This window comes from Eublepharis macularius, chromosome 4 (assembly GCF_028583425.1).
Source record: "Eublepharis macularius isolate TG4126 chromosome 4, MPM_Emac_v1.0, whole genome shotgun sequence".
In the NCBI taxonomy this organism is placed as follows: domain Eukaryota; kingdom Metazoa; phylum Chordata; class Lepidosauria; order Squamata; family Eublepharidae; genus Eublepharis; species Eublepharis macularius.
Genome location: NC_072793.1, coordinates 30,678,179 through 30,802,002, shown reverse-complemented (window position 1 = coordinate 30,802,002; position 123,824 = coordinate 30,678,179). Strand labels below are relative to the sequence as shown.

At 45.1% G+C, this 123,824-nt stretch overlaps 1 protein-coding gene across 2 annotated transcripts; it reads right to left on the bottom strand.

Moving 5' to 3' along the window:
- Positions 1–19,691: 19,691 nt before the first annotated feature.
- Positions 19,692–119,661, bottom strand: RAB37 (RAB37, member RAS oncogene family). Of its 2 annotated transcripts, XM_054978709.1 has the most exons (10): positions 119,542–119,661; positions 60,247–60,357; positions 41,877–41,987; positions 34,996–35,037; positions 33,588–33,654; positions 32,559–32,611; positions 31,693–31,758; positions 24,924–24,980; positions 21,542–21,618; positions 19,692–20,375 (listed from the first exon to the last, which is right to left on the bottom strand). In XM_054978709.1, exons 1-10 carry the CDS (start codon positions 119,659–119,661, stop codon positions 20,270–20,272), a joined length of 810 nt encoding a protein of 269 aa, XP_054834684.1. In that variant the 3' UTR covers positions 19,692–20,269. The 2 variants fall into 2 exon arrangements, with proteins under 2 accessions (XP_054834684.1, XP_054834685.1); XM_054978710.1 differs by lacking the exons at positions 60,247–60,357; positions 119,542–119,661 and adding an exon at positions 45,165–45,419.
- Between the last annotated feature and the right edge of the window lie 4,163 nt (positions 119,662–123,824).

Genomic DNA, 123,824 nt, shown 5'->3' with positions numbered 1-123,824 from the left:
CCTCCCAGGAAGCTGGAATGTCAGAAAGCAGCAAAAGTGAAACTTCATTTGCTACATTCGGGGGGGGGGGGGGGGTCCCACAGAAGAGAGGCGACTCTCCCTATACCGAGAAAGCGCTCGTTTACTTCGTAGCAACAAAAATTATTTGCCAGGAGAGTTGTATTTCGTTCTTGAGCACACAGCCCAATATTTCAAGAAAGTAGATTTCAAATGGTTGTTGTGGGTTTTCCGGGCTGTATTGCCGTGGTCTTGGCATTGTAGTTCCTGACGTTTCGCCAGCAGCTGTGGCTGGCATCTTCAGAGGTGTAGCACCAAAAGACAGAGATCTCGAGAGAGAGAGAGCCAAGACCACGGCAATACAGCCCGGAAAACTCACAACAACCATCGTTCTCCGGCCGTGAAAGCCTTCGACAATACATCAGATTTCAAATGATTTTTTAAAAAATTTGAAGGGGGGAAAAGTGTGTTTTTTTCTCTCTTCAAAATCTTTAAAAATAGTTTAAATTAAAAGTTTTAAAACTATTTTTAAAGATTTTGAAGAGATAAAAAAACATACTTTTAATGTACGTACTTTTTAAAATTGTTTTAAAAAAACCCTATGCTTTACAGAGAAACTGCGGGCTCCCACCCCTTGTGATAGGCTTAGTTAACCAGCGCTCCTGACAGTCTTTACAGGTATCCAAAGTCTCCTCCTTTCTCTATTTACATATAGAATATTTAAAGAAACACTAAATTAAAAATAAAAGGGGGGCAGGCACACAAACAGGTAAGGAGAAAAAAAGCACGTGCGTCTGGGAAGGGAGGGAAGGAGCTCACTAGTTAAGGGCAAAAACCTTCGAAGGAATTAATTTTGGAGTCTCACTTTAACCATTTGCTTAACTTGAAAATATAGTAAATGCTTTCTTGCTGCAGAAAAAGGCAGCAACGTTTCAAGTAAAGCTTGGAGTTCTGGGTACCTAGGGAGGTTTCTGGCTCTTGCTGAAGCCCCATCATAAGCTATACATCACCTCAGCTGTTGCCTTGTTCTCAGGAGAGACAATTGAGGACTGCCTGATTTCCCAGCCCATCAAAACAAACTGGGCCCTGGGAATTTTTACTCTTAGAAGGCTTCAAGAGTCCACAGTTTGGCCCTCCTACCTCAGTTCCAACCCCCCACAGCTTCCATGCCTAGACATCCTCTGTGGCCGAGTATAACCTCCAGCTCTATACTCTATGGCTGAATATAACCTCCAGCTCCGATTAGCTTTGCTGACTGTCTCCAGATCCGCCCATGTTATGACCAGAATAAGATGTCTTTCGAGCCAACTGGCTGCCTGCCCGCCCCTCGCCCCTCATGAACTTGGTTAGGATACTCCCTTCTGTCAGTCCAGCCTCTTGTCTCACTCTGAGTTCCAATGGCAGTAAATTTTCCACTAAAGTCCTTCCCTAACTCTTCCAGAACTTTCCTTATTTTTGGAGCTGTTTCAAGATTCAAAAGAATCCTGACAAGCTGCGAGAAGGGTAGCGCACAGGCCTGAACTCCATTATGGGGTTTACCAGGAGAGAGCTGTAGGAAGCTCGTCTCAAATGGTAGTCAGGAACCACAAAGAGGAAGGGCTGAAGGTCATGGAAGAACTGCTTTGGCCTATCTGGTCTCTTAGAGAAGAACCAGCTCGATTTTGGTCAGAAATACTAAATATTATTAAGGAAATAACAGGGTACAGTGTCCCTATGTCACCAAAAGTAATCTTCTTGGGACTGTGGGATCAGACATAGATCCCAAATGTTAGAAGAGACCTTATCAACTCTCTCCTGGTGGCAGCTAGGAGTGCAATAGCAACCAAATGGAAAGACCAATCTCCACCTACTACAGAACTTTGGTTTACAAAAATCTGGAACCATTTGATAATGGAAAAAATAACTGATAATCTACATCAGACGGAATATCAGTCTTCAGGATCAAACTTCTGGGAAAAATGGATCCCATTTTATGAATTCATAGAAGCAAGAGATCTGCAACCTCCCTCTTCACACCACTCATTGTTAATGTATTAAAGTTGAAGCACTGTGTTAATATTTGTAAATGCAATGTATTATATTGGTTTGTTGTTTAATTATTGTTACAGTTCTAAAATTGAATAAAAATATATATTTAAAAAAAAGAGAGAAGAACCAGAATAGTAAAAAGGCCCATGTACACTTCATGTTCATATGAATTGAGCTGCCACCAGTTGGAAGTGTATGATCCTCCTAACACCCGATATTGTGTGAACGGGACAATACATGGATTTCCCTTTGATACATTACCTGTAGAATGGAGACGATCGATACAAAAAATTCATGTATCAGGTGCAGTGTGCACTTCTGATACTTGCAATTGGCAGGCTCCTATTTGCATGGCTATAACATCTGCATAGGTCCACGGAAAACGGCAAATCCCTGACAGTCTCTGTCTGGCAGGTTAGGGGGTAGTAAAAGGATAGTTTCCAGCCCAGGACAAAATTAGGCCCTTGTGAATGCTATTTTTGTCACCGCAAGAGCCACACTGATGTGGAGATGTCACTGGCAAGGGGAATTTGCTTAGTAAAAGGAACAATCACCGTGTACCACTCCCATCCTATGCCTAAATTAATACTAGGATTGGCAACTGGTTTGGGAAAATCTTGGAGATCTTGGAGCACTGCCTGAGGAGGGAAAATATGGGAAACGTTGAGAGTTCGGCAGGGATGGGATGCCATAGAGTCCCACCCTCCAACGCTGCCATCTCCTTCAGGGGAACTGTTCTGTGTGGTCTGGAGTTGAATTTCTAGAAGAACTCCAGGCTCCAGTTAGGGGAGTCTTTGTTGGGTGCAGGGCTTTTTTTCAGCTGGAACGCAGAGGAACAGAGTTCCGGAACCTCTTGAAAATGGTCACGTGGCTGGTGGGGCGGGGCCACCAGTCATGTGACCATGTGCAATTTAAACTTTTAAGAACTCCCCCGTTGTTCCAGCTGACCCAAAGTGACGTCATTGGCCCTAGGAGCATGCATGCACTTTGCACGCACACATGTGGTACCAGGGGCACCACCTCCTGCCAAGAGTTGCCCCCTATGCTGGCAACCCACTGCGTTCCACCACCTCTTTTCTCAGAAAAGAAGCCCTGGTTGCGTGAATCCTCTCTCTTCCTCTCACTGACACAGTGAGAACAAAGACAAAGAGGGTTACTGCTGCAGGTTTTGGAACTGGAATGAGGGAGGAGTGGTCACAAAATTAAAAAACAAACACTGAGAACATTGTTTCAGTATACTTGAGTAGGACTAAAGTGACTAATCTGTACTGTCATTGTAGCCCACCACATGCCGCATTTTGATTATGATCTGTGTTATCTGCTTAGACACAAACAACTTGAGTAGCTGTAACTAAGGTCAAATCCACATTCACCCATTACCCGCATGTTTATCGGATATCTTCCGTTTGCCTCCAATCAGTGATTTTTTCCTCTTTGTTCACATTCCTGCTTCCAATCCATCTTTCTCGCGTGTCCCTCCAGTCACACAGCCGCTCGAAAACCGCTTTTTTGGGCGGGACCTTTTTTCCCCACCCATTTTTTTAATTTTTTTGAGTGCACTTTTCCGTTATTTCGATCTTGCCTTATAAAGAAACATCATTGAAGATAATGATGCCTCTCTTTCCCCCACTGACAGCACTGATGGCTCTCTCCCGTTTCTTTTTTGGAAATTTGGAAGCATGTGGGAAGCTTTTGTGGGCATTTCCTATGCAGGACAGTTCAGTGCCTGAATTTTACTGAAGTTTCACTTCCTTGGAGTGTCATTATTTTGATATTTCGTAATTTTGATATTACAGTAATATAAAATAAAAAAAATAAAAAACAGTTAAAAAGGAAGTTTCGCGAGTCCGTTCTGAGAATGGATTCACCCCAAAATGATTTTTCAAACTACCAGATTTGATTCAGAAACAGCATAAACAATAAATCCAATGCTATGAAGTCAAAAACAGTCTTTTGCAGACTACGGAGCACTTGCAAGTTGAATCAGCCAATAGGAACTCTTGGAACGGCCAGAGAGACAGGAAGGGGTGTGTTTTTTAAAAAAAACACGTAAATTGCGCATTGGCCCGTTCACGGCCACTGTGAAACTCCCGTTGAAAACCTGTGACCACATATTCGGGAGAAATGCGAATGAAATGCATCTGTTTAATCAGGTAATATGACTGGCACTCGGGATTGTGCGGGGAATGCAGGGAACATGCGACTTAGAATGAGTAATATGAATTTGACCAGAGTTACAAATTCTTTTACAACTGAGCTGAGAAGGAATCAGTCTGTCTGTAGAAGTGGAAAAGAGCAAGAGCCCAGTAGCACCTATAAGACTAACAGTTTAGTGTAGAGTATGAGCTTTAGCGAGCCACAGTTCACTTCCTCAGATACTACTAGAATGTGAGCATCTGTCCTTATATCTTGGAGAGTGGAGTGATCACAGAAGCCGAATGATAATAGCCGGTGAATGACAAAGGCAGGGGTGATTGAATAGACAAAGAATTAATGGACATAAGTCTGACATCAGGAACCATAACATTTAAAAAGCAGTGGGGGTACATTTTAACCTTCCAGGACATTCAGTAGCTGACCTAAAAGCAGCAGTTCTCCTGCAGAGAAATTTCCAAGTGAGATTAGAAAGAGAGACTGCTGAATTGCAACTAATAACAAAGCTCAAGGCAATGTGTCCACCTGGACTGAATTAAGACAAAGGCTTCCCGTCTCATGCCAATGCAAATTTCTCCACAGCAAATACCCCTCTGCATACCCCACCCTATTCAATCACCCCTGCCTTTGTCGTTCACCGACTATTATCATTCGGCTTCTGCAGTCACTCCACTCTCCAAGATATAAGGACAGATGGACTCACATTCTAGTTGTATCTGAAGAAGTGAGCTGTGGCTCACGAAAGCTCATACCCTACCACTAATTTTGTTAGATTTATAGGTGCTACTGGACTCTTACTCTTTCCACTATCCTAAAAGGGAGTACATGAAAAAGCTCTGATTCTCTAGCAACCCTAGTCCATGTTGACACCAGGATGCTGCTTCCACCAGTTGGGGAGCTCCAACTGCCCTGCACTGTTGATTTTCGACCAAATTATCAAACCAACCCTAGATTGAATGCTTTGTAATACTTTATTTTTATATGAATAATTTATGCTGCTCTATGATTGAATGGCATTGTTTTTAACTTGTAATCCACCTCAAGCATGGCTCTGGAGAAGCAGCACATTCATTTCCTAAATAAATAATAGGAAAATAGTGAATATTCCAGTCATGGTCATCATATCCTGGTTGGAATCCCATTTCCAAAGTTTCCCAGGGCACAGTAGGTTTGCAGTCTAGGCCTGTACCAGGGCATTTCTAAGGCCAGTTCAGGATGTCTAAATTACTGGAGAGCAAGTTATGTTTTTAATTTAATTTATTTATGCCCTTTTTTCTATCCAAGGGGGGACCCAAAGCTGTTTGCAGCATCATTCTCCCCTCCTACATTTTGTCCTAACTCTATCCTGGTGAGGCATAAAGCCAGCTTCCACAGCAGATCGGGGATTTGATTCTGTGTCTCCACCCCCAGAATGGGTATTCAAACCTGGGTTACCCTAACTACTACACCACGATGTACACGATCTCAATATGCAACAAAAAGGATTGTATAAACAAGCCTTTAGTATAATCTGGCCTGCTTTCCCAAGGAGGCACAAACTACATCCACCTGGGAAGAGCAGCGCATGAAAGAAGTCCCAGGTTATCCCTAAAGGTGCTTGCAGACAGCAGCTTCTCTCCAGTCATCAAAGCTCAAACACTGGAAGCATTCCTCAAAGAAGCAATCCTTTCTTACACAAAAGTTTGTTGCTGTTATTGTTGCCACACCTTTGCTGACGCTAGGAATACCTTTGAACTAGGAGCATAGGTCAGGATTAGCAGTGACTTGTAGGAATCAGGCACACTGGTTCGGGGCAGCCTGCACCTTCTTTTCTCACTCCTGCGTGGCCCATTGCGATTACCAAAATATTTATTTATTTATTTGATTTTGATACTGCTTCCTTTTAATTAAGAGCTCAAAGTGGTTCACATCATTACATCAGTCAAAAACCAATACTAAACAATATATATTCGAGAAAATCACAATAAAAGCAACAACATAGGACAAATACTTAACTGCTGTACTCCCAACCCTAGACTATAAAATCCTGCAAATAACATAACATTACAGGTAGATATAATACACAGCCCAGCCGCACAATAAGAATATTAAGTGCCCAAAGCTTCCGGAATAGTTCTGCCTTGCAGAGTTTCCAAAACAGCAACAGGACTCTGTGGGCATGAAAAGCCCTCTGACAGTGCGTTCCAGAGGGAGGCCACCACAACCGTAAAGGCCCTCTCCCTGGTGGAAGAAAGTCATGCTACCCCGGGACTGGGAACTACCAGCCCCATTTTCGTCTAGGAGCCCCCTTCTCAGCAGGCTGCCCTGCTCCAACGACAGCTCCCCAGCAGACTGCAATGTGGATTGAATGAATTTCCCAGTTTCATCACAGGTTGTGAAATGGGTTGTTGCCTTTCGGGGGAAGTAAGCTTGCTCCACAAAACAAGCATCACCAAGCCATTTGAGAGAAAAGGCCAGTGCATATTTTCAGAGGGGTAAACCAATTAATCTCCCTCAGTCACTGCTAGAGATGGGCACAATCCAAAAAAAAAATAACAATCCAGCTGATCGTGGATCGGCACCGGCAATGATCCCGAATTAACGACCTGCACCGAGCATCTCCCGTTCCCGAGCCGTGGATCGTGGATCGTGGAGGCCAAAGCATGGGTCCCATTCAGCAACACAGGAGGTCTGTGTTTGGCCGTCAGAGCTGCCTATCAGGGTTTGCAGGGATGAGATTGGAGTGCCCATGGCTACAGAACACCCCCTTCCCCCTCCCTCCCCTGGGTGTCTTCTCCCAACTTGTAACTGCTTTGCAGCTCCGTGGTTGGAAGGAAGCCCTGCTGATCAAGGAAAGCTGGACTTCCATTCGGGTTTCCAGGGCGACAGAAGGAGGACAAACAGAGCTCAGGCATTCCCCTGGCTCCGTTGCTAGGGGAATAGATTGCTGGCGCCTGAGTGTCTGGATCCTCGAACCGAGCCCGAATGCCCCGATCCAGGCCTCTCCTGACTGCTGGATCGTTGGCCATGGACAATCACGATCCGCCGGGTCACGATCACGCGATCGCCATTATCATGGGGTTTTTTCGTTCGTAATGCGGATCGTGCCTATCTCTAGTCACTGCTGCACTGTGCATACAAAAGGCACTTTTCCCAATTTCCTGTAGCAGTAGTCTTCCAAAGCAAGGGAGGGAGGAGTCAGTCACAGACACTTGGATTTGATAAGCCTTGTATAGCTCTCGCTTTAGTTTCTAGGAAGTGAGAGTGTTTGCAGCAGCACATGGCATTTTTAAGCTGACTAAGCATCCAGCAAAAGGCAAGCGTGTTTGTACAGTGTAAGGGAAGGGCAGAAGAAAAGAGAGAGACTGAACAATTGCATGTTACAATTCGCAGCCTAACTCAAGGAAGCCATAAACAAGGAAATGTAAAAGTCTTTCACAATGGTGAAATTCCAGAGAATGCCACAGGAACTGTCTGTCACATTTTAAATCTTCTGAAGAGCTGAGGGTGAAATACATGGCTCTCCCTGCCATTTGATTCTCACAACAACCTTGTAAGGTAGGTTAGGCTGAAAGACAACGACTAGACCAATCAGTGTTGGGGCTGAGTGGGTTTGAACCCATGTTGCCAGGTCCAAGTTTGGAAATTCCTGGAGATTTGGAGGGTGGAGCCTGAAGAGGGCGGGATTTGTGGAGGGGAGGAGCCTCAGAATGGTATAATGCCATAGAGTCCACCCTCCAAAGCAGCCATTTTCTCCAGGGGAACTGATCTCTGTCACCTGGAGATCAGTTGTAATTCCGGGAGCTCTCCAGCCACCACCTGGAGGCTGGCAACCCTAGTTTGAACTAGGGTCTTCCAAAGAGTCAGCTGTGTATGATGCTGGGAGTTCTGTGAAAAATCAAGCACAGAAGACTCCAGTTTGCATTGGGACTGCAGTCTAAGGGGAAGGGGTTTAAACCTGAAAATGGCCCGAAGGTGCCACTAGTTTGGCCTGGTGCTGCATACTTGAAGATTTTAAGGGCAAGGGGAATTGCTGGGAGCTCCATTCACACAACTCCCAGCATTATGGACAGTGAACCCAGACACACTCGTAACTACTACCCACATGGGGATGGGAGAAAAAGGCAAAGCTGGATCTCACATATCTGCACTATTCATAATTGATTAAAATGAGTCCCCCAATTAAATAAGCAGCAAGTTTAAAAAAACATTTCAATAGAAAAATTTACAAAAGCATGGATGGGCAGTCCTCGTTTTAGAGAAGGCCTTCCATCTTCTCTGCCACAGAAGAGGAAATATGTCTGATGGAGAACCAGAAACAAGTGTTACGGAACTTCTGTACCAAGTTTAATATTTGTATGAAAGGAAAGGAAGCTTGGCAAGCGCTGTTTGTCATACAGAGGGAAGCAAGGCTGCACCTGCTGAAAGATATTGGTATTAAAGAGTGAGAAAATTATGAGCATGTAAAGGAATCTGTCTTGTAGCCTTCTCTATTTTAAAATTTTAATTAGTGCCTAAAAGTTCTGGGGCGATGGGTCACCGCCTCCCCTTATAACTGTTCCAGTTATTTTCCTTCACTTTAACAGCAACATCGTCTGGATACAGGAATGTTGCAGCAGAATAAAAAATTAAGATCCAAAGCCAGAAAACATTTGAGGAACTTACTGAGCACACATTCATGTCCCATTGAGCAGCTCAATGGAACTTACATCTGAGGGCCAAGCTACACATGACGAATGACACTTGAACGGCAAGTGTATTTCTCCCTGTTCACTTGCCCTCCACTCAATCCACTTGCCATTCAAGTGTCATTCGTCATGTGTAGCTTGGCCCTGAGTAAGACTGCTTAATCCTTGAGTTTCAGTGCAAAAGGGGGACTAGAAATAAGGTAAATAAATAAACAATATGTACTGTGAAGAAATACATCTCTACAAGTTTCTGTGATTTTTTTGCCACCGTAATGATAGCTTTCAACATAACATTTTTTTGTTGAGAGAACACATACAAAACATGCATTTTTATACCCATAAAACTGTAAAATGGCAAATGTGTCTTTAAAGGCACACATCCATTTTCTGAATTAATACTGAAGGCACACTTCTAGAGTTGTCACCTTTTCAGGTGATTTACTAGCAAATGATTATATTTCTCTGGGTCCTTGTATTTCATTCTTAGGGGGTGGGTTGGGAACCCCTAGGATTTAACAAGAGTACAAATAGCGATGGGCTCCATGAATCCTTTGTGAGGACATAGCAAATCCTCTCAGATATAATAATAATCATAACATTCAATGTATATACCGCCCTTCAGGACAACTTAATGCCCACTCAGAGCAGTTTACAAAGTATGACATTATTATCCCCACAATAAAACACCCTGTGAGGTGGGTGGGGCTGAGAGAGCTCCAGAGAACTGTGATTAGCCCAAGCTCACCCAGCTGGCTTCAAGTGGAGAAGTGGGGAATCAAACCCGGCTCTCCAGATTAGAGTCCCACGCTCTTAACCACTACACCAAACTGGCCCTTTGACTAATATGAAAACAGAAATGCACCAAGGATGTGCAGTCCTAATGCAATGCATTGTAGCCTTCGGATATGAAACTGAGCTAGTTTCCCCTGTTTTTCCTATGCAATAGGTTTCACCACTGAGAAAGAGACATGCTATTGTACATCTACTGACATCTTGCATGTATTTAGACAAATTTTTGCCTAAAAGATATAAACCTATAAGAAGTTGTGGCTTAGTGGTGGAGAATCCGCTTTGCATGCAGAAGGTTTCAGGTTCAACCCTCAGTATTTCCTATTAAAAGGATCAGACACAGGCAGTAGGCAATGTGAAAGATCTCTACCCGAGACACTGGGAAACTACTACTAATTGTAGTAGATAACAGTGACCTTAAACCAGTGGTCTTACTATGTATGGCAACCTTATGTGAAGTTCCTTGCTGTTCCCGCTGAGTTGTGGCCCATAGCAATCAGCCATCCTCTGCAACTTAACCTTGTAGGCTCTTTACAGACAATGAAAATATTTTTCTTAAACTTACTTTCAACTGGTAGGTGAGAAGGAAATAGGGTTGCCAGCTCCACAATATGACATTCCTGGAGATTTTGAGGGTGGGTTTGGGGAGGAGAGGGACCTTAACACAATATAATACGATTGAGTCTATACTCCAAAGCAGCCATTATCTCCAGGGGAATGGATATCTATGGCCTGGAGGTCAGTTGTAATTCCGGGAGATCTCCAGCCACCACCTGGAGGCTGGCAACCCTAGCCCAGATAGCACTGGTTTTTTTGGAGAACACAAGGAGAACAGAAACCTTCATGGGATATTTGTGGCTTGCTTTACTCACTTTGCAAAGGGCTTGAATGTCTACAGAAAAAATTAAAGCGAAATTTAGTTTATTAATTTGCTGAAATTTAACTGCCACTGCCTCATACTGTGGAACAGTTTTCCTACTTATTTCTTCACATCAAGCTAAAGGCATAAAAGCAGACCTGATTTTTTTCTAGGGCAATAGGCACATCTGCTCTTCCACCCCTAAACAAGCTTGGTTATAAAATATGTCAGGGTTTTCTTGGGTGGGTAGTGCTCTGAGAACTCTTAATTTTGCCATAGTTACAAAGATCCAGTCACATCAGAGGATTACTTACAAGCATAGACTATTTATCACATTTTTCATCCCCCCCTTTCCCCAAGGAGCTCAAAGCAGTGAGTATATACTGGTGGAACTCTCTGTCTGAGGACACCTGGGCCCGTCAGGATCTTCTATCATTTCGGCGGGCCTGTAAGACAGAGATGTTCCACCAGGCGTATGGTTGAGGCCAGCATGAGATCCTCACTGAGCCTCCCACCAGCCTCCCACCAAGTGTGGGGTTATACAGTGTCCACCGGCCGGCTGCCCAACATATGGGTAAAGCACGGGGCTATGTAGTGCCCATTTGTTTGCTGGCCCATGTATGGGTTGCAGTACATTATCTGTCTGCTTCCCTCCTCCTGTATGCTGATGGGCAGGAATTTGGAATTGACCCCATCTTGGGACAGTCATTATCTGTTTGTTGATTTTATGATGAACTGTTGTTTTATGAATTGTTTTAACATTTGCATTATATTTTTACAACTGCTGTACCTCGCCCTGAGCCCACTTGTGGGAAGGGCAGGTTAGAAATGTCGTAACAACAACAACAACAACAATATACCACGCCCCCATAACAACCCCATGAGGTAATTTGTATCAAGGAAGAGAATGACTGGCCCAGACCATTCAGGAAGCATAATGGCTTCCTGAAGATTTGAGCCATCTTTCCAATTCTGGCCCTGCATTCTAGTCCACGAAGGTATCTTGGCTCATCATGGAGCAAGCACAACCAGTTGGTGTAGTGGTTAAGAGCGTGGGACTCTAATCTGGAGAACCTGGTTTGATTCTCCACTCCTCCGCTTGAAGCCAGCTGGGTGACCTTGGGTCAGTCGCAGCTCTCCGGAGCTCTCTCAGCCCTCATCTACCTCACAGGGTGATTGTTGTGGGGATAATAATAACATAATTTGTAAACCGCGCTGAGTGGGCATTAAGTTGTCCTGAAGGGCGGTATATAAATTGAATGTTGTTGTTGTTGTTAGTCTCCCTCACCTGAAATTAGAGGGCAGATTTTCCAGTCAGGGCTGTGGCTTGAATCCCAGTGCCTCTCTCAATGAATTACTTTGAATGGGTACTGTGTGCCAGCAAATGTCATATATGTCCAGTGAAAATTAATAGCTTGTAGCACCCCAAACCATAAAAAGAGAAGTTTTATTTCGTTCAAGCTGGTGTTTGCTCAGAAACACCTGACCCTTTCTATAAGAAAAAAAAAATTGGTTAGTACAGAGGCTTTAACAAAAAGGACTGAGGTTCGGTGTGTTTCTTTCCTAGGGCTGCCAGTCTCCAGGTGGTAGCTGGAGATCTCCTGGAATTACAACTGTTCTCCAGGCAACAGAGATCAGTTGCCCTGGGGAAAATGGCTGTTTTGTCTATGGCATTATACCCCATTGAGGCCCCTCCCCTGCCCAAACCCCACCCTTTCCAGGCCCTGCCCCCCAAATCTCCAGGAATTTCCCAACCTGGACCTGGCAACCCTATTCTATCCAGTGTGTTCCATAGTAATATTTCCAGTATAATGGGGCTTCCAACTCTAGCTTGGGAAATTCCTGGAAATTTGGGAATGAAGACTAGGGATGGCTGGGCTTGCGGAGGGACCTGAGCAGGGTATAATGGCATAGAGTCCACCCTCCAAAGCAGCTATTTTCTCCAGGGAAACTGGTCCCTATACTCTGGAGACCAATTCTAACTCTGGAAGACCTCCAGACCCTACCTGGAGGTTCTCAACCATAAGTATGTTAACATTTCTGAATAGGGATCATTCTCTAGCTGCTGATAAGAAGGATCAATATTTTGGATGTATGATAAAAACATCTTTTTTTATTTTAAAGAACTGCAACGTATTTTCTCTGCCAAGCAGAAGTCTAGTGGCAGTAGCAATGCACTTGGTGGGATGATAAAGGTATGTGGAGAATGCTGAACTCTGAAACATAAGATCAGCAGGAGGAGGAGGAGAAGGAGAAGGGTTTTAATTTAACAGATTGTGTTTACCCTTTCCCCCCTGTCACCTTTGGACTGTGCAACATGTCATGAAAAATTACCCAGAGTGCTTATTAGGAGATGCCTTGAGCACCCAGCTTCTCCCACACCCACTGAGTTACTGCAATGTAAATTCCATTTGGGAGCTGCCTCTCCCTTAACCACACAATCCTACAAAAGTTGATTAAAAATAAGCCTTTTAAATTTTTTAGGTATTTTCATACCCCACTTTTCTTCCCAAAAGGTACCCAAAGGGGCTCACAACATCATTCTCTGATCTTCTAATGTACCTTCACAACAACAATCCTGTGAGGTAGGACAGGCTGGGAGAACGTAACAAACGCAGCAAGCTTCATGGTAGAGTGAGTGTTTGAATTGGGGTGTCCCAGATCATAGTTCGACACTTAAACTGCTATACCGGAAGCTACAAGTGATGCCTGACACAGGTTGGACACTTGTCAGCTTCCCTCAAGTTTTGATGGGAAATGTAGGCATCCTGGTCTTGCAGCTGTAATGGAGAGCCAAGCTGTAAAACCAGGATGCCTACATTTCCCATCAAAACTTGAGGGAAGCTGGCAAGTGTCCAACCTGTGTAAGGCGTCACTTGTAGCTTGGCTCTCAGTGTTCAGTGAGATGTACTGCTTGACATACTGACTTGGAAACAAGCCCCGTTGAATTCCATAGGATATACTTAGGCTGCAATCTTATGTATATTAATACAGGAGTAAGCCCTACCGAACTTCATGGAACACTGCTGAATAAACACACAAAAGGATTAAGCTGTTAATCCTCTGTTAATGTGTTTAGGATTGCAGCCCAAAGCTCCGTGCTGCTCCAATGAAGAATCAGACAAGCACACCTGTTCTCTAGCGTACGGATTTATTTCTTTAAACTTGCAACCAGAAATCCATACAGAGCAACCAAGAACAAATAAAAGTGTCATCATAGGACACAACCAAATGTATAAGAACAGGAAATAATCTGGATGCAAATATTGCTGCCAGAGTAAGCCAGAAGAACTGGTCTGAGAGCGCAATCAGCCCATGAGACGTTGGCAACAGTTCTGGCACTCTTTAAGGAAGAAATTAGTCAGCAAAAACAGGTGAGATTATTTTCTGGTTGCTTATTGTTGGCTTCTTTAATAAAGTGATAGGGGAAAATAGTCTTGATTTGCTAAAAAGGATCTGACATCTTGATTTAAGGTGGTAATAGAAGTTCTGCTGTCTACAATATTGAGAGCAGAAGCGAATCTGGGAAGAAGGAAAATATAGAACTGTCTACTAGATGGAATATCAAATTGTTGGAGGTTATGTGTGTCCAGTTTAATCCTGGCCAAAGGCTGCAATCCTGCCCACAGCAAACTTTGTGGGGTTTACTTTCAAGTAAAGATGTGCAGCGGTGGGCTGAGAGCCATAGGAATAAACATTAACTTAGCTTTAATTACTCAGTCAGCTGTAAAATGGAAAACATGAAAGTAACGTGTAATAATGAAGAGCGGAAGCAGGGAGGAGGGAAAGAGTGTTGTTTCATAATAAAACTCAGCCGCTTTGAACCATTTACAGTGTTGTTCACAGATCGATGAAACAGGGCAAAAATGTTTGCCCATTCTGGCTGAAGTTAAAAAGTATTGGCTTACTGTGGTCTGGCTGTATGATATCATCTTGTAGGCAGATCTGATTGGCTTATGATGTAATCACGTAATTACATCATGTAATGCTGCCTACCTGATGCCTGATTGGTTAAGATTGTCCTAGAAGGACACCTGTCTTAACATAGTGCTGCTGAAGCTATGCTAATTGGGGAGAAACTAGTAGTGGCAAATAGGTGGTCACAGTATGCACACACAAAAAAAGTAACAGAATTCATGAAATCTATTCCCCCTTTTGTGGGTGAAAACTTGGTGCTACATAAAATTGGGATTTGCATAGGAATTAAGTGAGATGGAGCAATTGCTTCAATAGCAGTAAACTGTAGATTAAATGTAAATGCAATACATGTAGCATTGAAACGTATGTAATATTTTGGTTTAGGCTTAGATAGCACATTTTAGAAGCCCTAGGTAGCTACACCACAAAGTGAGCAAGTGAAGCCTTCTCAGAGAGCTACAGGTTAGCATATTGAAATGTAGATTGCTTCAGCCAGCAATGTGGTTCTGATTGGAGTAAAGTTAGCAATATGTGCATATGCAAATTAAATAATGTTACATAAACATATATTACCTGTAGTGATGGAGAGTGAGGTCAAGTCATAGCTGATATGGTTACCCCTGGTGGGGTTTTCACGGCAAGAGATTGACAGAAGGAATTTGCTATTGCCTGCCTCTGAAATCCTGGTCTTTCATTGGAAGTCTCCCAGCTAATTACTAACCAAGGCTGACCCTGCTTAGAGTTGAGATCAGGATTGCCTGGGCTGTCCAGGTCGGGACATATTACCTGTATGGTTAGAGAAATCCCCAATATCAAAGTACTGATCCACTTCATATGATCAGGCCATGGCATCGAGCATATTACACAGTCAAATTCTTTATTATATATTATTTGTTTTCCGTTTTAATTCTTGGGAAGGTAGGTGACTCTTGATATGTGGCAGGAGCAGGAAGGATTTGCATTACAAGTACAGAAAGGAAATGCAACCAAAACCCAAAGCAGGGAGCTTAGAAATATTATCCCCCTCTACCATAAATTATAGCCACAGATTTGACTATGAATCACCTATTAACATATACACAAGATACAGGGAATAAGGATTTTGTGCCTAAGTGATTTCGAGCACCTTGAACATAATTTCTTCCTGTTTTCCACATTTATGCAGAATGTTATTCCAGAGCAGAGAGGTGTCTTTTTAAAAGAACAAGCTATTGGGAACCGAACCCATGAAACTAGTATCAAAGCATTGGTCAATCTAGTCCGGCATTGGATATTCCATGTGCAGAAGTCATCTGAGGTATTTGGCAAACATTTTCTCCAAACCTTGATATCTGAGATCCTCTGGACTGGAGGCATTAGAAATTTGAACCTGGGGCTTGATAAATTTGCTGGTTCCCCCCCCCCTGCTGCGTTACCAGGCTCCTGGCAGGCCACAGAAGAGAGATGGTGGGCTGTATTTGGATCCCCCAACTCGTGCAGGTCTGACATTCACTGACCAGTGATCCATTGCTTTCTGGTCAGAGCTAAGTATAATAATATAATAATAATATTTGATTTATATACCGCCCTTCAGGACAACTTAACACCCACTCAGAGCACTTTACAAGATATGCCATTATCCCCACAACAACACCATGTGAGGGGGGTGGGGCTGAGAGAACTCTTGAAGAGCTGTGACCAGGGCTTTTTTCCAGCAGGAACGCGGTAGAACGGAGTTCCGGAACCTCTTGAAAATAGACACATGGCTGGTGGACCCGCCCCCCGATCTCCAGACACAGAGGAGTTTAGATTGCCCTCCGTGCCATGGCGTGGAGGGCAATCTAAACTCCCCTGTCTGGAGATCAGGGGGCGGGGCCACCAGCCATGTGACCACTTTTGCCTAGGGTGATTTAAAAACTTGCCCTTGTTCCAGCTGACCCAAAATGACGTCATTGGTCCTGGGAGCACATGCACATGTGGTACCAGGGGCACCACCTCCCATCAAGAGTTACCCCCTGTACTGGCAACCCACTGAGTTCCACCACCTCTTTTCCCAGAAAAAAAGCCCTGGCTGTGACTGACCCAAGGTCACCCAGCTGGCTTCAAGCAGAGGAGTGGGGAATCAAACCTGGCTCTCTAGATTAGAGTCCCGGCACTCTTAACCACTATACCAAACTGGCAGTGTGAGTGGGATCTTGCACACATTACAAATGGAGATATGAAACAAAATGTAATGGGCAAGTAGCCCTAAACAATGGGATAAACAATGCCTTTATTCCAAAGTTTGTGCTTTGTCCTTGGCATGTTTATTGTTTTTATTACTTCGAAGCATTTCAGTCCAAAATCCATTTTACTACCCAAAGTCTTTCATTAAGTGCCTACTCCAGAATGTTTCTGCATTGGACAGAGCAGCTATAGGGCCTGGCATAGGGCTGACTACCCCAACAATAGCACCATCAGCGAACGGCACCTAAGGCATTGGGAGGCACAGGGTGAGAGAATTGCTTGCCCCTTTCTATTTTAGGTGGACTATTGAAAGTCCTTTTGGATCTACGAAAGGTAAGGATGAACACACTTTACCTACAGGAACAAGTTATTTTTATCGATTCTTAGTGGATACCTTCCTTAAATAAATACTATCTTCTTTAAGTTAGAGAAGGCAGGAAGGGTTACATCAATGCTTAGTTATCACGGCCCCTTCTTATATATCCAGGGTAAGGCCAATCACAACCTTGGGGTCACGTAGCAATTTTATCCAGGGCAGTTTGGCTAGGGATCCGGACCATGCTTTGCCATCTTCAGGGCATGCAGTAAGGGTCACCATCTTGGTCACCATCTTGTTTTAAATGTGTTGTTTTTAATGTATATGAATTTTTAATTGTATTTTAATTGTATTTTTAATATGTTGGTATCCGCCCTCAGCCCGCTTGTGGGGAGCAAGGAATACAAATTTGAAATAAATAAATACAATAAATAAATCATTGAGTGTGTGTGGTGTGTGTATGAATTTCCTGCATTGTGCAGGGGTTGGACTAGATGACACTAGAGGACCCTTCCAACCCTATGTTTCTAAGTTAACTTTCCAGCATTTTGCGATCCCTCTAGTCATAGTAGTTGAAAGAGATTTTTTTAAATGCTGATTTAAGCAAAAGAAGGGTGATGAAAAGTTCACCTGAACCAAGGACAGACATAGGTGGGCAGTTTTGATCAGGCAGGTGGCATTTGTAGTGGTACCACTTGGGGCAGGGGGAGGAGAATCAGCCATAAGTGATCTTTTTAAAATCAGAAATTTTCTTATTCTAAACAAAGGGTCTTATCTTTTAAAGGGAAGTTGTCACCATCACAAATTTAAAGTCTGTTTAAAAAAAATCTTTAGGTGGAGTGAATCAGTGCTCCAGGTAGGGCCATGAATCCGCTGGTCTCATCCTGTCTACAGTCCTGCTTTAGTATCAGTGAGAATGAACTCTGCATTCAAAATGCAAAGCTTAAAAAGACAGGATTTTGATAAAGGAAACTCTGTGCCAAACTAAGTGGTACCACATTTTTAAAAAAACATCAGTGCCAGAAGAGAGGCTTATGATTATGAGGTCATGTGTGCCTTGCAACAGAAGCATCTTTTTGAATGTGTGTACATCCTGGCTTGGATCCAGCGATGTACAAGCAGAAACATAAACAGACTTAGCACAGTTCCACTTGTGCAAGACTTTGTTCAATACCTAGCACTTTCCTCCATGTAGTGCCCAGAAACTTCGTGCACAATATTTTGTACAAGCTAAAAAGCAGTCCAGGATACAGTAAGTTTAACTTAGTGCAAGGAGCAAGCATGCAGGTTTATTTTAAAAAACTACTTTTTCGTGCACTAGGATGCGAGTGCATTTAGAGAGTTTCCAGTGGATCCAAGCCTCTGCCCACACAACCTGGGAGGCATCAATCACGACCTGCTAGCCATAATTTTCCAGGAATCTGTGGGAAAATATGGCTCTGACTGGATTTGCCAGCTTTATTGGCCAGAACTGGAAATAACAAATTCTTAAGTTCTTATATGAAAGAGATACTGCGGCAGGATTCTCTTCGCATGCCCCTGTCAGCCCCAGTGGGTATTTGTGCCTCTATACAGCCTACATGGCAAGATCTATATTCATGGGCAATTTTATTTCGGCAGATACCTCATCAGTCCAAATAAATGTCCCAGGGCTTAATTTCCAGCCATGCTGCTTAGGTGGGGGCTAACTTACGAAGCTCCACTGGCTTCTTTTCCACAATCCCCAAGGCTGTTTATAAGAAAGTCTGAAAGAGCGACAAGTCCTTCACGATACTCCAGTTCCTTCCCAAGAAGGTGAACCCAGAAACATTGTCTGTAGTATCTAGACAGAGGGACAAGCTAGACGTGCAGGTTTTTAAGGAGTGAGGTCTGGCTACCTCAGACCCAACTCAGGTTTTCCACAGCCCCACAGCAGCTGTGGGGAATGGCTGTTTAAAAATAAAGGAGAGACTAGATGGCCTCAGAACTCTACCGTGGGGTAAGGAAGAACTCCTGCCTCCCCACAAGCTAATTCTGTGTCAAAATAACATGGGGAGAGGTTTCCCCGTTTTTACTTCTCCACATGTATGGAATACTCCATGTGGAGCAGCAAAAACAGAGACCTCCCCCCTCTCTGCTCTCTATTTTGGAAAACATCTTGAGGAGGGAGGCAAGAGCCCTTCCTCCTCCCACAGTGGCTCTGAGGCTGTTTGGGCTCTCCTTTATTTTTTAAAAAGCCATTCCCCACAGCAGCTGTGTGGTTGTGGAAAACCTAAGTTGGCTCTGGGAAACCCAGACTTAACTCTTTAAAAAACTGCACATCTAGCTTGATCCAGAGGGTGCCGCTGCTTCTAGGACACAATCTGGGCCAACTTTTCTTCCCAGATTGGCCACACTGGGTTTTCCTTTCCTTTCCTAGACGGACTTGGTTTGACATCAGTTTAATTTTTAAAGAAAAGAATCAAATGTGCAGTGACCGCTTGCCAAACTAACACCACCCAGCAGCATTCTCCTGATATAACAGGCACATGTCGGAATAATACTTGGGAGTCCCCCCCCCCCCCGTCCTTTCCTTGGGGCAGGAGGAGGAAGGGAGGAGAAGGAAGGCAGCTCTAACTGTAGGATCTTTGGGTGTGGGAAGCAGGAAAAAGCCAGAGGTCAAAAGGAAATGCATCTACCAATTCTTTACTGAACGTTTCTGCTAATTTCATTTATCACGTAAAGCGTTACTTTTTAGAACAAGCAAAATCATTGTGTGTCCCCCCACCCCACCCCGCCCGTTATGTTATCCAATTAACCCTTTGGCCTGCGTAGACCTTCTGCAAAATCTTCTTCTGAGTTTTTGCCGAAGGAGTCTGTCTGTGTAGACCTGCCGCTGAAACCAACCAAGTCCAAGCCCAGTGTCCTTGGGAAAGGTGGATTATATAGCCACTCCATACTGGACCTGTTTTCTGAGTATGGCACAGGATAGCGCTAGTCTAGAAGCCGACGGAAACCGGATTTGCTTTGTTAAGGCTCATCTCTCCAGTTGTACCAAGGTCCAGCTTGGGAAGTGTTGTTACAGATGCTGACCACCTCCATTTTCAAACATTGGGTGACTGTTCTTGAAGAGTGTCTCTGGCTTTCATAGTAAAAGCTTGCATGTGCATGCTCTCTCTCTCTCTCTCTCATGCACTCTTGAGAATAGGTCTGGCCTGCTTCTGATTTAGAATCTATGAGCAACTTTCTCTAAAAATATATTGTCTTTGGAGAGGATCCCCGACACAGCTTCCTCTCTGTAGTCCGACTGTGCCAGTCTCTTTTGCGATCTCTTTTCTTAGCACTAGGTCATTTAGATTGACTTGGCAGTCTGTTCCCTCAAAGAAAGGCACAGCAGCTCGTCCTCTTCTTCTGTGACTCGATGTAGTCATGGATCTGGAACCTGGGCTCCTCTGGCTGCTGCACGGCTCGCTGCTTGAGCTCTCTGAAAGCATAGGGGTAAAAAATAAAGTGGTCACTCTGTCTGCAGAAGGGTCGGGCAATCTCTTTCCCTTCCTTTCCATCTAAAAGGATATTATAGCTTGTGAGAACGTATTTCATCCTAACCACGAACACAACAAGCTTTAATACCAGAAACGAAACAAAATGGTGGCAGCTACTGCTACCTGCCCTATTCACTAGGGCCTAGAGAATCATCTTAGCCCTGTTCCTTGAATGTTCTGTCACAAATTACATGTGGTGAAGAGCTCCAGAAAGGTCTCTTCAAATTGGGAGACTGGGCAACAAGATAAAAGATGAGATTCAATGTCAGTCTACCCAGAGCCATCAAAAATCCCCATAATATAAAGTGGAAAAGAAGAAGAATGTGCCGTCAAGTCACAACCAACTCATGGCGACCACATCCAAGGGAGGGGCATTCCAGGCAAGAGATGAGCGGAGTTAGCTTGCCGTCGCCTTCCTTGGCACAGCAGCCTCTATACCGAACGAAGGGGCCAAATCGTTTTGCGGCGGCCTAAGAAAAACGGTATTGGGCGACTGCGTCATAATGGAAAGTTCAATTAGAACACCAGCTCAGTGAGCTGTTTCAGCGTTGGAAGGACTGAAAGCCAAACAGCATGGATCCTAATGTCATAGTATAAATTTATGGTGCGACCATATCTAGAATACCATGTACAGTTCTGGTTGCCCAGAAGACAGCATGGGGGAAAAAGGGAATGAAGCTGATCAAGGGGTTGAAGTCCCTTTCTCTACAAAGGGAAAAAATGAAGGTGGTGGTGGTGGTGGGTTCAGTTCATTAGATAAAAACAACTAGTCGGTGGAATGGAAGAACTGGGATGGCTATACAATTACAAACATTTGTGGAACTGCCCTACATAGCTGAAGACTGAAGGTTAATTGGTTTCACATCAAAGGGACTGTTGCAAGTGATCCACTGGTTTCGGGAAGGCAGCAACATTTTTAATCTAATGTGGTGATGGGCAGGGCCACAGCACGTGTTTATCCCAAGACACAGAAAGTGAGGCTACAGTGAGCCAGCGTGTCTCATGGGTGAGTTTGAGAAACTGAAAAGCAGGGTGGACCATCATTATGCTAAAAATGTGGTCATATTTTCAGGGAAGAGATACAAACTTGCTATTGCCCATTACTCACTTTGCAATGGCCAGAAATGCCAGTTCCACGTTCATTCCAGTCTTAGCACTGGTCTCCATGAAAGGCACTCCATATTCCTAGGGAGAAAAAAACAACACAAATCGTGGCTAGGTCTTGCCAGTATTAAATCATTAGCTACCTTGCCCACTTCCACTAAGCTTTAACCCATGGGATGGGATGGGATGGGATGGGATGGGATGGGATGGGATGGGAGCCTCAGATGGATCGTGGAGCCCCATTTTTGTTGCTTCTTGGAAGGACCTGCTGCTAGTGAGCATGCGTAGAGGGGAATGGTGTCATGCATCCGTTGCACACACACCAAGGGTCAAACTAGACATGCAGGTTTTTAAAGAGTTGGGTCCAGGTTTCCCAGGCCCAACTCGGGTTCCCTGCAGCCACATAGCAAATGTGGAGAATGGTAAAGGGGGGGGGTCTCTCTCTTTGCTGCTCCACGTAGAGTATTCTGTGCACATGAAGAAGAAAAAACAGGGAAATACCATCCCCCCATGCTATTTTTTGTTAGAAGAGGAGCACTGAGCACTGTCCCTTTCCTCAGGTTTCAGAGGGGGACAAACCAAAGATTTTGAAAGGCAGAGAAGTTAGGACATTGCTGTTTACTGCTCTGACTAGCCTTTGATGTGTAGATTGCTATTCTCAGGACTTCTTCCTCATGACATCCTTCTCTTTCTGGCTTTGTCACAGCCATCGTCTCCTTCTCCCCTCTCTCCATCTTGCAATCATGGATGCAGGACTTGTCCTGCCGTCTATGCCCATCCTTAGATTAGCTAGGTAGATATCTCTCCTCCTTTCCTATCAGAGTATAGAGTTCCTATAATAAAGAACTCTAATTTCCTTTCTAAGTATAAACAAGTATAAGCTTTATTTTCTCTCCTATGCTCACACCAGCCAGCATAATTAGCTCACACCACCTATAATCACGCTTTCACTGCAAATGATAGACTCTGCTAATGGCCCAACTATGGAATCCCTTAATTAGGCTTCTGGGGCCAACATATGATTTATTTATCAATTTTGACACGGGGAAATGGTTCGAGGGGGGAAGGCAGGAGGCTCTTCTTTCCCCCATGGTGGCGTTCTGAGGCTGTTTGGGCTCTCCTGTACATCTACTTTGACCCGAAGAGGAGCTGCAGGGCAGCAAAGTGAACATTCCTCATCAGCACAGGCAGATTCAGAGACTGCCTCCTCTTCCTGTCACAGATTGCGGATTCCGGCCACATGCTTTTAGCTCAGTGGGTCCTGTGTTGCCCTCTGGGGCTAAAGGTGGGTCCCAGGCCTGGAAAGGCTGAAGGTCACTGCCCCCCATACTTACACACCAGGCTTTCACTTAACAACCATGCAAAACAGTCTAATGTTTGAGCTTCTTCTGCAGCAGTACATTAAGTGCAAACCCGTTATCTAGCAAACCTTTGTTGTGTTACTGAGGTGCCATTCTGGTGTTAGTGCTGGACAGGGCTTTTTTTGAGCCAGAATGGCGTTCTGGCACCTCTTAAAAATACCCACACGACTGGTGGGTATTTTTAAGGGGTATTTTTAAAACGGCCTGTTGTGGCCATTTGGGGCCTGGATCAGACTTGAAATGGTTAGGATCAGGCTGCCGCCAGGCCAACTCAGGCCCAATCTGGGCAGTTTCGGGCCTGTTTTGGCCATTTTGGGCCCATTTAGGCCCGATATTGCCAGGATCGGGCTCCTGCTGGGCAGGGGAGGGTTCAGCAGCAGCCTGTTCCAGACTGATCTGTGCCCTATCCAGGCTGTTTTGCGCCCATTTGGGGCCCGAAACGGCTAGGATTAGGCCTCTGCTGGGTAGATGAACAGACACACACACCACCCAGCAGTGGCCCAATCCTGGCCGTTTCAGGCCTGACCCTGGACCCTTTTTGGCCATCCTGAAACGGCCAGGATCAGGCCTAAAACAGCCAGGATTGGGCCTTTGCCGGGTAGGAGAACACTCCCCACCTGGCAGTGGCCCAATGCTGGCCATTTTGGGCCCAAGATGGCCAGGATCGGGCCCGAAACAGCCAGGATTGGGCCTTTGCCAGGTAGGGGAATACTCCCCCATCTGGCAGCGGCCCGATCCTGGCCATTTTGGGCCCAAGATGGCCAGGATTGGGCCTGAAATTGCCAGAATCAGGCCCGAAACAGCCAGGATTGGGCTGCTGCCTAGTGGGGGAGTGCTCTCCCATGCAGCAGCAGCCCGTTCTAGGCTGATTTGGGCCCGATCCGGGCCATTTCGGGCCTGTTTCGGCACACTTTGGGCCCCAAACAGCCATAATTGGGCCACTGTCGGGAGGGGAAGTGCTCTCCTATGTGGCAGCAGCCTGTTCCAGGCCAATTCTGGCCCGATCTGGGCTGTTTTGGGCCTGTTTTGGCCCAATTTGTGCCTGAAACAGCCTGGGTCTGGCTGCTGCCGGGCGGGGGGGGTGCTCCCCCATGCTGCAGTGGCCCGTTCTGGGCCGATTTACGCCCGATCTGGGCCAAATCGGGCCCTTCTTGGAGCACGAGAGCACTCTCATGGCAGCCATGGCCTGCTTGATAACATCACTTCCCGGATGTGACATCATCGCACAGTCCTGGGAGTGCGCGCACACACGCGCACATGTACTGAGAGGCATGCCAACTCCTCCTGGGAGTTGCCCCATGTGAGAGTTCCTCCACTTCTTTCCCCAGAAAAAAAGCCGTGAAACAGATTGCCATCTTCCAAGCAAAAAGAAGAGAGAAAGGGATGGCACTGGGCTGGAGTTGTCCCTTATGAGGCCTACCTGCTCTATGTAACGAGTTTTCTGCTTGCACTCAGGACCACTGTCAAGGGCTGGAATCTTCGGGCAGCTGCCATGACCTCAGGATGGCCCACAAGCCATGCCTACCTTGCCCACCTGGCCTAGGAGTGGCTGCCACCCACTCTCCTTTTTACAGCAATTCCATGGAGGAATATTGTTCTGAAGGATTGCCCCCGCCATGCCACTTGGCTGCACCATGTCTCCTCCTCCTCTCCGTCCACCAAGACAAGAGGACAACTGAGTCGGATGTCAGCTGCTGTACCTTGCCACTAGCTGCTTGCTTGTTTGCCTCCTTAGATGTTCCTCTCGCAGGAAACGTGATCACCCCAGGGTCCCTAGTGATGCTGTTGGAGGGAGGGACCTCCCATCTGCTGATCAGACCACCACTGGAAGGAACACAGAACCAACCCTCCTTGGCTCCTTTTAGCCCTTCTGGCAACAAAGAGGCTTAAAAAGAGCAGGAAAGAGGTAGAGTACACATGCACCCAGAGCAAAGTCGGGGTTACCATTAGAGGGGAAGCGCTGATGGATATCTTATTCGGGGGGCCCAAAATCCAGGTAAGCCCTGCTCTCACTCATCTACTCACCCTGGCTAACGATTCCCCATCTTCTGTCCTTATTACTCTCTCACTGCTCACATCAGCCTGCAAATAAAAGGGGAATGGTTAAGGCAGTGTTGCTGCGGGTGTGTTCCTCCAATGCAAGTTCATTTCCCTGAGGTATTTTCATTGGGGGGGGGGGTCAAAAATGAACAATCACACCACAGGAACACCTCCCTCCTGGCATCTTTGTAGACTATTGCCTAGAAGCTGGAGTCAAATGGATGCAGCCAATCACGCAAGCCCTTCATATATGCTCTCTGCCTGATGGGGAAGGCAATGGACTGGTCAGAAGATACCATGCAAAGGGCCCTGACTATGGGCCAAGCTAGAAGTGACGAATTACACTTGAATGGCAAGTGAACAGACTCGCATGTATTCCTCCCTGTTCACTTGCGCTCCGCTTGCACTCTGTGATCGAGTGGAGTGCAAGTGGAGCAGAAGTGAACAGGGAGGAATACATGCGAGTCTATTCACTTGCCATTCAAGTGTAACTTGTCACTTCTGGCTTGGCCCTACCTAGTTCCACTTGCAACTGTTGCTGTGCAGAGGGAATAAGCTGCTGTCAGGAAAACATTTGAAAGATCAGCCTGATACCAACCCCACCAAAAGAACATGACATATAAGGGATGGCAGGGAGTAATCATCTTATCAGTTTGAAAACTTCAGATGCATTTTCAAAAATGTTGCAAAAAGTCAAATTTCACAATTCGTTAATATCTCTGCGCTATTGAAACTCAGGACTGAACAGCCACTTGGATAGTATCTGTTCTTTGAGAACGATCCACCTATTGGCTGTTTTTTCTCGGACTGTTTGACTCCCAAAGCTTCTTCCTTGCCTTCTAAAAGAACATATGCCAGAGAGCCTGTTGAGTATGTCCCATCGGCTGAAACTCCAGATCCTGGGTGCCCCCTGCTGGCTCACCTTGGCCAGAAAGAGTCCAAGAGCCTGCTTGTTTTATTCAATACAAATTACAAAGCAAATCAAGTCCCAAATATGCCAAGGTTTGGAGTATATTACTGTTATTTTACAGACTAATCAGAAATGTAATATCTAAAGAAACACTTCAGTAAGTAACAAAAATTAATGTCTCCTATTGAGGCATGCATGTTTCTTGCTAAATCTTCATTTTAACTTTATCATAAGAAGAGTGTTAAACTTTTCCTATGTCCATCCCAATTTTTGGGGGGGGGGGGAACCCCCAGAAATATTCCAGCAGCTGGCTAGATTAATGCTTACTATTACCAAGACACTAAGTCTATGCTTTCTTTATCTTTAACAATTTAGCAATGGGCTGTCTTTCATTGTTGCCAGAATTTTCTAACTTTCTCTAGTATATATGAAAATCATTTTTTTTTTCACTCTTACATCCTCAACATGTATCTCTAGACTTTATATCTCATCCCTTTTATCAAATGAGTTTAAGGTTGTTTCTCACATTACATTTTGGAAATACTGTTAGGGCCAATTCACAACCAGCATGTCACAACCACAAGGAAGATTTGGGTCCAGCAGCAGCTTAGAGATTTCCGGGATATAAGCTTTCGAGAGTCTGACGAAGGCAGCTTTGACTCTCAAAACTTTATACACCCTGGAAATCTTGTAGGTCTCTAAGGTGCTACTGGACTCCAATCTTGCTCTTTGACTACAGACCGGCACAGATACCCACCTGAAATTATAATGAGGTTTACTGCTGTTATAGTTATTCCTCCACCTGTACTGAAGTTATTTGCTTGCTTCCATAGGGGCATGTATCATGGGGGCAGGATGTCCCCCCACGAAAGAAACTTTGGGGCCATAGTGGATAGCTCAATAAAAGTGTTAACCCAGTGTGCGGCAGCAGTGAAAACGGAAAACGTTATGTTGGAGATTATCAGGAATCAGACTTCTAATAAAATGGCCAGTATTATAATCCCCCTGTATAGATCAGTGGTGTGACTTTTATTTAGAATACTGTGTGCCACTCTGGTCACTGTATCTCAAGAAGGACAAACTGAGAACCAGTTTGGTGTAGTGGTTAAGAGTGCAGGACTCTAATCTGGAGAACCGGGTTTGATTCCCCACTCCTCCACTAAGTTAGCTGGGTGACCTTGGGCTAGTCACAGTTCTCTGGAGCTCTCAGCCCCAACCACCTCACAGGGTGTTTTGTTGTGGGGATAATAATGACATACTTTGTAAACCGCTCTGAGTGGGCATGAAGGGTGGTATATAAATCGAATGTTGTTGTTGTTGACCTATAAAGCCCTATGTGGACTGGGTCCAGTATACCTTCAGGACCGCCTCTCCCCATATGTTCCCCCGAGGTTGCTTCGATCAGCTAATAAGCAGTTGTTGATGGTCCCTGGCCCCAGGGAGGTCCGTCTGGCCTCTACCAGAGCCAGGGCCTTTTCAGTCCTGGCTCCAACCTGGTGGAACTCTCTGAGGAGACTAGGGCCCCGGGGGGATTTGTTATCTTTCCGCTGGGCCTGCAAGACAGAGATGTTCCTCCAGGCATTTGGTGGGGGCTAGGCTGTCCTCTTGCCGGCCATACCACTGAAGACCATCCACCACCCATGCAGGAGCTCATAAAGTGTGACACATACTTATACCCACCATCTGAGAAATTTTATTGCACATTGTTAATGTTTTTAAATGTTTATTTATAATGTTTTTATTGTTTTAAACTGTATCATAAATTGTATGTTGTTACACCGCCCTGAGCCTGTCCGACGGGGAGGGCGGTCTAGAAATGTAATAAATAAATAAATAAATAAATAAATAAATAAATAAATAATTATTACAGAGCTGGAAAAAGTACAGAAGGGAGCAACTAAGATGATTAGGGGTTTGGAACACCTTTCTTACGAGGCAAGGCTGATAAGTCTGAGATGTTTCCATTTAGAAAAGAGATGGCTAAGGGGGAACAGGATAGAGTTTCTCCCAATATACTAGAACTTTAGGGTATCCTGTGCAGCTGATGGGCAGTAGATTCATGATAGACAAAAGGAAATACTTTTTTTACATGATAAGTGATTAAAATGTGGAATTCCTTGCCAGAGGATGTAGTGATGGCCACAAGCATAGACAGCTGTAAAGGGGGATTAGACAGAATAATGAAGGATAATGTCTCTCACTGGCCACTAGCCACAGAGACAAAAGGGAGCCTCCACATTTAGAACCACAACATTCTTATGTTCCTCCAAAAGCAAGCTGAGAGCCAAACTACAAGTGACGCCTTACACAGGTTGGACACTTGTCAGCTTACCTCAAGTTTTGATGGGAAATGTAGGCATCCTGATTTTACAGCTTGGCTCTCCATTACAGCTGCAAGACCAGGATGCCTACATTTCCCATCAAAACTTGAGGGAAGCTGACAAGTGTCCAACCTGTGTCAGGCATCACTTGTAGCTTGGCTCTCAGAATTTGTGACACCTGACACAGGTTGGACACTTGTCAGCTTCCCTCAAGTTTTGATGGGAAATGTAGGCATCCTGGTCTTGCAGCTGTAATGGAGAGCCAAGCACACGGCAACTGAAAGAGCTGTGCTTATACTAGGCAAGGAGTATGGAGAACTGAGGATGTCTTCAGTGCAGATTGAAGAATCGTTTACTATGTTAATGGAGGATTTCTTGAGTAACTAATATATTTTTATGATTTTGGTTATCTTGATTTGTTTAATTTACTATTGCCTTTAAATACAATGTTAACCATTATATGCCGCCTTGGGCATTTTGGGGAGAAAGCAGACTAATTCAAGTCTTTAATTTAATATAAGCACATATATAAAAGTGCATTCTGACATGCCAAAATGGTTGCGCAAGTTGGTTCTTAAAAACATCTCATGAAACTGGGTTAATAAAGGCCAACATGTATACCCTAATACAGCTGTCATCTTTGTGAAGAAGGAAAAAATGTATTGTTCATTTGCAAGTCTTTTATTTAAAATTGCCTATTGAGCTGAATTTTTTTTTTAAAAAAAGAGCTAGACACCCTAGGAAATCCCATTAAACTCTTCTTCCCAGCAGCCCAAGGATTAGCATATCTGTTCCCATTCCATGTAAAAAAACCCAGGCTGTCCCTGGAACATCTACATTCTTGCTCAAAACAACAATCCCTAGCCATCTTATATACATCTTAGATTGTACATACTGTGGTTTCGTAGAGAAATGTGGCAGACCTCGTTTTTCCTGACATTTATAAAAATTCTTTGTCTTGTGCTAATGGATACATATATCTGCCAACTTAGAACACACATTTGATCTCATCCATTTCAGCTTCTGCCAGAATATATTTCTTCAATCTTTACAGTGCCACTGGGGTCTTGGTTGAAATTCATCTTTTAATCATAGAACACACCCTATGAATAATGCTTCCTTTTCTCCCACAATTGGCTTGAATGTCCTCTTGGTTCAATCCTCCATTCAAACCCCAAGTGACAGCTCCAGGACACCCTGTCACACTTAAGTAATTGAAACTGCTGTGAAGTTTAGTGTGGAAAGCTGTAGGAAGCGAGTGAGACAAGCTACAAGTGACACCTGACATAGGTTGGACACTTGTCAGCTTCCCTCAAGTTTTGATGGGAAATGCAGGCATCTTGGTCTTACAGCTTGGCTCTCCATTTAATTGAAGTTTAAAGACCTCCCCACACACACACACAGTGGAGGGGAAGGGGGCGCCTGGCGAGAGCCCAACGCCTGCATTCCCCTCCTGTCCACACGTTCTCCCTCCCATAGACTGCTGCTCTGTAAACTTCAATTAAATGGAGAGCCAAGCTGCAAGACCAGGACGCCTACATTTCCCATGAAAACTTGAGGGAAGGTGACAAGTGTCCAACCTGTGTCAGGCGTTACTTGTAGCTTGGTTCAGAGCGTCTGAAAAGTTCAAAATGCTGTATGTGGGAGCAAGGAGAAGTTCTGCATTGCTCTTTATCAAGTTGGGTAGGAAATAAAGTTACAAGAGTTGCTGACATGATAACTAGTGAACAATGTATTTCATTAGTGCATTTAAAGAAAAAAAATGTGAAGGTTAAATAGCTCCAGTATTTTCAGTCATGTAATTATATGACTGGTTTTAATGGTTTTTTATACGTTGTTTTAATGTTTTTATAATGTTTTTACTGTTTTTAATTTGTTGTCAAACCGCCCTGAGCCCGTCTGACGGGGAGGGCGGTCTAAAAATGTAATTAAATAAATAAAATAAATATATTGATATGAAAGAAAAGGAAACCAGCTACACATGCATTTAACATATTTTGAAAATACGGTTTACAAAAACATGAAAGCCTAAAGGTTGACTGTAAAATTTATACCAAGGATTGTTGAAATTAATTGCTATTTTAAAAAAAATACATGGAAAAGCTATTTTAAAAAAATACATGGAACAAGTGGATGAAAGGAACAGAATTTTTACATCAGGATCAGCGAATGGTATTTAAATTAACATGTGGGAAATGTTTTGCTAAGTGATTTACTAAAAACGTTCTTGGTTCCTGACAAAAAGAATAAAGTGCATAATATCGATCACCACGTGAGCTGGAAATGTGGAGTTAAGTCTGCCGATTTCTAACAGGTGATCATGTCCAGTTATACAAAATTTGGGGGATAAAAGTTGTACAAGGATGTTCCTTGTACGGCAGGCTTTAAAATTCTCCAAGGTTATCTTCCTGGCTTTGTAAATGATTTTTGTTGTTTTGAGCATAAGGAACAACCAAAATGGTGATTATTGAAAAATGGAAAGAAAAAAAAAACATTACAAGTTTTAAATATTTTAGAATGCTGAATAGAAAATGCTGAGTACATATAAGTAATAATAATAAGAAATAGTTTAGTCGTGTTATACCTTTTGCTCTTTATTTTCATGTAACTGATCTTCATTTTGTTTGTATTACTCTATGCACCGTTTATCACTCTTTTGTTGCTTATCATCCATAATAATGTAAAATCGTGCATGGTTTACTGTTTTTAAGGTTACTATAATACTGTCCACTCTCTGTTCTTCTTTTTAAATAAAATTATTTTTAAAATTTTAAGTTTTAAATATTAAAATTATGGATTATTAAAGTTTGGAAGGCAGCAACCTAAGAGTGCATTCCTAAGCACGGTTATACCCTAATTTGCTGACTTACTGTGCAATCCTAAGCAGAGTTACTCCAGTCTAAGCCCATTGACTTCAATGGGCTTAGACTGGAGTAACTCTGCTTAGGATTGCACTATTAGAGGGGATTTAGGGGGGAGTAACTCCAATTGGGACTGCACTGTAAATTGATTATGTTAGTTTGATTGAGAGATGAGAGACTAATGATACCATCTTTGCAAACCGTTGGAAAACCTTAACTTCACTTTCAGAAACAGATACACACACACACATAAACAGAGAACAGTTTACATATTTTAATATGTTTAGACTATTCTTTGTAATTTCTGGAATATATAAAAAAAGAAATTGCGTGAAAGTTTAGACCAGGAAGTTAGCAGGAAACATGCCATGGAGACTGGAAGGCTCAAAATATTTTATGTGGGACCAAGGAGCTTTTTGGTGTTATGGGGGGGGGGGGGACTATCAGTGGAGGGAATGGAGGTGCCAGTGTTGCTCTCTTTGATCCATTGTTTAGGAAGACTTTCCCCTAAGAACAACATTCCTTTATGTACTGATTTTAGTACAGAATTTTGCAGCACACACACAATAACAATGTCTCATGAGGAGAGTTCAGAGACAAGAAAGAGGGGAAATATTTGCAAAAGAATACATGTCTATCATCTGTCAGGAAATGACACATACCTTATTGCCTAGCAACATAATGACCACATCCGTTTGGGCATATTCGTGTATCTCTGTTAGCCAGGCCTACAGATGAAGGGGAAAAAGTGGAGAGAAGAGAGAGAGAGCTTACTCTAGTATCAATTAGCAAAGCACAGAGTTAGATGCAATGTGCAAGGGTGGAGGAGAAACAGGCACTGATTCTCCAGGGCTATATATGTTTTAAATTGTGCTGTTATCCGCCCTGAGCCTGCTGATGTGGGGAGGGCAGAGTATAAATCTAATAAATTAAATTAATTCTACAATGTCATGGGATATCAGTGGGCCACATATCCTTAGTATGGAGAGCCTCTATACAATTGGGGCCATCAATGAGACAAGCAGATTTAAAACACGTGGAGCAGGGATCCAAAGGGCTTTCAGTTTTGGTGGTTGGGAGAGTATACTGCAAGGTGGTCTTCAACGGAGTTCCTTCATGAAGCTGGAACTGTATTACCTCATGTTCTAAAACTAACCTTGGGCTGAGCCTCACAAGTGACCCATGAAAAGAGTAACTACTTTCACTCTTATAGCTGAGCAAACAACCGAGCTTCTTCATAATATGTTTCCCCAGGGCTGCCGACTTATCAGCTGGCCACTGCAGCAGTATCTTTAACCACGCTGTGATGGGCAGATGACCCCCTGATATCCTTGCTGTGAGAAGTTTCTTAAGTTCTTTTCTTCATGGCCAACTACTGTTAGGCCCAAGAGCTGTCTAGGATAGCCTGCTGGCAATCCTATTGCGCCCTCTCAATGAACGGAGGACCCGGTCCAGTTGGAATCAGCAGGGTCTGGATGATCATTTTGTATAGGACGTCAAGGTCAGACTGCAGATCTCAAATACGCACCCGGATATTGTCAAAGGACATTCTGTTGGTGATGTCATAGAGGAGGAGAAGAGCTGGAAGGCAAGAAAAGAATCGCATTTGTCTAAAATTACGGAGATGTTGCGTGCACAAGATGAGAGGCTGCATTATAGCAAGTCAGACCACTGATCCATCTAGCCCAGTATTATCGGCTCTGATTGACATTGGCGCTCCAGGGTCTTAGAGGAAATAAACAAACTAGCCGTGAAACCTAACTAATAAATAATGCTGTTATAATTCAATCAAATTTATAGCAATACTATAATCAACTTGAACAGGAAAAACAATGTATACAGGGAAGGTGATTACAAATACAAGAGGCAGGGCATCATATAAATTATTAATCAACAAGGATTCATATACAATATTAAAGTGCTCGTGCCTGAAATTGACCAAAGGTCTATATAGTAACCACCAAAGTCCCAATAGGTTTGTAGCGTGACGGTGCGAGAAAAGTCTTCAATGCAATTCTTTGGAGGAAAAAACGGTGTATATGGTCTCATGAAATGAGGCAAAGAGAGGCAGTAAAGAAGAAATGATACACAACTGTGACGGGAAGCCAGCAATCTGACCGTTTCATCTCTTCATCCTGGCAGTCGTTATATCACAATCCAAGCATATACACTTCCATTAGTCAATCAATTTCTCGCCTTTAGCATCCGTCTTTCATTTTGACGCACGTGCGTGTATACATTGGTTTTCCTGTTCAAGATGATTATAGTATTGCTACAAATTTGATTGAATTATAACAGAATTATTTATTAGTTAGGTTTCACGGCTAGTTTATTTCCTCTGTATATTACCGTGATACTCTCTATTTGCTTGCTCTCCAGGGTCTTAAGCAAGAGTCTTTCCCAGCCCTGCTCCCAAGAGGCTTTTAACTGATTAAACCTGGGGCCTTCTTCATGCAAAGCAGGAGCTGCATCACAGAGTAACACGCCCTCCATTTAATTTTTGGTAGTAAAAGCCTTTTCCAGTCACAGTGTCAAGGTACCCTGCCAGAGGACCTACCCTGAGCATCTCGGTAGTAAGCATGGGTCACGCTCCGGAACCGCTCCTGGCCTGCAGTGTCCCAGATCTGCAGGGAAGCAAACTTAGTAAACCAAAAGAAAGGCCCATTTCATTCTGGTCCCAGATACTAGGCAAATCAAAACAAACCACGGACTGTTCTTCCAAGGGATATGGCTGTTGGGACCCAGATCTGAGGAGTACCTTGCAGGCAGATGGTAATATTCCAGACCAGGTGTTTATCGAATGAAAAATAGTGTTGACAGAAGTTAGTTCAGGCAGACGGATGAAAGCAGGAAATCCGCCTGACAGTGATAGCCTCAGATATACAGGACAAGTTATAAGGACTAACGACAGAGAAACCTGGAATGATTGAGGCTGTGTGTGTCTGAATAATAGAATATCAAATGGTAACAGATGTTCTTTGCTAAAATGAGAGCCATAGTTATGACTGTATTCAAAACCAAGGGTCCCTATCTGCTAAGCTACAGTTTTGAAGCCAAACCACCCTTCATCCACCCCCATGCACTCACAACATTAGAGAGGGACAGCACAGAGGGACAGCATAGCCAGTGGATCCCATCCCGTTGTTACAACAGAAACACAGAGAAATAAGCACTTGCAAGCATGGAAAGATGCTGACCCAAGCACACAAATTCCCTTTTTGAAAGGCAAATGTACAGGCCCTTTCTGAAGCATCATCTTTTTAGGGGGAAAGATAAGCTTATTCAGCGCACTATAGCATCCATAAGACCCAGAATGCCCTTGGCTCAACCTTCACTGGTCCTCCGCCCACCTGAGCAATATATGGGACTATGGTGGATTCCGCACATGTTGGATAATGCACTTTAGCTATCGTTTGGAAGTGGATTTTGTGTTTCACACTCGAAAAATTCAGTTCCAAATGATCTCTGAAGAGGATTGGAAGTACATTATCTGACGTGTGCAGAATCAGCTCACAACGTGACTACAGCCTGTCCCTAAACCATCCTTACAGGCGACGTGAGGATATAGCTGTCAAATGACATGCCACATCTCTGGTTCCTCCTGAATATACTACTGCTCAACTGCTTGCTTTCTTTGTTACAGTCATGCTGGCCTGGACGACTCGTCAGGGTGGAATTCTCTTGCGTCATACTGCACTCTGTATGGGAGCATGCATGCATTAGAGGGACAGGAAGCAAAGGAGATGACTCCTTTGGAGCATGCCTGCAATATTTCTTTCTGGCACTGGGTTTGGTGCCTGTAACCACTGCACAACAAGGAAAAACACAATAGCTGAAACCGTACCAAGGAGACAACTCATCTGTTGCATATCTTTCTGCCATGGTATGAAAAAAGAGCAAATCCTGTATCTATTTTGGAGGGATCATTTGGAAATGAAACACTCATGGTGGTTTATCAAACCTACCTGGAGTTTCACTTTCACATCGTCCACTGTGACCACTTTGTTCTGTAAAAATAAACAAAACACAACACCATGTAAGACAGAATAACAACAGGTACAGGGAAGTCTAAAAATCAATGGGACAATCAGTAGTAGTTCAGTGTTGTTAGATAAAAGGTTAATAGAGGCTCATATTCCCCCCAGTCCCCGCCCCATGAGCCCTGGAGACAGATGACTTTTACACGTTAAGAATTTTCTCTTACAGATTTGTAGTCTACAGTTCCTAGGGTTCTTTGAATATAAAAACCACTACAGTTAAATCAGTTTACATTTTTAGTACAGACATCTTCCAAGCCCTCAGAAGGGGAGGGCAGGCTCATAGATGTTCAGGAGAAAGCTTTGATTCATATATTGCCATATATTGTCTGACTGCACCAGCTCATTTTCACACAATCTGTCACAGAAATCTGGTTTCTTTGTTAATTAGAACCTTGTCCAAAAGATACTATTTTTCTATGTTGAGTTTGGTCTAACGCCTCATGATGATACAATCGATGGTTCATTATAGCACATTGCCAGAATCACTTCCCCCAGCGCTGTCCAGCCTGCCAGTTAAAATCTTTCTCACAAGCCCTGCTCTGTTTCCCCACCTGCGGAGGTGAGGCAGTAAGACCAGAGACTGGGCTTTTTCGGTCGTGGCCCCTCACCTTTGGATTGCCCTTCCCCTTGAGGCTAGCTTGGCACCTATCTTACTTTCTTTTAGGCACTAGGCCAAAACATTTCTGGCCCAAACCCAAGTTTTTCCTTAAGAGGATGATATTTTTAAATTGTGTCTACTAGCCTGAGAACTGTTCATGAGAATAGTTTAAGTGGAAAAATGTTTTGTGCAGTTTTTTATGATTTGGTTGAGTTTTTAAACCTGGATTTCAATAATTGCCAATTTTTAATGATTTTTCAAGCTATGGCCTTTCCCACAAACTCTTAAAGAGACGACCCACTCACCAAACTGGTGTTTTTTTTCACTCACTCCATAAGTCTCAAATTTCAAAGCGGAAACAGGTTGTTTGGTTTCCATTTTTTCAGCGTCTTTCAGGGGGTGCAGGAAAGTGTTCGAAATTGCATTCTCAGAAAAGACGCCCGAAAAATGGAAGCCAAACGGCCTGCTTCCGCTTTGAAATCGGAGACATATGGAGTAAGTGAAAAAAAAGCCAGAGTTTGGTGAGTGGGCCATCTCTTTAAGAGTGTGTGGAAATGGCCTATGTTATGTTTCGCTTTTTTAATCCACCTTGAGCAAGGTTCTCTGAAGAGGCAACATAGAAATTCTCTAAATAAATAAATAAATCTTTGGGGGGGAGGGAATACTGTGTGTTTCTGATGGTCCTCAATTACAACAGATGGTCAATGGGAATCTCAATGCCCCCGCATATGATTAGACTCCAGCATTCCTAAGAGAGACCTAGAAAAAGAACAAAAGCAGCTACTAATTAGGAAAAAGGCAAGATAAGATTAATTTGAATCCCATTTCAGGAAATATCCTCAGAGAGAAATATTTTTAAAAATCACCAAAAAAAAGTGATTGATTAGAAAACATTTCTCAGTTGAACATTTCTAATTCTGTCTTCTAGATATTTCTTATTATGACCACCTCGGCTTTAAATCCTCATCAGCACGGGATACTTACGTGTCTCCCTCAAGGTTTCCTGCCACAAGGAGTTTCGAGGGGATTGCTTGTTTTGTGTAAATAACAGACATCATTCTTCTTTCCTGCCTCCAAGCAGTTCAGTATCAAAGAAACAGCAAATGGTCTAGCTATTCCAAAGGCAAAGTATGGTTTTATACTGTGGCTTTTGGAAAGAAACACATTTTTCATAGGTCCCACTTTCATTGGCTGGACAGCAGCCCCTTATCAACAGATCAATACCCCTAAATGGCTTTGTTTAGTATAGTACATGTAGTTTGCTTCTATGAACCTCAGCTGGATAGGTGAAGCCCTTTGCTTTAGGATAATATCACCATTCTTACCACTGAGCACAGCTACCAATGCACAGAAGATCAGTCAAGAACAGCTCAGGTGTCCCAAGCAGAGATGGACATGAACCAAAATACAAACCAAAGTTCGTCATGAACCAGGCTGGTTCGTGGTTCACGGACCAGCCGTTCGTCAGAGCTCATTTCTGACGAACTGCCATGAACTTTAGGGTGGTTCGTTTGGTTCAGTTTTTGGTCCATCACTGCAGACAGCCTGGTGCCAATCAATCAGTTTCCTAGGCAATGGAGGTTGGGCTTTCTGCAGACCTTCTGATGACCCGGAAGTGACCTTCTGCTGACCCAGACTGGTGATTTGCTGGCCCAGAAGTGACATTTTCATGAACCAAAACGAACCGGTTTGTGAACCGGGGCAGATTTGTTCATGGTTCATGAAACAGGACGAACCATGAACCGCATGGTTTGTTTTTTTTCTGGTTCGTGCCCATCTCTAGTCCCAAGCAGGTTTTTTGGACATGTGTAAGGACACAGCACCCTGACCTGGACGGCCCAGGCTAGCCTAATCTAATCCGATCTCAGAAACTAAGCACGGTCAGCCCTGATTTGAACTTGGATGGAAGATCACCAAGGAAATCCAGGGTTGCTATGCAGAGGCAGGCAATGGCAAACCACCTCTGAATGTCTTTTGCCTTGAAAACCCTATGGAGTCACCATAAGTCAGCTGCAATTTGATGGCACTTTCCGCCAAGGTCACACACACCCCTACACTGATCAGGATCCCCATCAATTCCATCTTCCATCAAGCTTCAAGAACAATCTTTTCAAGAGCATTTCAACAAGAGGGTATGCGCCATGGTCACTGGAATACTAACTTATTGATGTTCCTTAGTTGAAGCTGTCAAAGACGGAAAGCTTGGGAAAGGGATAGCTTCTGCTGGTACAGCTGCATAACTGTCCAGTCTGGGAAGGATCTGAAATGGTGATAGCCATGACCAAGATATCCTGGAAGTCTCATCAGAGGAACGAGCCACCTCTGATTTAGCAAAATAGTAAAGAGTCCAGTAAGACTAACCAATTTTATTGTAGCATAAGCTTTTGAGAACCACAGCTCTCTTCGTCAGATTCATCTGTGTTACTGGACTCTACTATTTTGCAACTATAGACTAACATGGCTAACTTGTCTGGATCTCTGATTTAGCAGTAATAGTCATATATCCTCAAAGTGACCATAATGTGTGTGGGGGGGGGGGGGAGTCAAGGGACTGACATGTGGATGCTGACATCATTTTAAAGCTGAAGCTAGCCATTTAAAAATGCCACGAGCGCCCGATCCTCATTGGGCCTGCTGCAGTATGGCAGAACCTGGGGATCTTGTGTCCCCCCCCCCCCACTCCGTACCCTTTCAAGTGTTGAAACAGAGCTGTTTTGGCACTTGAAAAGGCACATGGGCCGGGGTGGTGGGGGAGAGGGGATGATGACAACAAAATCTCTGGTCCCACCACGGTCAACTTCAACTTTAAAATAGCATCATGTCTAGTATGGCCCTGAGAGGGAACCAGCGTATCTGCTTGCTTGTCACTGTTACCTTAACGTAGGGTGTTATCAGAAATGCAGTCTGTAGTTTCACAAGGTCAGCTTTTACTTCAACCCATTCTTACATTATTTCTAATAACTGTGGCTGTACCAGGTCCATTCAGACCGAAATGACAGCAACCACTGAGAATAGCGTGCTAATTCCCCACAACAGCTTTGTGAAAACTACACTCTTTGGTCACTGGAAATCAAGCAGTAACCCACTGGAAGACATTGTGTGTCCATGACTCTCAATATGAGGTATCTTACTTCTCATAGTCTACAATGAATGCAAATATGAAAGAATGACCTATGCTGGCCAAAATGCATCTTTGCATTACAAACGGCTCCTTTCCATTTTCTGTTTTGCATGAACAGTGATCAGGCAACCACCCAAGTAATGCAAGTGAGGCTCAAAGGTGATTTAGCCTCATGCATGAAAATATCTTATGTTTGTGGCTTGCATGACGGAAAAGGTATCTAAAATCATCCTTTGACTGTTGTTTGGGAGCAGCTGGTTAATTGGCTACTTGATAACGCATGCAGCACAGCCTTATCTGTTCCTCCAGAACCTCCTAAGTAAATCAGCAGTTATTGATGTAACTAAACTGTCTTATGCTTCCTTTGTGTAACGCTGTCTGCCCTGCTGCAACTACGACTTCTCCATAGTGAACAACTCATTACAGATTGCCAAACAGAAATGATCATTATTTTCTGTAGTGAGCAGCTAGTTCCCGGGATCTGTTTAGAGCAAATTCCAAAGTGTCAAATTTGCAAACCGATACCAGTTTGGCGACGTCAAAAAGTCTCTCTCTGACATTTTTCAGTTGAAGTATGATGTCTTCCAGGTCTGCTACGAATGACTGAAATGTTCTCCTGCTGACGGCTGAGCATTACCATTTTCCTTTCTTTTGTGTAGCTAACCCCCTTACTGGGTTAGAGCAATATTCCACCTGGCACAGTATTAAACAGCAGTCTAATAGGGGCAACGTAATGATTCAGTTGCTCTGATGTTTAATAAGCACAGACATTTCTATTCTCTATGAAAATATATATCTTTTAAAAATGTATTTATGGTCCTGGCTATCCCCATATCACATGGCAAGGAATACCAACAACAAAATAAAAGGTGTTTTAAAATTAGCAATGATAACTTCACTGAGTTCTCGTCCCTCTAGCTGATCGGTATTCACTTTGCAACTCATGGAGAGCTACATTTGCTGTAACCCTCAACCAAAATAACCACATTTACTCCCATCCATGGCCGAGGGTGCACACCTCACTAGCAGCTTAAACCCATTCTTCTGCCAGTGACTGTTTCAAGGTGTTCACCATATGGCAACCACAAGATCCATGCCACTTTCATGAAGCATGGGACATGTGCTACACGAGAGAAAGTGCTCAGAAGAGGCACAGCTGGCATGTCAAAAAACGGTATGTGACTCCTGAGCCACTGAGTATCATTGCTTTAGTTCTGGCAGTAAGAATGCAGAACTCAAATGTTTGTTCACTTTCCCTAAACCATAAATGATTTTAGTATACCTCTATCAGATTCTGCACAAGCAGACTTAACTTTTCCTTGGCATTCTAGAACTCAAATCTTTTTTTCTGCCCTTCTTCTACCTCTTTTCTGAAATGAAGCCATCAGAACCGTATGTAGACATGGCTCCGAGAAGTATTCTGATTCCCAAGGAAGAAAATCCAAATGGGGTGTATTCCCAGCACCATCTTACAGTGGTTGAAAAAATAGTAATTAAATAAACAAAAATTCTCTTTCTCTTTAGTGGTATCCTAAAATGCAATGCAAATCGTCCAGGGAAAACATGTGAAATGACAGAGACATACATCAACTGGCAGAACTGAAAGACTGACAATGCTCAACTACAAAGACGTTTTGATCGACTGCTGCCTTTCACCTACACAAAAGTAGGTACATTTTATCCTCCTTTGCAACCTGAAAAGCCGTTTTGTGCCTTGCACTTTCTCAATTATCCCAGTGCAATCTCCTGTACATCCTGCTTTACATTTTAAGTCTACAACTGCAGACTTTCGGCTTTGCCATCATGCCCTGAAACGATTTATTTTGTCTTTGCCTCTTTTTTTTTTTTTTTACACTGAACAGCCAGCCCGATGAAGAGTTCTAGAGATCGTGAAAGCCTACGCATCGTTTTGAGATGTGTGGCTTTGTGATATTTGGTTGGCGCTTATAAAAAGGCATTACAATATTTCCGGTTTTTTAATGTGGTCTGCAGACAAATTTGTAATCTTTGTCTGTAGAGAAATCGAAAAGAGTCTAGTAGCACCTTTAAGACTAACCAACTTTACTGTACCAGTTAGTCTTAAAGGTGCTACTGGACTCTTTTCGATTTTGCTACTACAGACTAACATGACTAACTCCTCTGGATCTATGTCTGTAAAGCATAAGATTAGTTATTAATAAACAGTAGCTTTAAAAAAATTAAGTTCTAGTTTGGCCTCCATTCCAGCCTGTGCAAGGCACAGCCCTAAATGGACTGGAACCAGAATACCTGAGGGACCGTCTCTTCCCATATACTCCCCGGAGGGTGTGGAGATCAGCTGGTAAGTACCTATTGGTGGTCCCTGGCCCCAGGGAGGCTCGATTGGCCTCAACCAGGGCCAGGGCCTTTTCGGTCCTGGCCCCAACCTGGTGGAACTCTCTGTCTGAGGACACCCGGGCCTGCCAAGATCCTGTCTCCTTCAGGCAGGCCTGTAAGACAGAGATGTTCCGCCAGGCGTATGGTTGAGGCCATCAGGGTTTCCACCAAATGAGCCCCAGTCTCCTCTATGTCTGTAGGGGGTATTGACCATCTACCCCCCATATATGAGCAACCACGCATGGTTAAGCTGCACCTTCACCTCCGTCAGATGCTATATGGTTTTTATACAGTGAGCAGGTGTTTTATTAGAAAGCTGTGTTAATTGTATATTTTAATCTTCCGTTGTGACCCGCCCTGAGCCCACTTGCGGGGAAGGCGGGATATAAATATAAATAATAATAATAATTTTTTAAAGCTTGCATATATATCAACGCAAGCTGATCCAATGAAAGACAGATGACTCTTCTGAAGAACCAACGTGGCAAGAGTCATCTATCGAATAGCACTGGCACCAACACAGATCCATGTGCCACCCTCATGCTATCTTGCCTCCACTGTAGGAACTCACTGTATGTGCCAATCCACTTTCCCTATGCACAGGCTCCTCCAATCACAGATGCTGAGGAATACAGTTTAACATTCTGCCTTCAGAGAAGGATGTCTGACACATTCCTGATGCTGTACCAAACAGATCTCCCTATCAGTGTTGGCAGCTGCAGAGAATCTCACCCGAAAGTCTATGCCGACGGTGGCTATGAAGGTCCCAGAGAGGAAGGCCCCATCTTTGAACTGGATGAGGAAGCAGGTTTTCCCCACGCCTGAATCACCAAGCAGCATCACCTACGACACGGAGTGCAAAAGCCCATTAATAATGCAATGGACAGCACGTACTTTCGCTGGGAGAGCTGATGCAAAAGAACAGAGTGATATTAGAACTCAGGCCGGGGTTTGGATAACCTAGCTGAGGAGAGGTACCAGACACAGCTGAGCACAGAGTGGGCTTTTCTTTGTCATTTCACTGCATGGCCAAGGACATTTGCTTTTTCTTCTCTCCCAACTCCTTTGCTCCTCATTTCGATACTGCTCTTCACATAATAGGCCATTGTCCTATTGTTTTTAGAGCTATTTTAAATTCCTAGTTAAGAAGGGAGGAACCTAATCTTGCAAACAGATGGGACAGCTAAGAAAAAAAAATGGAAAACCAATCCTCTTCAAACTCAGTTTAGCTCTTCCACACAGGTATGGTGCGTCTTCGGTGTATTAGTGCTGCCGTCCAGCCGTAGTTATTCTTCATCGTGGAAAACGCTCCAATAGATGCTAGCGGTTCCTTGAGACCTATTTCTTTCTTTCCTTAGTGCAAGGGCAGAGAAGTGGGGATGGCCTCAGTCTCAAGGGGAAAGGCATTCTGCAAGCAAGGTGCCGCGACCAGAAAAACCCTGTCTCTGGTTGTGTAATCCATCCTATCTCTGGGCTTGTGAAGCAGAACTTTATCGGTGGGCTGGGCCATATGGGAGGAGGTGGTCCTTCATACTCTGTGCCATACGCTCCAGCTCCTGCTTCCCCTCCCTGCCCATCCCCGTGAACCTTACTTTGGGACAACGGCCTGCCTTCAGACTCTTGTTGGGTAATTGGCTTCATGCAAAGAGACAAGCAGCCAATCAAGTTATGCACCCACAGATTTAACTTTAACTCTTAATGTATTGTCAGGTTTTCGAAAATGTAGATAACTAGGATAACTTATTTCCAAGCAAGACTGCTTGGAAATAAGCCACTTAAATGGAGTGCCTTCTGTGCAAACATGCATAGGATGGGCCGTTATTCTGCATCAAGAGTTCTGGGCTGGAGAGCCCTCAGGATTACTAGCAAACTGGAAGTGCAGCCAGGAGGTATATGAAACTCCTTACTAGGAGGGCTGCTGCTTCCGCTTAAGCTTTCCACAGATGTCACAGTCCTGAGCAAGCAGACGCCACCCCTTGGAACTAGCATCTTCCCCTCTTTATCTTCATTCACCAGAGCCAGACTTTGTCACTGATATATGTGCAAGCTGTGATTAGGATCTCAGGTCTGTTGCAACAAATAGTTTCTTCTTTCTTTGGCCCTTTGTCTGTGTAACAGCCCCAAAGTCACGGTGACCATATGGGACTCTGCCTTGGCTCGGTCCCAGGCAAAAGTCAACATGTTCAAGAAACCATTACTTGGGTGGTAACATTTGATCTGATCTGGGACTCTCTTTTCCCCTTGCCGGCTGCCTCACCCATGTTGCCCGATAGCAGAGCAAACAAGCAAGTTAGCATCCACTCCCCCTAAGCAAGCAGACCTCAGCTTAGAAGTCCTGGTTTCATTGGCACCTCCGTATCTATTTTTATACTCAGGAGGGGGACTGTCTTTGGGAAATGTGGACCAGCCAGAACTCATCTATCTAGGAAGAGGCAACCCCACTGCTCTGCTCTAAGATAACAGCAATCACCTGTCTCTCATTAGAAGATAAAGCTACCAGATGTATCAGCAGCTTTAACCAAAGTAATTTTAAAAATCCAGGAAAAAGGAACAGGAGAAGGGAATGTATTTGTGGACACTCCAGCTTAGGGCTATGAATCACGTATTCTTCTTCCCAGTCTTCAGCTGGGTACAGCCCTGTTTTGCAAATCTGTAATAGCTGAGGCACACTTTAAAAAAAAATTAAATTCAGTGATATACAAAATAAAGTTCTGGATTTTCTGAAATAAAGGCATTGCAATAGCAGAAGTTATCAGCACAGTTTCTAATTAGTGTCTGCTAGTCTGCCTTAGAGGAAAAACTCTACAAGTTTGTACAATGAAGCCTTGACACACAACTTTTCTTTCCAAAAAAGCAGCTTCAGGTGGGAGCATTTTTGAGCCCAGAAATAAAGGGGAAAGAAGGGTGTTTAACCCTTTCATTGCTGGCCACTGTTCTGTACTAAATTCCTTTCAAATCTGCTTCCCTTCCTACTGGATTCCAGGGAGTTTGAGTTAGGTTGAAAGCCCTATCGCATTCCTGTTGTAGGGTCACCCAACCCAAACCCACCCAACCCATTTTGTAAATTAGCTTTCCTTGTTCCAAACCTGGTTTTCTATGTTCACATGGATTTACTCTGAAATATTCTCTAACTGTTACCAGAGAATAGGGGGAGCATCTTCATAGCTGCATGTCAATTTAAGTGGTCAACACTTGGCTGCAGTTAACCAACAGGGAGCATACACTCCTCGTCCTTGTTAACACCCTTGAGATTCCTAGAATTAATAATCCCAGTTTTCATGAGCGTGTGAATGACCTGAATTTGGATTCTAAACAGTTTATTATGTTGACAAACTCTGCCCCTCGCTTGACTTCACAAGATTCTGTTTCATTATCATCCTCCCTATAAAACCCATTTTTAGCCACTTCCTGCTGGAGTGGTTTGAATAGAAACTGCTACTAGCTGCTGCTGGAGAAGAGGAAGCCCTGTTGCTGTTTTGGGGATCCATTTTAACTAGCAACCTCTTTTAAAAAAGGAGACTCAATCCCTGTAACTATCCAGCTACCAAAGTCAAGGAGGCAAGGCTTCGTTTGAACTAAAGCCCACCAGAAAAAATCAGAGCAAACATAATGCCACAGCTCAGTCCTGAAATGCATGAAGAAGATTGCCTCTGAGCATGTGCAGCTTGCTTCCCCTCCCCTCAGCACTGAACACATTTCTGTTACAGGCGAAATTTATCCGCAACACCTTTCATTTAAGAAATTAAAAAATAACTGAGAAACGCTACAGGCTTTTGCAAGGGGCGGAGGTACTAAGGCTGGACAGAAAGGGATCCACGGAAGACATTTGAGACAGAAGAGCAGGACTCTCCCGAGCATGTCTTAAGCAAGGCGGGAGGGGGCTGCACGTCCTTCCGTGAAGGGGAGTGGGCAATATGCTGCTGGGCAATTGGGGTACAAGTACACTGAAGCCCCGTCCCCCCTCCCCAAGTCGGCCCACCCACTCGCGCCCCCTAGCGCCCAGGCGGGGCAGGCTCAGACCTTGCCACAGACATCGTAGCTTTTGCCCAGAGACGAGGCTCTCTCCAGAACGGGCGGCAAAGGCGCCCCGTTCCGCGCAGGAGGGGCGCACCCTCCGCCGCCTCCGTTGCCGAGCATGGCGACTCCCCTCCCGGGCAGGGAGCAGGAACTGCCTGGGACGGCCGAAGGTGGAGAGCTCCGGCCACGCCGCGGCTGCTGCTCCTCCCTCGCCCGCAGAGCCGCCCCCTTTCCAGTGGCCGTTGAGCTCCGGCCGGGAGCCGAACCGCGGGCGCGAGTTCGAAAGCGAGAGCCAGGCTGCCTAATTGCTCCGCGGGGCTTGTTGCCTCCGCGGGCCAGAGCGGACGGGGCCGACTCCTTAACGCCTCCTCCTGACCCCGCAGCCCGCGGCGGACGCAGTGCAAAGCGGTTACACTTTAACAGCTCTGTGGAGAGCGGCGGCGCCTGTTGCGTCTGCCTTCCCTCCACTTTCCGCAAGGAGCGGATGGGCGACGACTGTGATCCGGCGCTGCACGCACACACATTCCCCTTTCCCTTCGTTCATCCGGAGCAAACTGGTTTCGAGCTCCTGCTCAGTAGCAGAAGTAGGAATACCTGCTTCGCCCAAAACATGCCGTGGAAGAGGGCAGGCGCCCACTTTTACGTTACAATCCCGTGCACTCTTACTCATGGCATACAGTAGTGTTTTCAGTCCTGAAAGCATTTGATCTCGTTTATGGGTTTGTATTCCTTACAATGGCTATGCAAGGAAGGGTCAGTGTTAAAATCTTCATATATTAAAGATGAAGGCCTGAGGCAGACTGACTTGCCTACAGCCCTCTTGTAAGTTTATACCGTTGGTTACACTTGGAATTCTTTTAGCTATTGTGCCACTCCAGTTTCTGAAAAAATACAAATAGGACTGAGCTGCAAATTTGACTAGCAGCAGCACATTTATACACTACTGGTCTAAACAGGTTAGTGTCCACCCAGAGCAGTGAACAAAGTCAGTGTTGTTATCCCCACAATACAGCCAAGGAGCTGGGGCCCAGAGGCTTGGCTTACCCAAGGCCACCTGCTGAGCTCATGGCAGCAGTGGGATTTGAACAGCAGAGTGCTGACTCGCAGTCCAACCATTTAACCACTATGCTAGAGCATGAACTTGAGTATGTCCTCCTGATGAGAGCCAGTGGATGGTAGATTTAGATTATAAAGAATATATGGCACGACAATACCAATGTCAGTTGGGTTTTAGGAGGTGTATTAGTAGAAAAATATAAAAACAGTAGGGCCCTCCTCATTAATGGCTGTGATGATCTGTGGCTATTGTTTGCCACTGGAATTTGCAGCACATCTCATGTGCCAGAGTGCAACCGGTCACAAGAGAGAAAATAGCCTGACTTTAGATCTTGCTGGAAAAGGTTCTTGGCCAGCAGAAGCAGGTTGCCGGTATACTGGAATTAATATTGTCTGGGGACTATTACTTCTTGAGGGCATGCTTGCCTCCCATCTATTCAATATGTGTATCTATAAATAAATAGTCTGCTACTAAAGACACAGAAAGCCTACAGTCCTTTGTCCTCAAAAGGAAACCGACTCTAAAAGGCTGTTCCCAGAACTTCCTAATCAACAAAATGGAAAGAATGACACAAATAAATGTTCTGTATATATCAGCTGTAAGGAAGTGGGGCAAAGCAGTTCCAAACTCTTATTTTAACTCTAGAGCTTGAAAATAGCTGCATTCTTTGGGCATCGCTGGCACTAAACTGAAATGCTACCAGCAAAATAGTCAGACGAGCCAGGGCTTTTTTCCAGCGGGAATGCAGAGGAGTGGAGTTCCGGCACCTCTTAAAAATGGTCACATGGCCGGTGGCCCCGCCCCCTGATCTCCAGACAGAGGGGAGTTTAGATTGCCCTCCATGCAGCGGTGCAGAGGGCAATCTCAACTCCCCTCTGTCTGGAGATCAGGGGGCGGGGCCACCGGCCATGTGACCATTTTCGCCAAGGGCAATTTAAACTTTAAAAAACTCCTCCCTTGTTCCAGCTGACCCAAAGTGATGTAATTGTGCGGTCCTGAGTTCCACCACTGAGTTCCACCACCTCTTTTCCCAGAAAAAAAGCCCTGAGAAGAGCTAATGGACACGTACAGTGCAATCCTTAGCAGAGTTACACCCGTCTAAGCCCATTGATTCCAATGTGCTTAGACTGGAGTAACTCTGCTTAGGATTGCATTGTTAGGCTCATAACCAGGCATGGGACATGCAATGAGTGAACTTGTTAAATAAACCCTGTGCTAAATCTATTGGCTTTCTGTGAAATTAAGCAACACTTAAAGAACAATTATGTCTTCTTTCCAAAACCCACTCAGAAACACATCTTCAGTTTGACCTCTAGGCTCTGCAAATAAAAAAGAATAATTTAGTTGCCTCTAATGTGAAATTCAAACAGTCTCTGAGACACAGTAAATTCATTCCTATAGAAATGCTTGGATTCTCTCCTTTGATCTGGGAAAACAATAGAACAATGTGTGCGTGCGCGCATGCGTGTGCATCTGGAACGGCCAAGAATTCTTTGCTCTTTTTCAAGCTGGTAGAGGATCACCTTACCCAAACAATCTGCTTATCTAATCTATCTCAAGCGAGGTCATTTTCTTTGTACAAAATCATGTTCATGGTAATTATAGAATACAAACCCTCTAGCTAATGCTAAAGGCATTTTAATACCCAAATAGGTTCAAGTCAGCAGCTAGTAGAAATCAATTGTAGAACTGCCAACAGATCCAATTCTTTCACCTCCCTCTTCCCCTCAACCCGCCACTGCCCAGAATGTTTGTGTGGAAAGTACCTGAGTGTGTGGACATTGCTTCAATAGCACCTGATCCCAAAGGCTTCAAAGGGAGACAATTTTTAAGAAAACTTACAAGTTCAAGATTGACCAAGAACACAAATCTCTAATGGCAGGTAACAAGCATTTTTATCTGTTTCCTTTGGACAATGAAAGATTTTATTTATTTACATTATTTATAGTCTACCTCTCTCACTGGGACTCAAGGTGCATTAAATCAATACAATTAACAGAATGGAGCATCCAATAAGCAATGCAGTAGGATTTGGATTGTACAACAGTGGAACCAACCCTAAATCTGAAAACAGTGTAAAGCAGCAATGTAACTTGTAAAACCAACACAAAAGTTACATAGTAGGATCCTACTTTGAGCAACAGGCAGTACAAACTATACCAGCAATATAGACCACAGTTCCTAACCCTTTGCCCAAGTATGTTTTTAAACTATTTTGTTACAGTACAGATATTTTGCCTGTGTAGAAAAGCTATCTTGAAATTTAGTTTTGGATAGTTTGCTGAAAGCCAGATGACCGGAAGCCTTCCTGACCTCATCAAGCAGGCTGTTCCATAAGGTACGGGCCACAACAGAGAAAGCACATGTGTGAGCGATTGTTGATTTTGCCTATTTGCAGTTTGGCACCTGCAGATGACCCTGTTCAGATGAGCAAAGCTGTTGAGGCAGAGTATAGGTCCCAAAAATATGAGGGTCTAAGGTCATGAACAGCCTGGGTGTGACAGCTAACACGTTAAATTGAGCCTGGTAACTGATGGGCAGCCAGTGGAGTGCTCCTGATAATAGCTGAGCCAAGGGCATGGGATCAAGACTGAGAGCGGAAGCACAAGTGACAAAAGGCACAGGTTGGACACTTGTCTGCTTCCCTCAAGTTTTGATGGGAAATGTAGGCATCCTGGTCTTGCAGCTTGGCTCTCCGACTGCTGTCCAATGGACTTTTCAACTGTCACTTGTCCAACATTCCGCCAAGCTGCCTACATTTCCCATCAAAACTTGAGGGAAGCTGACAAGTGTCCAACCTGTGCCTTTTGTCACTTGTAGTTCTGCTCTGAGATAATTCATACTATGGTATTCCACTGTGTATGTAAATGAAAGCTGGGCAATGAAGAAGGTTAAAGGAAGAAAATGGATTCATTTCAAATGTGGTGCTGGAGGAGAGTTTTATAGGTACTATGGATGGCCAAAAAGACAAATAACTGGGTTTTAGACAAATAAGTGGGTTCTAGATCAAATCAAGTGTGAATTCTTCCTAGAAGCTAAAGTGATGAAACTGAAGCTATCACACTTTGGTCACATTGTGAGAAGACAAGACTCACTGAAAAAGAGAATAATTCAAGGAAAAGTTGAAAGCAATAGAAAGGGAGGAAGACCCAAAATGAGATGGCGTGACTCAATAAAGGAAGCCACAGCCTTCAGTTTGCAAGATCTGAGCAAGGCGATAGGGCAGTCTGGAGGTTGTTAATTCACAAGGTTGTCGTTAAGTTGTAAGTGACTTGATAACATATAGCACACACGTCGTCAGCACACGGATGACAGTCAACCCCAATAACTATGCATAATTTGTCCTAAAGGCAGATTGAGCCCTATGGAACCCCACAGTATAAAACCCACACTGATGATAACAGGTCTCCAGTGGCGACCTTTTGAGTCTGATCCATGAGAAATTATTCAACCAGTCCAATGCACATCCCCTAATGCCTATTTCTGCCTCCAAGCACCTCAACAAAATATCGTGGGCCAGTGTATCAAAGGCTACAGATAAATCCAGTAGGAACAACAAAGAGGCATGGCTTTTGTTTACATTTAGATAGAGGTCATTGACTAAAGCTAGCAGGGCTGTCTCTGTACCACAGACCAGCATGAAGCTAGAATGAAAAGGGTCTAGCGCAGATGAGTTGGCCAGTAAGTATTTTAATGCAATAAAATGGATCTAAACATCATTTGGTGTAGTGGTTAAGAGCGTAATGTAGTGTAGTGGTTAAGAGTGTAGTGGTTAAGAGCGGCGGGACTCTAATCTGGAGAACCAGGTTTGATTCCCTACTCGTATATAGCTTGCTGTTTCAGGGTGAGCTGGGGACAAGTGGCTTTCCGGCGGCTCACTATTAAGAAACTCGTGTGCACCTGCATTTATTTATGCATTGTCTCACTTCTCCCTCATTATTTACAAGCAAAAAGTCACAATGAAAATTCCCAAGTTTCATCTGTGTCTTGATAAGCATGAGGGTAGAGGTAGGGATTATACACAAGATACTGTAACGATGCAGAATTTTAACACTGAAAGGGGACTCACCAATATCCCGATAGAGGGAGGCCCCGAAACGAGATCTAGCTCCCAAATTGACCAAGGCAGGAATATTGGTAAAGTAAAAAAAAGTTTATTAGAGTAAAAAGACCCAAATGCACTGATACACAGCAGATACCTCTGACCATGCATGCCACGCAGGACATGACCACTAGCTTACATACCTTCTTACAAACAAGCAATCAAAAAGCTATTTAGAATATCAAGTTACTTCTACCAAAAATGCAAACACATCTATTCAGAAAATACTAAAAAATTGACAGGCGCTATAGTCTGCTAAGTGTTACACTTGACACCTTTATGGCACCTCTTGTTACCTTTTTGCATTCCAAGAGGGGGTACATTTGAAAGACAACGAGGGCAGTGTTTGGAAATCAAAGCCACAACATCCAGACACTCTCAAGACCATCTCCGGTTGTAAATCATGTTGCTCTGGAACATCTCCATCTCCCACAATCTCTAGCTGAATGGCTACATTTGCAAGGCCATTAAATGTAGGTGAAAAGAGGGGCAAAGGGGGGGAGGCAGCCAGGTCTCATCCCAGCATGCCTTTCAGTAGAAACCAAAGTTTGGTCAAATATACAGCTAAAAGAGTTTGGCTAGGATCAATGCAGCTATAAGAAAATTCCTGTAATAAATATAAAATAATAAAAATGCTCATTTATAATTTAAAGAGGTTAGCCGTTCAATGGGAAATGCCAAGGGTTCCCCCTAAAGGAATATTTTTATGTACTTATCAGGTTCATATCCCACCCTTCTGCCCCTTAGCTCAGGTTTGAATACTGTGGTGGAAAGTACTATCAAGTCATAGCTGACTTATGGTGACCCCTGCTGGGGTTTTCAAGGCGAGAGACTAACAGAGGTGGTTTGCCATTGCCTGCCTCTGCAGCCCTGGTCTTCTCCAAGGCTAACTCTGCTTAGCTTCCAAGATTTGATGAGATCGGGCATGCCTGGGCTATCCAAGTCATAATTTTATCCAATCAACAGCCTCTGTGATTTAAACCAGGTTTCTCATAGTGACTCAGGATTTAAAACCAATTCTCCCTGGCCCCAGCACTCTCCCCCCTCCCCATACTATCTTGGCTCCTAGTGTGGCCATCCCAAGCACCTTAGCTCTTGCAGAGGATATGTAGAGGAGATAACATTCCCCTCATTGTACTGGGGACAGAACACATTCCTTCTGGAAGGAAGGATGTGGCATTCTAGAATTTTGGCTATATGTAATTTGCCTCCAATGCACTGTGTCTCCCGGAACCCTTTGGAAGACACTCACTCATGCAACTACCTGGACTGGCTAAAACCCACATCTTTCTCACAGGCACCATAACATCTGGATCTGTAATGAACACCCTCCTCCTCTCTCAAGCAGTGTTATGACTGCAGCTGGCGCACAGATGGACACACCATTTCTCACTGGGCGGTGGGTTCCTTCTCTCATAGTTCCTCAGTGTTCATGCTGCGATGGTCTAACTGGCCCACAGTGGCAATCCTGCAGAGCTCCACTAGGTGCCTGGAGCCTCCTGGAATTGCCCCCTCGCCCACACACAATTGAGATACCTGGCTCTAAGCTATTCAGAACAGCAGTGTTTTACATATATAAATTTAAAAATATTTTAAATACGCAATATTTTCAATTCATAAATGTATAGAATGAAGACTATGGCTATGTCTACGGGTCCCTGCATTAAGTACACAGGCTCCTTATTGATCCTGAGTGTTGAGAAATTGTTATTTATTATTTATTTCACATTTCTATTCTGCCCTCCCTGCAAGCGGGCTCAGGGCAGATGACAACCTATTAAAACACAATAGAAAATTCCATCTACATTAAAACATCATTAAAACAGCAGCATATTTTTTATGTTGTGGGGCAAGACTAAGCTAAACTTGCTTTGAAAAGTCATCAGTGGGTGATTCCGCACATGTTGGATAATGCTCTTCCAATCCTCTTTATAGATCACTTGGAAAGGATTTTTTTGTGTGCGGAACAAAAAATCCACCTCAAACAATTGGAAGTGCCTTGAAAGTGCATTATCCAACGTGTGCGGAATCAACCACTGTCAACACTTCTGATCTAATTTGCATCGGAGCAAGTGGACAGCCGCTACAGTGATTGGGCTTATTTGGGTTCTTCTTGGCAAGGGTGAGTATTAAAGTAAAGCCACTGGAATTAAATGAATTTACACAAGGATAAACTAGAGGAAGTAAAATTGCTATTAAGTTTTGTTTCATTGATGTATTGCCCCGATCCAGAAAGTAATGACGCATGCAGATCCAGACAGATGGCACACACAGATAATGCATTTTAATTTCTCTGCTACTTTCTGCAGTCCCTCATATTTAGTCTTGATTTTCCATCACCTCTCTCCAGAGAAACCTGTATTTCCAGTTTCTGTAATGGTGCTACAGAAAATACTCAAGAAATATATTTGTATTAGATCAGGAGGAACATGGTATATTGATTAGATCTATGGGATGTTATTTAATTTAAATCATTTTTATTAGGGCTTTTTTTCAACTGGAACGTGGTGGAACGCAGTTCCGGCACCTCTTGAAAATGGTCACCATTTTCGCCAAGGGTGATTTAAACTTTTAAAAACTCCCCCTTGTTCCAGCTGACCCAAAGTGATGTCATTGGCCCTGGGAGCATGGGTGCACTTTGCGCGTGCACATGTGGTGCCAGGGGCACCACCTCCCGCCAAGAGTCGCCCCCTGTGCTGGCAACCCACTGAGTTCCACCACCTCTTTTCCCAGAAAAAAAGCCCTGATTTTTATATCATAAAATCTCTGAAGTGTTTAAGCAACAAAGTTTACCTAGCTTTTTAACAATTGGCAATTCTGAAGGATTTCATGGTGCAGGGGAAAAAAACCTCTTCAGCCTGAACTTTTAAACATGAAATTGCCTTCACAAATTCATAAAACATATAAATTTATGTTCCTAACAAATGGACAATCATACAGGTGTGGTATACATAGGGTTGCGAGGCCCCCTCAACCTCCCAGCGGGGGGATTGGTGCCTGGAAGTCACCTTCTGGGGGGGTGCTCCTGCAAGCGTGATGACGTCACTTCCAGAAAGTGACATCATCATGCGGCATGTGCCCCCTGGAGCACACCCACGCTTTGCAGGGGCTTGGATCAGGACCGCTGCGGAGGGCAGGAGTGCTCCTGCCTTCCGCAACGGTCCAAAACAGGCCCAATCCGCACCAAAACAGGCTCGTTTTAGGCCCCTTTTGGCTCGGATCAGGCCCCTTTTGAGCTACTGCGGAGCACAGGAGCACTCCTGCCCTCTGCAGTGACCCCAAATGGGCCCAATCCGTGCCAAAATGAGCCCAAAATGAGCCCAAAATGAACCCGTTTTGGCATGGATCGGGCCCATTTTGGGTTGCTGCGGAGAGCAGGAGTACTCCTGCCCTCCACAGCACCGAAAACACCTCCATTTGGGCGCGGATCAAGCCCTTTTTGAGCCGCTGCGGAGCGCAGGAGCGCTCCCACGCTCTGCAGCGGCCCCGATCCAGGCCATACTGGGCCAATCCAGGTGACACAGGTTAGGCAGAGAGAGAGTGACTCACCCATGGTCACCCAGCAAGCTCCATGAAAGAGGGGGGATTTGAACCTGGGTCGCCCGGATCCTAGTCTAATACCCTGACCCCTACATCACATCTCTAGCTGTCTTTTGATCAAATGATCATCAAGGCAACTTTCAGACAACAGATGCACACTACCACCCCCTGCCCCAACCTATTGCGGTAGAAGCTGCAGTATCCTCTCCCTCGTATCTGCAAACGGCAATTAGAGTTTGGAGGGGCGGGCAGACAAGTTCGCTAGGGTTGTTCCTTCACTAGCTGATGGCTGAGGCAAAGCTGAACCTTCCCTAGGGATAGTTTTCTACAGCCCTCTTGTGTGTGTAATGTGCCATCAAGTCACCTCTGACCTATGGCGACCCTATGAAGGAAAGACCTCCAAAACGTTTTCATTTTGGATTGTCTCATCATAGGGTTTTCAAGGTAAGAGATTAGCAGAAGTGGTTCACCTTTGCCTTCTTCTGCTTCGCAGTACTAACCAGGGTTAGTTGAAGTGACACTGCTATTGTCTGTGAAAGATCCTCCGCCCGTGTCACTTTCCACTACTGCTGCTGCCCAGTAGCTAGCCTTCAAGAATTCCTCTGTTCCTATCACCATTGGAATAGTCAATTCTCTTCTGTTAATGTGACCATTGATTCCTGAAAAGGCGGCGGCGGGGAGGGATACATCTTAGTCTGGAGTCTCATCTTTGACCATTCTTCCTTGAGTGAAGAGTTCAGACTCTTAACCAAGCCTGTTTCCCTGACGGTGTTGCTCTTAGCTTCACTGACACACTCAAATCCCCTCACCGTGTTAAAGTGTGTATCCAAGAGGGATTGGCCCTTTTAGCTAACCTTTTGTTAGTAGTTAATTGCAGTGTCTCAGATTCTTTCATGTACACAGTCTTAGGATGGAAAGAACTTTCCATTTCTCCCTGAAGAGATTTATTAGTCTGAATTATGTGCTTCTCCCCTGCGTGATAGCTTTCCTCCATTAATTGCTCTTTTTAAACTGCCTGTTGACTTCTAAAGGCAGGTAGCTTGATTCTAGCAAGCAAGCCGTTATTGACATATATATAATATAAAATCTTAAATACAGAAATGAGTCCATACAGAGTAAGATTAAAATTACAGATAGGAACAAGACAACAGTGTAGCAAAAACCCATATAAGATATTACTTGTCAGGGCGTATAGCCATAGCACTGTAGAGAAACTATTTCAGTTATTTCCATATCTGGGTTGTCAAGCAGAAACTGAATCTTAATATCATCAGAAAACTCTGAAAGTTGGGCTAGTATAGGATGTAGAAGATTCTGGTGTGGCGCCAGATAAAAAGGACACTGGAGAAGAACGTGGGAAACAGTTTCAACACAGTCCACCGAACAAGGACAACATCTGCTAGTATAATGAAATCTACCAGAAATCCCATGAAATCTACCAGATAAAATGGCTGAAGGAAGAACATTAAATCTGGCCAGAGAAAAGGCTCTACACATATTGGGAGCCAAAAGTTGGTAAAGGTACACTTCTGGGAAACTTACATTAGGGACAATCCCCAACTTTAGGGGAGGACAAGTTCTATTAGCAGAACTATAGAGAGTTTGTAACTCTGATCCCAAAAGACTGGATTGTAGCTCGATTCTGTTTTGGTTTGGCAGAGCTCATCCTTCTGGCATGGACTTCTTCAGATCCTAATGCCAAATCTCTACACTATCACTTCTTCCAGCTCACTTTTGTGTACCACACCCCATAAACATATACATAGAGCCAAAATATTCACTTGTACCATTTTCATCCATGATACAGCCGAGAAAACTGTTGTCATACCCTCCCCCCATTTATGAAACAGGCCTTCAGAACACACGATGACTGTGCGACATCATTTAGTATGCTGAACAGGAAACACTGAATAGTTGCTGGCTTTACACTGAAGAAATCTACCTTAATTCGATCCTTCCTTCTCCCTCTCCCCAGAAAACACAAGTTCAAGATGAATCACCAATTCTACAGTTCCAGCAAACAGAAAAGAGAGTCTTTCTCTTGAAACTGCTTAACTGTTGCCACAAGAGGATGCTCTTACTCTTTCCAGGCTCATAGATTTTATCTACACAAGCAGTTTTGTAGAAAAGATTTGTGGCATTTTCTTAGTACCTTGGAAATAACATCATTAGCAACAATAAGAAGAACTTTGCATTCTAGCATAACTCTTGTACACAAATGTTTCTCCACTGGGGAAAAATATATTTTGGCAAATTCAGCCATCAGAGGATAGCCATCAGGTGGTGAGAACTTATTCTAGTTTTAGTCTCTTGATTTGCTCAGCCAGATGTGAAAAGGTATTTTATTGTTAATTGTCACATTAGTGAAACAAGCAGTTTAAAAGCATATTCTGAAATAATAATATATAATTATCAGCAGGGATTTTTTTCTGGAAAAAGAGGTGGTGGAACTCAGTGGGTTGCCCTCGGAGAAAATGGTCACATGGCTGGTGGCCCCACCCCCTGATCTCCAGACAGGGGAGTTTAGATTGCCCTTCACACCGCCGAGCGGCACGGAGAGCAATCTAAACTCCCCTCTGTCTGGAGATCAGGGGGCAGGGCCACCAGCCATATGACCATTTTCAAGAGGTTCTGGAACTCCGTTCCACCGCGTTCCAGCTTTTAAAAAGCCCTGATTATCCATTTATAGATCTCTAACCTTATGCAAAAGCATGACAAGTATGGATACTAACAGGCTTGGGAAAAATGTCCTGCCCTGTTAATAGAGGCTTAACATATGGAAACAGACACCTGAAGTTTTATGGCATGGAGGTAAAGAACATCACTTGGTAAATAAAATACCCAACAAGCCCCTACTAAAGGGGCAAGACTTTTTTTCCTCTCCAGGCTTTTGAGAACCCTATCTCCAGGACTTACGGATTTGGGCAGCTAGGGCTGAAATGTTATCTGAAATCACCCATCCTTGGCTTAAAGGCCCTATAGATTTACAGTGCTGCAGGATGGGAAAGCCATAGAACATTTCCAGGGGCATTACAAGGCGTCAGACTGAGAAACAGCAAGGTTACAAACCTGATTGGGTGACTGCTCTGCAGGGTGCCTCTGTGCTGGGGTGGTGCTTACTCAGAAGCAGATGGAGGCCAAGGTTGAGTGGAGTCCATCTAAGCAGGAGAGGAGGAAAGGTCGCAAGCAAAAGGCACGAACAAGGTGAGGCAGTGCAAGGCAAGGTAGACAGGCTAGGATCACAAGGCAGGAACATGGTGTGAGAAGCAGTTAAGCAGGACTTGCTTGGTTGCTGTGATCCAAGGGATGAATACCACCCAGGGAGCTTTCTGGAGAGGGAGGCAGCCACGTGCCTTATCCTAACCAATCAAAGGTGAAGAAAGGAGTGAACATGTGCCTCCAATCTCCCTCTTTACATCTTCTTCCCTTCACCTGATTAAGGGGTTGTTAACACACATTCAGTCCTGGACTAAAGGCCAAGCTACAAGTGATGAATGACACAGGTTGGACACTTGTCAGCTTCCCTTAAGTTTTGATGGGAAATGTAGGCATCCTGATCTTGTAGCTTGGCTCTCCAACTGCTGTCCAATGAGCTTTTCAACTGTCACTTGTCCAACATTCCGCCAAGCAGCCTACATTTCCCATCAAAACTCGAGGGAAGCTGACAAGTGTACAATCTGTGTCATTTGTCACTTGTAGTTTGGCCCTTAAGAAACTGAGGAAATCCCATTCAAATCCTCTTAAGGATTTGATGGCCTGATGTGGTAGAAGGGCCGCTTCCCATGTTACATAGCAGTAAATGCTGAAGTTCTTTATTTGTATATTGATTTAACTTATTTAGCTGCTGCCTTTCCAGTTCAAAGAAAGCTCCATGCACCTAAAAATTATAATATCTAAAGCAGCCATGAGGCTCAGTTCTAAGGCTGCCAATTCTACGTTGGGAAATTCCTGGAGATTTTGGAGATGGAGGCTGGGGAGTAGGGTTGCCAGCCTCCAGGTAGTAGCTGGAGATCTCCTGGAATTACAACTGGTCTCCACGCCACAGAGATCAGTTCACCTGGAGAAAATGGCTACTTTTGGAGTGGACTTTATGCCAAGGCCCTTTTCCTCCCCAAACCTCACTTTCTCCAGGTTTCACTCCCCAGATCTCCAGGAATTTCTCAACTTGAAGCTGGCATCCCTACTGGGGAGACAGAGTTTGAGGAGGGGAAGGACCTCATCAGGGTACAATGCCATAGACTCCACTTTCCAGAGTAGCCATTTTCTCTAGGGGAATTGATCACTATGGCCTAGAGATCAGTTGTAATTCTGGGAGATCTCCAGGCCCCATTTGGAGGTTGGCAACCATAACCAGTGCAGTGACTGCTGCGCTCATAATGGTTGACCATGGAAGTAAAAAGAAAGAAACACTGGGGCAAAACTAGGTTATTTCTAATAATTATAAAATATACTGGTGGTTCTGTCTCTGTTATTCATTCTTAAATATCTATGGAAGACAATGGGTCAAAGTTTCTATTGTCTTAATACTGATTTTTTTTTTAAAAAACACCTTAATTTCTTAGGTTTTTTTCCTTGTGTTGGTTCTTGCTTTAGGAAGATCTTTTTGGTGACTTGCGGTGCAATCCTAAACAGGATTATACCCTTCTAAATCTATTTAAGTCAATTGGCTTAGATTCTGTTTAAGATTGCACTGATGGAAAGCCAAGAATCCCCCAATCCCAGAAGCCCCGAAAGGCCTGAATCCCTTTATTCCCTATGGGTGGCTGACTTCAACTAGGGTTACCAGGTCCCCTTACACTCCCCATGGGAGTCACTCACCTTTTCCGTGTCCCTTGCATGTGCTCTCGCACCTGCACAATGATGGCACTTCCAGTGATGTCATGTCCAGGTGACATCATCGCACAGGCACAGGACTGCACGTGTGCTTCGCAGCAGACTGATTTGGACCACAAATGTGCCCAACTTGGCTTGTTTGGAGCCCAAATCGGCCTGCTGAAAAGTGCAGGAGCACTCTCAGGGTCGTGCAATGATATTCCTGCATTTTTCTCCCCACCAGCCAGGGGAGGGGGGAGGAGTGTGAAAGCAGGGGATTCCCCACTACCACCGGGGGACTGGCAACCCTAACTTCAACACTGACACTAAAATTACAATAATAGTTAAATAATGCACAAGTTACTACACTTCAATTGCGCTCCATAATCTTTTGCCTAAGACAGGCTGCCTCCCCTTTACCTATCATTTGGGTAGCCATTTGGGAGGTCAGCCGGCGAATACCAGTGCCAGGAGGCAACATCAGGGGAAGGCCTTGGTCCCTACGCCCTGCTTGTTGGCCCTCTAGGTCAGCTGGTTGGCTTCTGTATGAAATAAGATGCTGGGATAGATGGATCATTGGTCTCATCTGGCGGGGGGCGGGGCTTCTTATGTTCTTGGGTTCTTCCACTGAGGCTCAGCAGCAGTAGCAAACACTGGGCAGGGGAAGAACAGGAGAAAAGCTTTCCTTCCCTTGTTACTACCCCTCCTAAAAAGCCAGGTACATCGGCTGAAGTGATGGCGTTGATCAGGAAGCGCTAGCAACTGATGCGCTGTGGCTAAGGCCATCTTTCTGATGGTGTAACAGTCTTGAGGCTTCACTTTTATTAAGGGCAGCAGTAGCAGCAGGGGTGAGAGGAAGGGAATGGAGGAAGGGAAGGAAAACAGCAGGAGTAGCACAGCGCTGTGGGGCGAGGAGCTGGTGTACAGAATCCAAGGGCCAAACCATATGATGAGTTCAGTCTGGGTTTCCCTGACAGGACTCGCTTCTCTTGCATCCACATAGCAGCTGTGGGAAATGTTGTTTTTTAAGTCTGCAGAGGCCAGAGACTCCCAGGGCCATTCAGGCTCAGGAGGACAATGCAGGGGGGGAGGCAGAACCCCGTCCTTCTCCCATGAGCCAAATCCACCTCTCCTGAGCTAAATCCCCCCCTGTGGATTTTTTAAGGCAACGTTCCTCAAAGCTGCTGTGTGGCTTCAGGGAAAGTGAGTCCAGTCCAGAAGAACCCAGACCCAACTTGTTAACAACATATCATGTAGTTTAGCGCTAAGAGGCTCACATCTTTGGTTTAGTAAACGGGTTTCTTAACTTTGGATAGCTCACTAGGTTGTTTCAGAGCCCTTGGCACAGAGATACCAGAAACGCCATAAAAATCACACCGCTTCAATGTTCTGATAGCAAGGCAGTCTTCTCTTGATGCAGCACCTGGTTTTCTGTTTCATTACCACTCCTCAGCTGTGGTTTTCACACAAGAAAGGAAATGTCAGTACTTCTAAGTGTCACCTCTCATTGTCAAGCCCTGCCTCTTTTCAGTAACAATTCCCAAACATGACTAGAATAGCCAAGCGGTCCTTACGGTAAATCCGATGCCCACGGTAGCAGAAAAAGAGCCCGGAATGAACTTGCCCTGGTCAAACTGAACCAGCAGGGAGGTCTTCCCCACGCCGCTGTCTCCGACCAGGATAGTCTGCAGAGATCAAAAAGAAAGGCAGATTAGATTCTATCGGTGAATGATGATCCAAATATAGCTAAAGTGATGCTTCCAGAGATCCTCTTTGATCTGTGGCTGTCCCTTGTAGGATACGGCAGTACATTGGCACTGGAAGAGTCCTTCAGAGGGCCGTGCCATTAGGACCAAAGTACCAAAGTCAAAAGAGTTTATTGTCTACAGCCATAGGCCGTCACAATTCACCAAACATTGACTAATAAACAATTAAATCCCTTATCACAGTTTGTATAGGTTACTAAAATTAATTAAAACAATACAGTATGCCAAACTATCCCAGGAATCACGAAACAGCCTCATTCAGTACCACCTTAGATCTTATCTTTTTGGCTGCGAGTGCAAACTGAGAGACTCTATAGGACACATGATTAGCAGTGTCAGATAACAATAACACAATCTTCTCAATTTCAGAGTATGTGTTTGTCACTGATAGGATTTTAGCCAAAAATTTAGCTCTGGGTACACTATATAATGGACAATAAAGTAGGTAGTGGGCAGGGCTTTTTTTCTGGGGAAAGAGGTGGTGGAACTCAGTCGGTTGCCCTTGGAGAAAATGGTCACATGGTTGGTGGCCCCGCCCCCTGATCTCCAGACAGAGGGGAGTTGAGATTGCAATCTCAACTCCCCTCTGTCTGGAGATCAGGGGGCGGGGCCACCAGCCATGTGACCATTTTCAAGAGGTTCCGGAACGCCGTTCCACCACGTTCCCACTGAAAAAAAGCCCTGGTAGTGGGAAAGGTTCTCCACAAATGCACGTGCGATGTTCCATAGGGGTGTGAGAATAATGCCCTGCCAAAAGAGCTGTCTGCATAGTACAGTTCCGGGATGATCACCTCTGGGATGATCAGTATATCTAGTCTCTTGTTTAAATTTCTTGGTATTTCATTTAATCTAATTTTATACCTCTATTGTTTCCATTTGTAAGATTTCCATATCATCCAAACTAAAACTGATGGTGTTATATTATCTCTCAGGGTAAGGTAAGAAACTGAGCAGACAGATAACACACTGAAACCAAACAGAATACAACCTGTTCTTTAACATAAATATTGTAATCAGTCCAGAATGGAACATAAACTATATTTGGTAAAGAGTAAAAACACCCAGTTTCTTTTTTAGTCTAGGACCTGGCTTAAGAAGGGAAGGGGAGAGAATGACTCAGCAAATATGCAACATTTACCAATTAGTTGTCATATACAGATCTTGCCTAAGAGGATTGTGCTGATAGGACACTTTCCTAAGTAGAGGAGAGGAGAATGATATAAAGGTGGAGTATAAATGAATAAATGAATTAAAAAAATCAACTCCAGTTACTGCTTTAGGAGATACCCAGGAGATACACAACACAGGGAGATACAGTCCAGGGCTAAACCAGATGCACGACACAAGGGTTCAGTGAACATATTGTAAAACTTCTCACTAATAAGTAGACGGTATCTATAATTAATCAAATGTTAAGTACTTGGGTGAGGTGCTTATCTCTGCCCTCTACAATGTCTTAACGAGAAAATCAGAAGTAATGTTAGTAGTGACTACAGATGGGCATGAACCCGGAAAATGGCAGATCATTGTGGTTCATGGTTCGTCGCATTTCACAAACCACGAACCGGCATGAAATTGCCCAGTTAGCGAACTGGTTCATTTGGTTCATGAAAATGTCACTTCTGGGGCAGCAGAAGGTCTGCAGAAAGCCATTCCCCCCACCCCCATTGTCTAGGAAACTGATTGATCAGTGCCAGGCTGTCTGCAGTGATTAACCAAAAAATGAACCAAATGAACCGGGCTAAAAATCATAGCGTTTCGTTTCAGGTCGTCAGAAATGCCCTCTGATGAACCACTGGTTCACAAACTGAAAAATGGCCCAGTTTGTGAAGAACTTTGGTTTGTATTTCGGTTCGTGCCCATCTCTAGTAATGACTAGAATGTGTTCCTATCCTAAACATTTTGTTCTTTTAAAAAGCAGGTTCACAGGTCCCTAATTCAAATTGCATCTGTAACGTGAGGGGAAGGGTTAAATATCCCCCCACCATTTCCCCAACCTGAAACTTCCATGGGACACCCTATTTGCGTCATTGGGGACTTCCCATGTATTGGTAGATGACATACAGTTCCGTAGTGGGGCTCTCCAGGACCATTTCAGGTCAGGAAATGGCACGCCTCTTTCCACATACATCTGAATCAGGCTTATGTGTGCTTGGAAATTAAGTTCCAAGCAAAGAACCCCACTCCCAGAGCACAGCTGGCCAACAGGACCGAAGTGGACATTGGTGGGCATGAGGATGCCGATGTGTGTCATTTACAGATTCAGATCCACAGATTCAGGTGGGATCCCAGAACTGGGAGCCTTTCCTGAGTCTAGAAATGACCAGTAAAAGCTCTTGTTACGATTAGCCATGTGTTCCATATTCTCTGAGTTTCTCTTTAGAGAGAAAAATAGGTGGCGAGTGTTTTAAACAAAAATAAATCGGTGAACCTCTTTTGCTTTCTTCTCACATCAGAATCAAATGTTCGGTAATGGTTTTACATGCATTTACCGTCCCCCACTCCTTCCTGGAAATTGCGTAGGGACAATAAGAAACGGAAAGTCTACTTTTTGAGATTACAGTGCGTCTCTTCTTTTCCGTAAGTATTTCTATAAATGCTGAGTCAGGAAAAGATGGCAAATCTGCCCCTGTCCTTTCTTCAGATCTACTTTCTACTTTCCCTACCTCCCCACACATTCATTCATTACAGGGCCAAGCCTGCAAGATTTCAGCAGTTCTTCTGGCTTCCCTGACACCATGAGGAACAGACAGCGTGGTCAGAATTGGGGGAGGAAAGCAGAAGTGACTAGAGTTAGCACAAACCACACACTTTGCAAATCGTAGCATTCCAAAAGAGAAGTTGGTATCTCCGTTAAATTTTAAAATAGCAGGTGCAGAAAAAAGTGGATGGTGCTGGGCCGGCAGCATGCTGCAGCTTCACTTAACGGGGAGAATCTTCGTCTTCCTTCTGCTAGGTGAGAAATTTATGTTTGCCTGTTGATTGAATGGGGAGATGGCCAGATGGAGACAGATTTGGAGATTGTCCCAGAAAAAAGAAAGGATTTCTGAGGTTTAGGGACACCAGATCTGCAGCCTTTGGGCATCTTAGGAATTTAAATTTTTGTAACTGTTTTTGCTGTAAGGTTATAATTTACATATCTACAGTATGATGTAAAATTTTACCATTTTTAGCTGGATTTGATTACTTTTTCTCCCACATTCTGCTAGTATTAGGATGGTGTAGAAGATCCATCTGTACAAATTAGTATGGACACAAGGTCCTTCTGTAATAGTTTATGAAACAATGCTTTCAAATAAACCTATACCAGTATTTTGTAATGGGTATGATTTCCCCCTTGCCACATTAGTACTCGCTGTAATTCTACCATCGCTGTATCTCAATAAACGTAAACTGTAATAGATGGTAGAGAGAGGGGCTGTGACGGGTCACACTTTTTAAAAGCCTAGAAATGCTATACAGACAGCCGAAGGACTGTTAAGGATTAATTCTTTACAGAAGCAGAGAGCCTTGAATGACAGGCTGCTCCAAGGAATCTGATTGAGTACCATGAGCTGAACAGAGAAAGATTTCTGAACTGAATGCTGGCGAGAAGGGAGTCTGATTTCAGGTCTAGCTTGAGAGGAGTCGACTATTGACAGCTTGGAGATTAAACCCTGACTGAGAACAATTTAACACAGACAGGAGAACTGGTGGAAAGTTGGCAAGGAAGTTTGTGAAGTAGGCACAGACTCCTATTTGGGATAGATCTTCTAGTCAGAAGAGAATTTCCCTACTTAGTCAAACAAGGAGTTTGCTCTGAAGAGTGAAGAGATCCCTGGTCTGGTGTGGTTAGAAACTGCCTTTGGAGACCTGAAGATTCAGTTAAAATCTGAAGACAAGTACTGGTGTTTGAAGAGAAGGGGTTTGGGTACTGGAAAGAGGGTACCAGCCTTCTTAAAACCAAAAGAGTAAGAAACTATTCAAAGAAAGTGTACTAGAGTGATTGGGAAAACACTGGAACAAAAGCCTCTCAACATAAAGAATTAAGTAACTGTGAAGAGTTTAAGAAACTCTTATTAGTCTGAAACATTAGAACTAAAGTATGTGCATGTACTGATTTTGCCTCAGAGTTATCTATATTGAGTTACCTCAGAATTTTTCAACCCCTGGTTTCACCTGACCTTTCCCCTCTATGTTAAATACAATATTTAGTTATTTTTTTAAAAAACTTATATTAGTAAACATGCACAGTAACAAAATATATTCGAATATATGCATGAGAAAAGTTCACAATACTAGAGCATAGTGAAACATTAACAAGTATATCTCACAAAAAATATGTCCTTAAATATCTATTGCAATATATTAATTATTAGCTAAGAACTGCATATTAATGAATCTATGTTCTGCTTAGTTCTATAAAGTATATATTATTATATTTCAAGATTAATAATTGTTTGATAAGGCAAGCTCGATAACTATATCTAATTGTTTGACAGAAACTCAAAAAAAGGACTCCATTTTGTGTATAGGTCTGATGTTAATAAAGGATTTGTTGACATTAATATGCTTTCCGTTATCTTTTCCATTATCAACTGTTCCCAGACTTTTCTGTACCATAGATTAAGGGATGGGGGAGATTGTGACTTCCATTTTGAAGCGATTGCAGTTTTTGCTGCCACCAATAACGTTGTGATTAAGTCACATCTGATTTTTGGCAAAGATAAGTTTTCCCAATAATCTAGAAAAATCAGTTCTTGTTTGAAAGGTATGGAGTATGATGTAATGAGAAAAATGTGATTAAAAACCATTTCCCAAAATTCTGTTATATACCTACATCTCCACCAACAGTGAGAGAACGTGCCTATTTCACCACATTTTTTCCAACAATATGGAGATTTTTTTAATGAAATATTTGCTAGTTTTTGGGGTGTTAGATACCACAATATTTAGTTATTTTTTAATTTAAAAATGCCTCTAGTTCCATTTAAGTTGTTTAAGACACAAAAAGGCTGAAGAGGTGGGGGGAGAAAAGACTTTTTTCTTCTTTATTGCAGCCATTTCCCGGTGTTTTATATAATAAGACAAGATCAAAAGAAATGTATGATCTGGTAGATTCCACTCGTAAGGAAACTTCTTAAAGTTCTTTAATGTATTGGCAAAAGGGAGCGCACAGCATTCAAAGGAAAACAGATTTTTAAAAATGTAAGCATTCAAGAAATGACTGAGTGTATGTTACGTGCCATGAAGTCACTTTGGATTTATGGGGAACCTGTGAATTAATGCTCTCCAAAATGCCTTATCGGTCTTACAAACTGAAGGCCGTTGCTTTCTTCATTGAGCCATTCCATCTCATTTTGGGTCTTCCTCTTTTCCTACTGTCTTCAGCTTTTCCTAGCATTATTGTCTTTTCCAGTATGTCTTCTCTTCTCATGATGAGACCAAAGTATGATAATAGCCAGTCAGTTCTATCATTTTAGCTTCTAGGGAGAATTCAGGCTTAATTTGATATAGAACCCACTTATTTGTCTTTTTGGCTGTCCAGGGTATCTATAAAACTCTCTCCGAATACCACATTTCAAGTGAATCAACTTTCTTCCTGACAGCTTCCTTCATTGTCCAGCTTTCACATCCATACATAGTAATATGGAATACCATAGTTTGGATTATCTTGATCTTGGTTCCCAGAGAGACATCTTTATCTTTAATGATCTTTTCTAGTTCACTCACAGTTGCTCTTCCAAGTCTCAATCTCTTTCTGATTTCTTGGTTGCAGTCTTCCTTTTGGTTGATGATGATTGAGCCAAAGAACAGAAAATCTTTAACAATTTCAATTTCTTCATTGTCAGCATTAAAGTTGTGTGAGTAATCTGTAGTCATGATGACTCATTACTTTTGTCTTCTTGATGTACAGCTGTAATCCTGCTTTGGCACGTTCTCCTTTAACCGTCATCAGGAGTCATTTCAAGTCTTTACTATTTTCTGCCAGTAATGTGGTGTCATCTGCTTATCTCAGATTATTAATATTTCTTCCACCAATTTTCACTCCACCTTCATCTAAACTTAATCCATCTTTCCTTATATTCTCCATACAGATTGAACATACAGGGAGATAAAATGCATCCTTGTCCGACACCTTTGCCAATTGGAACCCATTCTGTTTCTCCATATTTTGTCCTAACAGTAGCCTCTTGTCCAGAATACAGGATGTACATCAAAACAATCAGATGTTGTGTGACACACCCATTTCCTTTCAAACTAACTTTCCATACAGTCGAAAACTTCACTGTAATCTATTAAAAAACAAACTGATTTTCTTCTGAAGTTCTCTGGTATGCTTCAGTCACCATCGTAAATTTGCAGATTTGCCTCTTCCTTTCCTAAATGCACTTTCCTTTTCTAAACACTGTCATTGACCTATCTGCTATGAGGTCATATAGATCCAGAGGAGTTCGCTGTGTTAGTCTGTAGTAGCAAAAATAGAAAAGAGTCCAGTAGCACCTTTAAGACTAACCAACTTTACTGTAGCATAAGCTTTCGAGAATCACCGTTCTCTTCTTCAGATGCATGGAGGTAAGAAAAAACTGGTCAGATATATAGGTGGAGAGAGGAGGGGAAGTAGATGCAATCAGTAGCTTTTGATAATGGGATTAGTTACTTCTGATAATGAGATAACTATTCATAGTCTCTATTCAACCCCAGCCTGACTGAGTCAAATTTACATATGAATTCCAATTCAGCAGTTTCCCATAAATTTAACTCAGTCAGGCTGGGATTGAATAGAGACTATGAATGGTTATCTCATTATCAGAAGTAACTGATTTCATTAACAGAAGACAAGGGGGGAGTTTTTTAAAGTTTAAATTGCCCTCAGCGAAAATAGTCACATGGTCTCCAGACAGAGGGGAGTTTAGATTGCCCTCCATCTCCTCTCTCTGACAGTGATGGTCATGACTTTAATATCACGCACTAGCCATCCAAACTCTGTTGTTCTGGGTATTTTTCTTTCTTCAGGCTTTTTTATTTCTCTATTGATATGCCATTTTTATCCCAACACGGGACCCAAAGCCGCTTACGTGAAACATATATGCAAATACAATTAACGAAAGAACCAGGAAAGGAGGGACCCATTCACTCCAGGGCTGATCTGGGATCCATGGGACAAGCTAAAAGCCCTTTGGATCTTGCCGAACGGCTTGTGCCTCTAACCTTGCTCGGGCTTTTAATCACATATTCTTAACCCTCGCTCTTAATATTTGGGGCAGGAGTTTGCTTGATTTTTACAAATCAGATTTTTCTGCAAACGTCATGTAGTCAGCTCTTGCTTGTTATATATAAGGATTAGATTCTACTATAGGGGATGGAAGCTTTAAAAAAAAAAGCATAATCAAATGAAACCATTGCCTTTGATTATTGCTTTCAGTTTACCCCGTGAATAGTTCCATGTAGAGCTGGGAAACTTGTGTACTAGCGATCAAAGTGTTTGGTCTAAAAACCACACCCATTTTATATCTCATCTTCTGGAATGAATGGACACTCAATACAAAGCCTTTTGTGCAATCCTAAATCCACTTAGTAGGGAGTAAGCACCATTAAGGTTAATGGGTCTTACTTTTGAATAACCATGGAGAGGCTTTCAGAGTGAATTCTAGTGAATTCTGAGATGGCTTGAGCAAGGGTGGCGGCAAAGCCGTGATGAAGAAGCAAGATCATCTTATAGAGTGTTTATGAAAGCCTACAAGGTGGCTGTGAAGGTGGCAAAGAAGGATTACTACGCCACCTCCATAGCATCTGCAAGCTCACACCCAGCAAAATTGTTTCAAGTACTTTGGTCCCTGGTCTCCCTCTCAGAGGGAGACTGCCAAATTGATAATTCAGTTATTAGCTGTGAGGCTTTTGGGAGCTTTTTTTGCAGATAAAGTCTTGTCTCTCTGCCACAACCTGCCTGCCATGGTTGATACAGTAAGGGAACTGGAGACCCCTTGGCTGTCTTCTGGGCCGATTTTAGATCACTTCAGTCTGGTCTCCCAGGAGGATGTTGACAGGATCCTGCAGCGGGTGAGGCCCACTATGTGCTCCTTGGACCCTTCGTGGCTGGTGAAAGCCAGCGTGGATGGGCTGAGTGCTTCACTGGAGGCCATTATCAACTTATCTTTGAGCTTTGGGGTTTATCCCAGGGTGTTAAAGGAAGCCGTGATGAAGCATCTCCAGAAAAAAACAACTTTGGACCCCACCGACCCGTCCAGTTACTGCCCAGTCTAGAACCTCCCGTTTCTGGGTAAGGTGATTGAACAGGTGGTGGTGGAGCAGCTGCAGGCTTTCTTGGAAGATGCATTGGTCCTGGACCCATTCCAGTCTGGCTTCTGCCCGGGCCATCTTCCCTCTTTTTTCCATCTTCGGCAGGCCAGGCAGCTTGCTCCCTATCTCTCAACCCGTGACCTGGAAACAGTGACCCATGCAATGGTCATATCCAGATTGGATTACTGTAACTCACTCTACGCAGGGCTTCCCTTGAGTCTGACCCAGAAATTACAGTGGGTCCAGAACGTTGCTGCCTGTGTCTTGATGGGTGTGCCTTTCAGGACACATGTAACTCCAGTTCTGCAGCAGCTACACTGGCTTCCCGTGGAGTTCTGGATCAGGTTCAAGGTTTTCGTATTAACCTATAAAGCCCTAAATGGACTGGGACCAGCATACCTGAGGGACCGTCTCTTTCCATATACTCCCCGGAGGGTGCTGAGATCAACTGGTAAGCACCTACTGGTGGTCCCTGACCCCAGGAAGGCTTGATTGGCCTTAACCAGGGCCAGGGCCTTTTCGGTCCTGGCCCCAACCTGGTGGAACTCTCTGTCTAAGGACACCTGGACCCGCCAAGATCTTGTCTCCTTCAGGTGGGCCTGTAAGATGGAGATGTTCCGCCAGGCGTATGGTTGAGGCCATCAGGGTTTCCACCAAATGAGCCTCTCTCCCGGTCTCCTCTATGTCTGTAGGGGGTATTGACCATCTACCCCCTATATATGAGTGACCACACATGGTTAAGCCACACTTCCACCTCCGTCAGATGTTTATATGTTTTTTATACGGTGAGCAGGTGTTTTATTAGAAAGCTGTGTTAATTTATTGTGATTTTATCTGGTATATTTTATCTTCTGTTGTAACCCACCCTGAGCCCGCTTCCGGGGAGGGCAGGATATAAATATAATAAAAATTAATAATAGCCCTTTTGATGTATGCTGCCAATGCATTTCTTTGTGTGAAAAAAGACTTCTGTTTGTGTTAGCATAGTACCTAATTGATCTTTCAGGTAACAGAAAATTAAAAATTCCACTGCCCTAGATCAGAGATTGCTCATTAAAAATGGTTTATTAGTTACACATCTTGATTCAGGCTGGAGACTTCAGTGTGCGAGAGAGACAACCACTTGACATTGGCACTTCATCATACTTTGCTCAGTTTTCTTATTCCATGAACCAAATACTCTCTACATAGTTTTACACTATTTTGTTACATAAACAGCTATATAGCCACCTACAGCTGTGCATCCCGTTCACAAAGATGCCAGTTTTGATCCAGCACTGGACACCGTAGTCTGATCATTTTCTGCTATAGGACAGGCACAAGAGTTTGAGATACTGTCTGTATGTTCTGTTTTTCAGGTTGTACATCTGCTCTGAGAGGCCCCAGCACAGCAAGTGGATATCTGGGCAGGACTCTGTCTGTGACATGTCAATATGATAAAAGTTATCATACGTATTATAAATATTGGTGCAAAGGAGCTTATTGGAGTTCTTGTACTGAAGTTGTTAAGACCAAAGGCTCAGAGGCAGTGGCAAAGGTTGGCAGAACGTCTATCAAGGACAATCATACTTGTTCTTGCTTCACGGTGAGAGTGGAGAACCTCATGAAGGAAGATGCTGGGATGTACTGGTGTGCCATAGAGAGAGTAGGGATTGATACTGGATTCCAAGTGACTGTTGTCCCAGGTGAGTCCTTTTTCCAACTCTGTGGGAAACTCAAAGCCAAATACAGGGGGTGAAAAAGGGAGGCTATATAAATTTGTGCAGAAGTAAATCTCATGCGTTCCGTAGGGCTTACTCCCAGAATAGTGTGCATAGGATTGCAACCCCATGGGGAAAGGCTGTTTCTGTACTAAAATTTAAGAAATAATTGAAGTTTGAGAAATTTGATCATTTTGAAACCTTGGAAATTTTCCAAACCAAAGGACTCCTTTAGGCAAATAACTGTTGGTGAACTTTGCCTGAAGTCCCATGGTGTGGGTGTAAAATACACATCTATGCTTGCATCATTGTCTTCTCACAGATCGTGCTGTTGGGACTGACTGGAATCAAGTTCCCATTCTAGAAGGACAAGGAACTAAATTAACTCTGCCGATACTGACAGAAATTGCAGGCGGTCGGCCTCAGCAGTGACTGCCTTGTGCAACATAGTTCCTTTTTTAAAAGCTACAGAGTCTGTCAATGCCAGATCAACAACCTCCGATGTTTTAAGTGCTGCATCATAGTCACAGATTTTGTTGAAATTTTGTAGAATTATTGCACATGTTGTAATATATCTACAGCCAATATATATATATATTTAAATCACTGAAAGGAATAATAATTTCTCCAAATTCACCTTTCAAGTAAAATGACATTTGACACACATTTCAACATGTATAATGTCTGCTAAATTTCAACAAAATCCATGAATATGATGCAACCCCCATTTGTTGACTTGTCATGGAATGCCCTTTCTGTCTCAGAGAGGAAGGGAGGGAGAAGTTGGTATACAAGAACAGGGTTTACAACTCATGACTGGAAATTCCTGAAGATTTGGGGGGGGTGCCTGGGGAGGATGGAGTTTGAGAAGAGAGCTCAACAAGGAATTGATGTCACTCCAGGACTTCTGTTTCTCCTAGACTCTATGGTAAATCATAAAGTTCTCCCTCTGACGCTGCCATTTCCTCCATGTCTACATGATCCTGTATATTAAAAGGGAGCACAGTAGATCTGAATTATACCAGATGCTCAAAGGATTACCTTGGTTTATAAAAGGGTTTAGTGGGTTTAACGATTATCAGGGATTTTCCCTAGAAAGAAACTAGTTGCTGATTCAGGAAGGATATTTCTGAGTTGCCTGAGGCCGAGTATTTAATGTCTTGAAACATGGATTTATTTTCAGTCCTGAAAAAATCTTTGCTACTTCACACACTTTCCTCAATTCATTTCAACGAAGCTCCCTGCAGCACAGGATATTTGGACTGTGAGCTTGCAAAACGTCAGGGACTATGGTTTGCACAAACACAACCTTATTTGTCTTTGCAACATCTCTAAGAGACAAGTTGCTATTCCCATTTTACAGGTGGAGGAATAGCTCACAGGTATCTAGAAGAAGAGTTTCAACCCAGGTCCAACTTTAAAAGGGTTCATTCACACATGCATGTACAACAACTAATGTGTGAATGACGCGATAGAAAAAAATGTTAGCAGAGTAGCATAGCAGGCAAAGAAACGTGGGGTGCAGGAGCTTGTCTTTCTGGGTGTGAAGCAAACTTACACTCAGAGCCTTGGTTGAGCTTTAGAAAAGAAATGAGAGTTCTGTATTGTGTGAACTCCATACATGATAGGAAATGTGAGATATAGATCTCTATCTAGCTCTCTAGTCTAAGGACACCGTTAGTGGCAAGATGGGAGGTCTTGCATCCATGGTGCCAGATGGAGAGGAAAGACAGAAAGTGTGACAATGAGAGGAAGATGAGGTGTCACAAAGAGAAAGTCCCTGAGAACAGCATTCTACACATCAAAGGATAGTTCCAGAGTAGTAAAGAGCAAAGAGTAAACTGATTCCTATCTTTCTAACTCTTTGGTTTGTCCCTCTTCTTTAAAACATTATGTCTGAGGGGGGCAATGGAACCTTTCTGTGGTCCCACTAAACTGCATTGTACCCTGACATGGTTTCCAATGGGATGGGAACCCCATTTGGTAAAGGGATTGGGAGTGAAGGAAAGGGACTTTGTCTCTACCATAGATACTAAACTGGTAAATTGTATACATGAGACGTTTTCAGAAGACTGAAATTCTGTCCAGCCCCCGTCTGATCTATTAGTTTCTGGCCAGGGGATTTGTAAAGTGTTACTTGCCAAGGCCGTTTTCACACTGCTTACCTTCCCTCGGAACGACCTGGAACGTCATGCAAAAAACGCGGAAGATTATGTTTTCTCGCGCGAGATTTGCGCGACGTCGCGCAAATCTTGCACGAGAAAACACGATCTTCCGCTTTTTTTGCGCGGCGTTCGAGGTCGTTCTGAGAGAAGGTAAGCAGTGTGAAAACGGCCCAAGACTGGGGGGATCTGCTGTTTAGCAGAGAACATAAATAGTGCTGTTTATTGTAAGTTTGTTTTTTAAAATAACTCCTACAAATCTCTGTCAGATGGGCGGGGGGTGGGGGTGGATCCTTAATTCATAATATATGCTTGCTCAATAGCTGATTTACATAAGTTGTGGTAATGGCTAGGGAGGAGAATTCTCCCATTTGTCTGGATGCCATTCACTGCTGGATAAGAGGCGGTTGAACTCTGATATCTCTGCAGAAGAAGAGATGGTTGTCTGTTGTCCAGGTTATATATGCTTAGTGCTTCCATGATGATCTGCATCCCTCAAGATAAAGGACTGCAACATTTCATATCAATTTTGTTTTGAATTTGTCCTATGTAAACTACAGTGGTGTGGTATAGCGGTTAGGGTCTGAGAGACCCAGATTTGGATCCTCACTCACTCTACCATGAGAGCTTGCTGGGAGACCTTGGGCCACTATCACGATCCCTCAGCCTAACATATCTTGCAGGGTTGTTGTCTAGTTGAGAAGCAAGAACCATATATGCTGCACTCAGGTCTTTAGAGGAAAAATGAAATAATATAGTAAATCAAAATTAATAAATGTTTCTTATCTGTCTGCCAGGGTTCCCCCCCCCCTTATGCTAGGTTCTCTATGCTTTGTCTTATTGCTGCCTGATTTTGGAAGGGTTTTAAAATTGCACATTGCTAATTTTGTAAGGATTATAAAATGTTTATTCAGCTATTTTGTTTTTCTGTTGTGGATGCCTTTTATTTTGTGAATGTAAAATGCTTCTGTGAACTTAGGTTAAAACTAAGTAAGTCTCTAGTTATTTTCATTGAGTATAAATAAAGGCATATTGTTAATTCATTTTAAAAAAACGAATTCAGAGAATCTGATAGATTGTTATAACATTGTAATGGTATGCCATGTTTTTTTTTTTTAAAAAAAAAAGCTCCCCTAGCGGCATTGGAGGGGGAATGGCCATTGCGTGGGGCTGGGGCAGGGAAAATGTGAGGGAATCCACTATGTGGAAAGGAGACCCTGTTGCCACGGCACTGTATTTGCAGCTGCTGGCGCAGTAGAGAAACAGCACAAACCTATCCCCATGTGGAAAACATCACAGTGTCTAATTTTTCATCCTAGACTATTTTTTATTTGTACTATTCATTTTAACATGCGCTAGAACATACCGGCTATAATCCCAGGGGTTTTAAGAGCTGGTGTAGCACAAGGCTTAAGCGGCTGAGCTGTGATGCAGCACTTTGCTGGTTCGAATCTCACTACTGCCATGAACTTACCGGGTGGCCTTGGGTAAGCCACTCCTCTCAGCCCCAGCTCCCCAGCTGTTCTGTGGGGATAATGATAACACTGACTGTGTTCACCGCTCGGGGTGGGCACTGATCTATCCAGAAGAGCGGTATACAAATGAACTGTTGCTACCAATGCTAATGCTAGCCATTCACAAAAGAGGTACAACTCTTAACTTCTTAGCAGAGACTAGGTCAGATGACACATCTGCCAATCACTCCCCAACGCGTGGTGGTGAGAATCGAGGGCATGTCAGAATTTCCTACCTACCCAGTGTATCTGCCTGTCTCTGCATGTCCACATAGGGGCTTAACATTCAAACTGAGCATACGTGCACCCAGATCGTGTGCTTGAGTTCTGGATTATTTTCTGGGAAATGGACCATATGATCTGAACTCACAGACAGACAACTAAAACACTAAATTGTTGATGTGCTGAATGAAAGGGATGGACAGACATACCTTCACTTCTGACCACCTTAAGGAGTGACTGGCAAATATATAGCTTGGTCAGATCCCCTGGTGATGGTTATTTGCAGGGCTCATTTCGAGGGGGAACGCACAGGAATGCAGTTCCAGCAGTTCCCCAAAGAGGTCCCATGTAAGGTGACTCCGCCCACCTGACTCTCGGCCATTTTGGGCCCGTTTCAGCCTGGATTGGGGCCAAAACGGCCTGGATCAAGCCTCTGACAGGTGGTGGATCACTCTCCCACTCAGCAGCGGCCAGATCCTGACCATTTTGGGCCCCTTTTTGGCCATTTTCAGCCCCTTTTTGCCATTTTGGGCCCAATTTTGGCCCTGAATGGCCAGGATTGGGTCCAAAACAACCAGGATAGGTGATGCCAGGGGGTGTGGCACATGCAAATCAGGTATGCTAATGACACACTCTGGTGATGGCAAGAGGCATGGCATATGGTAATGAGTTTTGCTAATGAGTTCCTCCAGTTCTTTTTCTACGAAATAACCCGTGGTTATTTAGATAGAAGTTTTGCAACTATGAGCATTGCTTTGGTGTTCTACTACTATTCATAGTAGGTTTTATTATCTTTTTCCTAGGAGTGCAACATTTAGGGACAAATCCTAAGCAGGTCTACTCAGGCATACATCCCATTTTATTCAGCAGGGCTTACTCCCAGGAAAATGTTCTTGGGATTGCATCCCTAGTTGATTAACTAGTTGAAATTCTCTTGATTGACTATAAAAGTGTCCTTGCTTTATCAGGCTGCAGATTTTAAAAATATAAATACTTGCAAAATCAGCAGTCAGCAGGTGTCATCTGAGAAGAGGCACTCCCACTAACTCAGGCACTCAAAAGAACAAGAGGGCAAATTAGGGATAGTGGTCAGAGAGGGTGTCTGTGTTGGCATTGGAAGATGGGCAAATAAAAAGAACCCCAAAACTCTGCAGACATTAACAAAGTAATTGGTTTGCCATCTTGCTTGCATAATGAGAGCTGAATGTCACAGCACTGAATTTCTATTATTTTTATGGAAGGAAACAATGTGTGCAAGGAGCCCCGTGGTGCAGAGTGGTAAGCTGCAGTACTGTAGCCCAAGCTCTGCTCAAGACCTGAGTTCGATCCTGGCAGAAGCCGGGTTCAGGTAGCCAGCTCAAGGTTGACTCAGCCTTCCATCCTTTTGAGGTCAGTAAAATGAGTACCCAGTTTCCTGGGGGGAAAGTGTAGATGACTGGGTAAGGCAATGGCAAACCACCCCGTAATCAAAGTCTGCCAAGAAAACATCATGATGCGACATCCCCTATGGGTCAGTAATGACTTGGTGCTTGCACAGGGGACTACCTTTACCTACGAGCTTTTGTGAGTCACAGCTCATTTCTTCAGATACCAGGTATCTTCAGATATTTGAAGTGAGCTGTGACTCACAAAAGCTCATTCCCTACCACTAATTTTGTTAGTCTTATAGGTGCTACTGGACTCTTGCTTTTTTCTACTGTGTTGAACAGAGCTCTCTTTTTGCTCTTCAACCCTGGTCTGTTTTACAATCCCATACACTTCTTCCCATAAACATCTTCAGAGTTTGCATGGTCTTCAAAGTTAGCATTGTATAAAGGGCCACAAAGATGGCTCTATGAAAATGCAGATATTAAGCCTGTCCTCAAAATGCAAAGAGCAAGCCACTTGTGTATGCATGGACTTCAAAGAGGGTAAAATGTGCCAAAAATACGAAGCCAGCATCAGAGCAATAACAAGGACATTAAAAAACATTAGAGCTGCACCTTTCTGCACATTTGCTTGCAACCTGGCCCCACCGAAGCAAGGCAGCTAGAGATATTAACAATTTAAACTAATGTGTGCTGCTAGTTCAGACATAGCCCTAAGTGCTTTTCCCCTTCTAATCGCTGGGGGTAGATCATTCAAGAACAAGTTATCATCAGCTGAAGTTTTAGCAAGTTTTCAGAGAATCGTAGAACTGCTGGGTTAGCCAGTTCATCCAATTGGTTATCCAAGGATCATCCAATTCAAGCATCCTTCATATATCTCAGCCAAGACTTAGATTAGACTTCCTATACCAAAAAATCCCAAAGAGATTGGCCTAACTCTACATAGAGCAGAACTACAAGTGATGAAAAGCACGAGTACAACGAGTGAATAAATCACATCTGATCATACCTGCCCGTGTTCATTTCTGCTCCATGATGAACACGTGTTGCTCCTATGCACGTGTTGGGAAATACGTCTAGTCATATTAGCCCGTGTCCGATGAGATACCATTGAGTTCCACTCGCAGACAGTCGATTTTCTTAAGCTTCTGCTTTCACCTTCCTGTCACTCTCTCTAGAACAGGTAGATGGCGCTATTGTATCTGAGTGTTAGTGGGGGGGAATAGCCTCATCTGACTTCAACTGTCATTTCCCTTTATGAATCTCGCTCAGCTTTTGCCGAGGGCACAGTTCTTAAACAAACATACATGAATCTATAAAAAAGAGACCAATCTTCATCTTGATGAGATGACTCTTGCTAAATTAGTGTTTTGTTTCTATTGCTGTGTGATTCAACATTCTGTCAGTGGAGCAGCATAATAAAGCGTTTACTGTGACTGTGCCTACTCAACTCACTTTGGTGACATGGCGCCTGCTCACCCGCCCGGTGCAGCCCTGAAAGCAGGGCTTCACCGCCGGAGCTGCAGGCGGGTTGGAAGGGGTGCAAGAGCGGGGGGGGGGGGGGTGCGTGGGAGAGAGAGGCGCCTGAGAGTGCAGGTGAACATGTCATGCCTCCGGGGGGAGGGGGTGGGGTAAAGAGGCGCCCGAGTATGCAGGCCGACCAAGCGAGCTCTAGGCTTGCCGGCTCTGCCAAGGGAAGGGGTTGGGTGGGAGAGAGAGGTGCCCGACTGTGAAGGTGGGGGAGGAGGGATGTGGGTAGGAGAGAGAGGCGCCCGAGGGTGCAGGCGAACCTGTCAACTCCACCCGGTGCAGCCCTGCTGAGGGCCGCACTGAGCGAGCTCTAGGCTTGCCTGCTCTGCCGAGGGAGGGGGGGTGGGTGAGAGAGAGAGGCGCCCGAGTGTCAAGGAGAACCTGTCGACTCACCCGGTGCAGGTGACAGGTTCGACAGGTTCGCCTGCACACTCGGGCGCCTCTCTCTCTCCCCCACCCACCCCTCCCTCGGCAGAGCAGGCAAGCCTAGAGCTCGCTCGGTGGGGCCCTCAGCAGGGCTGCACCAGGTGAGTCGACAGGTTCTCCTTGACACTCGGGTGCCTCTCTCTCTCCCCCACCCCCCCTCCCTCGGCAGAGCAGGCAAGCCTAGAGCTCGCTCAGTGGGGCCCTCAGCAGGGCTGCACCGGGTGGAGTTGACAGGTTCTCCTTGACACTCGGGCGCCTCTCTCTCTCCCCCACCACCCCTCCCTCGGCAGAGCATGCAAGCCTAGAGCTCGCTCGGTGCGGCTCTCAACCCCCTCCCCCCCGCAGGCGAGTTGACAGGTTCACCTGCACACTCGGGCGCCTCTCTCTCTCCCCCACCCCCCCTCCCTCGGCAGAGCAGGTGAAGCCTAGAGCTCGCTCGGTGCGGCCCTCAGCAGGGCTGCACCGGGTGAGTCGACAGGTTCTCCTTGACACTCGGGCGCCTCTCTCTCTCCCCCACCCCCCCCTCCCTCGGCAGAGTAGGAAAGCCTACAGCTCGCTCGGTGCGGCCCTCAGCAGGGCTGCACCGGGTGAGTCGACAGGTTCGCCTGCACACTCGGGCGCCTCTCTCTCTCCCCCACCCCCCCCTCCCTCGGCAGAGGTCCATAAGAGCGCCACCTGGTGTTCAAGGCCTTTAATTATTCCGCACAGAGAATAATCAGAATAAAGATCTGAGCATGCTCAAAGCTGCAGTGCTTCATGGGATACTTTCCTTGTTGCGGGAGGACCGTGGAGAAACACGTGCAAAAAAGGACACAAAGACAGTGTGATCACAGTCTTTGTGGTGAACAGGTGAGGAAAAAGCTTTAACACATGTAAACCTTTTCACGTGCTAAACACGTGCTTTTCGTCACTTGTAGTTCTGCTCTAAGTCACAGGAGAGTTCTAAAAGATGGATGGAATGAGCAATGCATACCCAATCCAAATGTAAGAAAAAGAAGACAGTCCAAAATTGGTCAAATACAATTTCTGTCATCCTACATCAATATCACACTCCACATTAGGATTGCCAGTTTCCCATACCCTCCTGGTGGAAGAGGGGGAGCCGGCACTCACCTTTTGAATGTCTTCATGTGCACACAAAGCACGTGCACATTTCCAGCATGGCGTGATGATGTCACTTCCAGGAATGACATCATCACACTGCGCCAAGAACGTACCCCGAGAGTCCCATTCCCCCCCTTCCCCCCCCCGCTGACCAGGTGAGTGGTGGCAGGGGGAAGGCTGGGAGCAGGGGGTCTTCTGCCCCAACCAGGGGATAGAAGAAGAAGAAGAAATGAAAGCAACAAAAGGCACCGTGAACAAATAACTAAACAAAAAACTAAACAAAAAAATGAAATAATAAACAATAATGAAAGAAGTCTTCAGTCTCATGTGACATGACCGCCACAAAGAACTCAGAGGCTCAACAATTGATCAGTCAGACATTCAACAATAAGGGTCACAAACTTACAAAAATAGGTCATCGTGGCAGGGACTTGCTTTTTACTGTACTATATGTCAGTACATTTACCAATCCTGATTTCATTAAAAGAGATCTGCTCAGAAAGGAGGCGTGGTGGATTTTTAAGTTAAATACCATTTCCCCTTCAGGTTTAAATATTTACATGGATTTGTCTTGTTATTTGACTTGATTTAATCACAGTATGGGCATACTGTTCTGGCTCTTTAAATTTGTGAAGGAAGGGTTTTCCCTCAGCGGCTTCTCATTATAATTAGACAGCTTTTCCTTTACTTTGTTGCTGTCCCTGATGTATGCCTGAGATGAATTGGGAATGTTCTTGCTTTTGAATTGTGATTTCCTTTGTAAGTATATCAGAGCATCACTCTTTATTAACTTTCAACATATTGTGTAATATATTTTTATTGTTTGTGTACAGGGCTCATTTCAAGGGGGAACGCACAGGAACACAGTTCTGGCAGTTCCCCAAAGAGGTCACATGTCAGGGGCGTGGCATTTGCTAGTGAGTTGTGCTAATGAGTTATGCTAATGAGTTCCTCCAGCTCTTTTTCTACAAAATGACCCCTGCTTGTGTATATGAATTGGGTTTTTTTAGTGTGGTAACTTCCCAGAAGAAGGACAATAGAAACGGGACAGAAACACTAGTACCCCTGTTGCAGTTACACCTCAACTATGGAATATCTCCTCCTTTGAACTTGGTGGGCATTTCCCTTTGAATTTTGTATATTTCATTGTTCCATTGTACTTTATTTGTAACTCGGGGCACTGTCACTTTATATTTATAAGTGCTGGTCGCTTTCTTACCTATATTTATTGATACATTGCAGATGAGCATATTGCACTTTATTAATTGTGCTTGAATATTGCCATATCTTTGTAAGTTATTCTTTTTTTTCAATTTTTTAATTAATATTAATAATGCTTACAATACGAGATAGTTACAAAGCTTTTAAGTATTCTTAGTGAGACTTTTGTGGTTTACAATATAAGGTAGATAGTCTGAAGTTGTTACACAAAAGGTTAACTTTAGCCATAAACTTATGCTTGAAAATTGTTAGAAAAAGGGCTATAATAAGTAACTATCATTGAATCATTACAACATTCCCAGACCAAATCCTTCTTCCCTCCCCCTCCCCCCTCTTTCCCCCCTAAAGATAGTTATCAACCATAAATTCTCCTGACTTTCTCTTCCCTCCCACCGCACCCCCCTCCCCTTCAACCCTTCCCCAAACCCCACATATAGACAATCCTGACACGGTGACCTGTAGGTAAACCCTAACAGGCTATTGGTATAAAATACCAATTCCAAGTGCAGGAAAAGACAATGAGGGCTAAGTGCAATTACCCCCTATCCCCCCTACCACCCCAATCCCCTATGATATCTTAATTAACTGCTTTTTTCATTAACTTCACAACATGAAAAACTATGTCCTGCTTATTGAGAACAATCCTCTAATTCAAACGAACTGGTATTTTGCTATTCTTAATGGGAGATAAGGCAGATAACATTCTTCTTTTCTGAGTGTTCCTCTCCATTTCTATTGCGGGGTCAATTCCAATGGCTCTAAGAAGTGCTTCTCCAGACTCTTGATCAATAGCTCTGTAAATTTGTTCTTGATGTGTGACTTCTAGATGAACAAGATTAGTCCATTTATAGTTGATTTGGGCTTTCTTTAGAGCCTCAGATGTTCTTTTCAGTTCTCTTCTTTTGCTCAGTACTTCTGGTGGTAAATCAGTGAAGGCTAATATTGGGGTTCCGTTGTAGTCAAGTGCTCCCCTCGCTCTGGCAGTTGCAAGAATTTTTTTTCTTAATGTTCCCATCTTGAAAGGCAGCAATGACGTCTCTGGGATGCTTGTTCCTTCCTGCTGCTTCTTGATCCTACCCTATAAGCATTTTCCATTTTTATAGTCTCATCTTTGTCTTCATTCCACTGCAGTTGCTTTATTAGCCATGACGCCAAAAAGTTAGGCAGCTCTTCATTTGTATTAATATTTTCTTTAAATCCTCTAAATTTAACGTTCCTCTGTCTTACAGCCATTTCCAACCTTAATAATCTTTCTTGTTGATAAGTATTTTTACGCTGAAGCTCTTTGACTTCTATCTGAGTTGCGTTGTTTATTTCTACCACTTTATTAGCACTGTGGGTTGCTTTATTTAATTCGATTTTCATTTCAGCAAATTGTGCTGTAAATTGCTGTGACAACATTTTTATGTTGTCAAGCAGATTTTGTTCCATTTGTTTTATTAATTGGGAAAAGCTATCCTGTTGGGAGGGTGAGCTTATTTCGGCAGTTTTAGTTGCGCCCACCATTTTGTCTTCTTCTCCCTGCTGCCTCCCAGACTCTAGTGCTGTTTCCCGGCTCGGAAAAAAGTTCTGTAAGTTTTTTATTGCCTTTACCTGGTGCCTCTTTTTCTCGGACATCTGCTTTCCCATAATTAGTGTGTTTCTTTTCGTTGTGATGATTTTAAAAGGGGAATTGGAGGGGGGAGGATGGAGCTCTTGCACTAAGCGTCCTTCCTCCTCTCCGTCGACGCCACGCCCCCTTTGTAAGTTATTCTTGAATGTTGGATTCTTGAATGTCGGATTGATTAATTGTTGAGCCTCTGAGTTCTTTGTGGCAGTCATGTTATATGATTTAATGAATACATGAGAGACTGAAAACTTCTTTCATTATTGTTTATTATTTCATTTTTTTGTTTCGTTTTTTGTTTAGTTAGTTGTTCATGGTGCTTTTGCTGCTTTCATTTCTGATTTCCAACCAGGGGATAAGCAACCCTACTCCACATAGAGGTGGGGGAACGTATACAGGAATGTGGAAATAAAATTCTAAATGTATGATCAAATGAAAAATATCTTTTTTTTTTTAGCCAGATATTAAAAACATAGGCCTACAACAGGTTTAAAAAATGGACTATATGCTTGCTGATATTTGACAGTTTGGCTTTTAACAATAGGCTTTTAAAAATGAACATTTAAACTTTCATTATCTGTTTTTCAAATAGCTTATGTGTAACTCACTTTGCATGCATTTTAACATAGAAGATTAAGGAACACTTTTATAAGTTAAAAAAATGTAGCGCATGGCCTCAGCTATGCTCTGCAAAAATGGTACGCAGTGTAACAATATCTTAATCCTACATAAAGACAGTTTGCTCTGGCAAATCCTCTCCCCCCACCTCCAACTAGAATGATTAATGTTTCCAGTTGAGTGAAAGAAATGTGGTTTAGATGTTGGGAGAGGAAGGAAGAAGAATCGGAAACACACTGCGCAGCTGCATTAAGTTATACAGAAAGAAGAAGAAAATACACCCATCCTCAAGAGGAACAGTTTACTGTTCAAAGACATTGATAAGATATGAAACAAAAAAAGTGGGGTATAATGCAACTGTTTCCTTGGGCGATTCTTTTCCTCCCAGGTGAGTAACTTGTATTTTCATTGCAAAGTTCTTCCCTAACAAAACTGTTCTCTTTCAAAACAGAGTAAGGGTTTGTGGTATAGAAAAAAGATCTACTCGGTACATAGTTTCTAAGCAGAATAAAATTTCTGGAGATTTTGAAGCCACAGGGGAAAGGTATTTTTTTCCTGGCAGGAACAGAAATTCTGGGAAATATTGAAATATGTTCAATGCTTATTTAGTTACTTTCCTTTCATACTTAAATTGAACAACATAAAATGCATAATTTATAACTTAGCATATAAAGTAGTACTATCTGGTATATTTAATTTAAAAGTATAAATATTTTAGTTTTCTATAAGGAAAATGCTAAGTATGACCATTACTTGAGGAAGAGTTTCAAACTGCCACATTCTATCTTAATTTTTTTCCATCTGAGCAAAAAATTAAAGTTGAAGGAAGAAAACAAATTCTGTAGTAAACAAAAGGAAGTGTCAGGTTCCGCCATGGCGGCAGCTGTAGCCTCTGCTCTTCCCTCCTACACCATCCCTTGCCAAGTGAACTCACCCACCCACCCACCACGACCTCTCTACTGAGCCTGCCTTGATAGGGCTTCTTCCAACTTCCCCCTCCCTTCCTCCCAGGCTCCCTCCTATCCCTGGGCTGCCTCCCAGCCCTGGGCAGAGTGCTCATGATGCCATCCATCTGGGGAGCTCTCAGGTGTTTCTCCTCCCGTTCCTCCCTGCTCTCCTATACTTTCTTGCAGGATGGGGCTAGCAGGGCCTTTCCAGGTGACGCGCCTTGGCCGCCTCCGCCTCTGTTCACAAGGTGCCAGACTGGCCTCCTGGGTTCTGGCTGGTCCCCTGGGGTGGACGTCAGGCCTGCTGGTCCCACCTGGGGTGGGTGTAGGGGCTTCTAGCCTGTCTGGCCAGGTATCAGTGTCCCAGGCGTGCATTTGTACTTGGCGGCGTGTTTTGCCGGCCACCCAGACTGGCTCCATGTGCCCTTCATTCCCTGCCGGCAGGGGCTGAGTCGCCTCCCCCAGGCTCTCTGTGCCTGCAGCCAGGGTGCCGTCAGTCCTCGGGTAAGGGATCTGTAGCAAGTCCAGGGCGTTCTGGGTGTTCGTCCCTGGACAGGAAGTATATTATTTGGACAGACATTTTCTTATTGAGGGCCAGACTAGATGTGACAGCATCTATTGGTCCAGACTATGGATGATGGCCACCATTTTTAAGCCTCATAAAGTGCTTTAAAAATGCTGCAAGGGCCCAAATCAGGTGCCCCCACCCCTGAAGCTGTTTTGGCACTTGAAAAGGCGGGGAACTGGAGAGTGTTGTGTATGGAATATGAGAGTTTTTTTCCCCAATACTCCCCTCCCCTTCCAATTTCCCATTTTTTCCATTGGAAAAATTGAGAAAGTCCTCAGGCTTTTTAATTCTTTGCATTTGGAAGGAATGAAACGCTTTGTGAAACAAGTTTTTTTCTCTCACACACACACGATTTTTCATTGGAAATTTTTTCTGCACTACTCCAAACTGTCCATTTTTTCCACTGAAAAAGTTGAAAAGTCCCCAGACTTTTTTATGCTGTTCATTCTGAGTTTGAAAAACTTTGCCTTAAGAAGCATTTCATGCATTCCGAAAGAGAAAATATTTCCTAGGAGTTTTTTCCCCCCAGTACTTCCCCAAATTTTCTATCAGATAAATTGAAAAATAGTCCTTAGTCCTTTTCCTTTCCCCTCTCCCCAGATCTTTTTTCCTGGACCTTCACATCACTCTTAAAGTGCATACTGCTGCATGGGCAGAGAAAGGCATGTCTTGGTATGATCTCTTTCTATACGGGTTCTATGGGGCTAAATTAGGAACCAAACTAGCAAGACAAATATAAGTTAAGAATGTTTTTTAAGTCAAAGTCTTTCAACAGACAGAACAATACAATAGATTTTTATAACTAAATACATAGGTATAACAGAACAGAAACGTGCAGCAAATGATTTCTTTCAGTTCAGTTTACTGGTTGTTTCTTGGTACCAATTTGGGGTAAGTAAAGTCCAACTTTTGGGTCCACCAAGTGTGCCAGAGTCTTTTTATCAGGGCTTTTTCCCAGTGGGAATGCGGAGGAACGGAGTTCCAGCACCTCTTGAAAATGATCACATGGCCGGTGGCCCCGCCCCCTGATCTCCAGACAGAGGGGAGTTTCTATTGCCCTCCATGCTGCTCGAGGAGCGCGGAGGGCAATCTAAACTCCCCTCTGTCTGGAGATCAGGGGGCGGGGCCACCAGCCATGTGACCATCTTTGCTGAGGGCAATTTAAACTTTAAAAAACTCCCCCCTTGTTCCAGCTGACCCAAAGTGATGTCATTGTGTAGTCCCGAGTTCCACCACTGAGTTCCACCACCTCTTTTCCCAGAAAAAAAGCCCTGCTTTTTATAAAGTAACGAGTTGGAAACCAGGCTTCAGTCTTCAGCTTAGAAATTACAGCCCTTATTCAAGGTGATAAGAGCACACAAAATTTTATCTATCTCCCCAGCAGCCATCCTCTTCCTCAGCTCCAGACTTCACACTACTGGGGTAAACCTACTAGCTCATGAGGGTTACACTTGGATCACACTTCATGGTTGTCAGGCCGCGGAGCGCCCCCTGGCGGTTGCGGCGACGGGTCTGGGGGGGCTGGTCCCCGCGAGTCCGTCCTGGGGCCTCGGTGGGGCAAAGGGGGGGGTACTCAGGGCGTCGGAGGCTCCTTCCCAGGCGGCCTCAGACTCTCGGGCGGCCCTTGTCTGCACCGGTGGCACTGGCCAGCACGTGGCTCCACCCGGGCCAGCTGCCCCTGTACTGTTCAGGGCAGTCTGGCCTCCTTCACCAGCGTCAAGTGCACCTCTCTCTCACTCCGTGCATTCACCACTCTCCTTCCTTCCTTCCTCCTTGACCTGCCTCAGGAGCCTCCTTAAATCCCCTTTTTTTCCTCCCCCCGCCTCAGCTCCACCCCCGCTCCCAGGACCCTCCTCCCAGCGTCATGCCCACCACCTGGGCCACCTGCGGCCACGCCCAATTCACCCACCTCCCCTTGCCCCATTGGTGGGGAGTCTGCAGGGTTGCCTCGCCCCCCTCTGGCTCCCCCAGCCTATTGCCTCCTTCCCTCACTGGGGGTGGCCGCCTCCGCCTCCCCCTGCGTAGCTCGGGCTGTTTGGTGGGCTCCTGGTTGGCTCTCCCGTCCTGGGTGGGCCAGCCCTTTCCCCCGCCCCGCAGCCTTTGGCCGCTGCCCGTGCGGGCGTCGGGCGCCTGCGCCGGCATCTGGCAGCCCCAGGCAGCCCCGCCCCGCCTCCGGCGGCCCTCTCCTGCTCCCGGCCTCCCTTGCCGCCGTCCCGCGGCTGCCCCGCTCCCCGGCGCTCCCGGGGCGCCCGGGTCCCTTGCCGCCGCCGCGGCCGTCGGGGCGCCCGTGCTCTCTGCCGCCGCCGCGGCCTCCCGAGCGCCCGGGCTCTTCGCCGCCGCCGCGGCCTCTCGAGCGCCCGGGCTCTTCGCCGCCGCCGCGGCCTCTCGAGCGCCCGGGCTCTCCGCCGCCGCCGCAGCCTCTCGAGCGCCCGGGCTCTTCGCCGCCGCCGTGGCCCCTCGAGCGCCTGGGCTCGTCGCGGCCGCCGCGGCCTCTCGCCGTCCCCCGGCCCCTGGCTCGAGGTGAGTGGGGCCGGAGTCTCCGTCGGGGGGAGGGGGGGACGGCCAAAGTCCAAGGGCGCCTCGCCCGTCCTCGGACACACACCCCCTTGGCGTTGCGCCGGGCGGTACCTCGCTGGTGAACATCCGGGACAGGAAGTCGGCGTTGGCGTTCAACTTCCCTGGGCGGTGCCGGATCGAAAAGCTGAAGGGGCGAAGAGACAGGTACCACCTCAGCACCCGGGCGTTGTGGTCTTTCAGGCGGGACATCCAGACTAAGGGGGCGTGGTCCGTCACGAGGGTAAAGGGGTTGTTGGTGAGGTAGTACTGCAACGTTCCAACAGCCCACTTGACCGCGAGGGCCTTCTTCTCTATGACGGCGTACTTTTGCTCGGCTGGTTGAAGTTTCCGATTGACGAATAAGATCGGGTGCTCCTGCCCGTTGTAGTCCTGCGACAGGACCGCCCCGAGGCCGCTATCGGAGGCGTCTGTCTGGAGGAGGAAGGGCCGATCGAAGTCGGGGTTGCGCAACACGGGTGACCCTGCCAGAGCCGTCTTGAGGTCGTGGAAGGCTTGTAGCCGCTGGGATGTCCACTGGACTTGGTTGGGCTGGTCCTTCCGCAGGCAGTCCGTCAGGGGACTGGCCCTGCTAGCGTACTGGGGGATAAACTTGCTGTAGTAGCCTACCAGCCCTAGAAACCCCCTCAGCAGCTTCTTGGTCTTCGGCAGGGGGCACGCCTCCAGAGTGGACACCTTGTCCGGGAGGGGCCTCAACTGTCCCCGCCCCACGAGGAAGCCGAGGTATTTCAGTTCCTGGAATCCGAGTCGGCTTTTGGTGGGGTTGGCCCGTAGCCCTGCGCCGCAGAGGGCCTGTAGCACTTGGCGGAGGTGACGTAGGTGGGACTGCCAGTCGGGGCTGTAGATGAGGATGTCATCTATGTATGCTGTGGCGAACCCCTGGCACTGGGCGAGGGCCCGGTCGACCAGCCGCTGGAAAGTGGCGGCCGCCCCATGCAGCCCAAAGGGCATAACTAGAAACTCGAACAGGCCCTGGGGCGTGGCGAAGGCGGTTTTCTCGCGGTCCCCGGGGGCCATAGGGACTTTCCAGTATCCCTTGGTGAGATCTAAGGCCGAGAGGTAGCGGGCGGCCCCCAGCTGGTCGATCAGCACGTCCGCCCGTGGCATGGGGTACGCGTCGAACTTGGCCACCTTGTTTACCTCTCGGTAGTCGACGCAGAACCGAACGGAACCGTCTGGCTTTGGGACCAGGACAATAGGGCTGCGCCATTCGCTGTGCGAGGGCTGTATTACGCCCAATCGTAGCATCTCCTCTACTTCCCGGGCCACCGCCTCCCACTGTTTCCGAGGCAGGGGTCGCCACGTGGCCCGGGCGACCTGGCCGGGGTTCGTGGGGATGGTGTGTTCGGCCAGCCGGGTGCACCCTGGTCGAGTGGAGAAGCAGCCCGGCAAACTCTTCAGGAGGTCTTGCAGCTGCCGCCGTTGTATGGGCCCCAGGGCGCCATCCAGGCGCGGCATGGTTTCCTCCGGCCGCCGGTCTGTCCAGGGGAGCTCCCCGGCCGGGGGGTCGGCGGGGTCGTCCGCCAGCTGGCAAGCCCCTTGGGGCCGCTCCTGCCACCCCTTGAGGTCGTTGACATGAAGGCGTTTGGTCTGACGCGGGGAGGGGCCGCACTGGACCTCGTAGGAGTGGGTCCCCAGCACCCGCTTGATAGGGTAGGGGCCTTGCCATGGGTCGCCCTGCCGGGCGGGTCCAAAGACCCTACGGTTGACTAAGACGCGGTCCCCTTCCCGAAAGGTCCTGACCCGGGTTCCCTGGTCATAACGGGCCTTCTGGGCGGCCCGGGCCTTCTCTAGGTTTTGCCTCGCCAGCTCCCTTGCTGTTTCCAGGCGCTCCTGGAAGTCCCACACGTACTCCGGGGCGGGCCTCTCCTGTGGGGCCGTCTGAGTCGCCGGGTGGCCCTCCATCACCTCCAGGATCCCCCGTGGGTTGCGCCCGTAGACCAGCTCGAAGGGGGTGAAGCCTGTCGAGGCCTGGGGGGACTCCTGGACGGCGAAGAGCAGGGGGTCCACGAAGAGGTCCCACTGGCTGGGGCGGTCGTGGGCCAGGCGCCGCAGCATCTGCTTGAGTGTCTGGTAGAACCGCTCCACCAAGCCGTCCGTTTGGGGGTGGTATATTGACGTAAAGATTTGTCGTACCCCCATGGTCCGGCATAGGTGGCGCGTGAGGGCGGCCGTGAATGGGGTGCCACAGTCTGTGACCAACTCCTTCGGGATGCCCACCTGGGCGAAGAAGCGGACCAGGGCGCGTGTCACCCCGGGCGCCTGCATGGTCCGCAAGGGTATGGCTTCTGGGTACCGGGTGGCGTAATCCACCAGGACGAGCAGGAACCGGCAACCCCGTGTGGTTCTTGGCAGGGGTCCCACGAAATCCATGGCCACTCGCTCGAAGGGGTTCCGGATCACTGGCAGTGGGGCCAGCGGGGCCCGAGGGGGCGGGCGGCTGGACGTCCACTGGCAGACTTCACAGGTTCAGCAGTGGGTCTTCACGTCGTGTGCCACTGAGGGCCAGAAGAACCGGGCTAGCACCCGGGCAAGGGTGTTGGCGGGGCCCTGGTGTCCGGCCCAGCTGTGGTCATGCGCGTGGGTCAGAACCTCCTTGCGGTAGCCTTGGGGAACCAGGAGCTGTCGGACCTCGCCCCCCCGGGCCATCGTGATGCGGTACCACACGCCCCCTTCCTGGACTACCCGAGGTACCCTCCCTGCCCGCCGGACGTCCCTCACGATTCCCTCACTCACCGCCACCGCGTCCCGGAGGCCCTCAAGCGTGGGGTCTTCGGCTTGGCAGGTGGCGAAGCTGGGGTCCACGGACCAGTCCGGGGGCTCCGGCCCCTGTCTGGGGTGGGAGCCTGGGGATCCTGAGGCTCCCTCGTCTGCCGATGCGCCTGCCGGCAGCGCCTCCTCCGGGCCCCTCGCCGCTTGCAGGTGCTGATGGAAGCTGGGAGCGTCGCGCCCGAGGAGGACCGGATACGGCAGGGCCGGGACATGGGCCAACTCCACCTCCCAGGTCTGGCCTCGGCACGTCAAGGGTACCCGTACCACGGGATAGGTCTCCGAGTGGCCGTGGAAGCAGGCTACCGATGTCAAGCGGACGACGGGCAGGTTCTGGGGCAGCAGCCGAGAACGAATCATGGACAATGAGCTGCCACTGTCCAAGAAAGCCGATAGGCGCCGGCCGGCCACCTCGACCAATATCAGTAGCGGGGGGGGGCCGCGGGAGCCGGGCTGTCACCGGGTACGCTTCCTCCCAGCCGGCGTCGCAGTCCATCAGGGGGCAATCCCGGATGAAGTGGCCCCTCTGGCCGCACTTGAAGCAAGGCCCTCGGTCTTCGGGGTCCCGCGGGCCTTTCGGAGTTGTCGCTGGACCGGGCCCCGGCGAGGGTTGGCCCCAGGCCCCCTCCCGGCCGGTGGTCATTACTGGAGGCCGGACGGGCCCCTGGCGGGGGCCGGGCATCTCCGGAGCTCCCGAGCGGGTGCGCCCTGGGCGTGGGGTCTCCATGGGGCGGTGCGGGGTCCCTCCCCCTCGCGCTCCCGGCGGGAGGTCCCGGGGGCCCTCCCGGGGGTCCGCGGCCGCGACAAAGTTCTCGAGGAGGACTGTAGCTTCCCGCAGACTCCCGGGACGGCTACACGCCATCCATTGGCGGGCCTTGGGGGTTAGGATGTTGAGCAGCTGTTCCAAGACTACCTGGTCTACGATCGTCTTTTCCCCCTCCGTAGAAGGCCGCAACCACCGGTACGCAGCATCTCCCAGCGAGTTGACCAGGGCCCTGGGGCGTTCGAGCTTCTTATAGGTGATGGCCCGGAACTTCTGGCGGTAAGAGTCCGGCGTCACCTCATATCGCTCGAGGATGGCCGCCTTCAGCCGTTGGTAGTCGGCGCCCTCCTCCTTGGGCAGCGCCTTCAGGGCTGCCTGGGCCTCCCTGGTCAGGTACGGCCCCAGGATGAATGCCCATTGGCCCCGCGGCCACTGGGCGGCCTCCGCCGTACGCTCGAACGTCTCGAGGTATGCGTCGATCTCGTCGGCCTCCCCCAGCTTGGTCAGCTGAAACGGGGCCGTTCGCAGGTGTCCTAGGGCGGGTGGACCTGGGTTGGATCCAAGGGCCTGGGCCAAACCACGGAGCAACGTGGCTTGCGACTCTTGCTGCTGCGCCGTCATGTCCCGCAGGAGCCTGACCTGTTGCTCCGCCATCCACTGTCCAAGTTGGCCCAGGTCCACCGGTTGTGGGGCCGGGGGCTGGCCCTGGCCACCCGCCGGTCCGGTGGCCGCAGGGTCCATTGCCACTTCTGGGTCCGGCGTGAGGTCTGATTCGGGGGTCGGGGGGCGGAGGGTCGCTGGGCGGAGGTACCCACGGAGTCTTGTCCACCCCGGCGGGGTCGGCAGGCAGGGCCTGGACCGTCTTATGGCAGGATCCGTGCCTGCATTCTCCACCACTGTGTCAGGCCGCGGAGCGCCCCCTGGCGGTTGCGGCGACGGGTCTGGGGGGGCTGGTCCCCGCGGGTCCGTCCTGGGGCCTCGGTGGGGCAAAGGGGGGGGTACTCAGGGCGTCGGAGGCTCCTTCCCAGGCGGCCTCAGTCTCTCGGGCGGCCCTTGTCTGCACCGGTGGCACCGGCCAGCACGTGGCTCCACCCGGGCCAGCTGCCCCTGTACTGTTCAGGGCAGTCTGGCCTCCTTCACCAGCGTCAAGTGCACCTCTCTCTCACTCCGTGCATTCACCACTCTCCTTCCTTCCTTCCTCCTCGACCTGCCTCAGGAGCCTCCTTAAATCCCCTTTTTTTCCTCCCCCCGCCTCAGCTCCACCCCCGCTCCCAGGACCCTCCTCCCAGCGTCATGCCCACCACCTGGGCCACCTGCGGCCACGCCCAATTCACCCACCTCCCCTTGCCCCATTGGTGGGGAATCTGCAGGGTTGCCTCGCCCCCCTCTGGCTCCCCCAGCCTATTGCCTCCTTCCCTCACTGGGGGTGGCCGTCTCCGCCTCCCCCTGCGTAGCTCGGGCCGTTTGGTGGGCTCCTGGTTGGCTCTCCCGTCCTGGGTGGGCCAGCCCTTTCCCCCGCCCCGCAGCCTTTGGCCGCTGCCCGTGCGGGCGTCGGGCGCCTGCGCCGGCGTCTGGCAGCCCCAGGCAGCCCCGCCCCGCCTCCGGCGGCCCTCTCCTGCTCCCGGCCTCCTTTGCCGCCGTCCCGCGGCTGCCCCGCTCCCCGGCGCTCCCGGGGCGCCCGGGTCCCTTGCCGCCGCCGCGGCCGTCGGGGCGCCCGTGCTCTCTGCCGCCGCCGCGGCCTCCCGAGCGCCCGGGCTCTTCGCCGCCGCCGCGGCCTCTCGAGCGCCCGGGCTCTTCGCCGCCGCCGCCTCTCGAGCGCCCGGGCTCTCCGCCGCCGCCGCGGCCCCTCGAGCGCCTGGGCTCGTCGCCGCCGCGGCCTCTCGCCGTCCCCCGGGCCCTGGCTCGAGGTGAGTGGGGCCGGAGTCTCCATCGGGGGGAGGGGGCGGACGGCCAAAGTCCGAGGGCGCCTCGCCCGTCCTCGGACAATGGTCCTCCCTTTGTTGTGTGTCATTTCCCCATGCTCAAAGTCTTGTTTGTACAGCAGCCTATGAATACAGAATCCAGAGATGGGCAGACCGAACTTCCAACCTGAGTATGATGAAGAGGTCAGACAGGATAGCAGACATACAGCTGAACCACTCTTTTAGACATTTATATCTTCTAGCTGTAGCTCTACCCCTCTTTCCCCCACCCAAACTAAATGTCTTATGCTTTCCTTGCTGCATACAGAATTCATCCCCTTGATTATTTTAGTCGTTCCATTCTGCATCTTTCTAGGTGTAGTTTATAAGATGGAGTGACCAAAAGACTAGAAAATTCTAGAAACTTTCTCCTATGCCTATTTACACAGAAGTAATTTAACAAGTTATACACCTCCAGAAATGTATTTGAGACTGCACAAAAGCCTGCCCTGTTATAGTGTTTTTATTTTCATAATTTCCCACTTAATTCCCAACATTCAACTTGACACACACACCTCTCAAAAAAAGAAAAAGTCCACCGAAGTCAGTTGGCTTAGAAACGGATAACTCTGTTTAGGATTGCAGTTACTTGACATTTTAATAAACTTTGGTCATGGGGTCCCCTTTAGTATTTATATCCAATTCATGCAGGTCTTCAGTATATATCCCAATTGCAATTGCTTGTTTACACTGAATTTCCTTTGCCATTCTGTGTATGAAGGAATATATTATGATATTTAGGAAGGCAGTTCTGTTTCAGCATTTCTTCAACTCTGTATTGGATTCTTGTTAATGTTATGACTTTGTAAATTTGTGTTCATTTACCCTACAGCACTGTTTATGAAATTGTCCTTGATAGTGACTATACTAATCTCATACTGTGTAATCCGCCTTGAGTCTCAGTGAGAAAGGCGGACCATAAATGACATAAATAAAATACAGAAACATTTGCGCAGGCAGTAGAGCATCCACTTGCATTTTCTCACACTGCACCGACAGTTATCTTTTTTTTTTAAAGTAAAATTTTATTAAAACTGTAAAACACAACTATAAACTGTTAAACAATAAGCACACAAAATTTAAAAACATGCATAAAGTCAAAGCAAGTAATAAGTAATTAAATATACAAAGATTTATAACTCACAAGAAGTCTATATTAATAATGAGTAGTAATTATGCTAAGTAATGCTTATTACAGTATAAGGAATTATAGTTGATCTAGTAAAGAGAGGGAATTCTTACAAAGTACACCAGATACTCTATGAAACTAAGAGATATTTTATATATTTGCGTATGTATGAAAAATTTTAAGGCCGGGTACGGATATCCAGAAAATAACAGGATATGAAATTCCTCTGGCACCAGAAATTATCCTGTTAGATCAATGGGATAATTGGCAGACCCATATTCCCACATTAAGGATAAAACTAATAACCACCTTACTGGTAGCTGCAAAGAATGCAATAGCTACACTTTGGAAATCTAAGGCTATCTCCTCAATTGACAACTGGCAAAAAAAAAATTGGGACCATTATATATCGGGAAAGTTGTATGATAAAATCTATCAGGTAGAACACTTCCCAAGAACAACTAATTTTATGGAGAAATGGTTTCCATTTTTTGAATATCTGGAATATAACAGATATCTTTTTGAAGGCTTTGAAAAAAAATGTAATTGCTATTATGCTTTAGCACAATAACCTGAATGCAAACTATTGCCATGATTTCCTAGTTTATCTCAATTGCTAGCTTTCATTTTCAAAAAGGAAGTCTCTCACACTTTTCACTGGCTAGACATCCAATCATTATAATGTTATTGCTTTCCAGTTTTTCCAAATGTCCCCCCAAAGTCCTCCAGGGGTGCAGCAGGAAAAATGGTGAACACAAGGGGCCGTCAGAGCAGAAGGAAAGGGCACTGGAGTTGACAAGACCTTTGGAAATGCTCATCTTCCCATCCAGGGGGTTGGACTGTATTCTTTCTAGAAAGATGGCATCAAATTTGGTTTGAGAAAGAACGTACCAAGGACAGGGAAAACCTGGAAAGTTGACAATTAGAGGACTATGGCCATTTTCACACTGCTTACCTTCCCTCAGAATGACCCGGAACGTTGTGCAAAAACCACAGAAGATCGTGTTTTCTCACACGAGATTTGCACTACATTGTGCAAATCTCGCACGAGAAAATGCAATCTTCCATGTTTTTTGCGCGACGTTCCAGGTTGTTCCAAGGGAAGGTAAGCAGTGTGAAAATGGCCAATGTCATATGGATATTCCAAACAAATCCGAAAACACTGCAGTTTGGAAGCCTGGGTGGAGGGGAGGAAAAATAACCCTCTAGGTAGATGTGGCATAACTGAGAATTCAGAATCGGCCACACTTTTGGCCGGTCATACCCTGTGCTGCTGTTCTGTATGCAAGAAAAGGATTATGGGCTTTTGCTTTATTCTTTGCAGGTTGTTTCTGTGGATCACTGACCTGTCCCAGTACAGTGCATGCGCCCTTGGGAGGGTTGTTGACTATCCTATGTAATTACACAGATTATTCAACCAACAACAAATACTGTTGCAGAGGAGAAACTTGGGATTCTTCCTGCGAAAAAATAATTGCAACAACAAAGCCATCCCCTGTAGAAAAACAGGGCAGAATCTCTATCAATGATACTCGCAGCCTCCATCAATTTAGAATCATTATAGAGAACCTGACACTGGAGGATGCTGGGAAATATTGGTGTGGGATAGATATATCTTTAGGGTATGATCAGTATCATCTTGTCACTGTGGAGGTCTTCAGAGGTAAGTTTTAATTGTTTGAGACAAATTTGAGAGGATGAATATTTATAGTGAACACTCCCAACTTTACTTCCATGGGTCTTTCCAAGAAGGAAAGAAGCAGCCAGGCAGCCCAACATCCTGCTTGCTGAGAAACCTCCCCTAGCTTTGAAATTTTATCAAGGTTCCCAAATGTGGCCACCATCTCCAGGCAGGGAAATTCCTGGAGATTTTGTGGGTGGAGCCTAAAGAGGGCAGGGTTTGGGGAGGGGAAGGACCTCAGTGGGGTACAATGCCATAGAGTCCACCATCCAGGTGAACTTATCTCTATGGCCTGGAAATCAGTTGTAATTCCAGGAGATCTTTGGCCACCCCCTGGAGGCTGGCAGCCCTAGTCCCAGGTGTAACAGTGGCCATAACACAGAGTGCAGAAAGCAGTCCAGCAACTTTCTACCATATTTGGATCTAGACTAGCTGATAATCGTCTCCCCAAGGAACATTTTGTATTGTAAAATCTCTCTGGCTTTGCAAGGGGTGGGGGAATGCTTGAGAAATTGCTGAAAGACCTGGGTTCAAATTCTATCTCAGCCACACCCTGAGAACTAGGTCAAATGTTTAGAAAAAAAATAGTCCTTCCTCTTTCAGGATGCACCTGGGAGATCATGCTTCAATGCTCATCATGCACTATTCAAGCCATGTGCTATTTGACTATCCTGTATAGCCCGTCTGCAAAACAACCTACCGTACACTTTCATTATTGTTACAAGGGAATTAGTTCTGTAAGCTAATTTAAGAAAGTTTGTCAGAGGATTACCTGAATGCTGGAGAATCAAGGAGTTACCAGGTCGGCTCCAGCAATGCATCAGCAGCAGGTGCTGATGTTCCTAGATCTTCTCTCATTTCCTCCCGGCAGCCATTTACAGCCTCAGGCTTGCATAAAGTAATAAATATCCCCGTGGGTCAGGGTGCTGCAGTGAAGATAGCAAAGGAGGACAAATCACTCCCTCCTGCATCTTCTAGCAGTGGAACTCATGTCCTCAGAAATCAATTTTTCTGAACTCAGAAATGGCTACTGGGGCAAGGGAAGCAGAAAAGATTCATGCTCTTTCCACAAAGATCTGCAGTCCTTGCGCCAGTGGATCCATGGAGCCAACCCATTAGATAGACCTGGAGGAAGGTTCACGGGTGTGTTGAATACCTTTCTCTCCTTTTCCCAAAAACTTGCTGCCAGCCAGAAGCCATTCTTCATCAAAGGAGGAACAGAAAGCAAATCCTAGTTCACAGTCCTTTGTCAAATCTACAAAGCCATGAAAACAATGTGAAGATAATTGTAAAATAGGAAAGAATCCAGTAGCACCTTTAAGACTAACCGACTTTATTGTAGCATAAGCTTTTGACAACCACAGCTCTCTTTGTCAGATAAATGGCATATGCATTTATTGTAGGCATATGCCGTGCATCTGACAAAGAGAGCTGTGGTTCTCGAAAGCTTATGCTACAATAAAGTTGGTTAGTCTTAAAGGTGCTACTGGACTCTACTATTTTGCCACTGCAGACTAACACGGCTAACTCCTCTGGATCTAAGATAATTGTATGAATGCATAATCTATGTGCCATCAGAACGGGGAAAAACCCTCTATAATTCAAATTTCCAGATTAAATTAGCCTTAGTTCCTAGAAGATACGTTAAAACAATGCATACCTATTCTCCTTCTGTCCTGCCTGTTTTTTATATCTGAATCCATGTCAGTAGTGACATTTTCTAACTTAAAATAAATGATAATTCATCTAATTTTTTGTTATCTGTGAGGGGGAGCTCTGGGAGGAAGACAATAATGCAAGCAACATCCCATGTGTGAGATAATGGAAGGGGATGCACAAGATTGCAGTTCCTCCTCCATTAATAGATAACCACAACACGTGGTTCATATCACAGAAGAGAAACTGCAGTCTCAACCAATTCTCCAACCTCATAAGAAGACCACACGTGAGAACCATTATTTGCATGAGTAAGCAAGTTGACAAATCTTCTAAACCAGGGCCATTTCCACACTACTCACCTTCTTCCAGAACGGGGCGCAACGTCGCAAAAAACCCGCAGAAAATAGCATCTTCTCGCACGAGTTTTACGCAATGCGATGCAAAACTCACACGAGAAGACGCTATCTTCCGCGGTTTTTTTGCGACGTTGTGCCCCATTCTGGAAGAAGGTGAGTAGTGTGGAAACGGCCTAGGTCTTAGAAGCTGCCCAAGAATAGTTCTTGATTTTGGCAAACATGGGATTGAACAAGATATCTGTGGATTCAGGACTTTTTGTGAGTTAAGTTTTGTTAAGACTATATGAGCACAAGGAGAAGTGATCCAGGTTAAAGATCCCAGAGGTTTCTACCTTTTGATTTCTATTTTAGAAGAATTGCCTCCTACCACAACAATAGCTGTAACAACTGGGTATTTTTCCACAGTCCACACTTCCAACACAGGACTGACTGACGACACCTCAAGGTAAGAACAGACTTGTGAGATACAACAGGTGCCTACTGTAATGTTGATGCAAAGAATTTCAAGGCATGGAAGCCATAATGTCATTTGTGATTTTCAATCACTTTGAGCAGAAATACAGAATAGGGCAACCGAGATGTTTAAGGGAATGCAGCACCTTTTCTATGAGGAGAGGGTAAAGAGTTTGAACCTTTGCAGTTCAGGGGGGGGCATGAAGGGGGGCATCTGATAGAGGTATCAAATTGTGAATAGAGTGGAGAAAGTTGATAGAGAGTGCCTCTTCACCGAGGCCCATAATGCTAAAATTTGAGGGGACTAGTAAATTCGGAATAGACAAAAGGAAACCCTTTACTCAATGATTAAATTGTGGAATTCGCTATTAGGGGATGTAGCGATGGCCATGAATAAAAGGGGGCTTTAAAAGGGGGTTAGATGGATTCATGGATGGTAAGTCCACCTTTGTCCTTGGCCACAGTGACTGAAGGGAACCTCCTTATTCAGAGACAGCAAATTTTTGAATACTAATGCTGATTGGTCCTTCAAGGCAGCTGGTGTGAAACAAGATGCTGAACTAGATGGACAACGGTTCTGGTTGAGCAGAGCTTTCCTTTTGTTCTTAGGAATATGTGATGGGGAAAAAATGATATAGACTTATTTTAAATAAATAAAATTTTGCTCCCCATAATGTAATTTTGATTGGTAAATGAAATCAAAGGCTAGCTAAATGTGTTCTAAATGTGGAGCACTGAGCGTGTCATCTTCATTCAGGGGATAAACTTTATGCCTTTTGCTGTACCCCATTCGGATCTTCAATGTAAAGAGAAGGGCATGCTGTCTTTGGAGACTGCAGTGGCACTGAAGTAGTTTGCAATGAAGCAGCAGAAGTAAAAAGAGAGAGGGCGATGTTTCCCCTTTATCACAGCTCCTGTTAATAGCAAAAAGATTTGTGTTCAATGAAGGAATATTCTGAGCTTCCAAATTCCCAATTATTCTGTCACCCAGCACCAGAAGAATGTTATACCCAGCAAATAGGAGCAGTCACAGTTGAGTAATCTCACACATACATTCTCCCCTTTTTAATCCCAGCTCTCCTCTCAAAATCGAGCTCTTTCTACCCATTGTTCTTCTGGTGCTGATGGTGGTTCTTTTAGTGGGAGGCCTATTGGTGATGTGGAGGCTGAAGAAGCGAAAAGGTGAGTGGATGATTGCAAGAAGTCCCTGTCTCTATTTTGGTGATGGGGTCTCATCATTCCTAGGCTGTCCCTAGCCTGCACCTAACCCCCTACCTCTTCTTTCTCAATCTTCTTTTCTCATTTCCCCCATATTCCCACTCATTGTAGCTTTGCATGATCTCAAATTCTTGAGATCAGTTGAACATCTGTTAAAGTAAACCGAAGGCAACTGAGACAGTATCAATGAGTCCATCCCCTGCATTCAATATGATGAATTGGGAGTGATAGTAGGAATTTATCTATATTTATTGACTACTGATATGCTAATTGGTACAATGAGTGATTCCGCACATTTTGGATAATGCACTTCCAATCCTCTTTATAGATCATTTGGAGGAGATTTTTTTTGTGTGCAGAACAAAAAATCCACCTCAAATGATTGATAAAGTGCATTGAAAGTGCATTATCCAATGTGTACGGAATAGCCAGTATTAGAAGCAATTATTTTGTCTAAAACAATCTCTATCCTTAGAACAAGATGTATCTTCTGTACTAGGTTTAAAGAATACTCTTGTAAGTAGACATCTAGAAAGAGAAATTGGAGTCAAATGCTATTTCCAACTCAGCCACTGAGTCTTTCTATAATCATGACCAATACTGAGTTTTTAAAAATAGGTACCACCTCAATCCGTAATGTAGAATGGTCCTGAAAAGCGGCAAAACAAGTCGCTGCTGTGGTCCTATGTCTTCCATGGTGCCTCTGTTTTAAACGTGGTTGTAGCCACAGAAGAGCTGTGAGAGGCTTCCCCCCAACCTGAAATATTTCAAGTCCTTCCCTAAAGGTGGCTATTTCATTTAAAAAAGAGAGAGATTTTAGCCTTTTTGTTTATTTGAATATAAAAACAAGTGTTTGGGTAATTCTTGGTTCAGTTGTTTCGGTAAGTCTTGGCTCAGTTGTTTACAAAGAAACCTGTACCCTGACTTAGGGTTCTGACCAATGAGTACAAGAGACCAGGATAACTTATAAGGGCTAGAAACTTAAATTTTATATATTTTAATTTAATTAACATAAAACCTATCAGATTGCTATATGTATTTAGATTATGGCTGCTGTGTATTTATTCCATGCCCACTCACATACAGTGCAATCCTATGGTGAGTTACTCCAGTCTAAGCCCATTGAAGTCAATGGTCTTAGACTGGAGTAACTCACCATAGGATTGCACTGATATTGACCACATTTCTGGCTGCTGGCCTGCCTTTAAATATGGGCATCATTTAGGGAGCGGGATGATTATTCCTCAGTAACTCCTACATTTCTGGCCAGCTTATGGATTCTATGCACTGGATCAAATGATTGCCATAAACTATTAAATGGGCTAAAGTACAAGTTAAGCATGCCAAAGGCATAAATCCATTTGCCACAGGAAAGAATTATGTTACTATACTTCAAGGAGGCATAAAACAAAATGGGAGTAAATGCCATTAAAATACCTATGCTGTTTGTTCTGCAATTTAATCTTGTGTGCCAGCATAGTGTAACAGAGGGTTATATCAGGACCTGGGAGAGTCAAGTTCAAACCCCTGTTCTGCCATGAAGTTCACTGGTTGATACTGGGCCAGCCTTATATCAGGTTAACAGGAATGTGATGACTAGAGAATAAGGCCATTTCCCCACGCCCTTATAAGGATGGCCACTCACAAAACACTGGCAACTTTCCTCCAGGAATCCAGATGTTTACGTTTGCAAAACAGTTGCGGGCTGTTTGGCTTCCAGTTTTTTGGCCTCTTTTCTGGAGATACGCTTTCTGCGGTCCCAGAAAAGATGCTGAAAACCAGAAGCCAAGCAACCCACAACTTTTGCAAATGGAGACATTGCCAGAGTTTTGTGAGTGGGCCGTCCCTATAAGGGTGTGTGGAAACGACCTAAACTGTGTATGCTGCTTTGAGCTTCTTGGCTGAAAGGTGAGATAAAATCAAATAAATAAATATCCAGCTTGTTATGAAACACTCTACTACTGCCACATCACTAAAGTGTTTTGGGCATTTTCTATAGAAAATGTACAGCCTAGTCCTCCTTTTAAAATGCCAGGAGGTGGTCAAAGTGTTGCCTTATTTGAATAAATATTTCATCCTATTTATGGGCTCCCTTGTTGCCATTCTCCAATTCCCCACTTCCAGCCTCTGTCCCCCCTCCCCGACTCATCTGGTTGAGGGGAGGACCCCGGGGAACGGGCTTTGGAGGCACATGCATGAGGACTCCAAAAAGTTGAGTTCCAGGTCCTCCTCCCCCTGCTGGGAGGGTAAGGGGACCTGGGAACCCTATGACAAATGCTGCAAATGGGTTAGGGACCACTGCATACTTTGGGGATTCCCCATATATTAAAAAAAAACTTTATAATTTAACCAAAAAGGAAAGAAATCCTTTTAAAGATGGCCTGATAGGGGAATGAAAATGCTTTAGAGGGAGGAAATGTTGAGATCAATTGAGTGTCAGGATGTTACATCTTTTACAAGTTTGCCATGGGGCTAACCCATGCTCTACACAAACAGCAGCTATAAAAAAGGGAGAGTACAAACGGACTTGGAAAGCTGTTACTGGGGAAGGGAGAGCTCCTGCCTTTCCTTGAAGCTTTTTTTTCCCGTGCAAAAACTGCTGGGGGAGGGGGAGTTTCCCTATTTCTGCTGCCATGCCTGCACACAATATCTCCATGTGGAGCTGCAGAAATGAGGAAATGTCTCCTCTCCACACTGTTTTTGCTTGGGGGGAAAAAAAAGCTTGAGGGAAAGGCAGGAGCTCTCCTGGTGGCACTTTCTGAGCCCATTTACACTGTACTTTTTTTTTTAAAGAAGCCATTCCCTAGAGCTGTTGTGTGACTGCATGGAGCACCAGTTGGCTCTGCGGCAAACTCATAAAAGAAGTAACATCTAGAGTGACTTTCAGTTAAACAGACAAAAAGTAGTGAAAGGGAAATCAGCCTTCTCAAGTGCTTGAGAGTGTAGAGAATCCTGGAGGGGGAAACTCTGAGGTAAACAGGATTTCAAAATTGTTCCCCAGCAATTCCTGAAGGCCCCCAACTTGTTATGGGAGAAGAGGGGTGAAAAATGCCAGTGTGGAATCATATTCTTAACAGATAGTATATGGACATTCCTTATATCCAGGGCTTTTTTTCTGGGAAAAGAGGTGGTAGAACGCAGTGGGTTGCCCTCGGAGAAAAGGGTCACATGGTTGGTGGCCCCGCCCCCTGATCTCCAGACAGAGGGGAGTTTAGATTGCCCTCCTAAACTCCCCTCTGTCTGGAGATCAGGGGGCGGGGCCACCAGCCATGTGACCATTTTCAAGAGGTTCCAGAACTCCGTTCCACCGCGTTCCAGCTGAAAAAAAGCCCTGTGTATATCTGTTTAAATCTCTGTGGTGGATTCCCTTTCTGAAGGAGCAAATTAATATCCCCTGGGCCCACTCACTGCTTCAGGATCCTATCTAATTGTTCTTCAGCTGGTGGCACCCAGAACTGGATTGCATCCCAACCTAAGGAAGGTCCACTACCACTATTTTCCTTTCTTTAAATGCTTATTTATTTTAAGAGAGACTGAAAATCAGAGAGAAATAGATAGGGGGAAAGGGGGGGGGGAAACTACACAAAGATGATCATGTGGAATTAAAAACTGTAAAAGGTGACGCTGGAGTTGGGTCCTATATCTGAAAAATTTATAGTCCTACAGCTATTGACATGGTAGATGCAGAACAAGGATTAAACTGTACCGTATCCTGAAAATTACAAGCACAACATGCATGACTTAAAAATTGCCCACATACTTTGGAGTAATCCGAGGGATCATTCGATTATTTTTGCCACCTCCAGCATATTAGTCTCCTTTTTTTACAGCCACATGTTTTCTCAGCGGAACCCTTTCCAGTTGGAAAAGGCCCACATATTCCTGCCAAGGCCCTGGGAAGACACACACTGGCCATTTCCACACACGCTGAATAATGCACCTTCAATGCACTTTCGCAATCCTTTAGAAGTGGATTTTTTGTTCCACACATGGAAAATCAATTTCAAATGTTCACTAAAGAGTATTGAAAGTGGATTATCCAACGTGTGCGGAAGCAGCCCAAGTGTACGTTGGAGGTTTTCAAATCTGGCTATAAACCCCTGTAAGAAACGGAAAACAATCTCATATCATTGGCGGTACGAGTCCTAGTAGCGAGTCCAAGGCAATCAAAATATGTATTATGTGGTTGTATTTGTGCGACCATGTGAATGCAGAAACCACAACACATTTCTATAAATACACTTACTGGGTAATATGTGTTTCTATTTATCCAATGGGTAATATTCTGGTTATCTGATCATATGATTTGATATTACACAACTGCAAGAAAGCTGAGTAGCAACTGAGAAGTAGCTCAGATAGTAGCAGGGCAATTTCTTGAAAGATAAAGCTAATTTTGAAAGCATGTGTGGTCCATTGGGGGGATCAGAGGGACCTCTACAGAAGCACAGGAAAGCAACTGAAGATATCAAACAAACTGCACAAATGCTCTTCCAGCCAGCCCTAAAACTGCTGAACATACACAGATTTAGCCCAGTCCAGACAGCTGTAGGAACTAGGTCGAAAAGATCAGAGAACAGCGCCTACCTCCCATAACCACCATGCCCACAGGCCTTCTCAGAAAGGTTCACCACTTGATTTGAAAACTAATTGACAGAGGTACAAAAGCTGCTATCTTCCCTTGTCAAACCTTTGTTTCGTTATTTCCCCCATGTGTTGTTTACAGCAGTGTTTAGTTTTGCATCAATATCATACAAATTGTCTGCTACTTTTTCAGCCGCCAAAGCATGTGGACATAGCCTTGTGCCTCTGGTAAGAAGAAACCAAATAGTTGTTCTTATTTTCTTATCTTTCAACCACTGACAAATATACCTCCAACCTCAGGAGGCTTGTACAACCAAAGGACTATTTCGGTGATTTTGACAGGATCCCAGGGGTTGCCATGGAACATGGCTGTGAAGGGCCACTTTTAAGAAAGACGCTTGAGCCAATTCACAATGTAAATTTCCCATTCATGCAAGCATTTCTAACCTTCTGCATGTACGTAATCAAACGGGTAAGACTAATCTGTGAGCTAGATTTTAAGAATATGTTTAACAACAGCTTTCATGATCATAGTGCACATTTCACCCACCCCCAAGGGGTTATTATAATCATGGAGCTGGCGATAACTGTAGCATAGCCACTTTATTAACATGTGAATGTTTGCCCATGCAGACACACACTAAAGGAAAGTTCTGGCTGCCTGGATGAATAAGAAATATATTCTGTCATTCAGCCTCCAAAACCTATGGGAGTATGAGTTACAGCAGGGCTTTTTTTTCTGGGAAAAGAGGTGGTAGAACTCAGGACAACGACATCAGTTTCGGTCAGCTGGAACAAGGGGGGAGTCTCCAGACAGAGGAGAGTTTAGATTACCCTCTGTGCCAGAGCAGCGTGGAGGGCAATCGAAACTCCCCTCTGTCTGGAGATCAGGGGGCAGGGCCACCAGCCATGTGACCATTTTCAAGAAGTGCCGGAACTCCATTCCACCATGTTCCTGCTGAAAAAAAGCCCTGAGTTACAGGCCAGGTTTATGAAAGCAGGAGGCATCATAAAGGGTGGGGTGGCCTAAGAAGCAGAATTCCTGGATTAGCCAGTGAAGACACAGGGAGACACCGTTCCTCATTCTGGGTCTAGATGTTCCAATCTACTTTTATAGCCGTATCGGGAGGATAAAAGTAATGTTTATGGTAAAACTGATTTGAAAATAAAACGTCACTTATGGCTGCAAAGGTATGTCTGATAAGAAACAGGAGAAAGGGATGTGGCCGAGTAAGTGAGTGTACTCTAAAAATGATGTGATATAGCAGCATCTTAAAGAAGATGCCTTGATTGTGCTGCTTTTTGGGGGGAGGGGGGAGGGTCTAAGCATTTATTCAGTTTTATTTACATATTTGTTCCTCATATCCTTATTTACCCATATATCATTATCTAGCCATGCTGTGGGGAAGGGGCAGCCTTCCATTCTTCCGAGGTCGGTAAAATGAGTACCCAGTTTCCTGGGAGTAAAGTGTAGATGACTGGGGAAGGCAATAGCAAACCACCCCATAAAAAGTCTGCCAAAAAAACATTGTGAATGATGCGACGTCCGCCCATGGGTCAGTAATGACTCGGTGCTTGCACGGGGGACTACCTTTACCATTACCTTATTATCCACCCTATGATGTCTGTGAAAAGCTACTGCTGATTTCACATGCAACAGTTGCACAGTTTAGCTGTGACACATATATTACATAGTTGTACAGCAGTGGTTCTCAGAGCCAAGCTACAAGTGATGTCTTACACAGGTTGGACACTTGTCTGCTTCCCTCAAGTTTTGCTGGGAAATGTAGGCATCCTGGTCTTGCATCTGTAATGGAGAGCCAAGCTGTAAAACCAGGATGCCTACGTTTCCCATCAAAACTTGAGGGAAGCTGACAAGTGTCAAACCTGTGTAAGGTGTCACTTGTAGCTTGGCTCTCAGACTGCAGTTCAACTATCGACTTGTGATAATTTATTTTGAAGGCTCTGTTGCCAGAATAAAAGCTCCTCCCTTTCTGGTATATACAAACCTTTGGGCCCCTTAGATAACTGGGATCCACAATCTGAGATAATGCTGTTATTTGGTGGGATGCATAACCTGAGATGAAGAAAATCGTGGGGTCCACTCAAAGACACCAGGAGACACCAGATTGTTTTTTGGTTCAGTCCCAGGCTCCAAGTCGTGCTGAATGTGATGTTTCAAATGCAACCATAGCAGAAAATGTCAGACCAAACAACAAGACACCTTCTCTCAACTCTGATCAAGTTCTAAACAGTACTCTCCAAGTGGAATATACATCTGTGATAAGAACTGCAGCTCTTCCCACTCAACCTCAGGTATTAGAGACAATACATAAAGATTGTATGTTTACTAAGTACATATTAAAAGAGTTAGTTTTGAAAATCGGATACTATGGCTTTATGCATCAGATTAGTGAATGTGCAGCATTTAGCTCAGGGAAAAATGTATCCTCTATCCATTCTAGCACAGTCCCTCAAATGATATACCTGCATATGGAATCAGATTGCAGAATCAATCTTAGTTCATATTGATCTACATGATATTTGACATCATCTGGAGGGAATACATAATGAGAAAAGTACAGGTTTCCACTGCTCACATGTAGAAGCAGTGAAGTGCTTGCACCCTTGTGTCATTGAATTTCACATTCATGTGGCCCTTGGGTCACAGCACAGTGCTACTGTTGACTGGGGAGCTTTGCAAGGTACAGCAACTTCCTCAAAAGTCACCTGTGGCTTTTTATGTGTTATTGATAAGGTAATTAAAAACAAAATAAAAATGGTTTCCCATTTGAACCAGTAATTTCCTGTTATCTCACCATCACCCATTACCGTCATGCTGGTTTCCCCTTCATCTTCTGGGATATCACTGCTTGCCATCTTAAGCAATAGAATACTGACTGTCATGGTAATAAAATTTCTTTTTGGAGAGACTTCAAGTAGGCCAATATGTTGCCTTAATTCTCTATATTTCAAGAAAGTTCTGCTTGGTGACTCTCCATACAATTGCTGTGATCTTCTAGACTTGCCATAACACTACTAAGCATTTTGCCACAGCCCAAATATTGCAATGTTATTCAAACTTGGGGAATATGGACCTTTTTACATTATTTATTTATTATTACATTTTCATCCTGCCTTCACTTCAAGGCAGCATATATTTCGCACTCACATGTTTGAGTTAGACAAGACATTATCTCTTCGTCTAGGAGGTCACACAGTCAACTGAGATTTGAACTCGAGTCTTTCCTGTCCATCTTACTATCCAGCACTCTTATTCTTGGCAATGCCTGATCTACTTTTTTCTGTGCAACATATTATTCAATAGGCACTAAGAAAATGGTCTGGAGGGCTTGGAATTATGTTTTTGATTGCCCTGTTTGGATGAGACAAAGGGAGAAGTACAGTTGATCACCGAGAATAATTTAAAAATAACTAAACTTTTCACTTTATTATTTTTTTCACTTTCACAACATGACTGCTCCTCTGGTCAACTCTGTGTTTTAATATTCTAGGTTCCCAGTACAAATGCAGAAGATATTTCTTATGCTACCTTAAGTTTTGGTACCCAAGATGAAGGCAATGTCTATGCCAATTTGAAGTAGATGTCCAGTCCAACCCAACTACAACAGATTGTTCTGAGCTGGAAAAAAAAACCCCACCTGAATCTTCTCCTCCTCCAACTGGCCACTGCAATTTTGCCATTTGTACAGTAACAGAAAATGACTGGACTCCATCCTCTTGTTCCAGCTCCAAGCAGTTACCTGTGATAAGATGTTACTTCATTCCTGCTACTGGAGGACTCGCAAGAGTCCATCTTGAAGAAACCCTCCTCTAAGCAGAGGGCTGAGCTCCCCTATTCATGAAGTGGCTACAGAACATGCAGGCATGCTTGACCTAAACAGAGTTGGAAAGTCAGAGCAGGAAGGAGTCTCTGCTCAAAACAGACGTTCTCCACCATTGCCGGAAAACATGGGGTGTTGGATTGACCTCCTGCAAGGCTGTCAGGGATGGAGGGGTGCACGTGTGCCTCATGCTACTAGAGAACCCCACCAATAGTGAGTTGCAGGCGGAAGCCATCTCCTAACCAGATCTGGGGAGTTTGGCTCAAGAGAAGCAAGCCATTTGCTTCCTACCAGCTTGGGCCCTAAAGGGACAAGGGGATTTAGCTTGGAGCATGCAGATCTTATGGCATGCATCCTCCAAGCCTGGTTTGTACTCAAGCATCTTTTTAAGTTACCAGCAGAACTCCCTCTTCCACAACTATTAAAACGATAGCAGGGTGGAACGTCATACTAGGAGGACACATGACAAAGGGTGCATCTCCTCCAGGCCCAATGACCTCCCCCACCGGACCCTTTAACTATCAAGAAGGAATATTCTTAAGCATTCCCGGGGGGCTGGGAACCAGTTTCAGAGGATACATCTACTGTGACAGGATAACTGTTGTATTGTCGAAGGCTTTCACGGCCGGAGAACGATGGTTGTTGTGGCTTTTCCGGGCTGTATTGCCGTGGTCTTGGCATTGTAGTTCCAACTACTTTGTCAGACTGCACAGGGAAGCCATTGAAATTCACAAGCATAAGCAAAACTTCAACAGGAAAGAAGAAACCTTAAGAATGAACAGAGCATGGTTTCCAGTTCTGAAAAACACCAGGCTAACAAAACATTCTATCCCCGACAATAGCCCTGCAGAGAAGATTAGCACATCAAGCACCAATCCATATGCAAAAGAACCTCCTCAGGATACAGTGAAGCCTCCCGCCATTAGCATTCCACACCCTGGGAAACTCTTACAGAATGACTCAGCTCAACCCCACCCCTCCTGAGTAGATACAAATGACCTACATCTTTTCCACACTGTGACACTGAGAGATCTCTGTCTTTTGGTGCTACACCTCTGAAGATGCCAGCCACAGCTGCTGGCGAAACGTCAGGAACTACAATGCCAAGACCACGGCAATACAGCCCGGAAAACCCCCAACAACCACAGGATAACTGTTTATTTGTGTACTTATAAGCTACTTGTTTTTATTTGATCTCATTAGTGCAAGAGAAAGCTAGAGACTGCGGGCCAAACTACATATTATATCTCTCATGTGATTGCTTCAGAGACTCCTAAATTTCAATCCCTGACATCATCAGTTAAAAGGATCAGATTGCAGACGATGCGAAAGAGTTTGACCTGAGACCCCGGAGAGCTGCCCTGCTAGCAGAACTCGATAGACCAAGTATAAAGCAGCCCTATGCATCTGTGGGAACTCAATTTAGAAGTGCCTCTGTGCTCCGAACCAGAATCAGGCCCCTGCAGCACTTCTAAATTGAGTTCCCACAGATGCATAGGGCTGCTTTATACTTACACAGGGAATTTGCAGCTGGCGTCCTGTAGCAAGACCCCACAGTGATCACATAATATGAAGTTTGGTCCTGTACGTTTGTACTTGTCTTTATATCAGAATCCCTGTTTGGGAAACTCACTGAGGAAGAGTACAGTAAAGAGGAAAGAGATACAGGTGGCTGCTGCTGCTGCTGAAAGAAGAACTCACCAATAGCAGAAAAAGAAAGGGAATGTTTTAATTTGGGGGCTTCTAGGTTTTTATGGGCCAGGAACACCATTTTATTGCTAGATTTTACTGTTTGGTGGCACTAGGACCAACCCACTCTGCTGAGAAAGAAGAAGGGAATATTGAGCAGAAGATTCTTTGGAAATGCATATTTTTCTGGGCTCATTTCCTTAGAAGCAGTTTCCTGTTGGTTTGCTTTTTGTTTGAAATGGATATCAGATCTTTATAAAAGGCCCAGAAATCCCCATTGAAATATTTTACTGTTAAAACTTGACTGAGACATTTCCATTTCTGCTTTGAGATGGTTGGTGGCATTGTTTTGTGCTCTGTGAAAAGTTCTTTTAATTTATCTCGATTTTAATCTTAATTCTTAGAATCATAGTTCGGAAGGGGTTTTACAAGCAATCTAGTCCAACCCCTGCCTAATGCAGGAACAGCTTGGACTCTATTTGTCCAGCTGCTCCTTGAAGACTGCCAATGAGGGGGAACCCACCACGCCCCTAGGCAGCTGATTTCACTGCTAAACTACTCTTAACATGAAGAAGTGTTTTCCTAATGTCTAGCCAGTACCTTCCTTCCTGTAGTTTAAACCCATAGTTTCGAGTCCTATTCTCTGTTGCCAAGAGGAACAGGTCTGGCCTTTTAACTTCTACTATTTTCTTCTGTTAAAAATCTTGACCGCTCACAGTCTTGACCACACACAGCACTGTAGTGCTTTTAAAGAGCCACGAGCCCTTGACCAAGTAATCAAGTGAAATTCTGACAACCCCCTTCCTTGAGCATATTTCCTGTTTAAAGGTCCAACATTATTCTTAAGGTTGAAGGTAAATGATGACATTTCTTTATGTTGCTTACAGGGGGCGGTGGGGGGACTCTCTCTGAGACAGAAAGACTATTATTTCCATTTAAGATAGGCTCTGAGTCTCTGAGACACGTATCCAATGGGGGAGCCCCATCTGGCCATACCTCTTGGAGGAGTGCCACGGGATGACCTACCCACGTTATTCATCAGAGGCCAAGGGTCAGATACCGAGGCTATCCCAGCTGAGTGGGGAAAGCCTGCCAACACTCAGGAACCCAGCCATCTTTTCTGAAGATCACCAGGCCAAGCCCACTTCCTTGTCAGCCAGGCCAAGCCACTGGACCCAACCTTCAGGGAAAGGAACCAGAGGGTGTGGTCATTCAACTGATGTGAGGCTGATTGGAGAGGCCATGGTAGGATAAGGGAATAGCCTCTGGTGGACAGAGGGAGGGGATTGGTTCACAAGGGGGAAGGGTGCTACCCCAGCCTCAGGTAAAAGAGAGCCAGAACCAGGATAATAAAGGAGTGGTGCTGTCAGGCTGTGATCAGCCAGTGACTATGGCAGCCAGAGGCAAAATAAGGTGGAGCAATCCCCTCCCTCTGCAGACTGAGTCCTAGGGGCTTCCACCAGGTAAGGGTGCACCACAATAGAATGTCTGTGTCATGGGCAGGGCCAGCAGATGGCCACAACAGGTTTAAGTGGCAGACTTGCATGCAGTAGGTCCCAGGTTCAATTCCCGGCATCTTCACATCTCTAGTTAAAAGGGTCCATTTGCAGGAGATGTGAATGATCTTGACTTGAGACCCTGGAGAGCTGCTCTACTAATCCAAACTTGATAGATCAATGGTCTGACTCAAGTCAAAATCATGCGCATCTTCTGCAACCTGACCTTTTCTCTGGCGATGAGGAGGCCAACACTACGTGTCTGTGTTTCAAACTTGGGGCACAACTTGCACTGTGGAATGGAACCACTCTCAATGCCCCCTCATCATAGAGTGATTCTGCACACGTTGGATAATGCACTTCCAATCCTCTTTATAGATCATTTGGAATGGATTTTTGTGTGTGTGCGGAACAAAAAATCCACCTCAAACGATTGATAAAGTGCATTGAAAGTGCATTATCCAACGTGTGCGGAATCAACCATAAAGAAAGAAATCTGCCACTCTTTGCAAGCCTTTCTCATGATGTCTCATAGTTCAACTACCTTCCCCTGGTCTAAATACAACAGTTGACAAAGAAAGGGACGGTGTCAGAAATGGCTTGTTATTTCTCTGTTCCTCCGTAACATTTTGCATTCTCAAGAAGACTTACTCACAGCTCTCATCAACATGCAGCAAGGCAATCACTAAGAGCTGGTAAATAATTCACAGCTGTTATGAAGCTTTGGTGCAACTTCCCATCACTTACCTGTAGTTCCCTTAAATGAGCCAGTTTGTCACTAGAGAGGCTTTCAGCATTCAGCTGTCTATATATCATTCAGTACCATTCACTTTTCAAATAACGAGTTTTTATATATTGAAGACATAAGCTGCAGTGCACTGGAATAGATGAGAACTTTACGCCTGGATATCAGCCCTTGGTAGTCTACTCTTTACATTCAGCCCACGCATGTACACTATTAGCCAGCAGACATTCTAGCAGGGTAAAAAGCACCTGTTACGTTGACACTGACAAAGCATCCCATTAAGTATACCTGAATAAAACAGAGGAGGAGAAAACTCCAGATATATTTTTATGAAATGGCATTATTTTGCTACTCCTGTTCAGATATGGCTTGACAATGAATACAGTGAACTGCAAGTGTGGTCTGAACTGATTCAGTGCGGTGATTCTGGGCATTCTTCAAATTCTGAACTTGCTGGATGTCAGTTCTGTAGCCATGTGTTGCCAACAGGAAAAAAATGAATAGTTAGAAAACCGGGGTGGGAAAATAGGGTTAGCCATGGAGAGTCAACACATTACCAGCTTTTGAAAGGAGTTGGAGAAATTCTGAAGCCTGCAAAATGTTGCCTTCAGAAAATCTCTCTCCAGCAGGTTTTGAGGGTCCGTAGAGTGAAGAGAAGCCAATATCTCAGCCATCAGCACCGGGATTCTTAGGGCTTTCTCTGTGGTGGCCCCCATTCTATGGAATGGTCTGCCTGAAGAGGTCAGGAGAGCCCCCGCTCTCCTGGCTTTCTGCAAATGATGCAAACCGGAATTATTCAAAAAGGCTTTTTACTCAGATCAGAGAGATGTATTGTAAGGAAGGGATCTCAGATGATCCGCTAATGAGTTAGGAACCATAGACCTCACCACTATGTTGAATTGGTAATACTATGTCTGTGTGAACTTGTATCTATTTACCCTATGGCATTGTTTATGGAACTGTTCCTGATATTGACTGTACTAATCTCACACTGTGTAATCCACCTCGAGTCTCAGTGAGAAAGGCAGACTATAAATGACACAAACAAATAAATAAATAAAATTGGATTTGTTCATTGAATGTCCTAGCTGTTGATCATATTGACTTGCACTATGTAATCCATCCTGGGCCTCAGTGAGAAAGGCAGACTATAAGCAAACAAATGAACAAACACACATTTGGATTATTGTAGCAAATGCCTAGTGACTTCCAAGCACCAAGCCTTAGGACCCAAAGGAAACCCAATTTTATCGGTGGTTTAAGGTATTTCTAGAGAAATCGATTTCACTTTGTGAGAGCTCAAGGAGAATCTTGCCCTTCTGTCCCAGATGGCACTTTCTGCTACAAGGTTATACTGTTTCCCACATGCCATTGATACCTATAGCAATTGGCTTGATATAGCAAGGCTGCTAGATCAATGCTCTGAGAACTATGGTTTAATTGCCTTCATGATCCAGGCTGGAAGGTGTAGCATGGAAGCTGATGGCTACTAAAGGAAAAGTAGTTGATGTACAGATTCTTCTCATGTGCAACCCATGTTTAGGAACTGAATCCCTCAAGTTCTTCAAAGGAAGGAAACCTCCATGACCCTTGGCCAAATGTATCTTACCTCGGCGGCACTACAGAATTGATCACTTATTAAGCAGACCTGATCCCACTGTTCTTTGCAGTCAGACATTGAACTGGGCTCCCACAGTACGGCTCTTTCACTGCGGAGAAGGCTTATCTCTACACATTCAGAGCCTCTGCCCTCCAGCACCACACAGCTATACATTATTAATTCTAACCTTTCCCAACACCATATTATGCCTTTTCCATGGTGCATTCACTCCCTATGTTATTTACCTCTTCCTTTAGGATCTATAAGACCTAGCAAATGTCATAATAAATTTGCCTTTCCCCCATCCTTGGAACACTTAGCAAACATTAGTTATTAATCTATATGATATACTTAATATGGTAGGACTATTATGCATTTTTGCAACTGAGAAAACTGACAAGAAGCAATTGACCTGAGGGCACTTGCAACTGATATTTTCATGTTCAGAAAAATCTTCCAGCACTATCGGGAAGTGTAGCACTTCAGAATGCACACGGGGGAAGCCTCACAAGTCTAAATGCTTTGCCACACAAACGTCTCCGCATATAAACCAATTCCAGAGAAGAAATCTGTCTTCGTCTGCTGCAGCCTGTAGCAAAAGCTAAAAAGTATTATGGCACCTTAGAGATTAACAGGTTCACTGTAGCATGAGCTGTCACGGTTAGAGCTCGTTTCATCAGCTGCATGAAGCAAAATGTTAAGCCAGCAGATCCATACACACGAGAGGGAAAAAATGAGAAAAGTGGCAATAAAAGGTCCCAAAATGCAAAAGGGTACACTCTGTGACATTAACCACATTTAACCCTGCTGTTCACTATTTTTTCCCCTTCCGTATATATGTGTATCTTCTGCATACTGAGACTTCATTTCACATAACAAAGAATAGGAAATATGCATCTAAGTCCCACCTTCAAAGACGTTGAGGTAACTCCTACAAAACCAAGTCTAATTTTGATGTGTTCAGCCGACAATAATAATTTCAGATGGAAAAGGGGAGAGGCTAGAGGCAGAGTTAATACCAAACTCATTCATGCCCTGAAGTGCCTTTCTTTCCCCCCAGCTCTTTCATTCATTCTCACTGTGTGTTCCCCATTTCATTGGTTTATTGCCATCATTTTGAGATCCACTGTGGTACAGAAGTTACAGTATCAAACTAGGGTCTGGGAGAATCTTGCTCAGATTCCTTCTCTACCATTTTAATTTTAATTTATTAGATTTCTTGCCCGACCTCCCCACAAGCGGGCTCAGGGTGGGTTACAACATTATATAGTGATACAATGAATTAATACACAATGAAAGATAAAATACACAATTTTATCATTCCAATACAAAAGTTAAGATTTTGATGGACTCCATTTCTATCGCTTGAAATAGCTCCAGGTGCCTTGTTTCTCCCAACTCTCCCAACTGCTTCGAGTGCAGCTTTTACTTCACTTTCTAAGATTTCTGGTTCTTTGTCAAAAGATTCTTCTTTGAAGGTATCTGTCCTCCTTCCATCTCTTCTGTATACCTCTTCAGTCTATCATTTCCATGCTGATCTTTCAGCATCCCAAGCTGTAGTTTGAACTTCCCTTTGATTTCCCAGATACCATGAAGCTTGCTAGGTGACCTTGAACTCTCTCTCTCAGCCTAACCAACCTCACAGGGTTGTTGTGAGGATAAATGGAACAGGGTGGAATTATGTTTGCCATCCTGAGCTCCTTGGAGGAAGGCAGGATGAAAACATAGCAAATAAATAAAGGTTCTGCTTATTTACCTTGAACATCTTGTGACCTACCTCTCTCTGTTTTTGAGCTCACCACACCAGCAATATAATTTCTTCGCATGGTATTGGATGTGTTAAGATGAACTTGACCTGCAAAGGGCCTCCTTATTCACCCTTGCTCAGGGCAGATTCCATTCACAAAATCATGGGCAGGGTGTGGACGCTAAGACCTTACTGAACTTTTTAAGGTCCATATAGTCCCAATGTACAGTAATGGAACTGAGATTTCCGATGGATATTTGTGTCTAGAGCCTCGAGGCAGATTTATCCACCTGTCTTTCCTGTATTTGCTTTTCTCCTTAGCCTATCCTTGGTTGTTCAAAATGCTCCCTTTCGCCCCCAAAGTTCAGCTCCAACAAATTTGCACTGATGGAATCCTTAGTCCAGGGGCCGCCCACCCTTTTAAGCCTGAGGGCACCTTTGAAATGCTGACCCAGGGTGGTGGGCGCAACCACAAAATGGGTGCCACAGAACAGATCCATCCACAAAATGTGAGGGAGCATGATTAGGCATCAGCCGCACCTCTTCAACATATCAGGCAGAAGCTCTGTTACCTTTTAAAATGAACATAATGTTTTAAAATATTGTCATGGGCTGCTTCCACACACATTGGATAATCCACTTTCAATACTCTTTAGTGAACATTTGGAACTGCTTTTCCATGTGTGGAACAAAAAATCCACTTCCAAAGGATTGCTAAAGTGCATTGAAAGTGCATTATTCAACGTGTGTGGAAATGGCCTTGCATACACACAGCTGTCTTCAGTTAATGCAGTGAAGATCCTTGTGCTGTGGTGGTGGCTGCTGCCAACGCAACGTTTTCTACAATCTGCACAGCCAGTCTGCTAGTAGCCAATCAGAAGCCTTGCTAGTCAAAAGCTCCACCCACTTTCTAAAAACATTTGATGGGTGCCAAAAAAGGGGTTGGTGGGTGGGCACCATGAGAGCCACACTAGTGGCTCCTGCCTTAGTTTAGAGATGCGAATCACAGATCATTGCTGAGTGGTGCTGCTTAATGCTCTCTGCATTTACAGGTGACTGAGGGCCAAACTACAAGTGATGAATGACACAGGTTGGACACTCGTCAGCTTCCCTCAAGTTTTGATGGGAAATGTAGGCAGCTTGGCGGAATGTTGGACAAGCGACCGTTGAAAAGTCCATGAGACAGCAGTCGGAGAGCCAAGCTGCAAGACCAGGATGCCTACATTTCCCATCAAAACTTGAGGGAAGCTGACAAGTGTCCAACCTGTGTCATTCATCACTTGTAGCATGGCCCTGTATCTCCTTGCTGGGGTTCTCATACTCCTTACCGTGTGCCATGATAGACTGTGGGTTAATCAGAATTCTGACCTCCAGTGTGGTTGGGGGTGGAGGGTAGGTAGTCACCTGGACTTCTCATTGTCTCCTCTTTTATTGGCACAATTTTATGCTAGAAGAAAGTCCACATTTTACAGCACTCCTATCTCTGTTCAAGCAGAATAATCTGAGGAGACGGTTGCGTGCTGTCAATTCCTTAACTGCTTATAGGTTAGATCCAGTGACTTCAACTCATTATGGGATGCCATCTAAATAACTTTCCCGTTAGTCTCAGTTTAACAATTTCAGATTTTGACATGACTACAACAATGCAGGTTTTACTGGTGCCGGAGCCCAGTTCTGCTTACTGACTAGCCAAATGTCTCAGCTACCCAAGACAGAAAAATCCAGGTCACTGCATACATAAAACCAAGCAGAGTTGCGGTGCTGTCGCAGTCTCCCTGCGGCCTTGCAGGGTGAATATCAAGGCTACCGTGTAGCTCTCGTGTTAAATGTAATGTGGCTCTCTCAATGTATTTCATCTCCCTAGACTAGGAGACAGGTATTAAATCTACAGACCTTTGCGTGCAACATAAAAAGTCAAATTCCCTCAGGAGAAAGGAATATCCAGTCCTAACAAGAACCTCTGGTTGAACTTCTGTATGTTATTTATAATTTTATTTTTAGCATGAGTGTTTGTGATTCCTTCTTGCTGCTGTGATCAGTTTTCTGCCGAAAAAGAAAGGGCAGACTACGCAGAGGCAGACATTTTTGTTCTTTAAATATCGAACACGTAAGCGTAGGTAAAATACTTATCCAGTCTTGACTTCTTAAATTCTGAGAAAGGTTATATGTAAATTGGAACACGATTTCAGCTTCTTCACCATTTATTTACCAAGAGTCCTCCCACTCTGCCAGTGAGATCTGCCAGTGAAGCCCTGATGAGAATACCAGGTAGGTACAAGATCAGCATCCAACAAGTGTAAGATTGTCTCAACATTGAGGATTTAGTTTCCTCTCTGGAGGCCCATCTTTCCTTCTTACTTTCCTTCTTTCAGAGGCAGGTAAAGAAGATTTTATTCCCCTGGCCTTTAACACTGGCCCTTAATTATTCTGGTGGATACTTACGTGTGATGCCAGGGGTCCCCTCTCTCCGGGATGTCTGTGTTGTTAAAGGTGAGTCAACACTCAAGAGATACTGAGGTTGCCCTTTTTATGGCTTAGCTTTGTCCCAGTCAGCAGTTCCAAGGCTTAACAACAACAACAACATTTGTTTTATATACTGTGCTTCAAGACAACTTAACATCCACTCAGAGTGGCTTACAAAGTGTGCTATTATTATCCCCACAACAATCACCCTTTGAAGTGAGTGGGCTGAGAGAGCTCTGGAAGAGCTGTGACTGACCCAAGCACTCCCAGCAGGCTTCAAGTGGAGGAGTGGGGAATCAAACCTGGTTCTCCAGATTACAGTCCTGCTGCTCTTTAACTAATATACCAAACTGGCTCTCAAATAGCCTGCAACCAGGCTGGTTTGTCTCTTCTTACCTCCACCTGTTTTCACCCAGGTTCTTAGGCATGCTTCCCCTCCTGAAGTCCTTCCCCAGGTTTTGGTAGCTCCTAGCTCTGGCCACCTCTCCTGGCAAGGTTACCACCTGCAGTAGCTAGATTGCCCAGGCCTGGGCCAGTGGTAGCTGTGGCCTATGATTGCCATCTTCCAGGTGGTGGCTGGAAATCTCCCAGAATTACAACTGATCTCCATGCAATCAATTTCCCTGGAGAAAATGGCTGCTTTGAAGGGTGGACACTGTGCATACCCTGCTGTGGCCTAGGGTTGCCAGATCTTTCTGGTGATTGGGGGTGGGGGGTGGTATTCACCTGGACTTCCCTCCAGAAGTGACATTCCTTCTGGAAGTGACACTATTGTGTGGTGCTCAGGAATGTGTGAACACTTTGCACCAGGACCAATTATTTTAGAATCAGCCCAAGACATAATGTTTGGGGCCAATTCTTAAATAATAAAGGGCATGCACACTCCATGAGATAACATCACTTCCAGAAGTGATGTCATTGTGCACGGGGATGGGAGCATGCATGCCCATTTGTCCATTTGGCAGGCAATCAAGTGGTGGCCTGCCTCCTCCTGGGCAGAGGGGCAAACCTCTAGGAGTTTGCCCACCACTGGCAAGCCCCTGGCAACCCTCTCCCTCTCCCCGCAAACCCTTCCCTCCCCAGGTTCCATCCCTGAAATTTCCAGATATTTCCCAACCTGAGAGAAAGCACCACTGACTATCATGAGATGTACTTTTGAGTAGACATACATAGGATTGTGCTGTAATAAAGCTGCTCCTCTAAAAGTATGAAAACCTTCTTTACAATTGTGGATGTTTTCTTAGGGGGCACTCATTATTAGATGATCCTCTGAATCCCATCAGAGCTTGAATGAGGTGACTGTCCCCAGTTAAGGGAAGGAGGCAGATGTGGGACATTATGAGAAGAAAGAGCACCTCTGAGTCTGGCAAAGATAGAGAAAGAGATGCAGCTAACTGAGGGCTGAAGCTACTGGGGATATGGGATCTCTTCCTCTCTCTCTCTCTCTCTCTCTCTGGGTCTGATGTGACATAGATCCACTGCTCTGAAGGAATGCCTGTTTTGCCTCCACCTGTGCTCTACCTGTATATTTTAAAATAAATATTACAAAACACCAGAAGTCTCCAGTGTCGCCTCCTTCCACGTGGGGGAAGTGAGACATATAACAGCTTACTGAATATTAAGAATCCGGGATTTGAGTCCAGTGACACCTTAGAGGCCAATAAGATTTTCAGGGCATAAAGAGCTTCTTTCTTCTGAAGTGTCTGAGTTAACATTTTTAAACTTTTTTTTTTACTTGATGTAATCTGCCCTGAGCCTGCCTGTGCAGGGAGGGCAGAATAAAAGCCGAATTAAATAAATAAATAAATAAATAAAATCATCAGCATCTGTTAGCCACATTGCCCCTGAAACTTGGTGGAGATTGACTTAATTAAATATTTTCTGGGATACCATGTAAATTTCAGCTGCTACCCATATCAGCATCACCTCTTTGCTGGAACCAGCCCATGTGGAAGTAGCAACCACATAACTAAAGTACATATGAATGAATTATGAGAAGTACAAATGAGACCATTTGTGAGGATGGTAAGAGCTTAATGCTACATCTGAAATCTGGAACCTGCAAACCAGGATTAGGACAAGGGACTCTTCAATAAATCCACTGAAACCTCTGGAATAATTTGCAGTAAATAGTTAAAGGAAAGCAGCCAATGTCTGCTACAGAAAAGGAAAAATGCAAAGTTCTTCAGTTCACTACCAGGCTGTGCTTTTCTTAATGAATTTTGACTGTATGTTGGATCAACACAGCTCACATGGCGAGTTTCCAAAAACTCCCACAGGGGGTGTGTTGGTGCAAAAAGACAGTATTTCTCCTTAAACTTGGTGCCTGCCTAATATCTCCCTTCCAAATTAGCTTTATTATCAGTGCTTGGAAATAAACAAGGGTCTAGTGGTTGCTGTTGTTCCACAGCTGTGTTGAATTAATAAGATAGACAAAACAGATCCAATCCCTGTAATTGGTTGGCAAATTGCAAGTTTCTGGCAGGGCTGCTCTTCACAGGGTTCTATAAATAAGCTACAGCCTGAGGTTCGTCATGTCCCATCACCTTCTGAACTCATTCTCGCCCTCTTTTGGACTTACCAAACATTGCAGTTATTTGTAGTCGTCTTATACTCAAGAGGGAGCTCCGAAGAGCAGCCTCATGATGAAAGGAGGCAAGTTTAGTATTAGGGGCCGTCTTTTATGACTCTGCAGAAATCATTATGGTACTTCCACAGCTGATTTTTCCCAAGTAAGTCTGGTCTTAACTTCCCTCCTCCTACCTTGCGACTAACCATAGGTGCAGTTGCACCGTCTCACAACCTTAAGGTACTGCCTAGAAGTGTCCCCCCGCCCCCCCCTTTTGACTTGCTGTTCTTTAGGAGACCTGCAAGCTCTTTGCAGTAGATGCGCTTCTTCAACGTGTAAAGCGTTATGTATAATGATCACAAACCAAGCCTCTCCCGTCTTTCCCATGTTTTTCCTTATTTCCTCCCAAAATATTCCACTCTGTCTCCTGTTTATATTATTGCAGACAGTGAGTCTATTTTTAACACACCCTCTTTCTCCCTGTGTCTGTCTGTCTCTTTCTCTCTCTCTCACACACACACACTATCATGTCTGTACCTTGTGCAGAAGATCTTCATTATAGTAAGTGCTGCTTTCGAAGCCAGCTTCACTGGCACCCGTCCCCGAGTAGGCATACGGGCTTCCAGCTCCACTCTGATATCCCCAGTGCGTCTCCATCCCCTTCTCGAGACTAATTTCCTTGCGTCAAGGTTCAAAACAAGGGCTCCGGGCCAGACCTCAATGCAGCAAGCAAGCAGAGCCCTTTCCTCGGCTCAGGTCTGCTACATTTTCCTCCTCTCCCGGAGAAAAGGAAAGGTGCAAATGAAACGCATCTGAAGGGAGCCCGTCCTGGGTTGGAGGTGTGCGGGGGGGCGGGCAGGCTGTGGACGATCTGGGCTCGGGTTCCTGGGACTGCAAAGGGCTGAGCGAGCGAGAACAGCGCAGTTTTTATGGGTCCACAGGGCTGCAGAGCCTGGGCAGTGGTTTCGTACCAAGGCGAGCTCCCGTCACCCCGGATCGAAACTGCGCTAAGGAGTCCTGCAGACGCGGCTCTGGTCAGCACCACGGACAGCGCTCGCAACACCTGCGCGAATACGAGGACGGCGCCCAAGACCGCGCCCGAGCCCTTTGACAAAACGCCTTGCAAGGAAGCTCTCGCCGCCGGCCCTTTAAGTGCTCAAACTTGAACGCGGACGCTGCCTTTCCTCTTGCAGCACAGTGCCCCCTGGTTCCTTTTCCGGCTCGACCAGCAACTTTCCAACTTCATCGCTGCGGATTTCAGAGTGAGGCTCGCTATGGCAGGATGTCCAGCAACAACGTTGTCTTGCATTGTACAACGTCTTGTAAAGCCAGCAACCCCCCTATTTTTAATAACTTTCTTTTGCTGGGAAGGCAGAAACTGTGTCTCTCCTGTCGGGGGAGCTGATTTCACTAAATCGGTAGGAAAGACTTACCTGCTGTTTCCAAACAAGAGACAGCTCCTCTAAGCAACGGGTGCCTTTTGCTATGGTTTTTTACTGTTCGCATTCCAAGCGGAAACAAGATAGACCTTAATGATCCGTTTAGGGAGGAACAGTTCCAAGAAAAGTTTCAGATGTTCCATATTCGAATGTTAGCAACCCTCAATAGCATCTTTAAATGCAAAATGGTTGTTGTAGTTGTTGTTACAACTAACCTGGACTCTCCTTAACAGGTACACGCTACCATCACTCTTCTGCATGTGTTCCATACACCCAGAAGCACAATTTAGAAAAATATGTGACCCTGTTAAATACAATGCCAAAATCTGCCGCTCTTCATACTGGCCCTGTAACCAGACTTGCCTTGTGACATTCCTAAGCAATGATTGGTTTTGCTTTCAGAAAGAAGCTTAGGAGGTCAGATTCCTACTTTAGTAAGATTTGAGACTTCTTTTTCAGCAATGACAGATGTATAAGAAGATGTAAGATGTGCTGAGAACCAATGGTGCTCACATTTTTTCAAATGGGACTCTACTGTAGCATTTGGGAGCCGCTTCTAAATGTAACCTACTTTTGGGACCTACTTACACAGTAATTCTATCCAACTTTCCCCCTCCCAAGTATAAAATACAGGAATCTCCCATCAATTAACAATGAACAAGTGTATATTATGGTTGTTGTGGATTTTCCGGGCTGTATAGCCGTGGTCTTGGCATTGTAGTTCCTGACGTTTCGCCAGCAGCTGTGACAGGCATCTTCAGAGGTGTAGCACTGAAAGACAGAAATCTCTCAGTGTCACAGTGTGGAGAAAATGTTGGCAGGTAATTTATGTCTACTCAGGAAAGTGGGGTTGGGCTGAGTCATCCTGTAAGAGATTCCCAGGGTATGGAATGCTAATGGAGGGAGGCTTCACTGTATTCTGAGGAGGTGTATGTTATGTTTTTCACATTGACTGTTTATAAAAATATAACACTGCTGAGCCACAGACTGTATTGCGTGGCCATTTTGCACATTCTGCAGATGCCAGCCCCAGAGCTCCCTCTCCCAGCTCATTCTATTCCACTTCCTCCCTCCTGGCCTCTCAACCCATCTGTGAGAGAGCTGCCACGCACCTTGGGGTCTCAACTTGCAGTTTGCGAACCACTGATGTAAACTACTTGCAGCCAGCACCTGCCTGGATAAGTGGCTCAGCAAGTATATTTAATTCCCTTTTTCAAATACCTGAGTGATAATAGTGAAAATAGACTCGGCTTCTGCAGCTGAAGTTTGCTGTTTCACAGTCTGGGCATTCTCTGGGCAAAATGAAAACACAAGCATTGAGCTCTGCTGCAACAAGAGGTGTTGATGGTCACTAGTTTAGGGGCAGAGAGTGCCCTCAAGTCATAGCTGGCCTATGGAGACCCCTAGTGGGGTTTTCATGGCAAGAGAATAACAGAGGTGGTTAGCCACTGCCTTCCTCTGCAGCCCTGTAGAAAAGAGCAAGAGTCCAGTAACACCTATAAGGCTAACAAAATTCGTGGTAGGGTATGAGTTTTCATGAGCCACAGCTCACTTCTTCAGATACCAACCCTGGTCTTTGTTGGAGGTCTCCCATCCAATTACTAACCAAGGCCAGCCCTACTTAGCTTCTGAGATCAGGCAAGATCAGGCTCACCTGGGCTATGTCAGGGTGGTCACTCATTTAGACAGCTTTAAAACAGGATTTGAAAATTTTGTGGCGAATAGGTCTATCAATTGCTATTAGCTGCTAGGGCTCAATGGAAGCTCCTTGTTAGAGAATGCATGGCGCTGAATTTGGGTTGCTGGGGAGGCTTTACGGCTTCTTACTCTACGTATGGGCTTCCTGGGGGGCATCTGGGGGGCCATTATGGAAAATAGGATGCTGGACTAGATGGAAATCTACTTTGATTCAGTGGGATCTTCTTACAAATGAAGCCATTTTTAAATCCCATTGATTTCAGCGGGATAATTAAGCATTTGCAAATACTATTTAATTAAACAAGTGGAACTTGAACATGCTTATCTTTGGCTGGGTCATGCACTTGGACTCTAAAGTTATGTGAATTAAAGAATTTCTGGATTTAAAGACAGCAACTTCCTTAGGAAAGAGTTGTTGTTGGTGGAGACGGCCCTCATGTCATAGCTGACATATGGCAACCCCTGTTGAGGTTTTCATAGCAAGAGGCTAACAGAGGTGGTTTGCCATTGCGGGCCTCTGCAATCCTGGTCTTTGTTGGAGGTCTCCCATCCAATTACGAACCAAGACCAGCCCTGCTTAGCTTCTAAGATCTAACGAGGTCAGGTCAGGAAAGAGTTACTCTCTCTAATATGGAAGAGGTAGAAGGCTTGCTTTGTTGTTACAATCACTGCCTGCTCTGAATGCTACATATCAGAGTCAGAGCATCAAACTACTCTGGGGAGGAAATACAGGTAGATTTTGAGGTACGCTTCTGGGTGCAATCCTAAGCAGAGTTACTCCAGTCTAAGTGCATTGATTTAATGAGTTTAGACTAAAACGCGCTGCCAATATACGCTCAAAATCTCGGTTAGCTTTCTGCCTTGCATTTAGCCATGGGAGTGCTCATGTGATTCTCTGCCCTTATGTCTACTTTAGAAAAGCAAAGGGATACAAAAGGCAGAATTAACTTTTCTTTCTTGAGCGTCAGGAAGCTTCAAATGGGATCACTTTACAAAGGTCTGCCCTTATCATTAAAGAGAACTGGAAGTCTGTGGAGTCCTTTAATGCTTATTTACAAATACAGAAGCTGAACATGTTGGAGGCAAGCAAATTCCTAAAGCAGGAAGTACAATCATCAGTTTCCTAAACAACTACATGCATCTCCTTTCCAAAGCCGTATCTTAGTTTGTTGATTCTAGCTAAACTCTAGCTGTCTGACTTTTTCTGCCAAAATTTAAAGTACCTCAAATAGTCCTCCTGCCCCATTCCAAATTTTGAAGGGAATGCATTCTTGCAGCTAGAAAGCTGTTTTCAACTCTTAATGATGATTAAGCTCTTATCAAGCGCCAGGTTATGAAAAACCACGGTGACAGGCCCTGCAAGTAAGAAAAAATTATAGTACATTAAAAATGTGTGTGCACCTAAGACAGATATACCAAAAAACTAGAAGCACAAACCCACTGAAAAAAAACCAGCATATTACAGGCGGTACTCCTATGAATTAAAAATATAACAAATTGACGGAATTTGCTGTTAATTTCCCATGCGTCACAATGCAAATTGCACCTTCACTCAATTAAAGCGGTGGCACATCATGATCAGTGCCATAATACCTAATTTGGTTTTTGTCCCACATGTGGTTATCTAATGACATGACGTGAGGATTTCATTTGCAGGATTTCACTCGCTCAAAAGACCATTTA

Excerpts from the sequence above, each read along its gene's own strand:
- RAB37 (XM_054978709.1), bottom strand. The coding sequence starts at position 119,661 with ATGGAGACGCACTGGGGATATCAGAGTGGAGCTGGAAGCCCGTATGCC. Across the intron at positions 33,655-34,995 it reads ATGTGAAAGTGAAACTCCAG|ATCTGGGACACTGCAGGCCA; the intron begins GTAGGTTTGATA and ends GCTTCCCTGCAG. Across the intron at positions 21,619-24,923 it reads ATGGGGAATCGTTAGCCAGG|GAATATGGAGTGCCTTTCAT; the intron begins GTGAGTAGATGA and ends TTTTCTCCCTAG.